The sequence below is a fragment of the Cetorhinus maximus genome, chromosome 4 (genome assembly GCF_964194155.1).
Source record: "Cetorhinus maximus chromosome 4, sCetMax3.hap1.1, whole genome shotgun sequence".
NCBI lineage: Eukaryota > Metazoa > Chordata > Chondrichthyes > Lamniformes > Cetorhinidae > Cetorhinus > Cetorhinus maximus.
Window position 1 is genome coordinate 121,248,050 of NC_135882.1, and position 121,896 is coordinate 121,369,945.

General features: G+C 45.0%; 1 protein-coding gene across 5 annotated transcripts; it reads left to right on the forward strand.

The window, feature by feature from the left end:
• The first annotated feature begins 66,458 nt into the window (after window positions 1-66,458).
• osgin2 (oxidative stress induced growth inhibitor family member 2) lies at window positions 66,459-116,323 on the forward strand. Of its 5 annotated transcripts, XM_078540710.1 has the most exons (8): window positions 66,459-66,684; window positions 71,756-71,845; window positions 72,497-72,701; window positions 79,637-79,781; window positions 96,186-96,322; window positions 100,921-101,112; window positions 103,873-103,964; window positions 114,281-116,323. In XM_078540710.1, exons 4-8 carry the CDS (start codon window positions 79,715-79,717, stop codon window positions 115,314-115,316), a joined length of 1,524 nt encoding a protein of 507 aa, XP_078396836.1. In that variant the 5' UTR covers window positions 66,459-66,684; window positions 71,756-71,845; window positions 72,497-72,701; window positions 79,637-79,714; the 3' UTR covers window positions 115,317-116,323. The 5 variants fall into 5 exon arrangements, with proteins under 5 accessions (XP_078396836.1, XP_078396838.1, XP_078396839.1 ...); XM_078540712.1 differs by lacking the exons at window positions 66,459-66,684; window positions 72,497-72,701 and adding an exon at window positions 92,605-92,765 and having other exon boundaries at window positions 71,572-71,845; XM_078540709.1 differs by lacking the exon at window positions 66,459-66,684 and having other exon boundaries at window positions 71,577-71,845.
• Window positions 116,324-121,896: the final 5,573 nt, after the last annotated feature.

Below are 121,896 nucleotides of genomic sequence, written 5' to 3' on the forward strand. Positions count from 1 at the left end.
ACCTTGTCATGATTAGGAGGTTTGTGGTGCCTCCGCCTGTCCTTGACCTCTTGATGATGTTATGGCTCATCTTCTCTTGAAGGGCAGAGGAGCATTGATTAGTCCACTATCTACCTGCAGTGCCATTGTAGGCTGGCCAACCGCACCTGAGGAACACCTTACAGGGCACATCCAAGCCATGGTCCTCGAGCCACAAGGCATTCAGGCCAAGCAGCCAGGGCTCACTCCCTTGATCCGCTCCGGCATCACTGAAGGTTGGCACTCAGACTCTAACACCCCTGAGCTCCACAGGGGGATGGCCAGCCCTTAGCACTTCTCCACACTGACCCATGCCAACTCAGTACTCATCCTTGCGGCACTGCACCCATTTGTGCCACACAACATTGTGGCTGGTGACCTCGGCTGCCAACTCCTCCCAAGCATTTTTGGCCTGGTGCAGTGGCCTCCTCCTGCCATCCCTGGGAACAAGGGTGCCTCACCTCCTCCACGAGGACCGCAAAGCACTTTTCTGAGAAACAGGGGGCCGAGTGCCCACCCAACCTGCAACCTGACATTTCCTGCCGCTGGTGAGGCCATTGTTCCAGTCTCCGGACCGACTGAAGATTCTCCACGGCAGTCTTCATGGAGCTGTCTTTGCCTGTTTTAAAGCGCCCGCTGGGTCACCATTGGACCCGGCGCCCATTTGTCCCCCAATCCCGCTCGGTCCTTCCCAACCATTCAGAAGACGCATTTCACACCGGGTGGGTCTTAATTGGCTATCCAGCATGAAATCATGGTCGGGGTCTGATTGCAGTCGGGAGCCCATTTCCAGTCCGCTCCTGGGCCTGCTGATCGCGCACGCCTGACGAGGGAAAAATTCAGGCCCTAGTTTTTAACCCATTTGACCATTTTTCAACAAGTTGCAGCCCCAGACCCAAGCCCCTCCACCTAATCTGTTTCTTAACCTTTTGACGGTTTCCTAACAATCATTGACTTCCTCACTGTTTGCCTGTGAAATCTGCATTCAGACCTGTTTCTTCAGTTATGCTTTTGGTTCCCTAAATCTTGCTTCCTAGTCAGTGGTCACCATTTCCTCTAGTTTAGCACTTTGAGTTCCTCTTTACATAAATGCTAGCAGTATATTAATTGTTGTTTGTTGCTACACTTGAACCATTTCAATATCCTAATATAAAATTTTCAACACAGATTTGGAGGAGGTGTTGCTGTGAATGCTAGGTTGATATGATTGTCACTGAACAAGATATAATACACAATATTAGCATAACCTTGCATTCTGATGAAGTTAAGGGATGTGTCAGTGATGTTATTAAAACAGCACTGTCGTGGGAGTAGCATATATGTATTCTGTGTAATTCTGTGCTAAGCCAGTATTCTTACATTTTGCATCAATCTTGAATAGCTCTGGTGGAAAGTTGTCCAAGTCAAACTGAGCCAAGTGGTTTGAGACTACTTTGAGAAGATAGTCTCAGGCTGTTTTGTTTTTGCCCCAGCAGAGATATTTTTAAGTTCTTTGTTTACCTCTTTAAGGGTATGAATATCAAAGTCGTAACAAAATTTGGACACCAGTGGGTGAATTCCACTTTTTCTGGCCAGAGAACAATGTGAAACCAGCAGTATAACTGGTTGCTGTTGTATCATTCTAAGCAAGGTATTGAACTCCAATCTGAATTTGTGGTATTACTAGTCCCTAAGTCTGTACAGGTTCGATTTTGTCTAATGAAGACCCCATCCAGTCTCATTTATATCCTTAATGCTGGGTTTGTACCAAATGTAAATTCTAACCGAGTTAAATTAATTCGGGGGAAGCCCCAGAAATCCCAGTGGAACTTTAGGAAACCTCATGCAACGGATTTCTGCCACTATTCCCTCTTTGCTGCCCTGGGAACTTCCCAGGTGCAAAAATGATGAAAAGCTACAATATGTGTACACTTTGTTGTTCCCTTTTCTGCATTTAACAAGGAAGCTGCTCTGTGGTTTCTTGTGACTCTGCAAAGCTAGAAAAAAAGCAGTGAAAAAAATCTTCATTGTGTTTTTTTTCTGTTGTACTTTCTTGATGCTCATTGGATAGCTATTTTGGAAAATATCATTTATATTTTTTAATTCCAATTTTATCAATTTATGGCTAGCATAATGCTTTCTGAAAACCCAGTCTACCACATCAGTATTTATTTGCAACCAGTAAGGTTTTCATTATAGGGTAAGAGCCATAAAATTGATCTTTGCCTCATTTATGTTCAATGCAAAAGACTCACTTTGACTAGGCCTGCCATATAGACTCTAGCTCTTCCTTTTATCTGGCTATAAGTGTGGTGCCGTTTGCACACCTGAGATTCCATATGCTATGACCTCCTCGGATGCAGCCACATCTTTCTGGTAACTCCTCCTACACTGTAGTATGAGGCCCTGTGTTACGAAACTATAATAATTTCATAATGTTATTGTGGGTTATTGTAAAGTAGATTTATAGGGGTGAGTATGGATGATTCTATCTGTGTGTGATTTAATTGAGTTGGAGTCAGCAAGACTGCAAGCTTGAAATTATCAAAAGATGCTAGGGGTAAAAGGTACTTGAATGCTAATGAGTAAACATGGATGGGGTCTTAGCATGTAAGGTGTAAAGGAAATTTGCATTTTTAGATAAGTGAAGAAGTTGTTTGGATTTCAAAGGGATGGTAGGATGTTTACAACTGGCAAGCTAAGCAAGTCCAAGCAGTGTGTTTATTTTTCCCAAAAGGAAAGCGGTCATATTGGCAACATGAAAGTTTTTTATATTATGGGAAAAGTAAATTTGCAAAGACTTATGGAACAATGGAATTTACAGATTAAAGAGAGAGAAACGTATATAAAGAGGAATGAAAGGCTATGTTGGGGGGCCAAGTAAGATCTAACAGGGGTGTGTGAAACAGCCTTGAAGAAGCCTTCAGCCATTTTTGGAAAAGTCTCCTGTGTCAAGTAACTAAAGTTGGAGAAAAACCTTTGGAATTCTACTGTCGAGTGGGTGCTGTGGCAACTTGCTGGCTTGCTTTTTAAATGTAAAACTTATTTTGGACTGTTGCCTTAAAGGGGGTGTGTCGTTGGGAATTAGGTTAATTAAGAATTGTAGGATTTGTTGTAGTATTAAATAACAGTAATCTTATGTCTGTGCTTGAAATATTTTCTTTTATTAATAATTTTTTTTTAAATCTCTAAAGGTCTTAGTGGACTCACTACATCTGAAGTCAATGTACACATCTTCTCATAATAATCAAAAATTGTAAAACTGTTGAGATAGCATGGCCAAGTTTCCCTTGTGGACTTGGACTGACTGGCACACATCACCTGCCAGGTCATAACATCTGGCACATATAGGGTTAAAGTGGGACTGAGTACAGTACACACAGTGATGTAAGAGAACACATGACCACACCTAGGGGTTAGTCTAGTGTTGGACAGAGCCATGTGCACAAGCAAGCAGCTCCTAGCTTGAACCCATTACTGTATGTATGTATATTGTTCTTGCAGTTAATAAATATACAGTTAACCTACTTAAGATTATGAAGGCTTCATTAAGACCTACCAAATGGTATCCAATACCCTACAACATGGCGGCCATGAATGGAAAAACCTAACACCTTGTAAAAAATGAAGACAAAAGCTAAAATCCTGCAAGACTTAAAGAAAAATTTGAAGATGCATTCTGACCTGAAGAAAAGCTCAAGAAGCAGCTGCGCAGAGGACAATCGCCAGGGAAAATCTCCAAAGAAAGGCTTGGAAGCTGAAAACAGAAATTTAAAATTCCTCTCTGCAGCAGAAGACACCAGGGGGCCTCTTGGAAGCCCAGTTACAAGTCCTAAAGTGCATAGTCAGTAGGCCTAGCAGGGGTGAGCTAAAACGTTTAAATTCCAGGGTACACCGTGTCCTGAGAAACATTGAAACAGTTTCCGTGGTCAGACATTGTCATTTAAAAACTCCTTCAGAACAACCTGATTAACAAGCTGGCACCTGAAACATGATGTCCAAGCTTGCTCTGAGAAGAAAAAAATATTAATTAATTAAATAATTCTGAAATATCGCGTCTAAAGAATCAGCTTTAAAGATCAGTAAAGGCCAGAATTCGATGTTTCCACAACCCTAAAGCATAGCGCTGAAACAGAGAAGCCTGCAGCTGGTCAATCCAAGCAGCCACCGTTTAAAATTTTTTCAAAGCTGAGCACAAGCACCATTGTTGCAGTGGGAGATCCCAAAACTGGCAAATGCAGATAAACCCTTTGTCATCAAACGAATGGTGGCACCATATTGAATTTCAGTAACTACTTAAAGCTGAAACTACACTTTAAAAGTTTTTAACCATGGATCAGAAATCCACTCGTTCAGTTCAATTTGGACTTGTTCAAGGCCCAGATCGATCGCTTAGTTGTGGATTTTGGAGAAAAAGACCTTTAGACACATGATTGCTTCAGGTCTGGATAAGAAGACAGCATCTGAACAAGTTAACATACTGCTTTATTTATAGGCGCAATAGCGGACGACATTATTGCTAGACAAGGAATCAACAAATCATCTGCTAAATTTGAAGAAGTACTAAAATTACTTGATGTTTATTTTAACCTAAGAAGTAACAAAACCCTTGAAAGAGCTAAATCTAATAAGCGTGTCCAGCAGCCGGGAGAACCTGTCAACTCATTCATAATGATCTGTCGAGGATGGCTGAAGGCTGCGAATATGGAGACCTAAAATCTGATCTAACCAGGGATAGAACAGTGGTAGGAGGAGCAGACGACACACTCGCAGACATACTGCAAGGTAAGGAAAACCTAACCATCCAGAAAGCTATCCAGATTGTTAGACAGTCTGAACTGGATATACAGTACAGGTCCATTTTAAGAGGAGAAAGTAAATCATGGGCAGGATTTTTCAGTCGGCCTGCGGGGGCTGACCCGACACGCTAGCGTGTAAAATGACGCGCGATGATGTCAGGCGTGCATCCCAACGTCATCGCGCTGTCTCATGATGTTTCGTTCAGCGGATGTGCACTGGAGTCAGCTGCGTGCCAGCCGATATTTAAAAAGCCTATTAAGGCCATTAACGAATAAATTAATGTATTTGTTTATGCTGCCCATCCAACCTTAAAGTTGGCGGGCAGGCAAAAAGGCCAAGCGGCCTTCACATTTTATAGGAAACCTCACCCACAAGCAGGATGAGGTTTCCTAAAGCTTTTATTAAATAAATATTTAAAAATTCCTAAATATAAAAGCATGTCCCATCTCATGTGACAGAGTCACATGAGGGGACATGTTTAGTTAAATTTTTTCTCCATTTATTTAATTATTTCAATATCGATTCAATCTCCCTGAAGCAGCTCCGTTCCTCAGTGAGATTGAAGTGCTCTTTCGCACACATGTGCAGAGCGCTGACCCCGACTCTCCCTCCTCCCCCCGCCCACACAGGTAGCGCTCTATAGCTCATATACTACGTTGGGAGGGCCTTAATTGGCCCACGCGCATAAAGTGGCGTCTCAGAGCCGATTGCGGGCGGCGCAAAGGAAACCCAGTTAGTTAAACAGCAAATAATCAGGGACACTCCAGGCCAAGGGAAGCAATACCCTAACGGACCAATAGCGTGACCATGCCAGTGCTGTGGAGCAAAGCGCCCTCCAGAGGCGAGATCAATGTCCTGTAATTTCAGCCCAATGCTTTCAATGTAACAGGATTGGATACTTTGACAAACTGTGCAAGACTAAAGCATTTAAACACCAAGAAGACCCAAAGATGATTCATGATGTCGAGACTGCACGCCAAAAGGACACACAGCCATGCTTCTTGGGTGAGGTCAAAGATCCAGGATTTTCATTTTGCAATGTGGACATTTCAGTTAATGGCCATCTTACAAACTTTAAATTGGACACGGGAACCAGTTTTATGGTCCTGTTGGACAAGAACCGTGGCTGGTGGCCCAAAGGCTGATGCAGTGAAAGGCACCCTGCAAGCGACACTGAGTGACTAATGATAAGAGAATCCTAGAGACCGTGTTCGTAGTCCACAACCAGAACTGTTCACTACTAAGCCGCAAAGCCTCTGTCAAACTTAACATTCTACAAATTTTTTTTCTTTTATTCATTCACGGGATGCGGGATTCGTTGGCTAGACCAGCTTTTATTGTCCAACCATAATTGCCCTTGAGAAGGTGGTGGTGAGCTGCCTTCTTAAACCGCTGCAGTCCATATGGTGTAGGTACGCCCACAGTGCTGTTAGGAAGGGAGTTCCAGGATTTTGATCCAGCGACAGTGAAGTAATGGTGATATATTTCCAAGTCAGGATGGTGAGTAACTTGGAGGGGAACTTCCAGGTGGTGGTGTTTCCATCTATCTGCTGCCCTTGTCCTTCTAGATGGTAGTGACTGTGGGTTTGGAAGGTACTGTCGAAGGACCTTGGTGAATTCCTGCAATGCATCTTGTGGATGGTACACACTTGCTACTGTGTGTCGGTGGTGGAGGGAGTGAATGTTTGTGGATGTGGTGCCAATCAAGCGGGCTGCTTTGTCCTGGATGGTGTCAAGTTTCTTGAGTGTTGTGGGAGATGCACTCATCCAGGCAAGTGGGGGGTATTCCATCACACTCTTGTGCCTTGTAGATGGTGGACAGGCTTTGGGGAGCCAGGAGGTGGGTTACTTGTCGCACGATTCCTATCCTCTGACCTGCTCTTGTAGACACAGTATTTATATGGCTAGCCAAGTTCAGTTTCTGGTCAATGGTAACCCCAGGATGTTGATAGTGGGGGATTCAATGATGGTAATGCCATTGAACATCAAGGGGTGATGGTTGGATTCTCTCTTGTTGGAGATGGTCATTGCCTGACACTTGTGTGGCATGAATGTTACTTGCCACTTGTCAGCCCAAGCCTGGATATTGTCCAGGTCTTTCTGCATTTGGACATGGACTGCTTCAGTACCTGAGGAGTCACGAATGGTGCTGAACATTTTGCAATCATCAGCGAACATCCCCATTTCTGACCTTATGAAGGAAGGTCATTGATGAAGCAGCTGAAGATGGTTGGGCTGAGGACACTACCCTGAGGAACTCCTGCAGTGATGTCCTGGAGCTGAGATGACTGACCTCCAACAACCACAACCATCTTCCTTTGTGCTAGGTATGACTCCAACCAGCGAAGAGTTTTCCGCCTAATTCCCATTGACTCCAGTTTTGCTAGGGTGCCTTGATGCCACACTCTGTCAAATGCAGCCTTGATGTCAAGAACAGTCACTCTCACCTCACCTCAGGAGTTCAGCTCTTTTGTCCATGTTTGAACCAAGGCTGTAATGAGGCCAGGAGCTGAGTGGCCCTGGTAGAACACAAACTGGGCATCAGTGAGCAGGTTATTCGTAAGCAAGTGTCACTTGATAGCACTGCTGATGACCCCTTCCATTACTTTACTGATGATCAAGAGTAGACTGATGGGGTAGTAGTTGGCCAGGTTGAATTTGTCCTGTTTTTTGAGTAGCCACAGGGCATACCTGGGCAATTTTCTACATAACCGGTTGGATGTCAGTGTTGTAGCTGTACTGGAACAGCTTGGCTAGGGGCGCTGCAAGTTCTGGAGCACATGTCTTCAGTACTATTGCCGGAATATTGTCAGGGCCCATAGCCTTTGCAGACTCTAGTGCCTTCAGACATTTCTTGATATCATGAGGAGTGAATTGAATTGGCTGAAAACTGCCATCTGTGATGCTGGGGACCTCCAGAGGAGGCCGAGATGGATCATCCACTCGGCACTTCTGGCTGAAGATTGTAGCTTTATCTTTTGCACTGATGTGCTGGGCTCCTCCATTATTGAGGATGGGGATATTTGTGGAGACGCCTCCTCCAGTGAGTTGTTTAATTGTCTACCACCATTCACGACTGGATGTGGTAAGATTGCAGAGCTCAGATCTGATCCGTTGATTGTCGGATCACTTAGCTCTATCACTTCCTGCTTATGCTGTTTGGCACGCAAGTAGTCCTGTGCCTAGCTCACCAGATTGACACCTCATTTTTAGGTATGCCTGGTGCTGCTCCTGGCATGTCCTGCTGCACTCTTCATTGAACCACGGTTGATTCCCTGGCTTGATGGTAATGGTAGAGTGGGGGATATACCACGAGGTTACAGATTGTATTCGAGTACAATTCTGCTGCTGCTGATAGCCCACAGAGCCTCATGGATACCCAGTCTTGATTGCCAGATTTGTTTGAATCTAACACATTTAGCACAGTGGTAGTGCCACACAACACGATGGAGGGTATCCTCAATGTGAAGGCGGGATTTCGTCTCCACAACGACCGTGCGGTGGTCACTCCCACCGATACTGTCATGGACAGATGCATCTGCGGCAGACAGTTTGGTGAGGATAAGGTCAAGTATGTTTTTCCCTCTTGTTGGTTCCCTCACCACCTGCCGCAGACCCAATTTTGTAGCTATGTCCTTTAGGACTCAGCCAGCTTAGTCAGTCATTCTGCACCCTTGCCACCCTCAGTACTTCCTCCAAATGGTGCTCAACATGAAGAAGCATTGATTCATCAGCTGAGGGAGGGCGGTACATGGTAATCAGCAGGCGGTTTCCTTGCTCATGTTTGACCTGATGCCATGAGACTTCATGGTGTCCAGAGTCGATGTTGAGGACGCCCAGGGCAACTCCCTCCCAAATGTATACCACTGTGCCACCACCTCTGCTGGGTCTGCCTTGCCGGTGGGACAGGACATACCCAGGGATGGTGGTGGTGGTGTCTGGGTCATTATCTGTAAGGTATCATTCCGTGAGGATGACTATGTCAGACTGTTGCTTGACTAGTCTGTGAGACAGCTCTCCCAATTTTGGCACAAGCCCCCAGATGTTAGTAAGGAGGACTTTGCAGAGTTGCGGTTGCCATTGTCGCTTCTGGTGCCTAGGTCGATGCCGGTGGTCCATCCGGTTTCATTGCTTTTCTGCGACATTGTAGCAGTTTGTTACAATTGAGTGGCTTGCTAGGCTATCTAAGAGTCAACCACATTGCTGTTGGTCTGGAGTCACATGTAGGCCAGACCAGGTAAGGATGACAGATTTCCTCCCATAAAGGGCATTAGTGGAGCAGATGGGTTTTTACAACAATCAACAATGATTTCATGGTCACCTTTAAACTTTTAATTCCAGATTTTATTCCAGATACCATCTGCCGTGGTGGAATTCAAACCCAAGTCCCCCGAGCATTACCCTGGGTCTCTGGATTACTAGTCCAGTGACAACACCATTGCCTCCCCCGATGAGGTCAACCAGCAAGGGTCAGGCTCCAAGTATAAAAGTGAATTCTAGAAGCACTTCACAGACTTGGGAAGCTGAAAATTATATAGATTTTCACCCTGAGGGGGATGCTAAACCCGTGTGCCTCTTGTGCCTCAAGCCACAAAAGGTTCCCCACCCACTCATGAAACAAGTGCAGCTGCAGCTGGATGAGATGATAAACATGGGCGTCATCTCACCAGTCACACAACCAACCACATGGTGTTCCGGGATGGTCCCAGTCCTGAAACTGAATGGGTCCATCAGTAATTTTGCTAACTTGACATAGTTTGATAAAGCTGTAGCGGTGGCGTTGTGCTATTGTCACTGGGCTAGTAATTTGGAGACAGAGGGTAATACACTGGGGACCCAGGTTCAAACTCCATAATGGGAGGTAGTGAAATTTGAATTCAGTAAAAAAATATCAAGAATTAAAAGTCTAAAGGTGACTATGAAACCATTGTCAATTGTTGTAAAAACTCATCTGGTTCACTAGTGTCCTTTAGGGAAGGAAATCTGCCATCCTTATCCTGGTCTGGCCTACATGTGATTTCAGACCCACAGCAATGTGGCTAATTCTAAAATGGCCTAGCAAGGCACTCAGTTCTCCCACACCCATGAATAAATTTTTTAAAAAGCCTGACTAAACTCTTGAAGAGCTATTTTCTAAGCTGAGTGCCAACAGTGGACTTTGGCAGCTTCCTCTTGATGAAGAGTCCATGCTGTGGACCACATTCATTACTCCCTTCACAGAATCTGCTTTACCCGCCTGCTGTTTGGAATCACTTTGGTGCGAGAAATATTTCAATGTACAATGTTGGCCATTTTGCAGGGGCCTTCAGAAGATAATTTGCCTCATGGTCAATGTATTGGGTCACGGTACAAAGGTAGAAGAACATGACAAGGTACTCACTGCAGTCCTAGAGTACCTGCAGGAAGCAGGGCTGGCGCTGAATGGGAAATGTGAGTTCTCCAAAACATCAATTTGGTTCCTGGGCCACATCGCCAGCAATAAAGGCATCACGGTGGTCCCACAGAAAAGTAATGCTTTTCAAGAGTTCCCAACCCCAACCTCGAGTCTAGGCCTCCAGCGATTCTTGGGGATGGTGAAAAAAAACTGCCGCTGCTGGTATTCACCTACAGGTTTGCTTGTGGTGCTCTCCGGGTTTGTTGTGAGCTTTCAAGGGTGAGGAGGGCATCCCTCGCTCGAAGACGCTCAGTGCCTGATTGTTGCACCCAGCATTGGGAAAGGGAGGCCTGCTGAGAGCCACCCGATACCCTTGCTGCTGTTTGCCCCACCCCACACTCCCACTCCGCAATCCCCCTCCCACCATCACTCACCTGTGGCCTGGGATCCATCCATGATCCTTGGGATCAGGCAGGTGTTGTACTGGCAGCAGTCACCACCACCCCAATGGCACTGCCATTCAATAGATCTGCCAGCACCACTTAGCAGCCTGGACCTCTGCCCCCACAACCCTTGATCCCAGGGAAGGCTCACCTCTGGCCTGTCAAGTGCTTGAGTGGCACATAATATGGCGGGCCTTCCCTAAAGTAGGTGATGGATGGACAGGGGTTCTCGCCGGCTCCTCAGCCAGCGGCCGAGACCCCATCACCTCCATAAGATTCTGGCTCTAGAGTTTGTCTACAGCATCCAACTGATCCTTAAACATATCAAAAGTTTACATCACAAATATGCTATCTGGAAGTCCAACACCATTTCGAACCTGTGGTTCCTCATCCTACCCTTGGATTTAATGTAATTTCCGGCATTTATCATTAAAAACTGTTCATTATCTTACACAGCTCTAAGATCACCCTTTAACAGCTACCTCCAAGGTTGAAAAGCTCAAATTTCTCCAATGTTTCATAACTCAAACCTCTAACACTGCGAATAGCTCTTGTAGCTCTTATCTCCACTGCTTGCATGTTTCTCTTGTGTCTTGGTGACCAGAACTGGGCATAATATTCAATCTTCTGTCTGTCCAAAGTAAGCAGTTTGACCGTGACTAATTCTGAGTTGTAATTACTGTTTGGCTGACATAATCTGACACCTGAGATATAAGAATGGAGTTCCAATCCATCGCATCACTCAATCCCTATAAGAAAGGAATGACCAATATTTAATATAAAATATTTTTATTTTTAAAGCTAATCCAATCAGCACATACTGTATCTTACAAATTGCCTGATTATATTTGATTTACATTTATAGAACATTCAACTGCAGAGTAATACCAGTACTGTATAATCAACTTTTTCTTCAATCATGGAGGTTATTGGAGGCTGCCATGGTTTTATGATTTATTTTTTTCTGAAAATTACTTTGCTTTTTATTCTATAGGTAAAAACAAAAAACTACTGCGGATGCTGGAAATCCAAAACAAAAACAGAATTACCTGGAAAAACTCAGCAGGTCTGACAGCATCGGTGGAGAAGAAAAGAGTTGACGTTTCGAGTCCACATGACCCTTCAACAGAACGGTTCTGTTGAAGGGTCATGTGGACTCGAAACGTCAACTCTTTTCTTCTCCACCGATGCTGCCAGACCTGCTGAGTTTTTCCAGGTAATTCTGTTGTTGTTTTGCTTTTTATTTTCCTTAGAGCCATTTGAATTTTTCTTTGGGCCATGCTGATATTAAAAGTTTATCCTTCAATGATAAAAGACAAAGGGAAGACTTTGTGTCATATGCCTTGTTCCTACTGATCCACCTGAAGCAAACCCATATTGGGAGTAAAATTCAACTTCAGCATGGGCACAAAACAGGTTTTACCAGATCAGGCACACATGATACACCCTGCTCTCTTCTCCATTCCAATGGAAACAGAGAACAGTTGGACACTTTACGTTAGCAAGCTTAGAATATTTTACATAGCACAAAAAAAAGGCAAGGTGTGTTAAAATAGCAGTAAATCCATTAATCTAGTAATTTCTTAAATTTTAACAGTTGTTAATTAAAATTAAAGAAACTACTTTAACCTAAACTTGCAAACCCTAATTGCTGACTTCATTCCCTAGTTACACAACTGGGCCAGTAGATGGCAATACCATCGTGATCTGTGGATCACAGCACTGGCGCAAGAAAGCTTAAGCATAGCTTCTCGAAATTCATTAGTAATAGCAAACATTCGGTGGGAAAAAAGTACCTTTCATATAAATGACTTGACCTTCCATATGCATTTCATACAGATAATAAGTCAAAACCTCGAGCAAATTAATACATTTGGAGCACCGTTGGATAATATTAAATTATTATGAGGGACCCAGGTGAACATTAGTTCTGTTAGCATTAAGGAATTGGATCTATTGGAACAGATGCCCACCTCTCACTGTATAAGGAATTGCAAAAATGTTAACAGTGAATAAGTCAAAGTGTACGAATGATTACGTAATTCAAGGAAAGAAGATATATTAAGATTTAAATATAAGTTTGTTATTTAAAGGTAAAGGCACCAAAAATTTGCAGGGATTTATAGGAGAGTATCCTAGCAAAGTGTCAGGATGTGTCTTCACCAAAGTTAGCAGGGCCAGAGGAAATCCCTTAATTAGCAACTCACTGACGGGCACCAATGCCTCTAGAGGACACTTTGGCGCCTGCCTGCTGGTGAGGCCAATAATAATGATCAAAGAGTTATTTGGAGAGATTGGCACCCCTGGGCAGCTCACTGCTGAAGATGTCTCGAAGATTGCAATGGCCCTCAAGTGAGTCGTTAAAGGAAATAATTAAAGGGGGTAACTAGTAAGAGGGGCAACTGGTTCAGGAGGAAACATGGAGGCTGGGAGGAAGGGTAGAGTTAATTGGAAAGGGTGGGGATGCCAAAAATTGGGATCTTGGGGTGCGAGGTCAAGATCGTAATGTAGGAGAATGCTGGCTAGCAGCAGCTCACGTGGTTTTATTGCATCAGGAGGACCATTCCTGCCCCTGCTGGCTGCACAATTAAATAAGTACATTTTAAAAACTGTAAAGAACAGAAAAAAATGTGCTCCTGGAACAAATTCTGCCTACCTTTTTGCCAAAGATATATACCCCCTGTGAGACTCCTGTTATATGTTGTATATTCAGTAGGTCTCATGAAGAGTTTCTGAGTCTTGTATGGTTGAACACTGGGTGTTTATTGATAACACATAACTTTGTGTATATACATATAAAGGGTATAGTCCAAGCTATGATCTAACTCCATGCTTGCTTCTACACATGTCTCAGTCCAGTCCACAACTGACTCTGTTTTCAATCCCACATTATGATATGGCAGAAACCCTTATGCTACATCTCTGCCCAAATCTTTACCCAACATATTTACATTACAATCGTGCTACCCCTTCTCCTCCCCTCAAGACTCTGACTTTATAAATTCAGATGGTCTGGAGGCTTGACAATTCTTCCAGATCTTGTTCTGGCCACATTCAGAGGAGTGGTAAGCTCTGTTGATTTTGGCAACCTCTGATGGGCCTGGATGGAGCTGAGGGACTGGCTGGCTGAGGGTGTCAGTCGCTCGGCATTTGCATTGAAAGAAGGGTGATGTGTTGCAGGAACCTCACGAGGGTGTTTGCCGCTGACCTCACCGCCACTGCAAGCATGGTCCATGTCCTCATCAGTCAGTGCGATGGCACGCTCCTCAAAGTGAATGAGGGCTCCAACATGGGTCACTCCCCCTCCCCACTATCGCCACCTCCACCCCGCACCCTCCGGTCTGGGACCTCTCCCTGCTGATGTGAGCCAGCTTCTCCTGCATGAAAACAGATGGAGAGAGTGAGCAGGACACATGGCACTGTGTGGAATGTTTGTGTGGTGAGCGGAGCTATAGATGGGAGAAGTATGTGAGCTCGAGAGGATATGAGCCTGATGGAAGAGTGCGTGTGAGAGTTAATGGTGTTGTCCCTTGAGGTGTGAGACCCCTGTGGATGTGTGATGGGTTTGAGAGTGTGTGAGTTGAAAGTGATTAGAAGTGTGACTTACCCTGGCGGAACGGAGGAGATCATTCATCCCCTTCCTGCACTGGGTGGCTGTTCTCTTTTGCAGGGGATTGGTGCTGACCACCACTGCCACCGCCTCTCATGCTGGATTGGTGACCTTGGTTGTTGATCTTTGCCCATAGCAGAGGTAGAGGACTTCGCAGTGGGTCCTCACTGTGTCCAGTAGGCGCTCGAGGGAGGTATCGCTAAATTTGGGGGCAGCAGATTTCCTCCCTTTGGCAGCCATCAGTTCCCAGCAGCCTCCTCTCCCTTGAAGACTGCTAGCTCTGTGCTAGGGCACCCTTTAAATATGGCGCCTGGATTACTAAAGGCCTGAGGTGATGGCAGGGCAGGTGAATCAGAGGCTGCTCTGCCAGAAAACTGGTGTGTTTCCCAGGAATGAATTATTAATGAAGCAGGACATGCCGGGAATGGGACAATATGGTGTGAAAACTTGCCATTGCAGCTGGTGGGTAAATCATCCTATTTCCCGCACACAACCACCCCCCACCCAACCCCCACCCCCCACCCCCCCACCACCCCCACCACACTCCATGCAAATCTGGGATGATTCCATCCTAAGTGTTTATTGATTACACATAACTATCTACATACAAAACGTATAGCCCAAGCTATGAGCTAGTGAGATGGAACACAAATACTTACCTTGGTTTTTAAATCCAGGTTTTTTAAACGTAGTTTGGGCCTTCTGTGCCTGCACCAGCTGGGAAATGGCCTGAACATGCATATTTAGTGTCTTTTATTGATTTTAGGCTGGGAACTGGCCCTACGTGCCTGCACAGAAGGGAAGAAGCAAAGAAGTGAAATAGTGCAAAACTGCAGCTCAGGTGACCTGAACCGGAGTGCCTTTGCAGAGAGGATGTCCCAAGGTGCAGGACGCGGGGAGGCGAACATGGAGAAGGTCCCAAGCCAAGGAGAAGTTCCCAAACCAGGGAGTGGGACAGAATGAGGTCCCAGAAGAAAGTCCCAGGCAGGGGCAAAGACAGGGATCAGAAAGAGAACCCAGGAGGCAAGTTGACAGACAGCAGAGAAATAGGCTCCGAATTAAGGACAGAGCTGCAGGGAGAAGACTGAAGCAAAGTGGGCTTGAGTGGGCCTGAGGAACCGAGGAGGCGGCCAAAGGTTGGCAATCTCTTACTGTGAGCCTTTTGGAGCAGTGGTGTTCTGCTTGGCACTGCCAAAGATCTGGAATTGTGCTTAGAAGGTGAAGATTGAATGTACTCAAGGATCCAGATAAAAGGAATCTTGAAAGGCGAGACTAAAACCCTGGAGGTGGATCCTTGTTGAAGCCATTTAAGTGGGAGTGACGTTTGGAGAAAATTCCAAGGCAAGTTCTTCAAACATGGAGATTGGAAACCCTCGCAAGAAAGAGAGTTTCAGTGAGACGAGTTGGCTCACAGCGTGACGGATGTTTGGGTGGGTTGTTTAGAAATCCAGAGAATCTGCTTGGGTTGCACTTGTCATTTACTTTGGAGTGTGGTGTGTCTGACCACAGTTTGCCTGTCAATTCACATGTACTGCATACTTACCCTGAATATTAGAGTATATGATATATATGGTAAATTGTTCTATCTTTTCGAGTTGGTATGTATTTGTAAATATATTGCTGAAGTGAAGGAATAGTGAATACTTGAGTCGTTTTCCTGTGTTTATATGAAGATCTTTCCAACTTTTCTGTGTAGTGTAATATAGATCATTTTTCTTGTTTAATAAATATTTTATCCCTTGTGTTAAAAGTTTATCAGCAGATTCCTGTGAATGTCTTTAGTAACTTTCCTCCACGGTTTCAAAACAAAAAAGTTAGGATCTATCAGGACAGGGTTCATTCTGGGACCTGACTTGTCCGGAATTAACATCAGCTGGCATCATAACAAAGTCAGGGCTCATCCGGGATCGAAAATCCTTGAATTTAAGTGAGATCTGCGAATCCTTAAAGAAACGAGTACGTGGAGGTAAAAGCAGAAAATGCTGGAAAAGCTCAGCTGGTCTAACAGCAGCTGCGAAGAGAAAAACAGAGTTAATGTTTTGAGTCTGTATGACTCTTTTACAGAGCTAATGAGAAATAGAAATGTGATGGAATTTATACTGTTTAAGGGGGGTGGTGGAGCAGGTAAAACTAGATAGAAGGTCAATGATAGGGGGCTAATGAGAGATTGACAAAGATGTCATGGGCACAAGACAAAGGGAGTGTTAATGGTAGTGGTAAGGACTAAAAAAGGTGCTGATAGTGGCATTAAGGTAAGAAAGCAGAATGTGTGAATAGCAGAACATGGGTCAGCCCTCCATGAAAGAACAACATGCAACAAGTAACAGATGGCCCTTTTGGGAGTGGGGTGGGGGCAGGGGGCAGTGTTTGGGGAAAAAGGATAGAAAAAGGGATAAAAAGGGATTTAAAAAGGGGATAAAACAATGAATAAATGAATAAAAGTAAATAAATAAAAAGTAAAAATAAATGTTAAAAAAGGGATTTAAAAAGGAGTGAAGAGAATAAAGTTCATGGTCTGAAGTTGTTGAACTCAATGTTAAGTCCGGAAGGCTGTAAAGTGCCTAATCAGAAAATGAGGTACTGTTCCTCCAGTTTGTGTTGGGTTTCACTGGAACATTGCAGCAGGCCAAAGGTGGACATGTGGGCATGAGAGCAGGATGGTGTGCTGAAATGGCAAGTGACAGGAAGGTCTGGGTCATGCTTGCAGACAGACCAAAGGTGTTCTGCAAAACAACCACCTAGTCTGCGTTTGGTCTCTCCAATGTAGAGGAGACTGCATTAGGAGCGGCGGATGCAGTAGACCAAATTGAAGGATATGCAAGTGAAGCACTGCTTCACCTGAAAGGAGTGTTTGGGCCCTCGGACAGGGAGGAGGGGGGATGTAAAGGGGCGGGTTGCGCCTTCTGTGATTGCATGGGAAGGTGCCATGTGAAGGGGATGAGGAGTTGGGGGTGATGGGGGATTGGGCCAGGGTGTCCCGGAGGGAATGGTCCCTACGGAATGCTGAGGTGGGGGAAAGGGGAAGATGTGTTTGATGGTGGCATCATGCTGGAGTTGGCGGAAATGGCGGAGTATGATCTTTTCAATGCGGAGGCTGGTGGGGTGAAAAGTGAGGACAAGAGGGACCCTATAATGGTTTTGGGATGGAAGGGAAGGTGTGAGAGCAGAGGTGCAGGAGATGGGTCGGACACGATTGAGGGTCCTGTCAACCACAGTGGGTGGGAAACCTCAGTTAAGGAAGATATGCCAGAAGCGCCATTTTGGAAGGTTGTATCCTCAGGACAGAGGCAAAGGAACTGAGAGAATGGGATGGAGTCCTTACAGGAAGCAGGGCATGAGCAGTTGTAGTCGAGGTAGGTATGGGAGTTGGTGGGCTCGTAATGAATATTGGTGGAAAGTCTATCACCAGTAATGGAGATAGAGAGGTCAAAGAAGGGAAGGGGAGTGTCAGAGATTGACCATGTGAAGGTGATAAAGGGGTGGAAATTGGAAGCAAAATTGATATATTGTTCCCGGTCCTAACAAGAGCATGAAGTGGCACCAATAAACTCATCGATGTACCGAGAAAAGAGGGAGGGGGCCTGAGTAGGACTGAAACAAGGAATGTTCTACATACCCCATAAAGAGACAGGTCCAACTGGGGTCCATGCTACACCTTTTATTTGGAGGAAGTGAGACAAGTTTAAGGAGGGATTGTTCAGTGAGAGAACAAGTTCATCCAGACGAGGAGAGTGGTGGTGGATGGGAATTGTTCGGGCCTCTTTTCAAGGAAGAAGCTGAGAGCCCTCAGACCACCCTGGTGAGGGATGAAGGTGTAGAGGGATTAGATGTTCATGGTGGAGAGGAGGTGGTTAGTGCCAGGGAAGTGGAAATTGTTGTTATGATGTAGGGCATCAGAGGAATCGCAGATGTAGTTGAGAAGAGACTGGATAAGGGGAGATAGAATGGAGTCAAGATTGGAATAAATGAATTCCGTGAGGCAGGAACAGGCTGACATGATCGGTCTACCGGGACAGTCCTGTTTGTGGATTTTGGGAAGGAGGTAGAAGCAGACTGTCCAGGGTTGGGAGATTTTGAGGTTGGAAGCTGTGTAGGGAAGATCTCCAGAGGAGATGAGGTCAGTGACAGCCCTGGAAACAATGACTTGATGTTTAGTGGCGGGGTCATGGTCCATGGGGAGGTAGGAGGAAGTGACTGCGAGTTGACGCTCAGCCTCTGTGAGGTAGAGGTCAGTGCGCCAGACAACAACAACACCACCCTTGTCAGCAATTGTTGCAGCTCACCCATGCGGTCTTTGAACGTTTGCCATTGCCTATCCACCATCATCCCTTTAAGTAACGTTTCCCAATCCATCATAGCCAACTCATGCCTCATACCATCATAGTTTCCTTTATTAATGGAAAAAACTTTTATTGGAGGAAAAAGATAGAAATGAAGAAGCTGATGTATCTACCTCAGTAATGGACACTATAAATGCAACTGAAGCGCCTGCAGGATTGGAAATTATGAATTGTCAACAAAAAACACTGAAACCGCAAAATGGCCTAGAAGGGTCAATGACCAGAGACACTGACTTGCAAATGCTTGCCAATAAGACTGTAAACATTGTAGAACTATTCAAACAGAGCACTAACCTGGAGCAATGAACACACAACATTGCAAGACAGCACCCCACTTCACTGATGCTGCAGGCCATGAAGACCCAGAGGGAAATTCTGTTCCCTGCCAACAGAAGGAAGAAGCCGGCCTCAGAGAACAAGAAGCTGAAAGTGGCTGCAAAGAATAAGAAGTTGTAAGTTGCTGAGGAGGTTAACAGCAGGAATGTGGGGCCACAATACACTGCCAGGAGAAGCTTAATGACCTCATAAGGACAGGAAAGGTGAGTGATATGGCACCATCTAGTATATCCTGATTTTCAGCCCGTTGCCAGGGGCAGGAATGTCATGTTATTATAATGATATAATACCTTGGGCTTATGTACTGTACAAGACACAAGCCACCAATCGTTCACAAGGGATTTGGTAAACACACTGCGGGTTCATTTATTAAAACTAGGCATATGAGAGTGGTTATACATAGGTATAAAGCTTGAAGGCATCAGAGTTGTGTGTGTGCTCTGCTCAAAGCAAAAGTGAAACTAAGACTGGATCACATGACACATTTCTCTTCTAGTAATATCATGCTGCAATCCTTTAAAGGCATATTGCAATGTTCCCCCCTTTCTTTTTAAAGATACCCCTTCCAAAGAAGTATAACAATTGACCATACATGTCTATGCTTAGCTACCATTACATAATGCTTAGAACTATGCATCTATGAGTCTTTAAAACATAGAGGTAATCTGCTAGTACATCTAGATCTTGTGATGGTAACCTTGTCTGGAGGTTTCTTTAATTGATCAAAGTGATCTGTGGGATTGTCATTCATGGATGGTGTTCCTGTTTGCATTTAGGATCTTATCCTAGATGCAATAGGACTGCAGGGTGTTGAGGAGCTCGAATAGACCTGATTTGTTACACTTCGCCATTGCATAGAATACACCATTTGTGTAGAATGACTTCATAGGACCTTGGATCAGAACAAATCCTGGTCATCTCCACTGGTTGCCACATACCTTCTGCGTAATCCTGTTGTCCCAACTGTAAACTTCGTAATTCTGTTCTGGCCTTTTTATCATGCACTTTGGCCATCTTTTTGCAGTTTTAGAGGTTGCTCTCCAGTTTCTGGAAGAGTAGAATGGGTAAGAGTAGATAAATTGGTACACATTGGTCTGCCAAACATGAGATCTGCCCATGATGGAATAGTTGTATTTAAAGGTTGTGCTCTCAAATGTAAGATTACCATGTGTAGATCTTGCTTGGCCCGTCTACATTTGAGAATTAGGGATTTCACTGTGCAAACCATTTGTTCAGCTAGGCCGTTGGGTAATGGGCAGAAGTAGTAGTGTGATTGATATTCCATCTCTCACACATACTCTGAAATAGTTTACCAATGAATTGTGGACCATTATCCGTAGTGATCTCTCTAGGCACTCCAAATAAACTGAAAATAGCACTTTGAGTGTGGGTGACAGTTGTGCTTGATGTATTGTGCAATTGTTGAATAATGAGGCACTTGGTAAAGTAGTCGATAATAATGGTGACGTCAATGCCATGGCATGAAAGAGGTCGGATGTGATTTTGGACCAAGGATGGGTAGGAACTTCATGTGGGATCAATAGTGCTTTGTGCTGACATGGCATATACTCTTGACATGCCTCACACTTCTTGACAATGACTTCAATGTCATTATTCTTACCCAGCAATAGGTAATCGCTCTTGTGAGTCTTCTCATCCAATCTATCCCCATGTGTGAGTGATGAAGTTGTTGAAGAATGTCATGTGGTAAAGATTCTGGTATGATGATCTGCCTGCTTTAGGAACGCGTCACCCACCTCATCCCAATAATGTCAAAATGGTTTCACGTGTTCCTGGACATGCTGAATTGAAAAAGGCCATCCTTTGATGATGGTTTTCCACAGTTTCTGTAGTGTAGAGTCTTTCGCCGTTTCTTCTTGTAACCGCTGGCATTTGCGTTGGACAAAATGTATCAGATCAATTTGGAGAACACCTTCAAGTTTGATGTCAATGAACTGAACCGCTCTGCTCAAAGCAAAAGTGAAGCTAAGGCTGGATCACATGATACATTTCCCTTCCAGTGATGTCATGCTGATACCCCTTAAAGACATATTACAAAAAGGAACAAAGGCACTTGCAAGCAGAATTTTACGCTGTTGGCCTGTATGCTGTTTTCCCGGATACATTCCTCCCCTCTGGCCATTTTCTTAGAGGTGGTTTGGGACGGTGGAAGGGCTCTCTGCCCACATACACCTTAGGTAGCCAATTGTCCCAATTAAAAGCCTGTTAACACATGTTATTAGAACAGTTGGCCTCCAGGTTCCTGAAGGCACAGGGGCCAGTCTAGCTGCCTGGAGGCTGCCTCCTGGTGGCAGACCCATGGGGGAGGAGAGGATCAGCACTCAATGCAGGCTTAGATGCCCTGCCTGTCTGCCAGAGAGCAGCAGAAGCTACAGGCCACTCTGTAGAGAACCCACAGTAGTTGCACAGCTGCAAAGGCCATTTACTTTTTCAAATTAAAAAATAGTGGAGAGATGGTGCCTCCATTTTGAAGTGCCCTCTCTCTTATTTAACTTGAATGGCATCCTGCTGCAGCTTTCAAGCTGGAAGGCCTCTGATTGGCCCTTCAGTTTAGACAGCCTGCCCCATTGGATGGTGAGCCTGTCCTCTGGCCATTAATTGACCACTCTGAGGAAAATCCCATTGAGTGACTGTTTCCCTCACAGTGCAGCTTCTTTTGAGCCTGACAGTGGGGTTCAGAGGCCCTCAGGGAAAATCCTGCCTATGGTGTCTCAAACATCACAAGTGATAAAAAACAGGTGGTAGAGACAGGTACAGCGGTGGAGAGTCCCTATCGAAGACCATGGGAATCTCCAAGCTCTGCTAAGCTGGATGCAGATGCTAAACCTTATGTGCTGTTGATGAAGAGGACAGTTCTGGAGCAGCAGCAAAAAGTGTGTGAGGTCTTGTCAACTTTTTCAGTTGCATTGTGCATGACTGATGGAGTACACCTCCAGCATAAGTGCCATGATCTCTTGACGTTGATATCTACAACCATGGAATGAGTGGTCACTGCATAGAACATCAGATGTGGCAGTCAACCTAGTGCATTCTGGCCCTTACCAGCGGCTTGCACACTCAGGATGCTACCTTAAGCAGGCATGATGGAACCCTAGCTTTAGCCATTCAGCACCCTATTGAATTGCAGTAAAGTGCTCCCCAGCTCTTCGCTAGCAGGGAAGTACGGGTGGACCCCTCTCCGCCACCCCGCCCAATTCAGCACCCCACAGCTGCCTGCTGTCTCGATGGCCGAGTCTGCCCCTGCATAGGTTCAGGCGGGGCCCTCACAGGTTTCAAACACCAGAGGACATCAGCCAAGAGTATCTGAGCAGTCAGAGCAAAGGTCTGAGCAGCCTGTCTCTAGCTCATGGCTAACACCACATAAGAATATTCAAAAAAAGAAAGAGCAAGGTATTGTCATTGCTCATGGTTATGCACACAGGTGTTTAACACAATGTTAGATGTTATATTTCTGTTTGATTTCTTTGTACTATAAAATTCAGCTGCTTGCTCCATTTTCCCATATTGCACATTTGTACCTGCTGCCTGGCAAGTAGCCTTCTGTCTTGTGCAGAATGGTAAGGCAAGAGATAAGGATTTGCAATGGGTCTCTGTGAAAGGGAGGAATTGGTGATTTTGGGACTGCCTAGTGCAGAAGGTTGGGGGGCACCAAGTGAGTTCAGAATTTGTCTGCCAGGTAGCTGTATACCTTCAGTATAAATGAACCGTGCCTGAATCAGACCCTCTTGGGCATCCTGGTGTGCTGCACATGTTACTGCTGGAGCCTTCACAACATCATTCTCCTATTCCTCCTCCTCATGTTGCTTCTCCTCCTCCTCTTCCTCCTCCTCCTCCTCCAGAGATGAAATGTGCTCAGCACCTTCCTCTTCCTACAGCTCCAATCCTTGGTTGTCCTATGTTGCACAAGGTGGAGCAGATCACCCTCATTCTGAATATTGAAGGGAGTCCTCAGAGTGTTCAGGTCACTTAGCCCATCCTCAAACTCCCAATTGTTTGCTCTATCATCGCTCTGGTGGTGAGGTGACTTCGATTCTGCCTTTCCTGGGATCATTGCCTGGGCTCTTTACCAGTCTCATTAACTATACCTTCAGTGGGTAGCCCTTGTTTCCAAGGAGCCAACCATTAACTCTGCTTTGAGATGGGCATATCTCAGGGAGGTTAGAATGATGCCGGATGCACAGTGGCTGTAGTGTGAAACATCTACAAGATGCACTGCAGGAACTCACCAAGCCGCCTTAGACAACACCTTCCAAACCCACAACCACTACCACCTGGAAGGATAAAGGCAGCAGACACATGGGAACACCACCACCTGCAGGTTCCCCTCCAAGCCACTCACCATCCTGACTTGGAAATATATTCACTGTCACTGGGTCAAAATCCTGGAACTTCTGGTACCTACGCCACATGGGCTTCAGTGGCCCAAGAAGGCAGCTCACCACCACCTTCTCAAGGGCAATTAGGGATGGGCAATAAATGCCTAGGTAGCGACACCCACATCCCTTGAATGAACAACACAAGAAGGTTGAAAGCAAGCGGCAGCTCCGTGGGAATCTTGTACATGCATGGTGATCTTTATGTCATTGCAGGTGAGCTGATCACTGATGGAGTGGAAGCCCTTCTGGTCGATGAAGACTCCAGGGTGATTTTCACCTATGTGCAGTTGACAACTCAGTGGACCTGCTGGAAAGCCAACCAGAGGCACAAAGACAAGCGTCCAATCATTCTGACTGACCACATTGGTTGAGAAGTACACATAAGTCCCAGGCATGGCAAATATGACATCTGTCACCTTTGAAATGCACTTGTGGGCAGCGGATTGTAGGATTTTATAAACATCGTGTAAAAGTCCCTGGAAGGATTTAGAAGGTAATAAATTGTGGATTGTAGTGACTTTGGCAGTCACAATACATACCCACCTGGTTCACTTGGCAGAGGTCTTCCTGCAGGAGGCGGCAAATGTATGTGACCACCAGACATGAAGCTCTGAACCACTGCTGCTGAGTGAAGTCTATGGAACTTATCCTCTCCTATAAATCTCATATTGGGGAGATCGTCTCCTATGAGTTGCACCACAGTGCCAATCCTCTCTCTCCTGAGGAGAACCCTGTGGTTGAGGAAAAGGGTGCTGCTGCTCCTGCTAGTGTTGCTGCTGCTGCTGCTCTCTTTGTTCCTTATCTGAAATCCAAGATAAAGCTCCGCTGCTGAACTGAAGGTTGAGAGCTGGGAAATGGAGATCAAACATGCTAGATGCCAAAGTAGTGGAAATCAACACAAAAGCAGTGAAAGCATTCTCAGTGCAAGTCCTGTGAGCCAAAGCCTTTTACCTAGGCAAGGAAGCAGGTGTCAGATCTCAGTATTTAAAGCATTTCTTACCTGTCATTTGTTCAGCCCACAGAAATCCTGCTGTCTTCTCATCTTGATTTCCCTGGCAATTTCCATGTTGCCCAGGAAACCCACACACACACAGTTAAATTCACAAATCCTAGCTTAAGCAGCTGATAATGAACCCCAAACATAATATAATTGCCAGCCAGCCTGTCCCACAGAGTTTTGGTGCATGCTGCAGATGGGGCTGAGGTTAAAGGCAGAAGTTGGCAGTGTTGGCTTCCTGATACAGTGCCAATTTCAGCCATTTTAACCAGCTACCTGTCTCACAAACCCACCCGTTTTATCAAATTAAAATTCCCAATGGACCGGATTTTGCTCTCAGTGACAAACAGTGTCAGCTATTAATTATATTTGCACTTGCTATCATAATTTTATAATGATATAAAGGCGCCAACCAAACATTAGGGATTGGGAAAACACATTGCGCATTCATTTATTGAGACTAGGCACACGAGAACATTTATACAAAGATTGAAGACGTCAGCAGCAGAGCTGTGTGTACTGTGTTCTCTGCTCAAAGCAAAAGTGAAACTGAGACAATCACATGACACAGTAATGGCATGCTGCTATCCCTTAAAGGCATATTAAAACATCCCACTTTCTTTTTAAAGATACTTTCTGCCCTTCCAAAGAAGCATGGCTATTTACAATTCATGTTCATGTTTAGTTACCATTACATAAGTGTATAGGATTGAGGAATATATGAGTCTCCAACGTGTAGAGGTAATTGGCTGGTACGCCCAGATCTTGTAGTGGTAACCTTGTGAAAGGGTTAAATGATTTTAGCTAGAAGTGTCTTTTAGTAAAAATACAATATAAGCAGAAAAGCAGAACGAGAGAATAGCAGATGTGTTTTAGGCAGGATAAGAAATGAGACAGGCAAGCTAGTAAAACAAAGAACAAGGCCAGGGAGTGAGTGTTGAGATCAGGGAGGCCTAGACTCCTGTACAATCAGCAAGATATGGTGGTCTTGCATGGATGAGAACAATGCTTGATGTATGTACACACAGGAAACAAGTAACTGAGACCGGAGATGCATATGACTCTAAATTGACAAGATTTGAATATATGTACATGACTCGAGATATATATAAGGAGGAAACACTTGTAACTTCTTAGGACTGCCCAAGGCTGTTTCTCCCTGCATACGCATGAATAATTAATAAATGATCGTAGCCTGTCCCCGAGTCTCCTGGTGGTTTGTCGAAGTGAAATACAACATTTGGCGCAGCGAGCAGGGTACTCGTACCTGATCATCAGAGTGTCACTGCAAACTGGTGAGAATGTTTATCTAACACCCATAGTTAGCGCAGTAAGCCTACCCAATTAAAGATCCAACCGAGTATCCAAAGAACCTGAAGGAGAACTCAGGACAGGTGGTGCTGGGAAGAGGAGGCTGGCTAGGAAGCTGAAGCTGCACAGATAGGTCAGGCCACTCAAAGTTGCTAGCGGAAGAGTTAGTCAAAGCCACACAGGCCAGGAAACTGAGGCCACGCAGGGACTAAGGAAAGCAAGAGTTAGTCAAAGCTGCACAGGTCAGGAAACTGAGGCCACGCAGGGACTAAGGAAAGCAAGAGTTAGTCAAAGCTGCACAGGTCAGGAAACTGAAGCGACGCAGGGACTAAGGAAAGCAAGAGTTAGTCAAAGCTGCAAAGGTCAGGAAACTGAAGCGACGCAGGGACTAAGGAAAGCAAGTTGTTTTTGGGAAGGAAGAAGAGGGAGAAAGAGGACATCATGGAACTCAACTGGGGACCGGTGGGCTCCATTACGAAGTTCATAACAGAACGTCATAAAAACTTATTAAGAAAATGCAAAGGACAGGTGGCACCCGAAAGGAAACCCCACTGAAGTTTTGGCAAATAACTTAAAAATAAATTGATCTAAGTCACAGAGAGAGAGAGAGAAAGAGAGAGAAAGAAAGTGGGAGAGAGAGAAGGGGTGGGGAGATACCCCTAGGGAGGTTAATAAGAAGTGACAGGCAGGAACAGAGGAAATGTGAGCTTCAGTCGTTTTGATTGTCCCTGTAGGTGGAGCCTCAAAGATCCCTTTATTCCCCCCACTGCTACTTGAAGTTTCATTTAGAGTATGAAAGTTTTAAGTTGTTAAGATAACTGTTATAATTTTATATATTTTTATATATGTGTGTGTTTGTGTGCAAAGAAGAATTTGTATGTGAGCTTTTATGTGTTCCCTAAATCATTATTTGTGCTTGGAATTCAGGACTTTAGAATCAAATCCTCGTATTAGATTGAAGGAAAAATATACTCAAATATTCCAATGTTTTGAGTATTAGGTTCAAGTTGAGATTTCTGGCAAAAAATCATAATTCAAAGGCATTGTAAAGATAAAACAGGGTTTTCCTTTGTTTGAGATGAACCAGCCTTTTCACCATCCCTTTGCAAACTATCAGGGAGTAACTGTTTCCATCAGCTTCCAAGCTGATTGGGATTGATGAATTAATTTTAGTTCATACAAGTTGGTATTCTAAAAATTCTGAGGACAAAAATTACCTGAAATTCAAAAGGATTCTTGGAAAACCAAAAGACATAAACACACAGCCTAGGTGGTTTCTATAGGTAAAAAGGAGTTTCTTTTGAAGAAGAGATGAATTAAATATGAAAGGAAATCTGCAGCCTAACAGCACTGTTATTTGAATTTGGAAAAATCTTGAGATGTGAAAAGAGCAATGTAATTTAGCAGGTTACTTTTGAATAACTAGGATGCTATCCAAGATAAAGAATATGTGTTGATAATGTGGGACTTTTAAAATGGATACAAATTTATACATGTGTGAAAGAAGTCGTTTTAATTTTGATAGTGTAAATTACAGTTCTTACAAAGTTTAAAAATTTGAGGCTTGGTTCCTGATAAAGTTCTCAAAAGGGAATTTTTATTTTAAAAGGTTGGACAACAATTGACACCAATTCAAATGCTGCAAGCTTTTTGTATTTGTAAGTCTGTTCCCAAAATATAAAGTTAAGCTCAAGGCCTTGACAAAGTTTAGCAGAAACCCAATTTTTGGCAGAGTAAGTGAATCTGGTATAATTTTAAAATGAAAAAAGTCAGATACAATCTAGTGGATTACCTTTGAGAAAATAAAATGTTGTTTGAGGAGAAGAAGATAAGGAAGCAAAATATGTTAATGCCTGGAATCAAATAGAAATGTTTGATTTCTGTTTTAAAAATGTTATGAACTACTTCATAGGACTGTAAAGTCTCTCCAAACAACCTGAATGAGATAAGATAGTAGTTATTGCATGTGAAAATGTTATGAGGACATGATTAAGGGTAGGAGATGGAGTTAGGGAAAGAGGACACAATATACAAATTGTTTTAAGAGAACTGAATTTGATAATCTGGCCATCACCTGAGACATTGGAACCGCACAGGGGGAGATAAGCAAAGGTCTAGAGACAGAGATCCCCATTGACATGGAATGATAAATATGACCCAAAGAGTAAGGAAACATCTTAAATGATCAAGGCAATAAAGAAACTGACCTTAAGAGAATCTTAGGATGATCATGGTCAGAGGGAGTAAAAAAAACTTAAAGGCAAAAGTACAAGGAATCTATAGTTGAAGCAATTGAAGGGCAAGGAGAAATAACACTTAACAACAATTTACCACAAGATGGATACAGGTAAAGGGAAAGCTGGTAAAAGGCTAATTAGTTGTATTACTGACTATATTAATGTGCCTGCGAACTACAAAAAGTAAGACCACAGGATTAACATCACGATGACAGGCAGAGTTAAGCGGCTCCCAGAGAGAACTGCCACTGGAAGTGAAGACAATGAGCCATTGAAAGATAGGATAAGAAGGTGCATTGTAGAGTTGTGTAAACAGCTTAAGGAATTGAGGTCCAAGGTAAGACCGCAGCAGGAGATAGCGAACCAGGAAAGAAGTGTAAGGGGATGGCTCGCCAGGACATGCCAGAAATGAGGGATAAGATAATGGCGAAGGTAATGCCAGGTTTTTCACCCAAGTGGATAATAATGTTTAGTGATACTTGCGCCTGTGTGGATATGAAAGGGAAGGGGCGCTGGAAGCACTGGCCCAATTGAAGCATGTTACTAACTGATCTTATTTTGCAGAACTATTCGCAACCAACCAGTGACGACAGGGAGGTCTTGTACTTGAATCCGCAAGAAAGTCAGCACTAACTGACTTAACAAATGGAGGTAAAACACCACGGCCGCAATTAACTGGTCCCCCTTGTCCAGTATTGAGTCCTGGAGCAGAGAATGGACTAGTGTTGCTAAAAGCGGACAAAATTCTGTGTGATAATGTACACCATCAGCTGGTACGCGTTGTCCTAAACATCTCCGATATTGGCTTGCCAGTGTGGTGCTTGGGTCAGACCCAAGCACTGTACGCAGCTCTGGTAAAACAAGTGACAACACAGGTGGCTTGGTCTAATGGTGGAGGGTGGCCCATGGCTGCACCCCCAGTTGAGGGAAAAGGTTGACTGAAACGGAGCCTGGTTAATGGTGTCACCACAGCATTTAATACAGGGACGGCAATAGTAAATTCAATTGATCCGGCAACAGTGAGCCAAAAGGTCTGGATCTTAAGCTCTCAGCTTAAGAAAATCCTGGAAAGGGGCAGGGATTCCAGGGCAGCTAACTTAGTATGGACCAAAACCTGACAGATAATTCAGAGCTTGGCTACTGTACTAGAGAGCCATGCTTGGACCATTAACAAATTGATTAATATAGAGAGAAATCTCTCAGATGATACGGTCAGGAATGATGCCTGCAGCACCTATGAATCATGGATGCTTGAGCAGACACCGGAAAACCTGAGGCCAATTCATGAGAGTGAAGTGCCCCTGTAAATAACAAATGCACGCTTGTTTAAGCTATCACAATACGAGAACCATGTTTTGATTGGTTGCCAGCTCAGGGGTCTGATGCGTGTATATAGAACTGATACAAAGTGTGTTGTGAATAATAATATATTAATCAGCATTGTTTTAGCAATCCCAGTATACCAGAATCAACACCCGCTAAGACATTATTGTTAGGAAATAGAGATAGTTTAAGTAAGTTATGTAGGTGTTTGTGGGTGGTAGGAATAAGTTTTAGCTTTAATGTTTAAGTTTAATTTGTATTTCTGCATCTGTGTGTTAAGAAATGTCAAATTAAGTTTTAGTTTCACTTTAAAAGGTGCTTGAATTTCTAATGAGAGTTTTAGGACTGTAATCTAAGTTAAAAGAACAAGAGTAGAAAAAACAGTGCTGTTGCCTAGCAACAGGGGTCCAGAGAGTCATGTCCCTACCACCCACAGACACACACACAAACAGCTAGAAAAGCAGTTTTGAGTGCAGTTTGAAGCCAGGACTCCAGAGAGACTGGACACTGGGAGAGGGAACTGCTGAGTGAGAGCAGATTTCCCAAAAGGAACTAAAAGGTCCCAAGGCCAAAGGAGTGAGACAGAAACAGGGGAAAGTCCCAAGTAGACCTTCTAGTCAAAGGAAGGACAGGAACCTGGAAAAGATCCTGTTAAATGAAGTTAAGAGCGAGGGGCAGGGAGGAAGGCTCCAAGCTTCAGATTTAAAGAGACAAAAGCTGCAGAAAGCAGATTTAAAGTGACAACAGCTTGCTAGAGGCAAGAAGGCCCAAAGAGATAGCTAAAGATCTGTAACTCTTTGTTATGTGCATGTGAAGCAGTGGTGTACTGTTGACGGCTGAGTCAGTGAGAGAGAGTGTGTGGAAGACAGCTTGAATACATGTGGTGACCCAGGGAAGGGGAACATCGGAAGGAGAGTTCAAAATCCTGGAGGTGAACCCTTGCACAAAGCATCTGAAAGAAAACATTGGTTTTGGAGAAGATTCCAAAGCGAGTCCTTCGAGAGTGGAGATTGGAAACCCTCGTTTGAAAGTTGGGGTTTAGTGATATGGGTTGGCTCATGGTGTGACAAGCGTCTGAGGACAGTTGAGGGGAGACCAATAGCATCTGGTTGAGGTGGCATCTGTCACTTGGTTTCGGAGTGTGGTGTGTCTGACCACAGGGTTCCATAGGTTAACATAGGCTGTGTATTTACTATGAACCTTAAAGTATAAGATAGCTTTTGTAATATATGTTATCCTTACAAATCTGTATCTACCTGTAAAGGTACAGCTGTGGGTGAAGGAGCATTGTAATATAGTTCATCTTTTCTTGTTTAATAAATGCTTTATTCTTTTGTTAAAAGTTCATTAGCTGACTCCGGTGACTCTGTTCAGTAGGCACTCTCCACGTATCTAAACAAGCAACTTGTAAGTTAGGATCTATCAAGCTGGGTTCCAATCTGGGATCAGGCTTGCCCAGGGGTAACCTCAGCTGGGATCATAACATTAGTCAGGGCACAATTTTACCTTTGGCATGCGGGCTCAGCGGGGGCGGGCAGCGGTGGTTGGGAAGCCGACCCCACCCACAATCAGCAGCGCACCGCGATTTCACACTGGAGGGCCAATTAATGTTCGGCCACCGTGAAACGCGGCTGGGGAATCAGTGGGAAGAGGCGGGCGGGGGCGGGGGCGGGGCCGGGGGCATGATGTCCGCCGGGTCCAATGGCAACCCGGCAGCCGATTCAAAACCGATACAAGCAGCCCCTGGAAGGCTACCATGGAAGGACTCTGAAGCACATGGATCTCGTTGCGGTTGGTTACGGCAGGCGGGAGGGCAGGTCGGCGGGGCAGTCGGCCCTGCGTTTCTCAGGCGAGTGCCTTGCAGCCCTCCTGGAGGAGGATGCAGCCAGGAGGGAAACCCTTGTCCCCAGAGACGGGAGGAGGGGGCCCCCCACACCTCACCAAAAAGGCCTGGGGGGAGGTGGCATCCAGGGTCAGCAGCCACGATGTGGTGAGGTGCACATGTGTGCAGTGCCAGAAGCGCTTCAATGATCTGCTGCAATCGGGAAGGGTGAGTGTCATGTTGGCATGGGTCACTTTGCAGAACAGTTAAGAGCTGGCCATCCCCCCATGGATGTGGTTAGACTGTGACTGGGAAATGTCAATGAGGCAGACGCTGACTAGGGGATGAAGCACTGGCTGCTTGGACTGAGTGCCTTGTGGCTCCAGGGTCACGAATCGGCTGAGCCCTGCCCGGGGGTTCCTCAGCTGGGGTTGGCCAGGCTGCAATGGTGCTGCAGATAGAGAGTGGACTAATCAACGTTCCTTTATCCTTTCGGGAGGAGACATCCCATAACAATATTGAGAGGTTGCAGACTGGTGGGGGACACACCTCCTCATCCTCTCATGTTATGAGCAGGAGGCCCTTGAGCTGGAAAGGTGCCATGCACCTCGGTCAAGTGGCCGTGGTGAGGTTGGTGTGCCAGGCAAAGGTAAGAGTGCAGTGCACTGAGGTGAGAATATCAGCTATTGCAATCATTCTAGTTTAGTCTCTATATTGATGTGAGCCTCAAACCTGGAGTCCCCATTAATAATCAAAAGACGATGGTACTATGATGCATATATCTCTTTCTTATCATCTGGCATGCACAGTGACAGTGTCAGGACGTACACTAATGACATGTCCTTCTTGTCCCTGTTAGGCTCACCAGCAGGCCATCGCTATGAGGAGCCTGAAGGCCCACCCCTGACCCTGGAGGACCACCATACTGAGCACACACACCCTCTCTGTCAAGCAGCACAATTACCAGCACCACAGTGGGCATAAGATCTCAATCTAGTATCTCAGTACACATTGGTGAGGGCACTTCACACTCACCTTCTGAGGTGCTTGAGGTGCAGGCAGAGGCAGAGAGTGCCCAGGGCGCCGGCAGTCGGAGGACATCTGGGGACCAGGACAATGCTTAGTCGATGGCTAATAATGGGCCTCTGGAGTCTCCCTGAGGCAGCAGATGTTGGAGGTCCAGCAGGGTGTGTGGGAGGATCTGGCGGAGATACATGAGGGAATGTGTGCCATGGTCTCTGTTTGAGAGTAATCCCTGCGGAACACGACCACTGCGTTGACCCTCATGTTGAGCACAATGCCTCCTTCACGGAGAGAGTGGTAAGTCTCATGGAGAGGCTACTCCAGGGACTCAATCAGGCATTCCTGAGGATGCGCTCAGACATGCAAGCCCACACACAGGCAATGATCTCAGCTGGTCAGTGTCAGTGGCCAGAATTTTGAACTTGATGGGTGGGTGGGCCCAACCGGCTTGGCGGTGGGCGGGCAGCCGAACTCCGCTGCTGAAATGGGGCCGCTACCATTTTACGTGGGCGGGCCAATTAAGACCCGCCCAGCGGCTTGCCCGACGGTAAGTGCTATGGGCTTCCTGTGCGGGGGGTGGAGGGATTCCCCATCTGTCAAAGTGCGCTCTTTAGCACATGCGCACGAAAGACGCACATCTCCCTGAGACTAAGTGCTGTCTCAGGGAGAGCGCTGACTGTTTAAAAAACTTTAAAAATAGAGAAAGAAAAACATTATTAATATGTCCCCCTCATGTGACACTGTCCCATGTTAATAAATATGAGTGAAATTTTAATAAACTTTTTAAAAACTGAGATGAAACCTCATCCCGCCAGTGGATGAGGTTTTATCTTTTTTCAGAAGCCTGCTGGGGCTCCTGGCCTGCCCGCCAGCCTTAAGGTTGGACGGGCAGGTCTTTCAGTGAGCTTAATGATCCTGTCAATGGCCTCAATTGGCTATTGACAGGTCAGCGGGCGGACAGCTGATTTTGCTGTCCCCCTGCCTTCCTAAAAATTTTAATGGACCGGAATGATGTTGGGGGTTCCTCCCGACGTCATCCTGCATCATTTTCATGTCGGTGAGCGGACCCCTCCCCCAAATATCCAATGGGAAAATTCTGGCCAGTGTGGGAAGTGAATCGGGCACTCAGTATCCCAGCCAGGTGCCTGGCCATCAATGGTGAGCAGGGAGGTCCAATGCGACCTCATGTTGACGCACGAGCTGCCTGTCATCTCTGCGGGCTCCTCTCAGGACGCTCCGGATGACGGCAGCAGCTCCTCCGCCCCTCTGCCAGTGACCATGGCATCTGATGAGGCTGCGGTGACTGGGGAGATGCCAGCCATGGCACTGGCCGCTCCCTCCCAGGCAGGGCCTTCACAGGCTCCACAAGCCAAAGGACGACCACCAAGGTCATCAAGGCCAACAAGGCAGCAGAGTGAGCAGGCGGTCTCCAATGCTGGTGCCAGCAAGGGGGAGCACCTAGACCTACACGTAGCACCTGCAAATGTAAATATAAAGCACCTTAAGCACAAGGCAGCCATATCATGGGTGATATTTTGTTCCCTCATTTTGCTTTAAATTTTTTGATGATATGATTAGAAACACCAGTTAATATTTATTTCAGCTATGTTTCACTTTCACAATTAAATGAGATGTTATTTTGTGCTACTGGCCTCTGTATGCTTCATTTGTTCTGTAAGTGCAGGGAGGGCCATATGTAATGGTGGATGTGTGTCTCCTGAAACTTTAACGCACAGGCACATAGTGTATCTTGTTGACTAAGGAACTGGTCCTGTCAGGGATTGAGTATGGAGCCTGCAGCCTTGGCATGTGGTGGTTGTTCTTAGTTGGTAGGCGAGCTGAACGATCAAAGCGTCCCGGTGTCCCTGCCTCCCCAGAGGTTACCCAGGTCAGCGTCCTTGCCCTCAGCGTTCCCCTCACCATTCTCGTCCTCGGACTCACTACTGGACTCATCATCTGTTGCCTGTGCAGCTGCGTCAAGATCTTCTTCCTCCACTGGGTCCCTCCCTTGCCAGCCACATTGTGGAGAGCGCAGCAAGCAACCACTATCAGTGACACACGATCTGGGGAGTACTGGAGTGCACCCCTGGAATGGTCGAGGCATCAGACGCGTATCTTGAGAAGACCAATGGTTCTCTCTAGCACAGCCCTTGTGGAGGCATGGCTCCTATTGTACCGCTGCTTGGCCTCTGTTCTTGGATGGTGGAGAGGCATCATGAGCCACCTTTTGAGGATATAGCCCTTGTCACCCAGCAGCCAACCATCCAGTCCGTCTGGAGCACTGAATAGCCTCAGCACCTGGGAGTGTCTCAGGATGTAAGCGTCATAGGTGCCTTGCACGCACTTGCAGAATCTGTATCTTGTGATCACAAACCATCTGGACATTCATGGGGGAGAATTTTCACGTCGGCCGCCTTGCAGGCCGATGCGTAAAATGATGCACGGTGACGTCAGGCATGCATCCCAACATCACCCCGCGTCATTCCGATCTTTTGTTCGGCGGGCGCCCGCCTGCTGCACGCAGCAGCCAAATTGTCAAAGGCGTGTTAAGGCCATTAAAAAAAACAATTAACATAATTATAAATGACGTGTATGAATAATTTTTAACTGTCTTGATTTCAAACCTTAAATATGAACTTAATCTCCCTGAGGCAGCTCAGCCCCGACTCTCCCTCCTCCCCCTACACGCACAGGTAGCGCTGAGCGCTACTTGGCACACGTCACGTAAAATGGTGGCATGCAGCCGATCGCGGGTGGTGATCAGCTCCGCACCCGCCCTCGCCCGTGCCCGCGCCTGCTCTCTACAAACCCGCCTGACAGGGAGAAAACTCTCCCCATGGAGTGGAATCCCTTCCTGTTGACAAAGGCACCGGGCTCACCTGCTGGCGCCTTGATGGCCACATGTGTACAGTCTATTGCACCCTGGACACGGGGGAAGCTAGCAATCGCTGCGAAGCCTCTGGCTCGCTCTGTCTGTCTGGCCTCGTCCATGCGGAAATGAATGAAAGTCAATGCACGCCTGAACAGAGCTTCTGTCACCAGCTTGATGCAACTGTGAACAGTTGATTGGGAGACTCCACACAGAGCCCCCACTGACTCCTGGAAAGAGCCGGATAAATAAAAGTTGAGGGCCACCATGACCTTCAGAGCCACTGGCACGCGTACAGCTGGAACTGATCTTAGGCCTGATCCTCCGACAGATGGAGGCCAATGTCTCCCTTGAGAGATGGAGCCTCCTTCGGCATTGCACCTCAGACATGTTGAGGTAGCTGCATCGCTGCCTGTAAACCCTGGCAGCAGGATAGTGACTACTTCTGCGGCCCCTTCCGCCTTGGACTTCCTGTTTTCCCCTTGTGCCTGTGCATCTCCTCCCACAGGTCGCTCCCCTGGAAGCTGTATTGGGACACCTGGGCTCCTCTCCTTCCCACCCCTCTCTTCCTCCTCCTCCAACGGAGACCATAATCCCCATTACCGGAGTAAGGGAAGGCTGTCTGATACCTAAAAGGGCCCATGCGGTCTGAATCCTCGGGGGGGGCCTGGAAGACAACAATGAGTCCTGAAATGAAGCCTAGAAATGCTCAGAATGCAACTCTGAAGGGAGATGAAGCTGTCCGGTTCACTGAAGCAACCAGCAGCAAGCTTGATCCAAAACTCCTCACTACTCGCAATGACAATGCCACTGACCCTTCTTATCCCGCCTGTGGATAAGTTTTTGCTAATTGTGGCCTGCCCGCCTGTCCGTTTTGCCCGTGCGACAGCCGAAAAATTGCACAGGGTACATAAAGTCGGGGACAATTGGTATCTCAAGGGCCTTAACTGGTCTCTTAATTAATGGCGGGTGAGCCTCCGTCTCCATCGCGCGCCCACCTAGCAAAATATCGCGAGAGTGCACGTTGATGTCGGCATGCCCGACCGACGTCATCACTCGTTATTTTATGCTCGGGCGGGTCGGGTGCGCGCGCGGCGGCCAAGCGAAAAATTCTGCCCATAGGTTAGAAAAATATTAGAGTAATTAGGGGGAAATATTATGTAAGGTATCATAAAATACTGCCATATGCAGTAGAGACAGAGGGTAATACAGTAAGCACCACTTTAGAGAGATGCAGTGTAGAGGCCTCCTCGGTAGTGTGCCCACATCCGATATATGAGACAGAAGAAGCGAGGTGCGTGTTTAATGCGACAGCCAATTGTACAATGGACGCTACACAGGCTACAATGGAACCAACTCACATTGCAGACCTAGGTATGGGAAGGTATTGCCTTACCACGTCACAATGAGAATACCAATATGGGAAAAATTGACCTTGTCCTATAAACCAACCATGTGGTGTGCCTACAACCACAGGTACCAGCCAGGGTGGGAAAGGTAAAACTGGTGGAAATCTACAAGAGGGAAACAGTTAATGTGCAGGCAGAGGAAAGCATAAAAGAAAACCTGACACAGTTTTTAAGCCAGTTCTCCTACATAATCCCACTGTTACCTGAACACCTTACAGGTATCCGCGATGAGACCCAGCGAGTGCACAGAACCTATTACACGTTGAAGACTTGAGTAATTGGGGGCTGAATGTCCAGGTGCAGCTGTGGGTCAGGATCATCTCCCATGTTTTGGTTATGGTCCAGTTGGTATTGGTTCTATACTTTACATCCTTGGTTCACCACACCAGAAGGACACACAAGAGATGGCAAAGAGTATGGGATTTCAGGAAGATGGGGGGATAAAGTGTCTGTATTGCAGGGCCAATCTGCACAGATGGTATAACCCGATACCCTTATAACCCTAAGCTCGGTACCTGGCCAGTGTCAATGGGCAATGGAGCATAAGGAAAGGGGCAATACCACCGAGTTGGCTATTTTGGGCAAGGCCAAGGGCCAAAAGGGCTTAAAAGGGTTAAATGGTTTTATTTATAAGTGTATTTTAGCAAAAATAAAATATAAACAAAATAGCAGAACAGGAGAATAGCAAATGCATTTTAGACAGGATAAGAAATTAGGCAGGCAAGCTAGTAAAACAAAGAACAAGGCCAGGGAGTGAGTGTTGAGATCAGGGAGGCCTAGACTCCTGTACAATCAGCAAGATATGGTGGTCTTGCATGGATGAGAACAATGCTTGATTTATGTACACACAGGAAACAAGTAACTGAGACCGGAGATGCATGTGACTCTAAGTTGACAAGATTAGAATATGTGTACGTGACTCAAGGTGTATATAAGGAGGGAATACTTAATAAATGAAAGTGGCCTGTACCTGAGCCTCCTGATGGTTTGTCGAAGTGAACTACAACACCTTGTCTGGGCATTTCTTTAATACCTCAAGTGATCTGTTGGATTGTCATTCTTGGATCTTGTTCCTCATTGCATTTGAAATCTTGTCCTTGATGCAATAGGACTGCATGGTGGTTGAGGAGCTGGAATAGATCTGATTTGTCCTCAGTTATACTCACCATTGCACCTTTGTGTGTAATGACTTCATAGGACTATGGTTTCAAACAAATCCTTGTCACTTTGGCTGGCTGTCAAATACGTTCTGTGGGATACTGGATGCAAACTTCCACATTTGAGAAGTAGGGATTTCACTATGTGAATCATTCGTTCAGCTAGGCCGTTAGATTTAGGGTAATCAGGAGAAGAAGCAGTGTGATCGATATTCCACTTATTACACAAAGCCTGAAATGGCTTACCAATAAATTGTGGACGGTTATCCATAATAATCTCTTTATGCACACCCAATAAACTGATAAAAGCACTTAGAGTGTGTGCAACAGTTGTGCTTTATGTATTGTGTAATTGTTGAATAATGGGGTACTTGGTAAAGTAGTCGGCAATAATGGTGAAGCCAGTGCCATGGACATGAAAAAGGTCAGATGCGACATACACCTAAGGATAGGAACTTCATGAGGAATCAATGGTTCTTTGTGCTGACTTGGCATATTCTCTTGAATGCCTTGCACTTCTTGATGATGACTCTAATGTCATTGTTCATACTTGGCCAATAGACTGTCTCTCTTGCAAGTCATCCTGTCTGATCTATGGCCATGTGTGAGTGATGAAGTTGTTGAAGAATATCAGGTCGCAAAGATTCCGATATGATGACCTGTCTGTCTTTAAAAATGACTCTCCGGGAAATGCCTAGCTCATGTCGGTGAGGCCAAAATAGTCTCACATATTCGTAGACATGTCAATTGAATTAGGCTATCCTTTGATGATGGTTTTCCACAGTTCCTGTAGTGTGGAATCTTTCCCTATTTATTCTCGTAGTTGCTGGCATTTGTGTTGCACAAAATGTATCAAGTCAATTGACAGACTTGCATTCTCCTGCAAGTGTAATGTTGCAGCAGCCTTGAAACTGCTAATTTTGTCAACACATTCTGGATATTTTGATCTTAATTCATGAACTGAGATGATAGAAGTAGTTTCTGAGGTTGATCTGCCAAATGAGGTCTGTCTGATTCAATGAATTGTCATTAGTGTGAGGTCATGGCATGCCAGTAGACCTGCAATCACTGGGTCTTTAGTCTCCACAATGTAGAAAATATGTGACACCCAGGAGGATTTTTTCCAAAAGTTACTGATAATATTAGCAGCATGAAATGATTTATGTTATGAGAACAGTAAAATTCTAAAGACATATAGGAACAATGGAACTTGCATTGGGAGAAAGGGGAGAAACATGTATAAAGAAGAGGAGGATATGTGTCAGGAGAAAGCATTGTAAGACTTAGCAGAGTGTGAAAAGCTTCCAGCATTTGTGCATCAAACCTGCTGTCTACAGAAACTGAAGCTGGGAAAAGTCACTTTGAATTCTACTGTCCAGGTTATTGTGGTGATTTGCCTGGATCTGTTTAAATCTATTTGTTTTTATTGTTGCTTCAACGGGGGTGTAACTGGAAGCCATAATAATTAGGGGTTTTAGGAGTTATTATAGTAGTAATTTGTAGACCTCAATGTGTGCTTGAAATCTTTTCTTTTGTTAATAAATATTTAATTTAGTTTTCTAAAAAAAATCTCTAAAATCTTGGTTGACTTAGCACTACTGAATTCAAGGCATGGATCTCAAAATAAATACAAATTGCAAAATCATTGTAACCGTGTGATCAAGTTTCCCTCATGGGTTTGATCCGCCTGGCACACATCATCTGCTGCGTCATAACATTTCACAGCAGTAGGTTTCACCATGGCCTTCCCTGTCTGTGGATACTTGTCTTTTAGAATCCACAGAAGTGGGATGTTGGCACTTGCCCCATGTCAATCTTGGCCTATAATGAGTAGTTGACAATTTTGTTAGGACAGATAATTTGAATCTTGGCAAACACTCCAGATGGTGTGATGGTATCTAGGTTTTCCACAAGATTGACGGTGTGAAACCGATGTTCACCGCTCTCTGTTTCATTGTACACATTATCATCATTTTCTGGTTGTCAATCACCTCATGTATACGTTTCTGATGGGATATCGGATAGTCGCTCATATTGCGCATGGTCTGTTTGGATCAGTGCATGGCTCTGTAACTGCATCAGCCTTTGTTCTAGTGCACTGCCACTGCCAATGACCCTTTCTGCCACATGCCTTGCAGAATTCCTGGAAAGCTGAGCATTTCCTTGGTGCTTGCAGAAGGCCAGACCTCCTACATGTGTTGCTAGGTTTAGTTTTGTTCTAATAAATGTGTCAACAATTGGGCTGGCACGTAGGACCCATAAGCTTTTTCAGCCTATGAGGATCACTTCATCTTTATGCCCACCCTTAAGTAGCTCTTCAATGCTATATGTTTTGGGCTTGTCTAGCAGATATCTCTGGAATGTTTCCAAGAGAGTGGATGCGATCACCAATTCAACAATTCTGTCTGCTAGCTCTGTGTTTGAAAAATCACAGTGTGTACCCCTTTCTCTACATCTGCTGATGAAGTGGCCTATGGATTCTGTAGGCTGTTGTGTAACATGAACTCTATTTGAACAATATAGAAGTTTAACCTGATTCTGAACTGGTCTTCCAAAGTAGTCCATATCATTTGGGGATTATTTTGTTCTTCTGCTGTTAATCCTGATGTATTCAGTCTAGGTAAACCTTCATTTCCAATTGCTAGATAAATGTTTATGGCTTGCTTGCCTGGTTCAGACACTGTTGAATCAAGAAACCATAGCTCTGCACGCTGTTTAAATATTTTGAATTTGGATAGTAGGTCAGCTGCATCCCAATTCAAACTGGGGAATTTTATGGACATTCCGGCAATATCCCTTTGACCTTCCTTCTCCTACAGTATAGTATAGGGATAATTGTCACTGTAGCTGCTTGAGCACGCTTTTCCGAAGTTCTACTCATTATAATCGCAAACTTCTCTGGCCCAATTTTTATGACGTTTTTTGTTTGACTCTCCCTCACTCACTATCAATCCAGCCCACACCCTGGTCACTCGCCTTTCCCGACTGAGCTAACCCTGCGCTGGTCCTGTCAACACTATCCCACTCATTGAACTGATAGGCAATGCACCGCCTTCTCACCACAAGTGATCCATCTGCTTACTAGCTCTTTCCTTAAGCACTATCCATGCACTGAGTCTTCAAAGCTTTTCTGCGCAGTCCGCACACTATGTTTTCAACACTCATTGATGCTGCAAATTCATTGCAGTCTGACCAAACATCGAAGGTCGCCTCATACCATGTAGCACGATCTAAGGCTGCTGACCATGTTGTACCAGTACTTAATCTTTCTGCTACCTGTTTGACCACTGCTGAACACCATGTTGTGTTTTTATAATGATATAAAGGACCCAATCATTCATAAGGGACTTTGTAAACATGTGGATTCATTTATTGAGACAAGGTACATGAGAACATTCATACAAAGGTCGAAAGCTTGAAGGCATCAGCAGCAGAACTGTATGTGCTGTGTTATCTGCTCACAGGCCAAAGTGAAACTGAGACTGGATCATATGACACCCTTCCATTTGAGTGATGGCATGCTGCTATCCATTAAAAGCTCATTTCAACATTACCCACAGACCTTCTGTGGGATTTTGCACTGAAACTTGTTATAATGAGGGAGCCATTTTGGTGCAATACAATCTACAGAACAAGCAACCATGTATCTCTTTATGCAATCAGATTCAAAAATTGTTAATGAACGGTGCAAATCCAAAACAAAAGGAGCTTAGTTTTACTTACTGCTGCATGACAGGCAGGAACGGAGGCTGGGGGTGGGGTGGAGTGGTGGGGGGAGCTTGTCAAATAGCAGGGAGCAGCAATAGGACGGCTCTGGCAACGTTCCTGGCAACACAGAAGCAGGCAACTGATCTGCATAACTGACCTTCAGTTAAGGGTTGTTTTAAGGGGCAGAGCATCCCCCTTCCCCCAACCGCCCCATTCCCCCCACAGCATTGGAATCTTCAATGAGGTGGCCTCCCTATGGCATTCCAGGTGGCAATGAGAACCAGAGACTCCATCGCTAAAGAGAGGGCTGAGGGGTGGGAAGGCAGCCACTAACTCAATATCCAACCTTTCATTTTTGGTGCAGTGTATTTTTTCATTGCAGTACTATCAATTGCACTATAACAATTTCTAGAGTTTAGGTAGTTAGTACAGTGGAACATGTGCACAATAGGACAAATACGATTGTCTAAAAATGTAAAGGTGGTGTGTAATTATAATCTAACCTAGCCACGAGTAACTGGCTGGAACGAATCTCCCGTTTTACACTGACTGATTTTAGTTTTTATTGAATGCAATCAAACAGGGTGTAAAACAAGGGTCTAATCCTGTCAGTTTCTGAATGGCTGAGTTAAGCCCAAATGACTCCCATGGTGTTATTTCAGAAATTGAATGTTCATATTGTCAGATAGAAGAGAATAGAACTCTGGTAAAAGTCACAATTGTAACTTCAATCATGATTTATTTCTGTTGCTAATCAACTTATTATGCAGGTTTATAAATTTCTGGTTTTATTCCACATTTCCTATACATCTGTATTTTTTATAGCTGTGTAATTTTTGCTGGTTTGTGATGATGCATGTTTTATGTTATCATTTGTTGCATTCACTTCACCAGCAGAAGTGAAGTCTAATCAGACGGAAGTTCGCCAATTTCCATGGATGTCAACACCATCCTAAATTGCAGGGACCAAATCATTAGTAACGTTGAAGCAGGGGCATCGCACTTGTGTCAGCGCAGGCTGACCCAGGTCAACAAAGCCCTGCCATGTTGGTCTCAATTCAACACAGGAGGCTCAAGTAGGACCTTACCTAAATAGTACAGCAGAAATTTGCAGCTCTCAAGAATGCTATGTGCTGACTTTGCAACGTAAGTAATCTCCCCTCTGAGATGTGATACGTTTTCTCTGAGATATTTTCAGATCTTTTGCTCGCACCATAACAGAACATGCACCTGCTCACCTGAGTAAGAGAGTCAGTGCCGGCGCTCAGCAGACATTCCATTTAGCCTATTAATTAGTGCACTGGGTGGAATTTCCCGGGGAATGTTGGGATGCCGCCACTTCCCCATCCCAGATATGGAGCCTTGATGGTTTGGGGGAGAAAGGGGAAGAAAATCTGTTCTCACCAGCAATCAGAATTCCCCACCTTCCTCATCACTGGGTGGGATTCCAACAGAACTAAGTTGCACCCCCAGTTTTGAACCCTCCCCAGCATTTACGCTAGCAATGTGCCCAGACACAGGTGGATATTTAAACTCATGTACTTTGCAGATCAGAATTTAGGTAAAAATCAGTTTTATTTATGATTTGTAAGTCTTATCTTCGTATTCAACATGATAGGGGCTTGCTAAAATAATGAGTTAGAAGGACACAAATGGGAAAATTACATCACTTATTATGAGTCACCCCATATGTTATAAGAAGTTGTTTTTGTAAAAGGTAAAGTTATGCCTTTATTCAAATAAACTTCCTCTCATCTGTTTAATTTACAGACAAAAATCTCACATTATGATGTGAATTATCTACATTGACCTGACAGAACTTAATGAAGCATTAACGATTTCATGATGGTATTTTATTAATAGGAGAATTGTAAAGTTAGCATGTCTTATTGGTCAGTTGCTTTATTTGTTTAATACTGCTGAATCTGGTTCCATTAGATCCCACTGGATTATTGAATCACCATTAGTCTTTCATGGCCAATGAACCCTTCGGCATTTAATGGCGTTGAACATTTTGATTCAACAGAAAAGTTCAAAGTACAATGATAACGCAGCTCTTCAATGCAGCTATTTTTGATGGAATGGATGTTTTGACAAAAGGTTATTGGAGCAAGTAATGAATGGTAAGTCTTCTCTTCTTTAGGGTTACCAAATTCTAGCTTTGATTGTATTCCTGGAAGTTTTATCATGTGACCTCCAAGTTCCAACAACCCCCAGTGCTCCTACCATCACTGCTCTCCCAGCACGTCTATCCTAATGGGGCATGACCTTCCCTCTCCGGTTAAAAAGCAAAAAGTATCTTCATTATCTGATTGGGTGATCCTTGTCTTCCTATCAACTGGCCTTTTCCCCATCTCTAGTACCTTTAAATATAATAAAGAAATAAGATCAAAGAGATATTAAAAAAAACATTTTTTTAGTGCCTTTATAATTTGCTTGCAGGTTGTTCATGCAGTGTGAAAAAGATTAAACTTTAATTTCTGGAGACTCAAGAACACTCCATTGATCAGAAACTGAACTGGACCAGCGATAAGAATACTGTGGCTACAAGAGCAGGGCAGAACCTCAGAATCCTGCAGCGAGTAACTCACCTCCTGACTCCCCAAAACTTGTCCACCAAGGCACAAGTCGGGAGTGTGATGGAAAACTTGCCACTTGCCTGGATGAGTGCAGCTCCAATAACACTCAAGAAGCTTGACACCATCCAGGACAAAGAAGCCCGCTTGATTGGCATCCCATCCACAAACATTCTCTCCCTCCATCACTGATGCACAGTGACAGCAGTGCGTACCATCTACAAAGTGCACTGCAGGAACTCACCAAGCCTCCTTAGACAGCACCTTCCAAATCCATAACCACCACCATCTAGAAGAACAAGGGCAGCAGACACATGGGAACACCACCACCTGGAAGTTCCCTGCCAATCCACTCACCATCTTGACTTGGAAATATATTGCAGTGTCACTGTCACTGGATCAAAATCCTGGAACTCCCCACCCCCCCAACAGCACTGTGTGTGTACCTACACCACATGGACTGCAGCGGTTCAAGAAAGCAGCTCACCATCACCTTCTCAACAGCAATTAAGGATGGGCAATAAATGCTGCCCTAGCCAGCAATGCCCAACACCCATAAATTAATAAAAATGAAACACTCCTATTGGGTTAGCAACCATAATCGACACTCAACTGAACTAATATCTAGCATGATAAAAGCAAAATACTGCAGATGCTGGAAATCTGAAACAAAAACAGAAAATGCTGGAAAAACTCAGCAGGTCTAACAGCATCTGTGGAGAGAAAAAAAAACAGAGTCAACATTTCAAATCCGTATGACTTCTTCCAAACTAAAGAGAAGTAAAAATGTGATGAAATTTATACTGTTTAAAGGGGGTGGAGCACTTGTTCATGTTGTTCTTTTCAGAGTGCTTATCCTTGTCCTGCTATTATCACATTCTGCTTTTTGACCTTAATGCCACCATCAGCACCTCCTTTAGCCAGCACCACGATCATTAACACCCCTTTGTCATTATATCCATGACATCTCTGTCAATCTCTCCTTTGCCTCCACCTATCACTGGCCCTCTATCCAGCTTCACCTGCTCCACCCCCCTTAAACAGTATAAATTTTGTCACATTTCTACTTCTCTTTAGCTCTGAAGAAGAGTCATACAGACTTGAAACATTAATTCTGGTTTTTTTTTTCTCTCCACAGATGCTGTTAGGCCTGCTGAGTTTTTCCAGCATTTTCTGTTTATGTTTAATATCTAGCATGGTTCCACATTTAACTTATTGCTAAACAAAGAAGTAACTTGATGTATTTCCTCAGTGCCATAACATCTATGTTGTGAAGAATAATTTGCAAAGTTGTTTTTGCAAAGTTTTACCACTGCAGCTAGTGATGGTGACACGTAGGATCAGGAGTAGACCATTTATCCCATCGAGCTGGCACCACTATTCTGGCTGATCTCTGACCCAACTCCATGAGCTGGATTCTACAGACTCCACCAGCATATTTGAAGGCAGGTTGGGTGGGGGTAGGGGATGCTTGTAAAATAAAATGCGCAGCCTAGCCACCACCTCCCACCTACCCACTTATTACCTATCTCCCATGTTCCAGTGAATGGCCTCATCCCGCCTCCACCGCTATTTTAAGTACAGCAGGGGAAGGAGGAGGAGAGGCGGTTGGCTTGGCAGCTTTCACTGCAGGGGCTGTTGTCGAGCAGGAAGGGATACTTCCTTTGGAGGTCTCCTTTGCCAATCGGAGGTGCTCCCCCCACCCCTCCCCACTCCGCTCCCCCTCCTCCAACACCAAGATCATAACCCCACCACCCCCCTCACTCTTTAACCCCACCCCTGGCCTCTAAAACCTGGCCTTCCACCCCCCTCATCTCATTTCTGTGGTCTGCCTGCCAGGCCCATCCAAAATCCCAGACTTCCCTGAAGTCCAAGCTTCATCACTTCTTCCTTGGGTTCTGGCTGTAGTCCCAGCAGTGGCCACCGCTTGATCCTGGCGCTGCTGGGACCACAGAGCTGCCAGTCAATCAAACTGGCTGGCAGCTCTCTAGGGTGGGACTTTCTCCCAGGTGGGGACAGAAGTCCCACTCTGAATCAAGGAAGGCTGCTTTCAGTGTATTATCGCTGTGCGGCAGCTGGATTCTGAGTTGATGGGCTCAAGACCAACAGATCCATTGGGGCACAGGGAATACATTGCCCTGTAAAATCCAGCCCCATATCCCTTAACAAAATCTATCAATCTCAATTATAAAATGAATAACTGACCTAGCTTCAATTGCCTCTCATGAAAAGAGTTCCGAACTTCTACCGCCCTTTACCTATAGAAAAGTCCCGAATACTAGACTCCCCAATAAGCTGAAGTAGTTTCTCTCTATCTACCCTATCATTTCCACTTAATATATTGAAAACCTTGATCAAATCACCCTTCAGTCTTCTAAATTCCAAGGAACATAACCATTGTTTGTCTCCTCAACATTTAACCCTTGGAGTCCAGGTAGCACTGGTAAATCAACACTGAGTCCCTCCAGGGACAATGTATTCTTCCTAAGGTATGGTGCCCAGAGTTGCTCACAGTAGACCGGCTGTTCACCTGGCTGAAAAAGTGTGAATTTATTTACAACTTGCCACCTCGGCATAAAACTAGTGTTGCAGGTCAACCTCCTGTTATAGAAAATGACCAAAACATTTTTGTCTCTAATTAAGGGAATTATTTTGGCCCCAAATGCCTGATTTACATCTGGGAAGCAAGTTTAAAATTTTCCCCATGTGCCTTCGGCTAATTCTGCAGCAGAGCCTTAGTCAGAGAGATGTTTGAATTTCTGCAATCAATTTGTTTTCCATTAAACCCTAACGGCACAGAGATAAAATTCATAACAACTTTTAGCTTCATTAGAGGAACTATTACTTTTGTAAGTTGTTAGGAAGCAGGAAAGTTACCTTCTGATTAATATTTCTTTAGATTAAAAAAGGATATTCACATCTGACAATGAGTAGAGGAAGAACAGTATTTGCAGTTTGTGTCAAGAAATCCACACCAGGGGCAGAATTTTGCCCTTGGTGGGCGGGCGGGCCCCACTGGCTCGGTGGCGGATGGGCAGCCGATCACCAGCGCCGAAACGGGCCCTGCTATCATTTTAAGCGGGCAGGCCAATTAAGGCCCGCCCAGCAGGCCGCCCGACAGGAAGCGCTACGTGCTTCCTGTGCAGGGGGTGGGGGGCGGGAGGGATTCCCCAACTGTCAGAGTGCACTCTTTCGCGCATCTCCCTGAGGCAAAGTGCTGTCTCAGGGAGATCGCTGAAAGGTTGGCAAATATAATAAAATAGAACAATAAAAGATTCATTAACATGCCCCCCTCATGTGAAAATGTCACATGAGATGGGACATGTTAATGAAATAAACAAAAACTTTATTAAACGTTTTTAAAACCGCTATCAAACCTCATCCTGCCACTGGATGAGGTTTGTAAAAAAAATCACCTACCCGCCTGCCCGTTGGGCCCGTGCGCCAAGTCAAAGTTCACACGGGCCCCTCAAAATCATCGACGATTGGCAAGTTAACGGCCTTAACGAGGCCTTTAATTAATGGCGGGCGCGCATCCCACTGCATAGCGCGCCCGCTGACCGAAATACCGCGATGCTGCTCGCTGATGTCGGGACGCTCGCACAATATCAGCACGCAACAATTTAAGCACTGGCATGTGGACTCCGCTACCCGCACCCCAGCCAGAAAATTCTACCCCAGAAATTTTCAACCTCATTTTGCGTTCAAATACACTCAAAGCATTCAGTGACATCATTTGACATCAAAAGACATAATTTGAAATGAGTTTCTGTGGGAGAAAGTCATCATTTGACATCAAAAGCACATAATTACTGTATTTCAACATGATCATTATTCCTTTTGATACGACCGGTTGCCAGATGAAGTTCCCCCAATTTGTTATGATCCTGGGTAAGGAAGGACAAACTGGTTCCCCTTCTTCATTCAACCCCCTCAGTTGGTCCCAACAAGGTTAATTTAAAAAACAACCCTTTTCCCTGTCCAAATGTATTTATGCTTTAAAAGGAGCTAATTTCACCAGGCTGTCTTGAGTCAAAGAAAGAGTGAGTTTACTAGTTATTAAAACATGAGAAAAAATAATAAACATGCAACACACATACACACAGATTAAAAATGAGAAATGAGTCCAGAAATAAAAGTTAAAAAAGATGTACAAATCAGTCTTTGGCTTGTCTGTGAAGATTAGATAGTGGAATGTTGCAGCCGTTACGTTGGATGATTCTGGCATACCTGCCTTGGTAGTTGAGCAGTTGGTTTGGAGATTCTTGGTTCTGCAGGAATTATCCTGTTACCTTTTTGACTGTGGCTTTGCTAATTTGCAACTTGCTACCAGCAATCAGAGAGAGACTTTTTACCTGCAAACGTAGGAATGCCTAGTTGATTTTCTTCAGCTGTGACCTTCACAGCACACATTGGCATCAGAACACAACACTAAAACTAGCGCACAGAGGCTAGGGTTGCAGTTGGCTTTTTAACCCCTTTTCTTGTGCATTCCTGGAAGGGAAAAACAAACATGACTTTTGCTGGGAAACTGCTTTCTTTCAACTCAGTCCATGTCCATAGTCTGTCATATAACTCAGAAGGGGATAGTTTCTGCTGAGATGATAATTAGCCTTCATTATCTCTGCAACCACAAGAGATTACAGTTCAGTTTTTGCATTGCATCTTTTCCTTTGAAGTGTTTCTGGCTGAAGGAGGCATTGACACATTTTTAGGTGCAACATTCCTTTCTCTGGATTAGTTGGTTAAGCATAATCCACGTAGGAATTTTCCACCAGATGGTTACTTTACCGTCTTAGCCAGCTTTTTCTTGTATGTCCTTTTAAAAAGTGTCTTCCTTTAAAAAGTTCAATATATCCCTAAGTAATTTGAGGCTATGATCTCCTGTCATTACACTTTTGATTGCTCCTGATTACTTTAGGACTCATCAAAACACTCTTGTTCAAAAGCAATTGCAGCTTTATAAAATTGTGGAAGCGATCATTAGGGTTCTGAAGTAATCATTAGAGTTCAGAAGCAATCATTAGTGTTCAGAAGCATTCATTAGCAATCCAAAGCAATCATTAGCATTCAGATGTGATCACTAACACTCAGAAGTGATCATTAGAGTTCTGAAGCAACCATTCGAGTTTAGAAGTGTTCATTAGCAATCAAAAGCATCTGTTAGCCATCAGAAGTGATCAGACATCAGAAGCAATCAACAAGCATCAGGAGTGATCATCAGGCCCCACTACCCCCACTCACTCATGCCCTTCCTCCTGTCCCCACTCAGCCCCACACATCCACTTGTTCTCTCCCTCACATCCGCACTAAGTCCCTTTCACACTTATGCTCTCCCTTCACCACCCAGCCTCACTCACTTACTCATGCCCCTCTTCCTTCTCCACCCTCACCCTTAATATGGATTGCCCCACCTTGCCCAGATGTGGTAGAGCTCCCATCCCTCCCTCCGCCGGCCCCACAGCCCCCCTCCCTCCATCAGCTTTGCCCTCTCCCCATCATGGCCTTGACCCCTTCTCCCCCTCTCCTGGCCTGGGCCCTGCTCTCTCCTCCCTGCCTGACTTTGGCCCCTCTCTCCCATCCCCAGCCTCAGTTCTGCTCCCCGCATTACCCAGCTTCAGCCCTGCTCTTGGCCCCATTCAACAGCAGTGATTCTGCACAGCAGAGGCAGCACCATGAAGACGGCCCAGCCCAGCAAGGCACTCTGCATGCTGCACATGGGAACAGCAACTACTGGGGGTATGCCTTCTGTATCTCGCAATCGCACACAGCATGTTAAAGTCAGGTGGCTTTGGTTCAAACATAGCTAGGAATACATGCATCCATGTGCATGTTTCTGAGGTATAGGGCAGAATATTCCCGTTGGCATGTGGGGGCGGACCCCACACACACGTAAAATGACGCGTGTTGACGTCAGACGAGTGTCCTGATGTCACTGCGCGCCATCGCGATATTTCGTTAGGTGGGCGCGCGATGATATCCGATGTGCGCCCGCATTTAATTAACTGGCCACTTAAGGCCCTTGAGGCGCCAATCAACGGCGATTTTTCGGTGCCTGTGTGATCTTCGGGTTGGCCAACTGCATAACGAGTAGGGCACATTTGTATAAACCTCATCCATGGGCGGATAAAAGGGTTCAGTGGGATCGCGAGTGTGCACTGTCAAATATTGATGTTTCGAAGTTACTGATACTTGCCTGTGTGATCTGTAATACTTCAAAAAGCATACCAGCTACTTGGTCTGCACTCTTAACCTTCAGGTCAGCACTCTGCAGTGAAGAATCTTTTTTGGGCCTGCATGTTTCAGGAAGCCTTCCCTTAGCCTGGGAATGGGAGCTGAACTCTCCACTGGAGGCACCTCCTCTGAGGAGGAAGGGAGGGCTAGAAGGGGGAGGAGGCCTGGAGTGCACATTCAACCTCCAGGGAGGTCAGGCGCAGACACAAGGGGTGCAGGGCCAAGAGGTAGACATAGAGGAAGGGGCCGCAGAAGATGCCACTATCCTGCTGCCAGGGTATACAGGCGGCGAAGCAGCTATCTCATTATGCCTGAGGTGCAGTGCCAAAGAGGCTCCATCTCTCAAGGGATACAGTCAAATACATCTGTCAGATGGTTGGGCCTGAGGTCTCTGCGAACTGTGTGGGTGGTCACCCCATGCCAGTGGCTCTGAAGGTCACAGCTGCCCTCAACTTCTATGCCTCTGTCTCCTTCCAGGGCTCAATGAGTGATCTTTGCGGTGTCTCCCAATCAGCTGTCCACACTTGTGTCAAGCAGGTTACAGACGCTCTGTTCAGCCATGCATTGATTTTCATCCATTTGCGCTGAGACCAGGTAAGTCAGACACAGTGAGCCAGAGGCTTTGCAGCCATTGCTGGCTTCCCCCACGTCCAGGGTGCAATAGATTGTACACATGTGGCCATCAAGGCACCAGCAGGTGAGCCCGGTGCCTTCATCAACAGGAAGGGCTTCCACTCCATGAACGTGCAGATAGTGTGTGATCAAAGGATGCTGATTCTATAAGGCTGTGCAAGGTACCCAGGCAGCTCCCATGACACCTACATCCTCAGACATTCCCAGATGCCGGGGCTCTTCAGTGCTCCAGCCTTGCTGGATGGATGGCTGCTGGGTGACAAGGGCTAACCCTCAGAAGGTGGCTCATGACACCTCTCCAGCACCCACGAACAGAAGCTGAGCAGAGCTACAATAGGAGCCACGCCTCCATAAGGGCTGTGGTGGAGAGAGTCATTGGTCTTCTTAAGATGAGCTTCTGATGCCTGGACCACTCAGAGGGCGCACTCCAGTACCCCCCAGATCGTGTCTCGGTGATAGTGGCTGCATGCTGCGCTCTCCATAATTTTGCACTGGAAAGGGGGGACACTGTGGACGATGAAGACATCGACACAATGGCTGCGGCTGCACACGATGACTCCAGCAGTGAGTCCGAGGATGAGCACGCACAGGGAAATGCTGAGGGCGTAGACGCTGACCTGGGCATACTCCAGGGAGGCAGGAACACCCGGGAGGCTTTAATCCAACAAACCTTTAGCTAGCACACCACATATGGGCCTCCAGGACAAGACTGGGCTGTAGGCTCCATACTCGATACCTCAGTGCAAAATCTGCCTGGTTAGGAACGTTAACTAAGGTCCTTGTTAATAAAGCTGAATGTCCCACAAAACACTCATAACATTTATAGAAACCATCCACCTGCAGAAGAGGCACCCTCAGCCATGGTGACATGTCTGAATTTACTATTACAATCAAAGAAACTTAATGAAACAAAATGACAAAGGTGTTAAAAATCACACCAACTCATAAAGACCTCATTGCGGGCCAACACGGAAGCACCAGTGATAAACCCGTGGTGTGCCTAAGATGCCTTATGTTTATGTTTTCGGGTGCTACGTCTTGATGCTGGGAGTGGCATATAAGACAGCCTGTTGACTCTGCTGTCCTGTTGGCCTCGATGACCTTGGCAGTCGCCCTCTGGCCCATGGAGCCTGTGCTGCCCCACCTGGGAGAGAGCTGCCAGTTCTACAGCTGGCATCTCCCCAGTCATCGCAGCCTCTCCGAATGTGACGGTCACTAGCAGAGGGGCGGAGGAGCTGCCGTCCTCATCTGGAGTGCCCTGAGAGGTGCCCGCAGAGACGACAGGCAGCTGCTGTGCCGACATGAGGTTGCTTCAGACGTCGGCGCTTCGGACCTCCCTGCTCACCATGGATGGATGGGTGCCGAGTTGGGAAACTTGGTGTCCAGACCATCTCCCACATTGGCAATGACCAGCTGAAGTCAATGCCAATGTGAGGGCTTGCTGCTCCAAGCGCATCCCCTGATGGGTCTCCTGGAAGAGGCTCTCCACAATAGTCGCCACTCTCTCCATGGAGGATGCATGGTGCTCGGCCAACAGGCTCATTGCTTCGGTGATAGTCCGTGTCGACTCCTCCACCATGGACACCAAGCCAAGCATAGCCACATGTATCTCCTCCAGATGCTCCTGCACACCTGGCCGCATTTCCAGCATTTGCTGCGTCGCGGACAACTCCAGAGGCACATCATCAGGCACTGACTGAGCATGTGCCTGGCCCCCTGTGGTCCTCTGACTGCTGGCGCCATGGGCACTCTCTGTCTCTGCCAGCTCCTCCAGCAACTGTGAAGTGTCCTCACCGCTGTGCCCAGGACATTAGCTGATGTTCTAATTCCCACCGAGGCGCTAGTATCTGTGCTGGTGCCTGCCTGGCAGGGGTGGTGTGACGCTGGTGAGACTTTAGGGGCCTCAGGTGTGAGAGGGGGCCTCTGCTGCTCCTCCTCCCAGTCCTGCTCCACTGATGCTGAAAGGAAGAACAGTTAACGTGGAGACAATGTCAATGTGCATCCCTGTCCCTGGATCATTATGTGCTCATCCTTCCATAAGCAATGGTCAAACTATGTTGCAAACTTCAATCACTGAACATTCAGCACTGCCATGCCTGTTGGGGGAACATTGGTGACCTCACTGCTGGGCAAACATACCTGCACGTGGCACTCCAGCCTCACAGAAACTGGTGGACCTGGGTGCATGGCACCTCTCCAAATCTAGGGCCTCCTGCTCGAAGTGGCTGAGAATCGCTAACTGTGCCGGCCCTCCGCCAGTCCTCACCCACTCGGCGACATTATGTGCATTCTTCTCCTGAAAAGGAGAGAAGAGCATTGATTAGTGCTACTTGTACCTGGATTCTCTTCGTGGATGGCCCACCCCAAACAGAGTGGGGCATTGCAGGGCTCCAGTGCCTCCTCACCCCGCTGCTGCCGAACACTCACACAAAGATGCTAGGCCTGTGCAAGCACGTGGAGCACAGAGGACAGCAGATCGATCAGTGCCACGCCACCTTGAAGCTCCCCTCCCAGCATGTCATCACCCTGACTTTGACATGTCCTGGAGTTCCAGCACTGGGCCTAGGTGCAGCTCCTCCAGGTTGCCCCCAAAACAGTAATGTGGGTGTCACTGTACCACATGCTGCGGGGGCAGAACCCATCTCTTCATCACCCTCTCAGGGTGACCTTGGCATGGGCAATATCTGCTGACCCACCCAGCGAAGGACACATGCCGTCAATGTTTCAATGCGGTCACTACACTCAGACTTTGAGGGGGTGGGGGGTGCCAGGGGGGAAAGCCTATCTGCTGGGTTAAGCGACCAATGCTGACATGATACTCACCCTTCCCGAGCGCAACAGGTCATTGGAAGCGCTTACAGCTCTGGATCCAGGTGCACCGCACCACGTTGTGGGAGCTCACCACCTCCGCCACCTCCTCCCAGGCACATTTAGTCATGTGGGGGGGCCTCCTCCTCCCATCCTGGGGTACGAGCACCTCCCGCCATGCTGCCACCTCCTCGAGGAGGGTAGCAAGGCAATCATCCAAAAATGAGAGTCACAGTGCCCCCCTGCCTCACCCTCCTGCCTGGCCTGCTCACCAGCAGCTCTCTGGGGATCCCTTCCACCATCCATGATTCACAGCCTTTGAAAGGCTGCAGCAGCTTTTTAAAACAGGCGGCCAGGTCACCATTGGACCCAGCGATCACTGCAGACCCACCGCCGCCCGCCCACTCCCGCTGTCCTTGGGAACCGCGATTCATACTGGGCGGGCCTTAATTGGCCCACCCGCGTAAAATGGCGGCACGGACCCGATTGCGGGCGGTGATTGGGTCCGAATCTGCCTGCGCCCGCTCCTCCTCCACACCCCCACCAGCCAGAAAATTCTGCTCATAGTGTACGTCCTTTCTATTGAGGTTTGAGAGTGAATAAGTGCATTGGGGACTGAAATGTTTACATTTTTGTTGTCTATTGCACCTAATACTCTGAAAAGTTGAATTATCTTCCATTCAAGTATGTCTCTCATATTGCTGCTGACTAAGTAGAGTCATACAGACTCGAAACGTTAACTCTGTTTCTCTCTCCACAGATGCTGCCAAATCTGCTGAATTTTTCCAGCATTTTCTGTTTTTATTTCGGATTTCCAGCATCTGCAGTATTTTTCTTTTAAATTATTGCTGCTGACAATACTTGGTGAATTGGGCAAGGAGGCTGCTGTGTCACAAAATAAAACATTTACAAGTTCCCTGACACCATGGTGGATAGGCAGCCACTTTAGCCTATGGCAAGAAGTATAAACATCAATGTGATTCTCACTTTTATTGCTGCAGTTAAAACAGTCCTATTCATTGACTGTATGTTCAGGCTTAGATGTAGAAGATAGGATATATCTTTGTTAATAGTTCAGATTTGCTACCATTGAGGGCTACAATGGCACCACAATCTTTGGTGCCAAAATCCAGAAATTGAGGTGAGCCTCAATGGACTCTGGACAAGCACAATCTACACAATCCATCCATATCATACTGCATCAGCTAGGACTTAGGAAAATCCAAAGCATGATATCAACTGATATCTGAAATTTAGTCAAATTTTGTCATGATCACTGTAACTTAGAATCTGTCACAAGTTCTATGATTGCTTTTGATGTCAGTCAAGTGCTTCTGAATGCTTTGAAGGCAATTAAGTGATGCTAAATGATCGCAAATGTTGTCGTTTGAGCTTTGTATAATTTCATTTGATGTCAGTTGATCACCAATGATGTCAATTAATTGCTATTTGATTATTTGGGATATCAAATGATGGCTAAATGATCATTTTGAACATAGATGATCACACAGCATATGATGCCTGTTGAACACTGTTGGATGTAAAATGACGTCAAAGTTTTCTGGTAGGGAGTTCATTAATTATTCTTGGCCATGTATCGCTCCAGGGAAGACTGATGAAGATTTTTGTCTGTTTCCCTTTTTATGGATAAGCTTGCAATCCAGAAACTTGTTTATCTATTCCTGAGTGAAAGGAATATACTACATTTTTAATTGAATGATAATTACCTGCCTGGTCATTATAGCAGGTCTTGCACAGTCCTAGATATAGATACCATAAAAGTAAATTGATTGAACATTTTCTGTTGTGTAACAACTAAATATATCTTTTACATTCACAAACACAAGACAAGCTTTCCCACTACAGATGCAAAAACAAGAACAACTCGTATTTATGTAGCACTGTTAATGTAATAAAATGGCCGAAGGTGCTTCACAGGAACACTTTAAAGCAAACTTTTACACTGAGCTAGATAAGGAGATATTAGGGCAGATGACCAAAATCGCAGTCAAAAAGGTAGGTTTAAAGGAGCCTCTTAAAGGACAAAAGGGTGGGAGGGAGTCAGAGCAGTTTAGGGGTGGAGTTCCAGAGCTTAGGTCCTTGGCAGCTGAAGTACTGGCTAATAATGGTGGAGCAATTAAAATTGGGGATGCTCAAGTTGCTAGAATTAGAAGATGGCAGGTATCTCAGATGGTTGGAGTTCTGAAGAAGCAAGGCCATGGGGGGATTTGGAAACAAGGGTGAGAATTTTAAAATTGAGGCATTATCTAATTATCCAGGATCCAATGTAGATCAGCGATAACAGCCAGATGGATGAATAGATATGATTTGGTGTGAATTAGGACATGGGCAGCAGTGTTTTGGATGACCTCAAGTTTAGGGATAATGGTCAAATCTAGAGGTAACAAAGACATGGATGAGGTTTTCAGCCACAGATGAGCTGAAGCAAGGGTGAAATTGGGTGATGTTGCAGAGGTGGAAATAGGCAGTCTTAGTGATGGTGAGGATATGTGGTCAGAAGTTCATCTTGGGGTCAAAGCTTAAGACATTTGGAGGGAGAGAGAGGGAATAGATGGTTATAGAACAAATTTTGTCCCCTAAATAACTACAGTCTTTGCAATATTTAATTGGAAGAAAGTTCTGCTCATTCAGTAATGGATGTCATACAAACAGTCAGTTTAGAGACAGTAGAAGAATTGAGAGGCATTGTGGTGAGGTAGAGTTTGGTGGTGTCAGCATACATGTGGAAAATGAAACTGTGTTTTCAAATGTTATTATTGAGGGGCAGCATGTACATGAGAATTGGAAAGGGTCCAAGAATAGAATCTTAGGGGACACCCATGTGGCCACCATGTCAAGGGCTGCAGACAGGTCAAGAAGGACAATGAGGGATAATTTACCTTTGTCACAATGAACTAGGATGTCAGTTATGTCTTCAATAAGAGCTATTTTGGGGCTGTGGCAGGGGGTGAATCCTGATTCAAACAAGGGGTTCTGGCTGGTGAGTCTAGAACCAGAGGACACAGTCTCAGAATAAGGGTTAGGCCATTAAAATGTTTTTGTTCATTCATGGGATGTGGGTGTTGTTAGCTATGTCAGCATTTATTGCCCATCCCTAACTGCCCTCGAGAAGGTGGTGGTGAGCTGCCTTCTTGAACTGATGCAATCTTTGTGGTGTAGATACGCCCACAGTGCTGTTAGGGAGGACGATCCAGTATTTTAACCTAGCGGCAGTGAAGAAACGACGATATTTTTCCGGGTCAGGATGGTGATTTAAGACTGAAATGAGGAGGAATTTCTTCACTCAGAGGGTGGTGAATCTTTGGAATTTTCTACCCCAGAGGGCTGTGGAAGCTTGTTCAAGACAGAATTCGATAGATTTCTGGATACTAATGACATCAAGGGATATGGGGATAGCGGGGAAAAATGGTGTACAGTTAGATGATCAGCTATAATCTGTTTGAATGGTGAAGCAGCCTGGATGGGCCAAGTGGCTTAGTCCTGCTCTTATTTCCTATGTACCTATGAGCCCAGAGAAGACACGAAGGGAGATAGGAGAGAAACTAATGGGTGATGCCAGTTCAGCATGAGAGCAAAAGCATTCTTTAGAGAAAGCTTGGCCCCGTGAGCTAGGGGGAAGGGCAGCTTATCGAATGGTTAGTAATCAAGAAGTCCCTGAGTGCCTCGCACTTGTTGAAGGTAAGGATGGAGAAGACAATGAAGAGGGGTTTAAGAAAATAGTTTGCAATAGAGAAGAAGCTGGTGTTCATCTTTGCATTCCAGGAGTGTAATGGTTGGGTATAATGATGGGCAATTTCAAGGGCCTATGTGCTGTGTCTGATGAGTACTAGAGGTATGGCATTGCCATATTGACACCTGGGGGGGTTTACCTGAAACAGGTATTTTCCCCATTACTTATGTGAGGAGCCTAATTCGTATTTTAGGATCCCTGTACTGGTGGAATGATGAGCAGCGGTCACTGTAACCTAAGCAGCGACCAATACCAAAAAACCGTGTTTTAAAGAGGTCCCCAGGGGCTTGGAGGAGAAGTGTTCTGCCTAGCTCCATACCACTCCTGAGGGCCACTGCTGCAGCAACTATTACTAGTAGTGATCAACTTATTTGATTCAAAAACAAAAATAGCTGGAAAAACTCAGCAGGTCTGACAGCATCTGCGGAGAGGAACACAGTTAAAGTTTCGAGTCCGTATGGCTTCTAAAGAAATATGGAAATGTGGTGAAATATAAGCTGGTTGAGGGGGGTGGGACAGATAAAGCTGGATAGAGGGCCAGTGATAGGTGGAGGCAAAGAAGAAATTGCCAAAGATGTCATAGACAAAAGGACAAAGGGGTGTTGACGGTGGTGATATTATCTAAAGAATGTGCTAATGGTGACATTAAGGGTAGAAAGCAGGACAAGCAAGTGACAGATGGCCCCAGTGGGGGTGGGGTGGGGGAAGGAATCGAAATGGGCTAAGAGGTGGAGATAAAATGATAGATCCACCTTTTAGCCCATTTCGATCCCTTCCCCCCACCCCACCCCCACTAGGGCTATCTGTCACTTGCTTGTCCTGCTTTCTACCCTTAATGTCACCATTAGCACATTCTTTAGATAATATCACCACCATCAACACCCCTTTGTCCTTTTGTCTATGACATCTTTGGCAATCTCTTCTTTACCTCCACCTATCACTGGCCCTCTATCCAGCTTTACCTGTCCCATCCCCCTCAACCTGCTTATATTTCACCACATTTCTATACTTCTTTAGTTCTGATGAAGAGTCATACGGACTCGAAACGTTAACTGTGTTCCTCTCCGCAGATGCTGTCAGACCTGCTGAGTTTTTCCAGCTATTTTTGTTTTTGTTTCAGGTTTCCATCATCCGCAGTATTTTGCTTTTAACTTATTTGATTCATTGTGTTAATAATAGAACAAGAAGTTCTCATTTTGTCATATGATCTTTTCCAATATGACCGTGTACTTCATTATTAATAGAGCATAGAATCAAAGGCTGCAATTTTCCAGCCCCGCCAGTGGCTGACATCTTTATGGGTGAGGCAAGAAAATTTGGAGAACCACTGATGGCCCACGATGATGCCCACTGCTGTTGGGGCAGGAAAATCCCGCCCAGTGAATAGAACAGCACAAAAGGAGGTAATTCAGCTCATCAACTCTGCTCCGGCTTTTTCGAAGAGAATCCAATTCAGTTAATCTCCTGCTCTTTCCCCGTATAATTCACTGGTAACCTGTTGTCTATATGTATAAAATATAAAATATTTCACCCTGTTTCTTTTGAATAATTTTTCACGATGTCTCAAGAGTACTATTGCTTAGTACTGATGACTTCTTGGCTAGTTATGAACTTACCCAAATGTAACACTGGCCATTCTTGGATATGGAAGCAAAGGAAAAAAAAGATGGCTTTTAAATATTGAACAAAAGGATAGCTCAAATGCAAGGTTTATTGCAATAGAATTCACATGAGTCTATGTAGATGATTCCAGTTAAAAGAAAGCACAGCTTGCCAAAGAAGTCCTTGCTCTTACCAACATTTCCCTTTCCAGTTATACTTGCACACAATTGATGGCCATAGGTTGGAGGAGAAGCATTTGAAAAACATTGGTAAATTGAGCTATACTGCTGTTTTGTAATTAGGCCATGGAATAAAGAAACCTGAATCGTCCAAGGAACAAATAATTATTTATCTGCACCATTGAGTTAAAAAGCTTTGGAAAATCCCTTCCTCCATATTTTTGTTTTTCTTGAATATGAACTTACTGAAATGAATTGTGCATAACAGTTTGTTTATGGCTAAAAACCAGTTTCTCAGATACAATCTAGTCAAGTCTTTGATAAGACAAAAATAGTTCTACAAATGCCGATAGGATTTTCTTTAGGGTTTTATTGTTTCATTTAACTGCATGTGAATCATACAGTGTTCAACATAGCAATGCTCCTGTACCAGGCGCTGACACCTGTTACAACTAGATGCTGAGCCTGAGGCCTGCTCAGCACACAGTGGCACATAGCACTATATAACGTGCTAGGCTCATTAAAACTGCAAAAATTGTTCATCAGACTATAGCCCCATAAAGATGTCAGTATTCTCAATGCTCGGTGCAATAGAAATGCAAGGGATAACCTGCTGCCATGTTGATCTTCTGCCTTAAAGTAAACTTGTATTGTTACAATTGTTGCCAGTAGTTGTTCTGTTTGTCTCCATCATTGCTGGATTAGCTTTCAGCCTCCTGGGTGCCATTCTCTGGAATTCCACTCCTACATGCATGTCAAGGCCATCAATGCCTCTGTGCTGGAACCACTTACATCAGAGAAGAAAATACGAAAACAAGTACTCAGTTATCTGAATATCAAGCGTGTATTGAAAATCTGTATTTTCCTTTATGACTTTGTAAAATTGAAACTGTAAATATTGCCTTTCCTGAAGATCCTTGAATACAAACTTCTGTTTTGCTTGGGGTGGGTTTATGAGTTATCTACTAACAGAATATTGTTTCAGAAAAAAAAAGTCACATTTCAAACTTTGATTAGAGAAAATTAGACACAATAAATATTTTACATACGTACAAAACATTAAACAGAGTACCGATTAAAATTAGGCCTATAATTATTGAGTTGACCATTTCAGTTAATAAGTGTTACAAAGTCTTCACTGAGATAATTAATTGAGTCCATTTGGGGATGAGTTTGTACAGGAAGGAGTAAGGATGGTATGTTAATAATAAGTTAGGAGTCACCATGGTGTTTTATATCAAATCTCAAGTGTACTTATGTAACACAAAAGAATCAACATGAAGGCCAGAAACCTTTGTGACCAGAGACCAGCCTGTCTAATTTTATGGACCCTAGAAATCTGTAGCTGTTCTGGTGTAGTCCCATCATAACATGGCTAGAAGATAGGAAAAATGCTTTGACCCGGGTCAGTCAGTCCTGATTGACTAGCAGCCTTAAAGGCATGCCCTTTTAGGGATAAAGTCAAGGCCATCAGTATAAGAGAGGATGGAGATGGAGATGGGGACTTGTACACTGGAGCCTCTGTGCCCTAGGCCTTCAGTTGGTCCCTGTGTATATCCAGCAGAATTACACATGATCAGATCAGGAGCCGCTTGTAAAATCTAATGAAAGAGGGCCACTCTTCAGATTAGATGATTCTTGAAGAAGTTTTTTCTATTCATTCATGGGATGTGGGCTTCACTGGCTAGGCCAGCATTTATTGCCCATCTCTAATTGCCCTTGAGAAGGTGATGGTGAGCTGCCTTCTTGAACCTCTGCAGTCCATGGGGTGTAGGTACACCTACAGTGCTGTTAGGAAGGGAGTTCCAGGATTTTGACCCAGCTACAGTGAAGGAACGGCAATATATTTCCAAGTCAGGATGGTGAGTGACTTGGAGGGAAACTTCCAGGTGGTGGTGTTCCCATCTATCTGCTGCTCTTGTCCTTCTAGATGGTAGTGGTTGTGGGTTTGGAAGGTGCTGTCGAAGGAGCCTTGGTGAATTACTGCAATGCATTTTGTAGATGGTACACACTGCTGCTACTGTGCATCGGTGGTGGAGATTGAATGTTTGTGGATGTGGTGCCAATCAAGCGGGCTGCTTTGTCCTGGATGGTGTCAAGCTTCTTGAGTGTTGTGGGAGCTGCACTCATTCAGGCAAGTGGAGCGTATTCCATCACACTCCTGACTTGTGCCTTGCAGATGATGGACAGGCTTTGGGGAGCCAGGAGGTGGGTTACTCGTCGCATGGTTCCTAGCCTCTGACCTGCTCTTGTAGCCACAGTATTTATATGGCTAGTCCAGTTCAGTTTCTGGTCAATGGTAGCCCCCAGGATGTTGATAATGAACAATTCAGTGATGGTAATGCCATTGAATATAAAGGGGCATTGGCTGGATTCTCTCCAGTTGGAGATGGTCATTGCCTGGCACTTGTGTGGCGCGAATGTTACTTGCCACTTGTCAGCCCAAGCCTGATATTTTCCCTAATTAAAAGTCTGATGATGACCATGAAACCATTATAGATTGTTGTAAAATCCCATCTGGTTCACTAATATCATTAACGGAAGGAAACCTGTCGTCCAGACCCACAGCAACGTGGTTGACTCTGAAATGGCCTAGCAAGCCACTCAGTTGTATCAAACTGCTACAAAGTCACAAAAAAGGCATGAAACTGGACAGACCACCTAGGTATCAGAGATGACAACGGCAATCGCCGCCCTGTCGACCCTGCAAAGTCCTCCTTACTAACATCTGGGGGCGTTGTGCGGGTGCAGTAGGTGGGCCCGGGAGTGGCCGCTAAACGGTCCGGCGCCCGTGGTCAGCCCCTGACGGCGAACCGTGTGCTGAAAGGCTCAGCGCTGCCGCGGTGGGGGCGGGAGGAGGGCAAGCGCTGAAGTCTGCGCAAGTGTGGGGTAGCACGCAATGAAAGTTTCCTGAAGGCAGAGAGCTGCCTCAGGGAGCTGAAGAATTTTAAAATCTAAAATAAAGATTTGGAAATTCTGAAAAAAATGTCTTCACATAGGACTCACTCACATGAACATGTACAAAATAAAAATTATGTCAAAACATTTTTTTGTTATTAATGTCGGGAACCTCATCAGTCTCCTATTACCCTGGTATTGGGGATTGTGGTCTCCGATGATAGCACCTCCTCTGAGGAGGAAGAGAGGGGCAGAAGGGAGATGAGGCCAGGTGTCCCAATGCTGCTTCCAGGGGAGGGACCTGTGGGAAAAGGGGTGCAGGGTCAACAGGAAGTCCAAGGCTGAAGGGGCCGCAGAAGACGCCACTATCCTGCTGCCAGGGTTTACAGGCGGTGATGCAGCTACCTCAATATGTCCGAGATGCAGTGCCGAAGGAGGCTCCAGGGAGACTGTGACCTCCATTTGTCAGATGATTGGGCCTGAGATCACCTCCAGCTGTGTGGGTGGACACCCCATGCCAGTGGCTCTGAAGGTCACAATGACCCTCAACTTCTATGCCTCCGGCTCTTTCCAGGGGTCAGTGGGGGAGCTTTGTGGAGTGTCCCAATCAGCTGTCCATAGTTGCGTCAAGCTGGTGACAGAAGCTCTGTTCAGGCAGGTACTGACATTTATTCATTTCTGAACGGACGAGGCCAGCCAGGCTGTGAGCCAGAAAGTTTGCAGTGATTTCTGGGTTCCCCCGCATCCAGAGTGCAATCGACTGCACACATGTGGCCAGCAAGGCGCCAGCGGGTCAGCCGGGTACCTTCGTCAACAGGGATTCAACTCCATGAATGTGCAAATAGTGTGTGATCACAAAATGCAGATTCTGAAAGTCTGTGAAAGGTACCCTGGCAGGTCCCATGACGCTTATATCCTCAGACACTCACAGGTGCCGAGGCTCTTCAATGCTCCAGCCCGACTGGATGGATGGCTGCTGGGTGACAAGGGCTATCCATTGAAAAGGTGGCTTATGACGCCTCTTTGCCACCCAAGAACAGAGGCAGAGCAGTGTTATAATAGGAGCCATGCCTTCACATGAACAGTGATAGAGAGGACCATAGGTCTTTTGAAGATGCGCTTCCGATGCCTGGACCATTCAGGGGGAGCACTACAATACCCCCCCAGGGTGGGTGTCACTGATCGTGGTTCCATGCTTCACTCTCCACAATCTGGCACTGGCAAGGGGGGACCCACTGGAGGAAGAGGGTCTTGAGGCAGCTCCACAGGCCACAGAGGATGAATCCAGTAGTGAGCCCGAAGAGGAGCTCGGTGAAGAGCACGGTGAGGGCATGGAGGCAGGCCTCTGGATCCTTCAGAGAGGCAGGGGCACCAGTGACACCTTGATTCAGCACGCCTTCAGCTAGGCTGCCAAAGATCTGCTTCCATCTCATGCCAGGGCTGCCACCTCAAACATCCCGAATGTTTGAATGACTCTTTCCTTTGAACTCAAAGTCCACTCAGTACCTGTGCAATAAATTTTAAAGCCACTCACGTCCAGCATCAGATACTGGCATACTCTGCAACTACAAAACAAGTGAAGCATACTCAGATCATTAAGACAAAAGTAAAATTTGTATCATGTTGACACCCACATCAAATGAATATAACGATAGATGCTGTTAATAGTCACACCAGTAAACATATTAACAAAACATGGCAGAAAAGAAGATTACCCTTGAACAGTCCCTCTTGTGCTCATGGTGCCTTCAACTTACATTTGTTACATTTAAGTGCTATGTCTTGTTGCTTCCTCCTCGCTGGCAGTGGCACTGGAAACAGCCTGCTGACTCTGCTGTCCTGTTGGCCTTGATGACCTTGGCGGTCATCCTCTGGCCTGTGGAGCCTGTACTGGCCCGGCCTGGGAGGGAGTGGCCAGTGCCACGGCTGGCATCTCCCCAGTCATCACAGCCTCATCAGATGCCATGCTCACTAGCAGAGGAGCTGAGGAGCAGCTGCCATCCGGAGCACCCAGAGAGGAGCCCACAAAGACAACAAGAAGGTCGTGCGCCAACGTGAGGTTGCTCTGGACCTTCCTGCTCACCATGGACGGGCACCCAGCTAGGATACTGAGTGCCTCATCCACCTCCCATACTGGCACTGACCATCTGAGGTCATTGCCTGTGTGAGGGCTTACAGGTCCATGCGCAAACCCAGGAACCCCTGATTCTGTCCCTGGAGCTGCCTCTCCATGAAAGTCGCCATTTTCTCAATGGAGGAGGCAGTGCGCTCGGCCATGAGGGTCAACGCAATGTTGATGCTCCACATGGACTCCTCCACAACAGTGGCCATGGCGCACATACCCTCATGGATCTCCGCCAGATCTTCCTGCACATCCCACTGGATATCCAGCATCTGCCACCTAATGGATCCAGAGGCTCATTATCTGCCTTCAGTTCAGCATCGTCCTGGTCTCCTGCAGTCCTCTCACTGCCGGCGCCCTGGGCGCTCTCTGCCTCCATCTGCTCCTTAAGTGAGTGTGAAGTGCCCTCACCGCTGTGCACCGACATTCTAGCCGACAATCTAATGCCTGCCAAGGTGCTGGTATCTGCGCTGGTGCCTGGTTCAGAGAGGGGGTGTGACGCAGGTGCATTTAAAGGTCCGTGATCCTCTGGCATCAAAGGTGGCTCTTTGGGGTCCTGTGTTCAAGTGTGAACTGGCGAATCTAAGGGAGAAAACCAACATGTCATTAGTTTAAGTCATCACACTGTCACTATGCATGCCAGGCACCCTGGTGAGACAATGGTGCCATCGTCTTCAATGATCAATGGGGACTCCAGGTTTGAGGCTCCCATTAATGATGAGAATATACAAGAATCGTCAGGGGCCCCTGCCTCTCCACGACCGGCTGACCGGGGTGGGTAGCAGCTCTCCAGCTCCAAGGCATCCATTTCATACCTCGTCAGAATTAGGAGGTTTGGGGGGGGCCTCTATGTGTCCTTGACCTCTCAATGTTGTTTTGGCTTCTCTTCTCCTGGAAGGACAGAGGAGCACTGATTAGGCCACTCTCTACTTGCAGCATCATTGCAGCCTGGCCAACCCCAGCTGAGGAACACCTTGCCAGGCATATCCGAGCCATGGCAGTCAACCTGCAGGGCAGTCAGGCCAAGCAGACAGGGCTCACCTTCTTGGTCAGTTCCAGTGTCAGTGACAGTTGACACCCAGACTCTAGCACCCATCCCCCTTGAGCTCCATGGGGGTCTGGCCACCCCTTAACACTTCTCCACACTGATCCATGCCAATTCAGTGCTCATCCTTGCCGTGCGCAGCAACTCATTGAACCTTTTGCGGCACTGCACCCATGTGCGCCACACAACATTTTGGCGGCTGAATCGGCTGCCACCTCCTCCCAGCCTTTTTTGGTCAGGTGCGGTGGCCTCCTCCTGCCATCCCTGGGAATGAGAGTGTCCCGCCTGATACCGACCTCTTCCATGAGGACCGCAAGACATTCGTCCAAGAAACAGGTGGCTGAGTGCCCACACGACTTGCCCGCCAGCCTGACATTTCCTGCCACTGGTGAGGCCATTGTTCCAGCTTCCTGGACAGACTCTCCCCTGGCAGCCTTCAGGGATCTGCCTTTGCCGGTTTTAAAGCACCTACTGGCCATTGGACCCAGCGCCCGACAGGCTCCCTCCTCCACCCAGCCCTTCCCGACCATTGAGAAGGTGCGTTTCACGCTGGGTGGGCCTTAATTGTCCATCCAACGTGAAATTGCGTTTGCAACACGACCACAGCTGGGAGCAGATTCCACATCCGCTCCTGCTCCCGCCGACTTGGAGTGCATGCCAAGCGTGAAATTCAGGCCTAAGTGTTTTTTTAATTCATGTTAAGAGTGACATTTAATACTGTCTGAGCACACTGACATTGAATATTTTTGGTCAAGCTGAAAGGAACCAGTGAAATGTACATTGGCCAACTTGGCAACATACATCTTTGGATCAATTCTGAATGTTGAAATAGGAAACCTTTATGCTCATCAAGCAAAAAGGATGATGATAGTGCCATGGCATGTAACATACCAGTATTCCATTTTCGCTGACCATTTGTAATATTTACATATCAAGACAATAGTAGTTGTCACAACTCTTGATTTTTACACCATTAGAAGGTAATATTCAAACTCACCCAAACCACTGAGACTATTAATAGATCTTTGCTTGTTGATATTCCAAAGTGAAATCTACACAACATTCAAAGCTTATTCCTTGCACTGGCTAGTAACTACTATGTTATAGAACAAGGGTTTATTTGTTTATTGTTTCAGAAACTTAAAAATCCCAGAGATGGTGACACAGTGGGATATGGCTGCACAGGCTTTATATGAAAAAAAGGCTTTAGTCCCACTTTAATCCAACCAGAGGCACTGAGTAAATAAAGAATATCACACTGACAGCATTATACTAATTGGATTATCACATGATTATGATGCTCATATTGGCAGCAGCCAATGAAGCCTTGTGTACTTTTAATTGTGATGCTGATGGAGTACACTGATTGTGCTGTCCAATCACATTACTGTGAAGTGAAGGATGCACATACATACACATGCACATGCACAGATACTGTTGCTGAGATTCACACTTTGAGCAGAGGTGCAGTGAGGCAAGATTTATGTTCATCCTTCCAAATCTTCCTGAGATTGGGTACTGGGGGCTCTCATCAGGAATCTCCCAGCCAAGAGGGAGTCTGCCAGTGTGAGGTTGACACTGCTGCAGCACCAGAAAAGCTGGTGAATGACCTTAACCAGTTTCCCTAAACAGCCGACCAGCTGTACCACTGAAAGCTTCAGTTGAGACCAGAGCTTTCACCAGGTAAGTGATGGGGACCAGGCAGTGGGAGGAGGCGCTACAAGACACTCTTTATGGGAAGACCTCACAGCCTTTTGCAATTGATAAGGATCAGACAACCTGAGTCAGTAACATAGTAACATCCACAACAATGACTCATGTCAAAGATAAATCCCCTCCCCCACCAATGCCACTGCCACTTGGTTAAGTGTCACATGAGTCAGAAAATTGTGGCAGTCCCACACCAGGCTTAAACACGTCACGTCAGCTGATATTTTAGTGTGAGACTGAGAGGATTACATAGAATTACATGCATAGGATATATAACACAGACCAACTAGTTCATAACGGCATTTATGCTCCACTTGAGCCTCCTCCCATTGTTCCTAATCTAATTCTATCATTGTAACCCTCTATTTCTTTCTCTCTCAAACATTTGTCTAATTTCCCCTAAAATGCATCTATACTGTTCGCTTCAACCACTCACTGTGATAGCGAGTTCCACATTCTCAACACTCTTCAGGGAAAGAAGTTTCTTCTGAATTCTCTATTGGATTTTTGGTGACTATCTTATATTGATGGTCTCCAGCAATGCTCTTCCCCACAAGAGGAAACATGCTCTCTATATCCACTCTATCAAAGGCATTCATAATTGTAGAGATCTCAATCAGGTCACCCCTCAGCCTTCTTTTTTCAGTAGAAAACAGACTAGAACTGCGCACAGTACTCTGATGGATTCTCTCGTTCCTTTGACTGATGAGTGTTCAGCAAGGAAACCAGTTTTTCACCATCTAGGTTGCTGTCCTCACATATGTGAAGTTAAACCAAGTCTTGATTTGCAGATCTAATTGCAAGTATTGCATATGAAGTCACTGTTGGAGAGGTGGGTGGAGGCACTGGCTGTGTGGCATGCTTACTTGTCCTGTAGGGACCTAACTCTATTTTCCTCAAATGTTGAGACTGCTTGATGATGGAGACATCTCCATTTGGATCCGTCCAGCGTTGTTTTTTCCCATGTAGTGGGGTCCAATTTACAGGCCCAGAGATTGGCTTTCAGAATGTCTTTGCATGTAAGTTTGGGACATCTGATGGTCAGAGTTCCCATGCTCAGCTTGCCTTTGGTACCTGGATTTGTTTGTATGTTCGAATGGCTGACCCAGTGAAGCTGAGCTCTAATGAGCATGCTCTCAATACCAGGTATGCAGCACCTTGCAAGAACTTTGGTATGAGGGATTTTGTCCTGTCACTTGATGTTGCAGAGAGATCTTAAGCAGCAAATGTGGAATGCATCTAGTTGCTTTATGTGGTGCTGATTAAGTTGTCCATGCCTCACAATTATAGAAAAGTTATGTGAGAAATACTACAGGTTAGAGTTTGATCTTTGTTCTGAGACAAATTCCTTGCTCTCTCCAAAGCTTGTGGGTGAGCTGAGCGAATGCTGAGCTCGCTTTTGCTAGATGATGGGTGATTTCATTATCCAACTTGGTGCTATTGGAGAGGGTATCCCAAGATAACAGAACTCCTGAACTGAGTTGAGGGGTGTATTGTTGATCGTGGCTAAGGGGTTTTGAAGTTTGTGTCCAGGAGCAGGAGTACAGAATCACTTTCTTCTCCAGATGTATTTTAAGGCTTGGGCAAAGCATCAACAAGCAACTGAATATCCCTCAGAGTGTGTGCTATGAGAGCAGTCATCAGTGAGTAGGAGTTCACTTTGTAGTTGTTCTGAGATCTTTGCGCGAGCTTGGGCCTTTGCTGATTGAAGAGGTTGCCGTCTGTCTGAACTGAAGGTGTAGTCCTATGTTGAGATCTTTGAAAGCACATAGGAGCCATGGTCGAAAAATAGACGGCCAGAAGAACTGGAGCCATTAGTTAGCCTTGTTTGGTGTCATTGGTGACAGGAAAGGCATCTGATGAGGCACCATCTGCGTCGCATTTCATCACGCCACTATGAAATGAGCAGGTTGCCCTGATCATCTTCTCAAAGCAGTCATATTTAGAGAGCCTTTTCCACAGGCCTTTACAGTTTACCTGGTCAGGACAATGAACACCGTGTAAAGGTTCTTGTTCTACTCGCAGGACTCTACTTGAATTTGATGCATCTAAAAGCCATGTTAACCATTTCTCATCCAGCACAAAAGCCATACTATGATTCTGGGTGCACTGAGTCTGTAAGATGAGAGACAATCCTGTTGAGAATAAACCACACAAGAATTTTTTCCCACTGTGGAGAGAGATGAAATACCACGATGATTGTTGTAGATGAACTTGCCTCCCTTCCATTGTACAGGTGAGTTATGGAATCATTCTTGTAATCTTGGGACAAAATGCCCTGCTTTCAGATTAAGCTGAAAAGGCTAGTGAGTTTCATAGCCACGTGAATTCCTCCATACTTGAAACTTCAGCTGGAATGTCATCGGCTCCTGGAAGCTTACCCACTGACGGTTGTTTTATGGCCTTGGTGATTTTGGCTTGAGATGGATCGAGGGCAATCTCATTCAAAACATGGTGGTGTGGAAGTGATTCAATAGCATCATTGCACATAGTACTCTAAGTGATGTAACCAGGTTTGATACGGATTTAGCACAACTTCCCTTTCAATTCTATCTCTCTAGAAATGAAGTGTTTGGCTTACTTTTTTATGGCCTTGCTAACCTGTGGCACAAATTTTAGTAATTGGTATATTTGTACTTCGATATCTATGTGGTCCTTTACCCCACTGGATGTTATTTTAAAAATATTTTTACAACTTTTACAACTTATAAAGGTTTCATAGGTAAACAAGGGTAGATTATTAAAATACTATTTTACCTGAAAGTGAGGCAATAGGAAAATATGGAAGATTTTTATATTTTGGAATAAATTAGTTTAAAGCGGTTCTTAGAGGAGGAGTCTAAGATCAAAGGGGAAAAAGATATTTAAGGAAAGATGTTTAGTTGAGTTGAGGTCACTGTGTGGGGGAGATGTCCTGAGACCAGCTCTGTGCTGAAAAAAGTTGTGAATTTGAAGCAACCACCCAGTTTCAAGCCAGAAAAGTCTTTGTTTTCAGGGAACAGTCTGTTTCTGAACTTCCTTCGGGTTTTTTTCCACAGCAGAGTGAAAGAGAGTGAGAAGTCGTGTGGTATACTTTCTTAAAGTAGCAGCAATTTATCCTTGGGCAATATTACTGGATTTTTATGGTTAAAAATCTATAAGGGAACTGTTGCCAAGTAATTTACTTGTGTGTTTTGACTAACTGGGTTTTTTGGGGGGAATGTTTTATAAGATTATTTTACGTGTGTAATTTTACTCTTGCTTAAGTTTTATTTTCTTCTTGTTAATAAATCTTTTAACTTTAAAATCCTGAAAGTATTACTAAGATTCTATGCTGCTGGGATCAGTAGGTTTCCCCTCGTTTTCAAAATACAAAAAAAGTTATAATCAGTAAGATAAGTTTCTCTCTGGGATTTGGCGTGCTCAGCAAATAACATTGGCTGTGATCATAATACTCACCCTAGACTTGCATCTCAGAAGTGTGCTCGTTTAAATGAGATAGCAAATTGTGGGCCCGTCAGCAGTTTAAGGTGGACGTAAAAGATGCTTGGGCAATATTACTGGATTTTTATGGTTAAAAATCTATAAGGGAACTGTTGCCAAGTAATTTACTTGTGTGTTTTGACTAAGTGGGTTTTTTGGGGGGGAATGTTTTATAAGACTATTTTAACTGTGTAATTTTACTCTTGTGTGCTTAAGTTTTATTGGGCTATGTGAGAAAGAGTTTCTCTAGTGCCCTGGTCAACACTTATGTCTTAGCCAACACCACCAAAACATTTACCAGTTGCTTATTTCGCATACAGTTTGTGGGACCTAGGTCTACACAAACTGCTACCATGTTTACATACATAACAGTGATGGCTCTGAGATGCCTTAAGGATCTGAAGGGTACTCTTTAAATAGAAGTTATTTTCTCAACATTGACCTAAATTTCTTGCCTTTACACAAACATATACAGTACTACCATATACATATTACCATTACACACCCTTGGTAAACTTAATTTTATCAAAACCTCTGCTGCCCTTATCAGTATTTGCACCAAGTCCCATTCATCCATCATGCCTGTGCTCGCTGACCTACATTGGTTCCGAGTCCGGCTGCACCTTAATTCACATCCTTGTTTTCAAATCCCTTTAGGCCTCACTCCTTCCTTATCTTTGTAATCTCCACCAGTTCCACAACCTTCTGAGATCTTTATGCTTCTCCAATTCTGGCCGCTTGCACATCCTCAATTTTATTGCTGCACTATTGGCCACTGTGCCTTCAGCTGCCTTGGCTTTAGGCTCTAGAATTCAGTTCCTCAACCATTCCACTTCTCTACCTCTCTCTCTCCCTTTAAGATGTTCATCAAAACCAACCTCTTTAACCAGGTTTTTCGTCACCTGTCCTCGTATGTCCTTCTGTGGATGGATGTCACATTTTAACCGTCAAAGAATCTCTCAGTGAAGTGCCTTGGAACATTTTGATGATATTGTATGCACTATATAAATTGTTGTTTGCGCATGTTGGGAGGAGAGGTAATTGGTGTACTTCCCAGAACTCAAAAGTACGAGTTCCTGAAAGCGAATCCAACAGCCTAGATACCAAATACCACCTTCAGATGACTTAGCAGGAAGGACGGGACGGTTGTTCTGTTGAAGGGTCATGAGAACTGGAAACGTCGGCTTTGCTCTTCTCCGCCGATGCTGCCGGACCTGCTCAGTTTTTCCAGTTATTTCTGTTTTTGTTACGGGACGGGACGGGACCCCCCTCTCACCGGTTAGACTATAAAGCATTGATTTTATGCCTACACTGGAAAGCAATTGTATGTCGGAACTTCTTCGTTATTCAGTTTGCTATCTAGAGCATTGGTGCTAATTACGTTTCTTGACTTCGGTTCGACTATTTGAAATAGTGGGATCAGCAGAAATTGCATCAGAACTCCGCCTCCAGCCGTGCCGCACTGGCATTGGGAGCAGAAAACTCGGGAGAAATGCTTTAGGCTTCCTCGTGTTTAAACGCTGCTGGGTCTAGGTCATCTCCTCGCCGGCAGAAAGAGTAAATCCAGTATTCCTCCTTGCAGGATTAATCGCTGGTCAGTATACCTGGTGTAAGAGCTGTAACAGTGGACGGACGGTTCAACATCGACAGCACAAGAAATCCAATCGATCTGGTCAGTTTAATCAAACTTTTCATTTCGTCATGCCTGATCTGCCATTTAGCTTTTATTTTGGAGGCGCTATTTGGTTGATTGTTTTGCATAGCACTAGTTTCAGGATAATATAAATATAGATTTTATAAGTATTTAGTTCGAACATTTAGATTTGATTTATTTAATGCAAAAATATGTAGTTTTCCTGGATCATATACAGTGGCAGAGACAAAGAAAGGGGAACCCGGGTCTGGCACCTCCCCCACTTCGAATCAGGACCCAGTCATAGGACCTTCTGTAATAAGCAGGTGAACGCTGCAACCAGCGACTGAGGTCTGAGCCCAGCTCCCCACAGCGGATTCAACAGCACGTTAACACTCGCGTGAAGTTTCTGTTATCGCATCACTTGCCTAAGACGATTTAGATTCTGATCTTAAATCGTTAAAGTTTGAGCACTGGAAGCGTTTTTGTATTAACAGTTCGTAAGTTTATTCTTAAGACTTCTAATTATGAGAGACGTGCACAAAAATAAACATGAACAGTTTTTAAAAATCACATACCGTAAGCCTCTTCCTCACCGTATCTTTCTATCCCTATTCTGTATTTCATGCGTACTTTTACATATTTTAATGCACCCGCTTCTAACCTAGACTTTCCTTACTTTTCATCCAGTGCCTGCGAATTTCGAAAGAATAGCCCCTGGCTGTAAAAGTATTGCCAAGACTGTTTCACAACCTGTGCGATGATTAATATTGCTGCATAGTCTCAAACAATCTTAGATGTGATTTCCGAGCCCACAAATCAACAGAATGAGTTACTTGGTCTCCAATGCTTATGGTGTAATAATGCCTGGACAGGATAAATCGCCAGCCTAGCAGTAAGTGTTAAAGCAATACAAGATAAATGTCCAGTACAGGTACCGTTTCTCAGTTATTCTGTTCTTTATATTAGCAATGACAACATTTGTAGTTATGCTACCTCAGCCATCCAAGTGCCAACTTGGGCACAGACCACCTTGATGCTACGCTTTAATAATATTCCATCAGTTCTAATTTATGTTTCATTTCCCGCTCATCAAAATGAGATATTTCCCATCCCCATCATCACCTCTAAAGCAAAGATATCCTATTTAAAGATCTAGTTAGAAAGTAGAACAAAATCTGTAAAGCAGGAGTTGCAGAACAATATTTTTGTCAGTGTCACAGTACAAGACAATGCAAGATAGTTGGTAGCACAGATAAAAGAATTGCTGAGCACATGGATGCATGATTTAAAAAACAGGGTTTATTGTTAGTACACAATGAGAGCTCGAAATGATGAACTATGTAGATTTAGGCAATGATAAAAATAACTGAGCGCCAGCTGAATCACACTGTGCTAAATACATCCAAACTATTTCCATGTGAGTTAATTGTCCTGAATATGAGAGTTTCAGCACTGTGTAAAAACCCAGATGATTAGCTGTGAGGCACCGTGCACTTACATATATCCACAAATGCTGTCCATTGTTTAGAACTCCCAAAATTCCTGGTGAATTGGGAACAATGCTGTGTAAATGTTGTTAATTGTAATTCGCGTGCTACAGTCAAACACATTCTATAGGCAATTAGTAGCTCGAACAATCCAACAGGTTTACAAATTTCAAACACATGAACTTCTTCAGCTTAATGTTTCAAAAAAACCTTTTTCCTTTAAAAACTTGGATTTACATAGCAATTATCACATCTCTCAGAAAAAAAATCTGTGTTTGAGACACAATTTGTTTGCAGTGCATTGATTGTTATGATGTAAGTAAACGTTGCACCCACAAACACGAATAAGATCAATGACCTGTTATGATCAGTGATTAGTGGTGATGGAGGGAAGAATGTTGGCCATGGCTGCTGATTTCTTTCATGTAGCATCACTTGTGTTAGCACACAGGTCATGGTTTAATATCTCAGATATAATTTTGGAAGTTTGTATTATTGATGGGGTCCTTGCCTGTTGTCAACACATACTGGAAATTCAGGCACAAGATGACGCTGTTAAAACTTTGAATAAAAAGAAAGCTAAGAATTTGGAAATCCAAAATTAAAATGGAAATGCAGGTGAAGTATTGTACCTGAATTATTTTTCAATTTTTTTCCTCCAACTGTTGATCCACCTACTACGAATGAAAGTGAACTATCTAATTGTTTTTTAAAAGCTCAAATAAATTTTAATAACTATTTAAATTTTTCCTCTCCTCTCACGAAGATGCTTTCTCATATTGTGGTATATTTCCATAGGTACCAGCAACCAACTGGTACATCATTCAAATGTTCTTCACGTAGCTTAGCCAGTAATTGCTTGCCCATGAGAGGCATCACACCCCAGGTTTATCCCTTGTATGCATGCACATTAGCACAGACATGAGGAACATTGGTATGACATTCAGACCCTCAAACCTATACCACCATTCAATTACAATTTAACTGATCTGAACCTCAACTCTGTTTACCTGCCTTTACTCCATATCACTTGAAGCATTTACCTAACAAAAATATATCAATCTCAAATAAAAAACCAAATACTGGAAATATTTAGCACATCAGACAGAATCTGTGGAGAGACAAACAGTATACGTTTCAGGCCAATTATCTTTTATGGGTCATTCACCAAAAACATAAACTCTGCTTCCCTCTGTACATATGCTGCCTGATCTGCTAAGTATTTCTGGAATTTTTTGTTTTTATTTCAGATTTGCAGCATCTACAATATTTTGCTTTTCCATCAAACTCAGTCATGAAAGAATATCCTTTATTACAGTTTTCATTGCATTGTGAATGGTATTGGAAGTGTGCCTCTAGTCCAGAGACACTTAGGTGAAATGTAATGCCAATGTTGCTGTCTTGGCTGAAATATCTAACTTGAGTGCAAACCTGAACTGAATCTCGGACTTTCCCATTCTGTACAGCTGTGTGACACATTAACAACAGCAGTTTATATTTATATAGCGCCTTTAATGTAATAAAATATCATAGGGCACTTCACAGGAGCATTTCAAAACAAAATCTGACACCGAGACACATGAGGAGATATTAGGTCAGTTTCTCCAAGGAGCTAGGTTTTAAGGAATGTCTTAAAAGAGGAAAGTGCGGGAGAGAAGTGTAGAGAGGGAATTCCAGAACTTAGGGCCTCGGCAGCTGAAGATGCAGCCATCAGTAGTGAAGCAATTAAACTCCGGGCTGCTCAAGTGGCCAGAATTAGATGAGTGTAGATATCTTGGAGGGCTGGAGGAGATTACAGGGATATGGAGGGTGAGACCATGGAGAGAGTTTAAAAAGAAAGATGAGAATTTCAGAAACTGCTTGACTGGCAGCCAGTGTAGGTCAGCAAGCACAGAGGTGATAGGGGAATGGGACTTGGTGCGAGTTAAGACATGGGCAGCAGAGTTCTGGATGCACTCAAGATTACAGAGATTAGAATGTAGGAGACCAGCCAGGGGTGCATTAAAATAGTCAAGTATAGAGGTAACAAAGGGATGAATGAGGGTTTCAGCAGCTGATGAGCTGAAACGGGCAAGAAGTTTGGCAATATTATGGAGGCGAAAATAGATGTTTTTAGTGATGGTATGATTAGAAATGGCTGTAAATCAGGAAATGGGAGAGAGGGAGGAACTCGAGTAAATTACAATCAGCAAGGAAAGCGGCACTGAGCACATTGTTGGAGCTGCGGCTGACAAGTCCCTGGGTCCTGATGGACTTCATCCAAGGGTGTTAAAAGAAGTGGCTCATGTGACAGTTGATGCGTTGGTTTTAATTTTTCAAAATTGCCTAGATTCGTGGAAGGTTCCATTAGTTTGGAAAATAGCGAATGTAACTCCTTTTATTCAAAATGTGAGGGAGACAGAAAGCAGGAAACTACAGGCTAGTCAGCTTAACACCTATCATAGGAAAAATGTTAGAAGTGATTACTAAAGACGTTATAGCAGGGCACTTGGTAATTCAAGGTAATCAGGCAGAGTCAGCATGGTTTTGTGAGAGAGAAATCATGTTTAACCAATTTATAGAGGTTCTTTGAAGAAGTGACATTTGCTGTGGATAGAGGGGAACCAGTAGATGTACTGTACTTATATTTCCAGAAGGAATTTGGTAAGATGCCACATCAAAGGTTATTACGTGAAATAAAAGCTCAGTGTAGCGGGTAACATATTGGCATGGATAGAAGATTGGCTGGCTGGCAGAAAACAGCATTGGTATAATTGGGTCATTTTCTGGTTGGCAGGATGTGATGAGTGGTGTGCCATAGGGATAAGTGCTGGGGCCTCAACTTTTTACAATTTATATAAATGACTCGGATGAAGGAATCGAAGGTATGGTTGCTAAATTTGCTGATGATACAAAGATAGGAAAGTAAGTTGTGAAAAGGACATGAGGCTACAAAGTGATATAGATAGGTTAAGTGAGCGGACAAAGATCTGGCAAATGGAGTATAATGTGGGAAAATGTGAAATTGTCCACTTTGGCAGGAAAAATAAAAAAGAAGCACATTATCTAAATGGTGAGAGGTTACAGAGAGATCTAGGTGTCTTAGTGCAAGAGTCACAAAAGGTTAGTATGCAGGTGCAGCAAGTGATTAGGAAAGCTAATAGAACGTTAGCATTTATTGCAAGGGGAGTTGAATGCAAAAGTACGGAGGCTATGCTTCAGTTACACAGGGCATTGGTGAGACCACATCTAGAGTACTGTGCAAATGCGTTGGAAGCTGTTCAGAGAAGGTTTACTAAACTAATGCCTGGAATGAGTGAGTTGTCTTATGAGGAAAGGTTGGACAGGCTAGGCTTGTTTCTGCTGGAATTTAGAAGAGTAAAATTGAAACTTATAAGGTCCTGAGGGGTTTTGACAGGGCAGATGTGGAAATGATGTTTCCTCTTGTGGGAGAATCTAGAACTAGGGGTCGCCTATTTAAGACAGAGATGAGGAGAAATTTTTTCTGAAGGCTGTACGTCTTTGGAACTATCTTCCTCAAAAGGCAGTGGCAAGGACCACCAAAGGTGGTCTTTGAATATTTTTAAGGCAGAGGTAGATTCTTGATAAGCAAGAGGGTGAAAGGTTTTAGGGGGTAGATGGGAATGTGGAGCTGAGTTTACATTCAGATCAGCCATGATCTTATTGAATGGCGGAGCAGGCTCAAGTGGCCTACTCCTGTTCCTACTCCTAATTTGTGTGTTCGAATATGTGGTCAGAAACTCATCTTAGGGTCAAATATGACACCAAGGTGGCTAACAGACTGGTTTGGCCTCACTGTTGTCAGGGAGAAGGATGGAGTCGGTAGCTAGGGAATGAGGTTTGAAGAAGGACTAAAATCAAGGTCTTCACTCTTCCCAATATTTAATTGAAGGCAACTTCTGTACATCCAGTACTATATGTTGGAGAGGCAGTCTGGTAATGAAGCAACAATGGAGCAGTGGTGAGGTAGAGCTGGGTGTTGTCAGCATACATGTGAAAACTAATGCTTTGGATGATTTCACCAAAAGGCAATATGGATGAGATATAGTGGGAGGCCAAGGATAGATCCTTGGGGAACACTAGAGCTAAATGGTACAGGAGGAGGAAAAGAAGCCATCGCAAGTGATTCTTTGGCTACAATAAAATTGTTATGAATAGAAACAGGTGAGAACAGTCCCCAACTGGATAACAGTGGAGAGATATTGGAAAAGGATGGTGTGGTCAACCATGCCAAAGGCTGTAGACAGGTCGAGAAGGATGAGTAACATTTGTTTACCCTTGTCACAATCACGTCGTGCCCAGCCCAGTACAGGTGTAAAGATATTATAAATTTTAAAGATAAATTTTGAAAAGCGAACACAAGCGGTTATGATGGCTGTGGCAAACCATGTGACTTTGGCATTTGAACTGTCGATAGTATAGCCTAGGTCGAATACCCAATTAAATATGGATCAAAACCTATGGACAATGTGGCTTACAGAGAACTCGTCTCCATGTTTCACTAGGGCATCGAAATTCAGTGGGTGTTAGACAAATGTGAAATGGATCCTATTGACCTTTGATTGTATTGTGATGATCCCTTATAAAGACCTTGGCTGTCTCAAACTCCGTGTCAAAAGCCACATGCAGGATGTTTATTGGCCTAACACATCACCTGATTTGGAACAGGACTTTGGGCTTGTACCACATCACATGGGTGAGACAGCCATGTTTGTTGCCTGCTTTTAAAACAGCAAGAATCAGCTCTGTAGAGACATAGAGACCAGCAAAAACTCATTGAACCAGCTGCAGTCAACTAAGCAGCTAAGGTAATAAACAGCCATACCTTGAAAGTGGGAGAAGGTCTCTTTCTCCAACCTGTTCCAACTTCAAGTTCACCTGAGAACCAACCTCTGGTCTATTCAACTTTTCAAGGACTTCACTCAAGCCAAAGCATCAACTCATCTGAGAAACTACAGGCCTGCTACAAAAGAGACTGAAATAGTTGTAATTGTATTTTTTTTTCTTAACAGCTATCTAATTTTGAGTGAGACATTGTGTTTAAACCTCCAGGTCAAGTGTCGGATAATAAGTAACATTCTTTATTTGTAAACTCACAAAAAAGCTTGCTACTGAAGTTATTTAAATTGGGGCAACCAATCTGAGGGTAAAAGTACACACACCGCACATACATAACACTTAGATCATGGACAATAAGAAAACACACAGATTCTGTCCGTGACACATGTAAGGTTTCATTTGCAATTTTGATAAGAGTTGTCTGGTACTGTGGCAGAGTGATTATATTATAGGGATTTGACCATGGAATTCTGGGAAAGGCAGACACAGATTTGGAAGGTGACAACATGTTCAAGGACTTTGGCGAGGAAAGGGAGGTTGGGCAGTAGTTTGCAAGGACTGAGGCATCAATGATTTTTTTTTGATGAGAGGGGTGCTGATAGAAAATTAAAAGAGAAAGGAGCATCACCTGAAGAGAGAAAACCGTCAACAATGTCAGCTACCATGGGCACAAAGAGAGGAAGTTGATTGGTCAGCAGTGTAGTGGGAATAGGTTGGAAGGGAGCAGAAAGTGGGGCTCATGGATAAGATGAGCTCTGAGAGGGCATGAGTGGAGATAGGAGAGAAACTAGAGAAAGATCGCGGTTCAGAGCTAGGGCAGGGGAGAAATTTAGATGACATTTGGCCCGGATCTCAAATTAGCAACCTCAGCTTTACATTCCTTAGGGAAAAGTGGTTTAACTTTTTATGGAAGGAGTGACACAGCCAGCTCTTTGCCATATATGGTCTTGCTCTTAGTGGCAGAGAAGTTCATGAGCTCCTTGCTCTGGTTGTGGAGGAAACGGAGAGGGTTTTATGATGATTGTTTGGAGTAGAGGAAAGAAGCTAGGGTTATCTTTCTATTTGATTCTGCACTAGTGAGCAGTTTTAGCAGATAAGAGCAGTACCTGATAGTGCTTCACGTGGTCCAGCCAGATCTGGCAATGGATGGCTAAACCAGTTGTCCACCATATTCTTTAAAGTTCGTGATAGTGATTGAAAAACTAAAACTCTATTAATAAATACTGGGTGGCTCTTTTTCCTAATTTAAATTAAGGAAAATACTTTTGTTTTGTTCCATTCATCACACATGGGTTATTTACAACTGAAAGTTGTAATAAATATACATATTGTAAAGATATATTAATTCCACCTACTATTTAATTGTGCATATTGTTGTATCATACTTATTTTGACGCTGAAAGTTAGCATGTGTGCATAAAAGATTGTCGCTTACCTTGAGAGGAAAATGCACTGTGATTGAAGCATTTTACTTACTTTCGCTTAATCTGAACCACAACAGACTTGAAATTTAAGAAGCTTGCGTACAGAGAATGAAACCGTAGAAGTGCTGCCCAATTATTGTTCCAGAAAGATTGTAATGCCATTACTGGAAGAAAGCACCCTCCTTGGAGACCTCTCCTTAAATGTTCCAGTCACAATTATAGGTAAGTTCCCTCTATCGTTTTACCACAAATATTTATGATCGTTATGAATCCCAGGCAAGTATCATTCAGGAGTAACTGACTACAGGTGTGATTATATGTGCAGAATAGGATGATTTTTAATTTGCTACACAGTAGTTTAACACCAGCTCTGCTGCTGTTTAATGGCCTTCAGGTTAAGAGATCAGTTAGAATACTTGAATTTCTTGCTCACCATATTGAGGATATCAAATCTAATTGGCATGTGACCCATTTTTACTGCAAAATTTTTTCAAGTGCCCCAACTGCAAAGAATTACCTTGTCATTTATCTTATTGCTGTTTGTTGGACAGATTGGCTCGTATTTCCCCACATCAATATCTGTACTTATAGAGTAATTCATCAGCTACAACTCCAAGAGAATACAAAAGGTGTGTGCAAAAGGTGCTATCTAAGTACATTCGTTCCTAGGTGTCAACCTTGGTTCAGTGGTAGAACGCTTATCTCTGAGTCAGCACATTATGGGTTTCCAATCCAACGAGATTTGAGCACTTGATCTCAGTTGACACTGCATTGCAGAACTGAGGGAGTGCTATACTGTTAGAGATGCTGTCCTTCAGATAAAATGGAGGACACATCCAGCTGTGTCGTCTCAGGTGGATGTAAAATGTCTCATGGCACTGTTGGAAGGATTCAGTGCACCTAAGTACAAATCTGTTGTACGAGGGCAGCCTTACAAGAACATGTCGAATGTTATAATTACAACAGAAGGTGTTGAGAAATTCCTCCATAACATTGACCCACCTAAAGCTTGTGGTCCTGATGACATCCCAAACTATGCACTTAAAGTGAGTGAGTTTGCACCAATGTTACAGTATATTTTTCAACAATCTATTAACACAGGAGAATTACCTATCAACTGGCTATGAGCTAACATCTCTCCAATTTACAGGGAAGGACTCCATACCGATCCAGCAAACTACTGACTTATTTTGCTTCCTAGTATTTATTGTAGGGTGTTGGTTATAGTTCAGTAGGTCTGAAGATGTCATTGTAGTCATACGTAGGTTAACTGTACGTCTTTATTGACTCTTAGAACTAGTTACAAATATACGTAAAGGGTACAAGCTTGAAGCTGTCTCCATGCTTGCCGGTACACACAGCTCTGACCAACACTAGACTGACCCTGGGTGCAGGTCATGTGTTTTTTTATATCACTGTGTGAGCAGTACTGTACTCAGTCCTATATTAATCCCAGATGTGTCAGACCCTTATACTACACCTCCCCTAAGTCTTTATCCAACGTGTGTTGTGATTATCATTTACCTCATGTCTTACATTGTTATTACTATCATGTAATTACATTGTCCTAGGCCCAACCATCTTCAGCTGTTTCATCAATAACCTTCCTTCCGTCATCAGGTCAGAAATGGGGATGTTTGCTGATGATTGTACAATGTTCACCATTCATGACGACTCAGATACTGAAGCAGTCCATGTCCAAATGCAGCAAGACCTGGACAATATCCAGGCTTGGGCTGATAAGTGGCAAGTAACTTTTGCACCATACAAGTGCCAGGCAATGACCACCTCCAACAAGAACCATAATCTCTTGACATTCAATGGCATTACCATCACTTAATCCCCCATTATCAACATCCTAGGGGTTACCATTGACCAGAAACTGAATTGGACAATCAATATAAACACTGTGGCTACAAGAGCAGGTCAGAGGCTAGGAATCATGCAGCAAGTAACTCGCGTCCTGACTCCCCAAAGCCTGTCCATCTACAAGGTACAAGTCAGGAGTGTGATGGAATACTCTCCACTTGCCTGGATAAGTGTAGCTCCAACAACAGTCAAAAGCTTGACACCATCCAGCAGAAGCAACCTGCTTGACTGGCACCACATCCACAAACATTCACTCCTTGCACCACCGTTGCATAGTGAGGCATCAGTGTGTATCATCTACAATATGCCATGCATTAACTCACCAAGCCTCTTTAGATATCTTCCAAACGCGCAACCACTACCATCTAGAAGGACAAGGACAGCGGACATATGGCAACACCATCACCTGGAAGTTCCTCTCCAAGCCACTCACCATCTTGACTTGGAAATATATTGCTGTTCTTTCACTACCGCTGGGTCAAAATCCTGGAAGTCCCTCCCTAACATCACTGTGGGTGTACTTACACCACGTGGGCTGCTGTGGTTGAAGAAGACAGCTCACTACCACCTTTTCAAGGGCACCTAGGAGTGGGCAATAAATGCTGGCCTAGCCAGCGATACCCACATCCCATGAACGAACAAAAAAAAGAATATTACCACATTATCATTCCCCCATCCCACCTCTTCAAGCCCATGAATTCAGGCAATGTGGAGGCCATATAACCTTTTTATATCTCGCTCGCACTACTATTGGAGGATCTGTTGGTTTTTCCTGTAGGTTTGGAGGTGGTTCTGGCATCTGGGTATGTTCCTCAATATCTCTCCATTGCACAGCGAGAACAAGCGGTCTAGGGATGGGGAGGAGACCCTTTGTTTCTCCTGAATGTGCCCTCTGCGGTGCCAACCAGGTAGGAGCAAGGTTGGCTCTCGTTCCTTCTAATGATGGTACCTTCTCTCTTGCGGTCTTTAATCCAGGCCATGTCACCTTTTCTGTAATTGTGGCAAGTGTCTTGTGCAGTACCTTCTGTTGTAGGTGGAAGTTTGCTTCTGCCTGTAATCAGCTGTCTTACTTGGATGTCCTAGTACTCAGAGTGTACCTACACCATGGGGACTGCAGCAGTTCAAGAAAGCAGCTCACCATCACCTTCTCAGGAAACAAAGAGTAGGAATAAACTAGTCTTTTTCCGAATGGCAGGCAGTGACAAGTGGGGTACCACAGGGATTGGTACTGGGACCCCAGTTATTCACAATATATATTAATGATTTAGATGAGGGAATTAAAGGTAATATCTCCAAATTTGCAGATGACACAAAGCTGGGTGGGAGGGTGAGCTGTGAGGAGGATGCAGAGATGCTTCAGTGTGATTTGGACAAGCTGAGTGAGTGGGCAAATGCATGGCAGATGCAGTATAATGTGGATAAATATGAGGTTATCCATTTTTGAAGCAAAAACAGGAAGGCAGATTATTACCTGAATGGCTATAAATTGAGAGAGGGGAATGTGCAACGAGACCTGGGTGTCCTTGTACACCAGTCGCTGAAGGTAAGCATGCAGGTGCAGCAGGCGGTAAAGAAGGCAAATGGTATGTTGGCCTTCATAGCCAGAGGTTTCGAGTACAGGAACAGGGATGTCTTGCTGCAATTATACAGGGCCTTGGTGAGACCACACCTGGAATATTGTGTGCAGTTTTGGTCTCCTTATCTGAGGAAGGATGTACTTGCTATAGAGGGAGTGCAGCGAAAGTTTACCAGACTGATTCCTGGGATGGCGGGACTGACATGAGGAGATATTGAGTCAGTTAGGATTGTATTCGCTAGAGTTCAGAAGAATGAGGGGGGATCTCATAGAAACCTATAAAATTCTAACAGGACTAGACAGGGTAGATGCAGAAGGATGTTCCCGATGGTGAGGGAGTCCAGAACCAGGGGTCACAGTCTGAGGATATGGGGTAGACCATTTAGGACTGAGATGAGGAGAAATTTCTTCACCCAGAGAGTGGTGAGCCTATGGAATTCGTTACCACAAAGTAGTTGAGACCAAAACATTGTATGTTTTCAAGAAGGAGTTAGATTTAGCTCTTGGGGCGAAAGAGATCAAAGGATATGGGGAGAAAGTGGGAGCAGGCTATTGAGTTGGATTATCAGCCATGATCATAATGGTGGAGCAGGCTCGAAGGGCCGAATGGCCTACTCCTGCTCCTAGTTTCTATGTTTCTCAAGGGCAGCTAGGGATGGGCAAAAAATACTGGCCTAGCCAGTGACGCCCACATCCCATGAATGACTTTTTAAAAATCCTTGGTTACCAACCCTGGTATGAGTTTTTTGGCAGGATTGGAAGTTCTGTGCAGTGTTTCCTGCCATCAGGATTTCGGATGGGGACAGGCTGCATTGCAAAGTGACGGACCCGTATGTGAGTAGTGCTGTGGGGAAGTCCTTGATCTTTTCTTTAGGAGGGCATTTACTGCACGGACCGCCCTTTCAGCCTCCCCATTTGACTGTGGGTATCTTGGGGAGCTGGTACAGTGGTGGAGGCCGGATGTGGTGGCAAAGTGTGCGAAGTACTCATTTGAAAATTGTGAGCCATTACTGGACATAATCTAATCCGGGATACCATGCCTCACGAACATCTCTTTTGGTGCCTTAATTACTGTCTCTGTGGTAGTCGTATATGGTTGCTTCACCTCAATCCAACTAGAGAAGTAGTCCGCCACTATAAGGAACAATTTGCTGTTGAAGATGCACAAGTCAACACCCAGCCTCTCCCATGGCCTGGTAGGGAATTGTATGGGGATGAGGGGCTTTCTTTGGTCCTGCCTGTGCAACACATGCAACTGGTAATTTGCAATGGTGTCTTGGTACGCCTGGGCCAGGATTTTACTTATGGCGGGCGGGCTGTTTGGGAGTGTGCGCGGGGCCGATCGCCGCCTGCAATTGGCTCCGTGCCGCCATTTTATGCAGGCAGACCAATTAAGGCCCACCCTGCGTGAATCGCGCTCCCGAGAACAGCAGGAAGGGGCAGGTGGCTGTGGGAGTCCAATGACCACCGGGTCCAATGGCGACCTGGCGGCCTGTTCAAAAACAGCGCAGGCAGCCTTCCAAAAGCTTCCACTGATGTTGCACAGGAGGATGTCCGACAGCGCTCTCGGAGAGCAGGCCAGGCCGGAGGGCAGGTCGGCGGGGCAGTATGCCCCGAGATTTTTGGATGAGTGCCTCGCTGCCCTCCTCGGAGATGGCAGCAGGGCACGACATCATAGTGCCAAGGGACGGGAGGAGGAGGCCCCCCCACATGGTGAAACGTGCCTGGGAGGAGGTGGCAGAAATGGTCAGCTCCCACAATGTGGTGAGACGCACGTGGGTGCAGTGCCGCAAGCAGTTTAATGACTTCTTGTGATCGGGAAGGGTGAGTACCGCGCTGGCATGAGTCACCTAGCACAGCAATTAGGTTGCCACCCAGCCGCAACCCACCCCCCCTCCCCCCCGAAAAAACTCAGAATTTTGTTATTGCATTCATTCATTCACGGCATGTGACCTTCACTGGGTGGGCCAGCATTTATTGCCTATGCCTAGCTGCCCCTGAGAGGATGGTGGTGAGCTGCCTCCTGTATCTGCTGCATGTGGTGCAGCTACACCCACAGTACTGTTTGGGGGAGAGCTCCAGGATCTGGACCTAGGCGCAGTGGTGGAGCGCTGAAGCAGGATGCTGACTGACTTGGAGGGGAACTTCCAGGTGGTGGTGTAGCCATCCATCTGCTGCCCTTGTCCTTCTGGGTGGTAGTGCTCGTGGGTTTGGAAGGTCTTAGAGTGTGAGGGGCAAATGTGCAGGAGGCAGCATCTGGGCAAGAGGGTCAGCCCTGGCTGTTTGGAGTGAGTGTATGGCGGCTCCAGGGTCACGAATCGGCTGAGCCCTGCAATGTTTCCCTCAGGTGGGGGTGGCAAGGCTGCAATGGCAATCCAGGTACTGGGTGGACTAATCAATGTTTCTCTCTCCTTTCAGGAGAAGACCACACACAATAATGGTGAATGCCTGCAGACTGGCAGGGGGCAGGCCCACCTACTCATACTGACCAGATACAAGCAGAAAGCTTTCGAGCTGGAGAGGCACCATGCGCACAGGTCAACCAGCCGTGATGAGGTTGGGGTGCCACTGGGAGGTAAGAGTGCCGTGCACTGAGGTCACAATGTCTGTCAGTGCAAACATTCCACTGTTGACTGTATGTAGATTGCAGCATTAACATGGGTTTCCCATTGATAATGGAAGGAGGAGCACATCCTGATCCAAGGGCCAGGCATGCACATTAACAGTGTAACAACTTCAACTAATCAAATATCCTTGTTCTTCCTTTCAGCCTCTCCAGAGCACGCCTGGACTCAGGAGGCAGAGGGGCTGCCGCTGACCCCTGAGGGAGGGCCCAGAAGATATAAACGCACCAGCATCACACCCTCTCAGCCAGGCAGGCACCAGCGCAGATACCAGCACCTCGGTGGGGCTAAGATCGTCAGCTAGTGTCTCGGTGCAGTGCGGTGAGGGTGCTTCACACTCGCTTGAGGTGCAGGCAGAGGCAGAGAGTGCTTAGGGTGCCAGCAGTCGGAGGACTGCTGGGGTCCAGGAACATGCTCAGTCGGTGGCTGATGATGGGCCTCTGGAGTCGTCCCTGAGGCAGCAGATGCTGGAAGTCCAGCAGGGTGTGCGGGAGGATCTGGCGGAGATACATGAGGGAATGTGTGCCATGGTCTCCGTGATGGAGGAGTCCATGTGGAGCTTGAGCAATGCAATGACCCTCATGGCCGAGTGCAATGCCTCCTGCATGGAGAGAGTGGCGACTCTCATGGAGAGGATACTCCAGTAGAACAGTCCTGGCTTCTTGAGGATGCGCTTCGGACCTGCAAGCCCTCACAGCGGCATTGACCTGAGGTGGTCAGTGTCAGTGTGGAAGATGGATTGGGCACCCAGTATCCCAGCTCGGTGCCCATCCATCAATGGTGAGCAGTGAGGTCCAAATTGGCCTCACGTTGGCGCACGAGCTGCCTGTCGTCTCTACGGGCTCCTCTCAGAGTGCTCTGGATGAGGGCAGCAGCTCCTCTGCCCCTCTGCCAGTGACCGTGGCATCTGATAAGGCTGCAGCGACTGGGGAAATGCCAGCCGTGCCACTGGCCGCTCCCTTCCAGTTGGGGCCAGCACAGACTCCAAGGGCCATTGGATGCCCGCCAAGGTCATCGAGGCCAGCAGGACAGCAGAGTGAGCAGGCTGTCTCCAATGCCAGTGCCAGCAATGGGGGAGCACCTAGGCATAGCACCCGCAAACATAAACATAAATTGCCTCAGGCACACCACAGGCTTATCAGTGGTGGTTTTCTTTTGCCCCCGTTTCAGTTGTTTTTCAGTAGGTGTGCTGTACAACACCTTTTAATGCACTTTCATTTCTATATGCAATTTGCCAATCATTAAATGTTTTGGTTCTCAACAAGCCTCTGGGTGCTTCATTACTTCTGCAGGTGAAGGGGAACCCATGATGTTATGAGTGACTTGTTTGTCATTGAGCTTTATTGACAAGGCACATAGTTCATGTTCCTAATCAGGCAGAAGTTGTTCTCAGGTATCGAGTATGGAGCCTCCAGCCCTGGCATGTGTTGGAGGTTCATCTGTGGTAGGCTAGCATTGGACCAAAGCCTCCCAGGCATCCTTGCCTCCCTGGAGGCTGCCCGGGTCAGCGTCTATCCCCTCAGTGTTCTCCTGTGCGTGCTCGTCCTCGGACTCACTACTGGACTCATTGTCTGCAGCCAGAGCATCTGTGTCTACATCTTCCTCCACTGCGTCCCCCCTTTCCAGCGCCAGATTGTGCAGAGTGCAGCATGCAACCACTACCAGCGACACATGATCTGGGGGTTAATGCTGTGCGCCCCCTGAACAGTCCAGGCATCAGAAGCACATTTTGAGAAGATCGATGGGTCTCTCTACCATGGCCCTTGTGGAGGTGTGGCTCCTATTGTACCGCTGCTCGGCCTCTGTTGGATGGCGGAGAGGCATCATGAGCCATTTTTTGAGGGGATAGCCCTTGTCACCCAGCAGTCATCCATCCAGTCGGGCTGGAGCACCGAAGAGCCCCGGCACCTGGGAGTGTCTCAGGATGTTGGCTAGGAGCTGCCTGGGTACCTTGCACACACTTGCAGAATCTGCATCCTATGGTCTCACACTATCTGCACATTCAAGGAGTGGAATCCCTTCTCCCGCTAGCGCCTTGATGGCCACATGTGTGCAGTCTATTGTACTCTGGACGCGGGGGAAACCAGCAATCGCTGCAAAGCCTCTGGTTCACTGTGTCTGGCTGGCCTCGTCCGAGTGGTGGTGAATGAAAGTCAATGAACACCTGAACAGGGCGTCACCAGCTTGACACAAGTATGGACAGCTGACTGGGAGACACCGCAAAGATCACCCACTGACCCCTGGAAAAAGCTGGAGGCATAGAAGTTGAGGGCAGCCATGACCTTTAGCGTCACTGGCATGGGGTGTCCACCCTCACAGTTGGAGCTGATCTCAGGCCGAACATCTAACAGATGGAAGTCACTGTCTCCCTCGAGAGACGGAGTCTCCTTCGGCACTGAACCTCAGACATATTGAGGTAGCTGCTTTGTAAACCCTGGCAGCAGGATAGTGGCATCTTCTGCGGCCCCTTCCACCTTGGACTTCCTGTTGGCCCTGCACCCCTTGTGTCTGTGCCTGTTCTCCCAAAGGTGGCCCCCCAGGAGGCTGAAATATGGACTCCTGGTCTACACCCCCTTCTGGCCCTCTCTTCCTCCTCAGAGGAGATGCCCCCAGTGGAGAGCACAATCCCCATTCCCAGGGTAAGGGAAGGCTGCCTGAAACCTGCAAGGCCCCAAGAATTATGTTTCCTCCAGAGTCCTGACTGAAGCCTGTTTTTTCTGTCAAAGCAGCTCTGAAGAGATTTGAAGTTCTCCTGTTCACACAAGCGAGAAGCAGTAAATTTAAAAAGTAAAGTACTAACAACCTGCATTTGCGAGCCCACTCACTCCCCCTTATCCTGCCCTTGGATGAGGCTTTTAAAAATGCAGCCCACCCGTAGTGCCCATGTGACGCACTGAAAATCGCACAGGCTGCTTAGAAATCGCTGTGTATTGCTGCCTTAAGTGGCCTGTTAATTAATGGTGGGCGTGCCTCGGAAGTTATAGTGCCCACCCTCCGAAATATCGCGATGGTGCACGGTGACATCAGGACGCACGCGCGATCTGACGTCATTACGTATCAGACTGTCGGGCCCGCCCCCGCACACCGATGGCAAAATTCTGCCCCTGGTCACCAGACAGCAGATTGGGCCTGAGCGCTGCAGATGATGATGCCCAGGTGGTCCTGGTGTTTTTTTTTGAAGGATCTTTAACCACAGGGACACTGGGATGACCAGATGCTTATTGTAGACCAGGATATCATCTATGATCATTAAGTGTTTTTGTTGTTCAAACCAGGTTTTCCTGGTCCCTCTGTTTGGTCTCTGCTGAGGCCATTCTTCTTTGCATTATCTGCAGATACAGGCACATTCCATTGCACATTTGTTCCTGGCAGATCTGTTGGAGTTTGCTTGGTCACTGGCAGGTCTCTACTTGTCATTTGGGAGCACACTTCCAATTGTATGATGATATTGATATTCTAGTTTGTTGGGAGGCCTGCTTTGGCCATTGAAAGTGTCTGGGTTTTACCTTGGATGTATGCCATCTCATAAGTGAACCGCATAAGGTGCAGGCAACACCTCTGGATTCTGGGAGGTATCTTAGCCAGCTCCTTCTCATCCAATAAGGAAACTAGTGGGTTGTGATCCATTCTGATTGTAACCTTGAGGCAGATGATGTAGTCTGAAAGCTTCTTGCATGCCTACATGACCATGAGACCTTCCTTTTCTATGACAGCGTACTTTATCTCCATGTCCAAGAGCCCTCTGGACACGTAGTACACAGGTCAGCAACTTCCATCCTGTTGTTCCTGGAACAGGACCACTCCCAGGCCTGTGGATGAAGCATCCGCTGCTATGGTGGTTGGCAGGGCTGGCTCATCATGGGCCAGAATGTCAGTGGAGAGCAGCATTGCCTTGATGCAAGTGAATGCCTGCTCCTGCTGTGAGTCCCTGTGCATGGTCTGTCTAAGCAGAGATCACAGAACCTTGGAGGCATCTATTTAAGGTTCTGTGATCTCTGCTTACTTCAGCAAAAAATTTGCCAGCTGGTTCACCATCCCCAAGAATCGCTGGAGGTCTAGAATTGAGGATGGGGTTGGGGACTTGCTGATAGTCTTGGTTTTTTGTGGGCCTGTTGTGATGCCTTTATTGCTGACGATGTGGCAAGAAATAGAGTCATAGAGGTCTACAGCACAGAAAAAGGCCCTTCGGCCCATCGAGTCTGTGCCGGTCAAACAAGTACCTAACTATTCTGATCCCGTTTTCCAGCACTAGGCCCATAGCCTTGTATGCCATGGCATCGCAAGTGCACATCCAAATACTTCTTAAACGTTATGAGGGTTTCTGCCTCTACCACCCTTTCAGTCAGTGAATCACATTGATGTTTTGGAAAACTTGCATTTGTCATTCAGCGTCAGCCTTGCTCTCTGCAGGCGCTCGAAGACAGCTATGAGTCTCTAGTCATGTTCCTCTACTGTTCGGTTTTGGGACTGGGACCATCCCGGAACACCATGGAGTTGGTTGTTTGACTGGGATGATGACTCCCATGTTTGTCATCTTGTCCAGCTGCTGCTCTACCTGCTTCACGAGTGGGTGTAGGATCTTACATAGCGTGAATAGGCACATGGTTTTAGCATCCTGTGTGTTCCTGTATGCATTTTTCAGTCATCTCAGTTTTGTGAAGAGTTTCGGGAACTCACATTTGTACTTGAAGCTAGGCCCTTGCTGGCTGACCTCGTCAATCTTCTGTAATAGGTTAAGTTCAACACAGGCTTTGTGGCTTAGTAATGAACAGTCCTGGTTGTGGATCACAAAGAGGGTCTCACAGATTTGTTTTATTCTTGTATCTCAGTGTCACCTGCAGGGTGCCTTTCACCAGGTACTTTAAGCCTCCTGCCTCATATAAGGGTGTCATGGGTGGTGTCAGCCGCTGGGTCACCAACCATGGTTCTTTGTCCGACAAGACTGTTATGCTGGCCCCTGTGTCTAGCTTAAAATTTGTTAAATGGCCACGGACAGAAATGTCCGTATTCCAAAATGAGAAACCGAGATCTTTGACCTCCCCCAAGAAGCATGGCTGTGTCTTCTGGGTTTGCACTTTTGACCTCGTGGACAATCTTTGGGCCTTCTGTGCATTTCGGAGTTTTTATCTTGCACAGTTTGCCATTGTGTCCAATCCTGTTGCACTGAAAACATTGGGCTAAATTTGCAGGACACTGATCTCGCTTGTGGGGGCATTTTGCTGTACAAATTTGGCATGGTTGCTCTGCTGGCCAGTTTGGGTATTACTTTCCTTGGCCTGACATGTCCTTGTGTCTTTGTTGCTTAACTAGCTGAATTGTGGGTTGGCCTCTGCACAATGACTTATTTTCTCCCCTTAAAATTGTTCTGTGCCGCTCATGGAGTTCTGATTGCCTACCTATCTGATATGTCTTTTCCAGCATTAATCTTCCTTTGTTTGCATGACATCAGAGAGTGTGTTGTCCGCTACCCCTACCACTATTCTGTCTCTGAGTTCAGATTTTAGGTCTCCCTATTTGCAACCTTCTGTCATCCTGTACAGATCATTGATGAAAGAATCGACAGGTCCTCCTGGCTGCTGGGCTCACTTGTTAAATTTAGCTCTTTCAAGTAGTTTATTGCTTCTTAGATTGAAATAAATGTTGAAAGACTTTAGTACTTCTCAAATTTAGCAGATGCTTCATTGATTCCCTATCTTGCAATAATGTTGAATACAATTGGGCCTGCCGAGTAGAGCAGTGTGTAAACCTTCTCTGCTTCTGACTTCTTGTCTAAATGTAAAGCGATGCTGAATCTTGGGTATCTTTTCCTCCTAAGTTCCCAGTTATATGATGGCTCTGGGCCTTGAATTAGTCTGTATTGATTTGGAAATGTGGAATTCTGATCCATGGTTAAATTTTCAAAAGTGTATGTTCTGCTTTAAGAGCTTTCTGAACTTCAAGATGGCGTCACCATTCACTTGGAGACAAAGGGATTTCTAGCGCTTGCTGGTTTTGGCAGGCTCTGCTGCAATAGTGTCTGTGCTCAGCTTGAAAAAAAATCAACAATGGCTATCTGGATATCCTACCTGCAGCGTTTTACTTTAAAGTCAAAAAATTGTTGAATCCTGGCTTTTGCTTTCTCTCAGCTGAGTTTAGAAGTTGTGATTCTGCTGGATAATTATTTTTTTCGGTTTTGGAGTGAGCTCAGATGCCATGTGTTCAGACACTGACTTGGGGATCGGGTTTTAGCGATGGGTTTTTTCAGATTGCATTTCTGACTCTGAATTATTTAAAGATTTCTCAAGATTTGCTGTAGTCTGCAATTTTAAAGATTTAGCTCACTCCTTGCTAGGTCTGCTGACTGTGTGCACTCTGGGATTAGAAGCTGGAGTTCCAAAGGAGAGTCAATGGAGTCTTCTGCTGCAGTAAGGAATTTAAAATTCCTGCCCTCAGCTTCCAAGCCTTTCTTTATAGCTTTTTTCTGGTGGGTTTTTTTTTCCCTCTGTACCTCTGCTTCTGGAGCCCCTTTTCAGGTCAGACTGCTTTGCTGATTTTTTTCTCTGTCTTTCAGCATTTTAGTTTTTCTCTGCATTTTCTGCTAGGTCTTTGGATTTTCACAAGCTGCCACCATGTTGTAGGGTATTGGTTATAGTTTGGTAAGTCTGTAGAAGTTTTCGTAGTCATTTGTACGTTAACTATAAGTCTTTATTGACTCTTAAAACTATTTACAAATATACAGTGAAGGGTACAAGCTAGAAGCTTGCTGGTACACACGGTTCTGTCCAACACTAGACTGACCCTGGGTGCGGGTCATATGCTCCCTTACATCACTGTGGGCGGAACTATACTCAGTCCCACATTAACCCTACATGTGCGAGACCTTTATTCTACAGTTCTTCTGTTCCTTTCAACATTTGGTTCTGCCTGATTTTTTCACTCTTCTAATTGAAGTAGGATTATTACAATCACAGTTTTGGTTTCTGCACCCATTCTTAAGTAGGTCTTGTGCTGCAACCATTGCATCCCTACCTTTGGGCCAGAAGCTCCACGTTCAAGTCCTGCTTCAGGACTTGATGGCCACGAAAGGTGCATTCATAACATGGCCAAACAGTTTGATTAACAGCCTGTAAATCCTTCCAGTGCACCTGATGGCAGGCGGTAAGAGCGAGAGTTTTCTATTCAGCCATACTGCAGAAGGCAACAGCAAAACACTTTGCCAAGTATAGTCATGGATGAATCCTATGGAAGTCCATTGTCACCAAAGCCTTCTTAGGGCATGGTACATGAAGGAGCAGGACTCATTATTACAGCCTAGGATACATTTGGGCAGTCACTTACATCAGGCAACAAAGGATAGTCATTGCCCATTTGCATTAAAGTCAATTTCAAAGTTGGGGGCTGTAACCTATTAAGTTCTCCATTTATTTTGGGCAGAAACAGCTGTGCTTACTCAGTAGTTCATTCAACCAGGAAATAGCTCATTAGACTCGCACTAGTATGTTACCACATTAGATCAAACTAGAACAGGAGTGTTACCTACATAGTAAATGAGGAGTGAATAAAACAAACAGTATTAAAGTGGTAGAGCTACATAAACAGAATCACAGAATTGTTACAGTGCAGAAGAAGGCCATTCAGCCCATCGTGTCTGCACCGGCTCTCCGAATGAGCATTTCACTTAGTACCATTCTCCTGCCTTTTCCCTGTAAACCTACACATTCTTCCATTTCAAATAACCATCTTATTCCCTCTTGAATGCCTCAGGCAGTGCATTCCAGACGCTAACCACTCGCTATTTTTTCTCATATCACATTTTCACTTCTTTTGACAATTACTTTAAATCTGTGCTCTCTCGTTCTTGAACCTTTCACGAATGGGAATAGTTTTTCCTATTTACTCTGTCCAGACTCCTCATGATTTTGAATACTTCTATCCGATCTCCTCTCAACCTTTGCTTCTCTAAGGAAAATAATCCCAACTTCTCCAATCTATCTTCATAACTGAAGTTCCTCACCCCTAGGACCATTCTCAAAACCTCTTCTGTACTCTCTCCAATGCCTTCACATCCTTCCTAAAGTGCGGCACCCAGAACTGGACGCAACACTGCAGCTGAGGCCGAATTAGTGTCTTATACAAATTCAACATAACCTTCTTGCCATGTGCTCTAAGCATAGGATACTGTATGTTTTATTAACTACTCTCTTAACCTGCCCTGTTATCTTCAACGTCTTCTGCACATATACATCCCTCTGCTCCTGCACCCCTTTAGAGTTGTACCTATTTTATATCGTTCTTCTTACCAAAATGTATCACCTCACGTTTCTCTGCATTGAACTGCATCTGCCAACTATGCACCCATTCCACCAACTTGTCTATGCCCTTTTGAAGTTCTCCACTTCCTCACAGTTCACAAGGCCAAAAGACCTTTTCAAAGTAAACAGCATTGCTGATTTCTGCATGATTCTTTCATAGATAAAAGAGAGGCCTGGGAAAGGTAAGAATGTCTGCAAATATTAATTAGCATGTAGACATTATTGAAGCACTTTATGTTTTAATAGTTGGATTGGATAGCTCTTATGAACAGCTTTGAGATAACAGGCAAATATGAACAATTGAATTTTTGAAAGTAGGCTTGAAGGTCAGAGGGAGTTGTGAACTGGCCAGCAGAAACAAGGAGATAAGGAAAGCAATCCTGAGCATGAGGAGGCCAATTGAAGTTGCATAATGTCAGGGTGGGATTTCACTCCATTGGACATTTTGTATTAAGAAGAGCTCTAATAAGACAATAAGGTCTGGTCAATGTAACAACCCAGGTCCACCCTGAAAAGGAATATAAAGGATGTTGCAAAATGAGCACTCTTTGCTGCAGTTGGAAGGAGATGATTTGGTCAGTTGCCTCACCCATGAGGCCCTACAATCAGCAAAGGCTGGGCATCCATTGGTGTTTTTATGTCTGATGATCTCTTGTAACATCATTGGTGCACTGCTGACATTATAGTGTTTCTTTTATACAGCTAACTTTAGATAGTGTCAGTTGATTGATAAAAGTGGTTTTGTTTCTGTCTTGAAGATACAATAAAATCCTACAACAACCACTGTTTTAAATTTATATTAATACAAATGGATAAAGGAAATACATAACGTTCGAGATTTTAACTGTTCCTTAAGATCAAAAAGTAACATGGTACAAACTAAGCCCATATCTGCATGAACTAATGAAGTTATGGAGCTGAATTTTATGGGACGCCATGTTCCCCACCCTCCTAGCTAAAAGGTTAGGGGTGGAGGGAGCCCGCCCGCGATCCTAACAGATGCCCAGTAGTAATTTAACACTGGGAGGAGTGTTTATTGCTTTAAGGAAAGACTTCTGCCCTATCTCAGTGAGAAGTCCCGCTTGGAAAACTGCCAGTGAATCAGAAGCCCTGTAGTCCCAGTAGGGACACCAGGAGCAGTGGCCACAGCTGGAACTACACCGCTCTTTAGGAGCCCAGATAAGTCTGGGGTTGGGGAGTCATGATGAGGAGGTTGGGGGGCTGCATTCAAGAGGCTGGAGGGAGGAGGGTGGTGGGTGCTGCCAGAATAAAATACCGTGGTGGTGGGATGTGGCCTTTAAGCAGCCATTAATTGGCAACTTAAGGGCCTTAATAGGCCTAAGAGCAGGCAGGCCACACAACGCACCCCCCCAACAAAATTTCAGACAGGCTAGGGGCTTGTGGGTAGGTGACGAAATGGCCGCCTGCACCTTCAAACCCACTGGGCAGGGAATGTCAAATCCTGCCCAAAGTGTTTGCTCAATTGTTTTCATCTTGGTCAAAGAATAACAACAGGAAATAACTAGCTATATCAATGGTGTAAATCAGTAACTTTTTAGCAATATGCAATCTTGATGCAGCCTCACATGCAATGTGATGATCCAGTCATGGGACACATCTGCTTAAATTATTGTAAATTTTTTTGGTTGAAACATCTTTTGGAAATCAGCCAAACCTACATTCAAAACGGAAAAGTATTATTAACTATTACCAGAAGTAGAGTGAAGACTGACTTGACATTGTAAATGCAACTTTTAGTTCAAACTCTTGTCACTATCAGACGTTTATACTGGCCATCCCATGTTGAGGGTAAATCACATTTGTATGAGCAGTGGGGTCTCTATTAACAACTTTTTTTAATGGGCTAAGCCTCAATTACATGAAAGGCTTAGTTCTTCTGGCCATAATACCACAAACTGAAATCTTTAGTTTATATTTTTATTGTTGATTTCGTTCTCTGATTTAATATTTGAAACCATCGTATTATTTGAAGGTGCAGACCTGGGAAGATTTATGGTTCATTTTAAGTTAACCTGCCTGGCAGAAAACTGACTAGTTCACACCTTTTGTTTCACATTTTGCACAAGTTTACATTCCGTTGATTTTAATGGAGAGTAAAATCACACAATGTATAAAGTGGGTGACTTACACACACCAGCTAATTATCATCTATTGGGAAGGTTAAATTAACATGATTCCATTTTGTTTTTAAATTTGTTTTTAGAAACATGTCAATTTAACAATGTTGCTAAAATTATTAATCCAGGAAATGGTCCTTCTGGGATGTGTCTTTCCTATCTGCTCTCTGGATATAGACCATACATGGCACCCGGGGCTGTACATCCAAATCCAGTCCTGCATAACAAGCTGGAAGAAGGAAGGCATTTTTCTGTTGTAGATCAGGTCAGTGTGTTGTCAGCATATTATATGTTTGTGTATTCAATTCTGTTTATTTATTATTTTGTACTCATAAGTTTGGATTTAATTTGAAGAGCTTATCAAATGTACAAAAATAGAATCTTCTCTTAACTCTGCCCATAGACCGGCTTTCACTGCTTCCCTCGACATCCCCCTCAAAAATGTACATTCACTTGTGAAGAAAGCCCTTGCCATCCATAAACGTTTTGTGGATGACCACATTGACATTTTGGCCCAACAGACAAATGACTCTGAATTAAGCTTTCCCACCCGTCTATACCTTCTACCACCTGTCTCACTCAAACCATCATAGTGGTGGTGTAGCCTTTATCTCTAAATCACACCTTGGTCTGTTCCCTACTTACTCTAGCAATTCCTCCTCCTCCTCCTTTAAGCATCTCACCCTTCAAACCTCTCAATTAAACTCTGCATCTGCCCACCCAAAAATCACTCCAAACTTCTCACTGAAATCTCCTCCGCTTTCTTCCCTGTGCCTCTGCACTGAGCTACTTCTCATCTTTGGTTTAATCTCCATCTCCATTCCTTGATTTCTCTCCTCTCACTATCCTCCTTTCCTCCCTAGATCTCTCCCTTCATAAAACCTCTTACCCATGTAGAATGCCACTCTTTCAATCTTGCCATCTCATGCAGTCTCACTACCCCTATCATTATTGAGAAGGATAAGGCAACCTTTGATCATTTCCTTGTATTGCTCTCAACTCGCATTCCTTTTCCCCTTCTCAACCCTACTTGTTTCTGTGTCTGACCCTGGGAAAAAGCTCTCCCTCAAGCCATTTACCTCTGCATTCAAATTCCCAACTATCTAGCATTTGGCCTTTTTAATTCAACTTGGCATCTCAGCAGCTATTAATTTGCTAAATCCTACCTGTGCCCCCATTACAGCTATTACTCTTTCCTACCTTAATTATTCCCCATGGTATACCCCTCACCTTCACTCATTTAAATCCATGGGATGCAGATTTGATGGTCTTTGGCGAACAGCTGATTTAATCATTCCAGATCAGGCTAGACCACTTCCAGGCTTTGCTCTCCATTACTGAAACAGGCCAATATTCAAACATCATCCAGGGAGATAAAGATAATACCTGGCTTCTCTTCACCACATAAACCATCCTCCCCTGCCTTATCCACTTTCACCAACATTAAGTGCGATGAGCAAATAGACTCCTTTGTTACAAAGATTGAAACCATCTGATCAGCTGTCTCTGCTGCCTCCCTCCCTTTCCCTAGCTCACTGGACCTAACGTTCTCTAAGGTTCTTCCTTGCCCTAACCCTGGATTTGCATCTTTCCCTACTTTCTCTCCTATCTGGCCAAGCTCATCTTGTCAACGAGACCTACCTCTTGCTCCCTTGACCTTATTTGTATTAAACTGTTGATCTTCAACTTCCCTTCCTGGCTGCTATGTTAGCTGACATTATTGACAATTTTCTGTCCTTGAGCACTGTCCCCCTCTCCTTCAGTCCACATCACAAACCCTTGCCACTGATGCCATCCATCTCCCTAGCAGATGTCTGAGGCTGAACCAGACTGTCAGAGTTGTACAGCACAGAAACAGGCCCTTCGGCCCATCATGTGCATGCCGGCCATCAAGCAGCTATCTATTCTAATCCCATTTTCCAGCACTTGGCCCGTAACCCTGTATGCTATGGTGTTTCAAGTGCTCATCTAAATACTACTTAACTGTTGTGAGGGTTCCTGCCTCTACTACCCCCTCAGTCAGTGTGTTCCAGATTCCAACCATCCTCTGGGTGAAAAAAAATTTCCTCAAATCCCCTCTAAACTTTCTGCCTCTTACCTTAAATCTATGCCCCTGGTTATTGACACTTCCACTAAAGGGAAAAGTTCCTTCCTATATAGCCGACCTATGCCCCTCATAATTTTGTATACCTCTATCAGGTACCCCCTCAGCCTTCTCTGCTCTAAGGAGAACAACCCTAGCCTATCCAGTGTCTCTTCATAGCATAAACACTCCAGCCCAAGCAGCATCCTGGTGAATCTCTTCTGCACCCTCTCTAGTGCAATCACATCCTTCCTATAGTGTGGCGAGCAGAACCACATCCAGTACTCCAGCTGTGGCCTAGCTAGCGTTTTACACAGCTCCAACATAATCTCCCTGCTTTTATATTGTATGCCTTGGCTAATAAAAGCAAGTATCCCATATGCCGCCTTAACCACATTATCTACATGTGCTGCTGGCTTCAGGGATCTGTGGACATGTACACCAAGGTTCCGCTGATCCTTTGTACTTCCTAGAGTCCTACCATTCATTGTGTATTCCCTTGCTGTGTTAGCAAGCCCTCCCAAAATGCATCACCTCACACTTCTCAGGATTAAACTCTATTTGCCACTGCTCTGCCCATTTTACCAACCCTTCTATATCATCCTGTAATCCGAGGCTTTCCTGCATGCTATTTACGACACCACCGATTTTCGTGTCACCTGTGAACTTACTAATGATACCTCCTATATTCATGTCTATATCATTAATGTACACTACAAACAGCAAGGGTCCCAGCACCGATCCCTGTGGTACACCACTCATCACAGGCTTCCAATCGCAAAAACAATCTTAGACCATTACCCCCTGCCTCCTGTCATTAAGCTAATTTTGGATCCAAATTGCCCTGGATCCCATGGGCTCTTACCTTCTTGACCATTCTCCCACACGGGACCTTGTCAAAAGCCTTACTGAAGTCCATGTAGACTACATCAACTGCACTACCCTCATCTACACAGCTAGTCACCTCCTCAAAATTCAATCAAATTTCTTAGACATGATCTCCCCCTGACAAAGCCATGCTGACTATCCCTGATTAATCCCTGCCTCTTCAAGTGGAGATTAATCCTGTCCCTCAGAAATTTTTCCAATAGTTTCCCTACCACTGATGTTAGACTCACTGGCCTGTAATTACCTGGGTATCCCTACTACCCTTCTTGAATAATGGTACCACATTCGCTGTACTCCAGTCCTCTGGCACCTCTCCTGTGGCCAGAGAGGATTTGAAAACTAGTGTCAGAGCCCCTGCAATCTCCTCCCTTGCCTCACATAACAACCTCGGATACATCTCATCTGGGCCTGGGGATTTAATCACTTCTCAGCCTGCTAAAACTGCTAATACCCCCTCCCTATCATTGCTAATTTGTTCAAGTATATCACAGTCCCCTTCCCTGATGCCTGCACCTACGTTGTGCTTCTCCATAGTGAACACAGATGAAAAGTAATCATTCAAAACCTCATCTACGTCCTCTGGCTCCATGCACAGATTGCCACTTTGGTCCCTAATGGGCCCTACTCTTTCCCTGGTTATTCTCTTGCCCTTAATTTATTTATAAAATGCCTTGGGATTTTCCTTTATCTTGCCCGCCACTGTTTTTTCATGTCCCCTCTTTGCTCTCCTAATTACTTTAAGTACCCTCCCACACTTTCTATACTGCTGTAGGGCTTCCACTGTTTTCAGCCCTCTGTATCTGCCCTAAGCCTCCTTTTTTCCCCCTTATCCAATGCTCTATATCCCTTGACATCCAGGGTTCCCTGGACTCGTTAGTCCTACCCCTCACATTTATGGAAACATGGTGGCCCTGAACTCTCACTGTTTATTTTTTTGAATGACTCCCACTGATGAAGTCTGATGTAGACTTTCCTACAAGTAGCTGCTCCTAGTCCACTCTGGCCAAATCCTGTCTTATATTGAAATCTGCCTTCCCCCAATTGAGTTCCTTTACTTCTGGTCCATCTTTGTCCTTTTCCATAACTACCTTTAAATCTTCCCGAGTTATGGCCATTGTCCCTGAACTGCTCCCCCACTGACACTTCTACCACTTGCTGGCTTCATTCCCTAAGATTAGGCCCAGTATCGCCCCTCCTCTTATATAAAAGCAAAATACTGCGGATGCTGAAAATCTGAAACAAAAACAGAAAATGCTGGCAAAATTCAGAAGGTCTAACAGCATCTGTGGAGAGGAAAACAGAGTTTGTCCCTTCCTCTTGTAGGACCCTTCTCTTGTAGGACTTTCTACGTGCTGGCTCATAGCCTTGGTCTTACAGTTGACCTTGAGATGAGCTTCCAGTTAAACCTACGCTAAGGGTTTTTATTATATTATATTTTAAATTAATTTTATTATATCTCTCAGCTGCTTTTGCATGATCCCAGTGGCGAAGAGGATTCAAGACATCCAGCTAGCTTAGCAACTGCAGTGAATGGCTGGTGCGGGGTGTTTCTCCGCTTTTACCCTGCTGCAGTTCATATTTTGTTACCGTTGTGTGTCATATCCACCAAAATGCTTGTATGTGTTGCCATCCATGCCGCAACGAATTTTTTTTTCACCCTTCCAACATCTGTCCCTCCACAGTTCTGATGAAGAGTCATACGGAGTCGAAACGTTAACTGTGTTCCTCTCCGCAGATGCTGTCAGACCTGCTGAGTTTTTCCAGTTATTTTTGTTTCTGTCCCTCCACTGTGAGGTAGAGGTTAACAGGGTTTACCACGAGAAGGTGAAGTGAGGGGCTGTAGATCCAGAGCGGACCCTTACGAATGATCAATACATCTTTCCCTTTTACAGGATCTGGAATATTTATCCGAAGGTCTTGAAGGCAGGTCATCCAATCCTGTGGCACTTCTCTTTGACACTCTTCTTCATCCTGATGCAGACTTTAGATTTGATTATCCATCAGTCCTACAGTGGAAGCTAGAAAAGCACAAGAGCATTCCTCATTTGGTGCTGGGAAAAGGTCCGCCCGGTGGTGCATGGCACGTTAGTATCTTATTTCATATGGAACGTAATATTGTATAGCATATTGAATGATAATTAAATATCCTAAAGTTACCAAAATGAGAGTTGAAGATAATTGCTTGAGTTACAGTGGGAACATGGAATATAAGGGTAGATTTTATAAATTAGCATTCCCAGCACAGAACTTCACACAACAAGCACAGAAGTAGAGACCCTGTAGGGTTTAGGAGCAGAATTCCAGAGAGAAACTAAAATATCAGTCAACAGTGATGTGGTAGATGGAGAGAAGGGTGAATAGGGATCCAGAAATAGAAGAATAACTGCATTAGGAAGTAAGCCTGGCAATTAATACAGAAATAGGAAAGGCTGGATAGATTTCAAGACATGGAAGATCATTTTAAATTGAATAAGCTGGGGGGGCAGGGAGCTAGTGTTGGTTAATGAGGATAGAGTTTATCTGTAAGCAAGAAAAATATTGATTAATCAAGCCTGGAGTGACAAAAGCAATAAGTGCAACAAAAAGGGTTTCAGCCCCAGAAACGGTAGTATTTCTAATCTTACATTTGAATGTCTGGACAATACATCCAAATGCATATTTACATTTTCAAGAGTCTCGCGGCATTGGTTATGGACCTTCAGTGACTTGTGATCCATCAGCTCAACATTCTTGAGCACACCTTGCTACATGATGTATACATGCTTGGAATTGCTCATACATAGTACATCATGCTGCATTTATCTATATTAACAGTCTACAGTCATCTTGTAGTGAAAAGCCTGAATAATTGCATCATGACTTTTTTTTACAATGGGTCAATGAAATTTTTTTTTTAAAAACCTATGGCCTTTTATCCTAGTTTAAGTGCTGGAAACAATCCATTGATTAACTCTGATGTTGATCCTGTTGAAATGAACAGGATCATCACCACATTATAATGCCTGTGGCATGTGGCTGCACCATTATAGAAATTGGATCAGCAAGTTTGCTGATGACACTAAGATTGGAGGCGTTGTGGACAGCGAGGAAGGCTTTCAAAGCTTGCAGAGAGATCTGGGCCAACTGGAAAAATGGGCCAGAAAATGGCAGATGGAATTTAATGCGGAAAAGTGTGAGGTGTTACATTTTGTAAGGTCAAACCAAGGTAGGACATACACAGTAAATGGTAGGGCACTGAGGAGTGCGGAGGAACAAAGGGATCTGGGAGTTCAGATACATAATTCCCTGAAAGTGGCGTCACAGGTAGACAAGGTTGTAAAGAAAGCTTTTGGCATACTGGCCTTCATAAATCAAAGTATTGAGTATAGGAGTTGGGAAGTTATGGTGAGGTTGTATAAGACATTGGTGAGGCCAACTTTGGAGTATTGTGTGCAGTTCTGGTCGCCTAACTACAGGAAGGATATCAGTAAGATTGAGAGAGTGCAGAGAAGATTTACTAGGATGTTGCCGGGTCTTAAGGAGTTGAGTTACAGGGAAAGATTAAACAGGTTAGGACTTTATTCCTTGGAGCATAGAAGAATGAGGGGAGATTTGATAGAAGTTTACAAAATTGTGAGGGGTATAGACAGAGTAAATGCGAGTAGGCTCTTTCCACTTAGATTAGGAGAAATAAACACGAGAGGACATGGCTTTAGGGTGAAAGAGGAAATGTTTAGGGGGAACATTAGGGGGAACTTTTTCACTCAGAGAGTGGTGAGAGTGTGGAACGAGCTACCATCTGACGTGGTAAATGCGGGCTCACTCTTAAGTTTTAAGAATAAATTAGATAGATACATGGATGGGAGAGGTCTGGAGGGTTATGGACTAGGTGCAGGTCAATGGGACTAGCAGAATAATATTTCAGCACAGACTAGAAGGGCCGAACGGCCTGTTTTCTGTGCTGTAGTGTTCTATGGTTCTATTATAGAAATACCTTGGGCATCTGCTAGAGAGGAGAGGCCGGGAATGTTAATGTGGACTGTAGGAAAGTTGCTTCAAGTATGTTCATTAACCCCATTATAGGGTCCCTGAAAATTTGCCAAATAGTTTGGAAGTTTTGGGGGTATAGGCCATGCTTGGATCTCCATGTGGGCCTCACAAATTGGCTTTTAATTCCTTTCCCCCAGCCACGCCACCTCTGATGTGCCAGGCTATACTTTGGAGGACTCAATGCATCCAGCCTAATGTTCATTCTGTCGTATTCCTATTGGGTTTATGATGGAATCATGCCAGAAGGGATGCAGAATATTGGGCCTCTTGCTTCCTTCAGTTTTTTTGTATCCCTAATCAGCAGCTACTGTTTCCTACCTTCAATGGATTCACTCGTAGTCTTTCTTCATTTATCAGTGTAGCTGCACTACCTAGCAACTCAAAAGGGAACTCCGGCGTATCCTCCACTACTAAAATAGCCTTTGTTTCTAAATCTCTTTGATTCTAAATACTTAATTTCCCTCATAACTCTTAACTCAACCCAAGTCTGGCAACATTTCAATATTACTCCTACACCTCTTTCACAATCCACATCCTGTTATTCCTCCCTATATTTTCTGTTTTGAGGTTCATCATATGGCATCCTACTGTAACTCATTCGTTCATTTGTTCTCCAATAGTTCAATGTAACTCCTCACCTCCCTCAGTATTCCCTTTCTCCTCCAACTTTCAGGTTTCTAGAACCCAAGCTTGTCACCATTTGATGACTATTTTTATAATTTATATGATCTCTTTTTTTCAACATTAATGCTATCTGCACTATAGGTCTGGCCCTTCATGTGTCTCAATAAAAATAATCTGTTGCATATTTTTAGGTCATGAAAGGGTCCATGCTGACGATTAGTTTGGACAACTGGATGGAGCTACCTGGATTGAAATTAAAAGACTGGACCAACAATAAATGGAGGTATCCAGAATAATAAAATCTCTAGAATCTCCAAGAAAATCTCTCCAAAGTATTACCTAAGATAATTCTCTACATGTGGAAGTGTATCCTTTGTAGGAAATGAAAGCTTTGTCAACTGTTGTCTAGTAATGTGCAGTTAATTGAAAGATGCTAAGAATTGACTTCTGCATATTCCTTCTCTTCAGACATATTAATACAAAGGAAAAACTATTTTTGACCTAAATTGTTTAAAGAAATAGAGTTAATGTTTTGATTTCAATGTGACTCTTCTTCAGAACCTGAAGAAGTCATATTGGACTTGAAGCGTTAACTCTGTTTCTCTCTCCACAGATGCTGCCAGGCCTGCTGAGTTTTACGGCACTTCCTGTTTTGATGTCCATTCCCTCTCTTACTGTGTTAAAGACCAGGATAGGAAATGCTGGCGCACCAGGGCCTGGATAGGTGCAGTTCACTTTGCTTGCGATGCTTCTGTTCACTAAAGGGACAGAGAGGTCCATTAAAATCAATCTCCATGGCATTGACTTTCCTGGTCCTACACCTGCTAAATCACCTGAGCACAGTAAATACAGAAAATTCGAGCGTGAAAGGGGACATATATCCATGATGGAGCCGAACCAATTTTTTTTTTGTCTACTTAATTGTAGTCCAGTGGCCTTAGACACAGGCACAGCAAATTCCTCTCCCTACCAATGGTATAGATAGAGGGAAACTGTTTCCATTGGCAGAAGGTTGAAAACCAGAAGATACAAATTTAAAGTGTTCAGCAAGAGAACGAAAGGTGACCTGAGAAAAAACTATTGTGATGCAGCGAGTGGTTACAATCTTAAATGCAGTGCCTAAAAAATTGGTGGAGGCAAATTCAATCATGGCTTTCAAAAGGGCTTTGGATAAGTTCCTGAAGGAGGAAAAAATTGTGGGACTACAAGGAAAAGATAAGGAAGTGGGGCTCCCTTGAGACTTCCAAATAGCTCCTGCAGAGAGCCAGCACAGGCTTGACAGGCTGAATGGTCTCCTTCTGTGCTGCAACCATTCTATGATTCCATTCTAATGATGCCATAGGTACACTGATGTTTCTGGAGAGTGGAGATATTGAGGGGGGAAATAATGTTTGCCTTGTTTTTCTGGGTGGTATTCGTGATTCACAACACATCCTAGCCAGTTAGATTGGAGGTGGGAAGCATGCAAAACTGGTACTTCCATCTCATTTAGAATCATAGAATGCTTACAGCACAAAGGGAAGCCATTCAGTCCTTTGAGTCTCTGCCAGCACTCTTCAAGACCAACTTAGTTAGTTCCACTCCGCAGCCTTTTCCCCGTAGCCCTGCATATTTTTTCTCTTGAGATGTTTATCCAGCTCACTTTTGAAAGCAACAACTGAATTTGCCTCCACCATACTTTCAGGCAGTGCATTCCAGATCCTAACTGCTGGCCGTGTTAAAATGTTTTTCTCATGTCACCATTGTTTCTTTTGCCAATCACCTTTTAAATCAGTGTCCTCTGGTTCTTGACTCTTGGGACAATGGGAGCAGTTTCTCTCTGTCTAGGCTCTCCCAAGATTTTGAACAGTTCTATAAAATCTCCTCTGAACTTTCTGTTCTCTAAGGAGAACAATCCCAGCTTCACTAAACTATCCTTTAGTAACTGACGTTCCTAATTCCATGAACCATTCTTGTAAATCTTTTCTGCATCCTTTCTAAAACCTTCACATCCTTCCTAAAGTATAGTGCCCTGAATTGGACACCATGCTTCAGTTGAGGCCAGGCAGGGTTTTATAAAGATTCATCATAACTTCTTTGCTTTTGTACTCTATGCCTCTACTTTTGAAGCCCAGCATACCTTTTGTAGCCACTTTCTCAACCTGCCCTGCTACCTTTAATGATTTTTGCACTGTTATAGTCTCAGTAGAGACCACTATTTTTTTTTTAATGAAATTTGAGAGCAGGGTGGAGTGTCTCATGCCCACATATCCGTCCTTGGCTTGCTGCATTGTTCCAGTGAAGCTCAATGCAAACTGGAGGAACAGAACCTCATCTTCCGACTAGGCACTTTACAGCCTTCCAGACTGAATATTGAGTTCAACAATTTTAGATCATGAACTCTCTCCTCCATCCCCACCCCTTTTCCATTTTTTCCCCTCCTTTTTGTTTTTTCCAATAATTTATATAGATTTTTCTTTTCCCACCTATTTCCATTATTTTTAAATGTATTTCCATCCATTGTTTTATCTCTACCTTTTGGCCTTTTTAGTATTCCTTCACCCACCCCCACCCCCACTAGAGCTATCTGTACCTTGTTTGTCCTGCTTTCTACCCTTAATTAGCACATTCCTTTAGATAATATCACCACCTTCAACACCTCTTTGTTCTTTTGTCTGAGACATCTTTTGGTTATCTCCACCTATCACAGGCCCTTTATCCAGCTCTTCTTGTCCCAACACCCCCCCACTGGCCTTAAACCAGATTATATTTCACCCCTTTCCTATTTTTACTTAGTTCTGTTGAAGGGTCATGAGGACTCAGAGCGTCAACTGTGCTCTTCTCCACCGATGCTGCCAGACCTGCTGAGTTTTTCCAGGTGTTTCTGTTTTTGTTTTTGTTTTGGATTTCCAGCATCCGCAGTTCTTTGCATTTATTTTTTTTCCACTCTATCCAGGCCTTTCAGTATTCTGTAAGTTTCAATCAGATCTCATCCTTCTAAACAACATCGAGTATAGACCCAGAGTCCTCAAACGTTGCTCATATGTTACGCCTTTCATTCCTGGGATCGTTCTCGTGAACCTCCTCTGGACCCTCTTCAGGTCCAGCACATCCTTCCTGAGATACGGGGCCCAACATTGCTCACAATATTCTAAATGTGGTCTGACCAGAGCCTTATAAAGCCTCAGCAGCACATCCCTGCTTTTATATTCTAGTCCTCTCAAAATAAATGCCAACATTGCATTTGCCTTCCTAACTACCAACTCAACCTGTAAGTTAACCCTAAGAGAATCCTGGACTAGGACTCCCAAGTCCCTTTGCACTCCAGATTTCTGAATTCTCTCCCCATTTAGAAAATAGTCTATGCCTCTATTCTTCCTACCAAAGTTCATGACCTCACACTTCCCCACGTTGTATTCCATCTGCCACTTCTTTGCCCATTCTCCTAACCTGTCCAAATCCTTCTGCAGCCTCCCAACCTCCTCAATACTACCTGTCCCTCCACCTATCTTTGTATCATCTGCAAACTTAGCCAGGATGCCCTCAGTTCCTTCATCTAGATCATTAATGTATAAAGTGAAAAGTTGTGGTCCCAACACTGATCCCTGCGGAACTCCACTAGTCACCGGCCGTCATCCTGAGAAGGACCCCCTTATCCCCACTCTCTGCCTCCTGCCAGACAGCCAATCTTCTATCCATGCTAGTACCTTGCCTCTAACACCATGGGCTCTTATCTTACTGAGCAGCCTCCTGTGCGGCACCTTGTCAAAGGCCTTCTGGAAGTCCAAGTAGATAACATCCATTGGCTCTCCTTTGTCTAGCCTACTCGTTACCTCCTCAAAGAATTCTAACAGATTTGTCAGGCATGACCTCCCCTTGATGAAACCATGCTGACTTTGCCCTATTTTATCATGCACTTCCAAGTATTCTGAAATCTCATCCTTAATAATGGACTCTAAAATCTCACCAATGACTGAGGTCAAGCTAATCGGCCTATAATTTCCCGTCTTTTGCCTCACTCCCTTCTTAAACAGGGGGGTTACATTAGCGATTTTCCAGTCCTCTGGGACCCTCCCTGACTTGAGTGATTCCTAAAAGATCACCACTAATGCCTCCACTATCTCTTCAGCTATCTCCTTCAGAAGTCTGGGGTGTAATCCATCTGGCCCAGGTGTTTTATCCACCTTCAGACCTTTCAGTTTTCCTATTAATTGATCAAAAAATTAAATCAAGTTAAACAAGATTTACCTTTATCTATGCTGGATTTCATGAATTAATCTGCATTTGTCCAAGTGACTTTAATTTTGTCCCAGATTATCATCTCAAAAAGTTTTCCCACCACCAAAGTTAACCTGACTGGCCTGTAGTTGCTGGGTTTATAGCTATACCCTTTCTTGAACAATGGTGCAAAATTTGTAATTCTTCTGTCCTCTCGCACCACCCCTGTATCGAAGGAGCAGTGGATGATTGTGGCCAGTGCCTCTGCAATTCCCACCCTTACTTTCTTCCGTATTCTCGGATACATCCCATCTGGTCCTGGTAATTTATCAATGTTAAGTACAGATGCCCTTTCTAATGCTTCCTTTTTATCAGTTTTTAACCCATCCAGTATCTCAGCTTCCTCCTCTTTCACTATGACTTTGGCAGCATCTTCCTTGCTAAAGACTGATGCAAAGTATACATTTAGTACCTCAGCCATGCCCTCTGCTTCCATGCGTAGATCCCCCTTATTTTGGTCCCGAATCAGCCCTATATATCATCTTACTACTGTTTTACTGTTTATTTGCATACAGAAGACTTTTGGATTCTCTATTGCATTAGCTGCCAATCTCTTCTCATATTGTCTCCTATGCACCTCTTGTTTCCCTCTGAATTTTTTTCTTTGAATTTACCTAACTGTAGCTTGGTGTAGAGTGGGCTCCTGGCTGCTGGCTTCCTCTTCAGGCTTTTAGCTGCCTCCGTGGTCAGCAGGGTGCATGACTGCACTGTAAAGATATCATGTTGTATGGGCAGTACTCTGCTTCTTAAAGGCAGACTCTCTCACTTAAAGGCAAGCTGCACTGAAATTTTTTTCTGGAACTTGGAAATGAAAACTGGAATACTAGGGAAGAGAGAGGGTTCCAGAGTGACGGATGCGATGCTGGAAGCATTAGTAGTGGAGATAGACAGGAGGAGGAGTCTGCCAGTGTTTGGGATGTCTTCAAGGACCACCCTTAGAAGAAATTGGGAGCTGTTGGCCAATATTATAAACTCCTGGAGTCTGGATCTGAGGACCTAACAACAATGCCAAATGAAGTCTAATAATCTCACGTAGGTGGACAAGGTTAGTGAATAGTGAATGCATTCTCACATTACATCTCCTACTCACCATACACCATCAACCTCTCACGCTGGTCACTGCACTGTACCACCATTACTCACCCAGCAGCACTCATTGGCACTTGGCATTTGTATCAAACATCCAGGTACTGCACCTCACCCTCGCACATCTACCAATGCTGACAGCATCACACCCACCTCTTGCTGTCTCCACATACCTCTAGGTGTTTGTTATAGCAGGTACAGCACTCAAATATAGCGCTATACAATCCTGCAGGACAAGAAGGCACACAGTAGTGTGAGCTCACCCTCATCTTGCTATCTTGAATGATGAATAGGCTGCTGATGGTGTGATCATGGATCTCTTGCTTCCCACCACCTGGTTCCCAAATAATAACCTTCCCTTTTGAGTTCTTATTTTCCAACACCCAAGAATTTTTACATGCCCAGCCACAGCAGCCCAAGGAAGGAGAGAGAGAGAGTAACAGCATGGTACTGATGAAGAGGCTCCGTCACTTGACCTGACATTCACGGTCACCAGCACAGAACAGAGCATTGTATGTACTTTGTATAGTATAGAGTTGGGATCTGCACATGGTAAGACATCCTGGCACAAGCGGGCTAGAGGAAAGGACGGCTTGTTTACCAGCTCACCCAAAAGTGATGTTGCAGATGCGTTCAATTGAAGAGGACTCAGATGAGGACCATGATGGGTCAGCAATAGGAGAATGATGATGTACATGCACCCAAGATGCTGAGTACATTGTCTGGCCTGCCAGATAGCCTCCTGTCCCTGATGAAAAGAGCATGAAGGAGTCTGGCTTCAGCAGAGGAAATTTCTCAGAACTTGCCTCCGTAGCGTCTGCTGCATCTCCCTGTTGTACAGACACAGAGGCATTGTTACTTCTGCTCCCATGCTTGTTGCAGCCTATCGTCAAGAATTTTAGGGACCCCCACTGGTGGGTTTGAAGGCAGGGGTGTGGGGCCAGTAAAGGTGCGTGGGTGACCTTACCACAGCCTGTCTGCAATTTTACATGGGGAGGGCAAGAATTAAGTTCGCCCACCCACTCTTAAGTGACCAATTATTGGCACTTGAAGCCGGGTAGGAAATGACCCTTAATTTTGAGGCTGGTGGGAGGAGTTCAGGGGCAAGGATGAAGCTCGGCAGGTCACCCTGCTCGGGCCTCAGGCAATAAGTTGGGGGAGGGGGTATGTCCCTTTCCACATCTGGTGGCCCTCCAATGGTCTGTCCCTGCAGGTTCTCCCACCGTCTGTGTAGGTCAGTAAGCACGGGACTTAGTGTAAGTTAGCATACAGACAGCAGAGATTTGGATGAGCTCAAGTTTTTGGTGGTGGAGCTGGGAGCCTCGCTAGGAGACCATTGGAATAGGTAAGTCTGGAGGTAACAAAGACATGGAGAAAGGTCTCAGCAGCAGTTGAGCCAAGTCAGGGTCAGGGCTGGATGATGTTACAGAGGCATAAGAAGGTGATGGAGCAATACCAGCAGCAACATGGATACAACAGGCACTCAGATATAGAGGTTGTAGGTTCTCATGCCCAGTATTTGTACTGCCACATTTAACTGTTTGAATTTAATTAAATACAACACAGCACAAATGTTAAAGATATTTTTGGCAAATTAACTAAAATTCACGCAACAGATCTCCTGCAATAAGTTTCAAAGTGTAAATTGTAATGACATCCTTCCATTTTTAGAGATGATAGACAGCAAAAATCCATTTAGTTGGGGGTTTTTTCATTTGGTGCACCTTTGCTGATGGCAGTGGAGGCCAATGAGGCAGGTTCTGCCATAAACATTGTGTCAGTGGACGCCAGCTGTTCCCATTTCCCTCTTCCACCAGCTAGCGACTCTCAGATGTGACAGTCGATGTTAAGGGCCTTCTTGTTACACTTACAAGCATCCTTGAAGTAGAGCCTTGGGCACCCCACTGGTCGTCTGGACCTGACTAACTCCCCTTCCAGAAAATCCTTGCATATGTGACTGTATTCCATTCTGTGGACATGCCTGATCTACCATAGCTGCCTCTGTTTGATTAGTGCCAACACACTTGGGAGCTCTGCCTTTGATAGAACTGCTGCATTCGTGATTTTGTCCTGCCAGGATATATCCATAATGTGCCACAGACAACAAAGATCGAAATTAATGAGCTTTTCCTGGTAGATGTAAGCTGCTCATGATTCACACCCATAGAGCAAGGTGCTGAGAACACAGGCCTTATAAACCATCAGCTTGGGCTTAAGGGTCAGTTAGTGTCATCCCATACACATTTCGTGAATCAGTGAAAGGTGGTAGCTGCTTTCCCTATGTGTGTATCTAGCTCTGCATCAGGGACAATTGTCTGTTACCATGGACCCAAGGTAGCAGAATTTGCTAACCACTTTCAATGGGGTGTTATTGTGTTGGCATTGCCGCTCTACAGGAAACCAGATTAGCTGATGCAGGCTCTGTTCGAGAGGTTAATTACACCTTCTACTGGCACAAAAAGAGTGCTGAGTACCACCATGAGCATGGTGTAGGCTTCCCAGTGAACAATGGGCTGACACAGTCAATTGAGCCACCATTTGCAACCTTGGAGCGCCTCAGCTTCCTGCAAGTATCAACTGATGAAGGCACAGTCAACATCATATGTGCCTATGTATCAACTCTGTATGACAAGGTCTCAGGCAAAGAGCATTTCTCTGACTCCTTAAGGAACATTCCAAATGGTGAGAGGCTGTTCATCCTCGGTGATTTCAACAAACATGTTGGGACAGACGGTGATTCGTGTGATGTGCCTCAATCGTCATGGGATGGGCAAGATCAATGTTAATGGACAATACCTTCTTGAGCTTTGCGCCCTGAATGAGCTCTGTATCAGAATGAACTCTGGGTCAAAATCCCGAACTTCCTCCCCCCACCTAACAGCACTGTGGGTGTACCAACCCCAAATGCACTGCAGCGATTGAAGAAGGCAGCTCACCAGCACCTTCTCAGGGGCAATTAGGGATGGGTAATGAATCCTGGCCTAGCCAGTCAAGCTCACATCCCATGAATAAATAAAAAAAGTAAACACCTTCTTCCAGGCAGACATCACCATGAGGTATCATGGCATCACCGAGGTCTGGACATTGGCACCAACTTGACCTGGTCATCATGGGAAGGCTCGATCTGTATATCCTCCACACCCACACCTACCACAATACAGATTGCAACACCAACCACTCTCCTGTCAGCAGCAGAGTGAAGGTGCACCCTGAAGGTTTCACAATTCCAAACACAATGGCTCACCACGCATCAACACCCCTTGCACAAGTAATGATGCCAAATACCAGCACTTCAACCTGTTAATAGAATAATTTCTACCCACTAAAGGTTAACTGGGAGGGGCTGATACTGCTATAGATGAAGCCTGGAAGTCATTAAGCTGAATTATCTATGAAGCTGAATTATCTATTAAGCATCATTTGATAAAGGCAGAACCGGTAACAAGGACTGGTTTGAGACCTATTCAATTGTGATGACATCTGTCATTGACACAAAATACAGAGCCTACATGATGCACAACATAAACCCAACAGTTAAAACACTGCACAAGCTGAAAGTAGGCAAGGCAGCTGTGTAAAAGACAAGGAAATAACATAAGAACTAGGAGCGGAAGTAGGCGATTCAGCCCCTCAAGCCAGGCCCGCCATTCAATACTGTCATGGCTGATCTCATTTTGGCCTCAACTCCAATTTCCCGCCCTCTCCCCATAACCTTTCAACCCGTTACTAATTAAAAATTTGTCTATCTCCTCCTTAAATTTATTCAGCGTCCCAGCATCCACTGCACTCTGAGGTAGCGAATTCCACAGGTTCACGACACTTTGAGAAAAGTAATTCCTCATCTCTGATTTAAATCTACCACCCATTAGCCTAAAACTATGGCCTCTCATTCTAGAATGTCCCGCAAGGGGAAACATCCGCTCCATGTCTACTTTGTCTATCCCCTTTAGCATCTTATATATCTCAATTAGAATCTCCTCTCATCCTTCTAAACTCTAGCAAGAAAGGACCTAAACTGCTCAATCTCTCCTCATAAGACAAGCCCCGCATCTCTGGAATCAATCTAGTGAACCTCTTCTGAACAGCCTCCAATGCAACTACATCCTTCCTCAAGTAAGGGGACCAAAACTGTGCACAGCGTTCCAGGGGCGGTCTCACGAATGCCTTGTACAGTTGCAACAACACTTCCCTATTTTTATACGCTACTCCTTTAGCAATAAATGCCAAAATTCCATTTGCCTTCCTTATTTCCTGCATACTAGCTTTCAGCAATTCATGCACAAGGACACCCAGATCCCTCTGCACTGAAGCATTTTGAAGTTTCTCTGCATTTAAATAATAAGTCGCCCTTTCATTCTTCTGACCAAAATGGATAACCACACTTATACATGTTAAACTCCATCTGTCAAATTTTGGCCCATTCATCTAACCTGTCCAGATCCATTTGTAAATTTCTTATTTCTTCATTGCAACTTACTTTACCATCTATTTTGGTGTCATCTGCAAATTTAGCTATAGTAACATCTATCTCTGAATCCAAGTCATCAATATAGATTGTAAATAGTTGGAGCCCAAGGACCAAACCCTGTGACACCCCACTAGTTACAGCTTGCCATCCAGTAAAAGACCCATTTATCCCGAATCTCTGCTCTCTGTTGGTTAGCTAATCCTCTATCCAAGCTAATTTATTACCCCTAACTCCATGTGATCTTATCTCATGTATTACTATTTTACTGTGCAAACAAACACCGGATCAGCTATGTCAAAGAGTAAATGGAGCAATGATTATTTTATTATTTATTAATCATGCAGTGTTCTTACCTTGGGAAATTTTTGGTATTGTTATTTCCATTTCAGCTTAAAAAGCTTGAGGATAATTAAATATGGCCGAGTATGTTTGAACTGATGCTTTGTTTTACCTATAACATTTAGAAGAAATATTGTTCATCTAACCACGCACATTGTTACTTAATTAAGAATGTTTGGTTGGATTTTATACTTAGTGCTTAGTGATGCACTTCTAAATAAGGCTGAATTCCATATAATATTTGGCTCCAGTAAATAATCGAATACATAGGAACAACATAACGAACTTTGTTCAAATGCAACCTGAGATTAAAGACTTGAACCACAATAATCCTTTAAGAATCATTTATATTAGTTTTTAGACTGATAAAAAAAAGCAACTATAACCATTAATAGTTAGGTGTCCAGGTTAATAGTATGTATTTAATACAAGTGTTTTCTTTTCTACAGAAACCTAATGAATGACAGAGCAACTCCAGAAGAAATAGCTTCATATTATAAAGACTATGTTAAGATTATGGGTCTTCAGAAAAACTTTGTTAACAACACTTGGGTCACTTCTGTCTCAAAGTTGCAGCAAGATCAAGAGAATATGAAGGACAAAATGCTTAAGAGTATCAAAAAGGATATTACCACACAGCAGCTGCCTGCTACTGAAAATGGACCAGCTCACAGCCTTTGGGAAGTCAGAGGATATCAAAGAATTGGAGATGGATCACATGTACCTTTTTGCCTCTTCACTGAAAATGTTGTCTTAGCCACTGGTACCTACGATTTACCTGCAAGGTTGGGGGTTGAGGGTGAAGACTTGCCTTTTGTATTTCACAGTATCTCAGCCTTTGAGTCTGCCATCAAAAGCTGCAAAGTCAACCAGTTATCAGATCCTGTTCTCATTGTTGGTGCAGGGCTGACTGCAGCAGATGCAGTACTGTGTGCCTATCACCACAAAATCCCTGTTATTCATACATTCCGAAGAAATGTCACTGATCCAGGCTTGATCTTCAAACAGCTTCCTAAGAAGCTTTATCCGGAATATCACAAGGTTTATCGCAGGATGTGCAAGCAATCCCATACCACAGCCTCACATCCTAACTACACAAGCTTCCCTGAAAGCTGCATTGTTTCTTTCCAACCAGATATGAAGTGCATTCTTCAGAGTGCCTCAGGAGAGAACATTGTCTTAAATATCTCGATGGCCCTGGTGCTGATAGGTACTTACCCTAATCTATCCTTTCTTAAAGAGCATGGAAAGTACTTAGGAATGGATCCAAGTAAGCCCATTTCATGTAAGCAAAATCCTATTGAAATTGATCCCTATACATTTGAATGTACCAAAGAAGCTCACTTCTTTGGTATGGGCCCACTAACTGGGGACAACTTTGTCCGCTTTCTTAAAGGTGGAGCTCTGGGCATCACAAGTTGTTTAGTGAAACGCTTGAAGAAAAAGGGACAGTTAATTTCTGAAATAGGAAGTGATGAAGGGTAACAAATCTCAGGATTAATGATGAATTTTGACTGTTCTGTTTACAATGATAAGTCACCAACTGCAGGCCTTTAACAATGGTTTCAAGATACAGATAAGTCAGTCAAGGTCCAGCTCATACTGTGATAATGGAGTGGAGGAAATAGTTCAGTAAATAGTTAATGTGTACTCAGTAGTAACACTGGCACCCTGCAAAAATTTAAAATGCGCACATTTCTTTATGCAACAAATGGCAATGAACTTGGCAAACAGCTAACAAGGCGTGGGCAAGTCCATTCCGAGGAATCCGTTATTAGAACTGCATATCAAAATACAATCATTCTGTAAAAAGAAATGTGCACATAAAAAATGATTGCAAAATTAAAATCCATGTCTGAATTGCTTCATGCTTTGGCCTTCTGCCCATCTATTTTCTTCCTCCACTCCATTGGATGGTTTAATATTTTCAGTGATCAACTGTTCCTAAATATATTATCCCTAATAGACATTAATAAGATGTGAACATTTAAGTAATTATTAAATTTTCAATCACAATTATGCTGTTTAGGAAACGGTACTAAAACATTTAAAGATCTTCAAAATGTAAAGCTTCTCTGATTATGTACACATTCCTTCATCTGATGAGAAATTGTGCTGACAATTTAGAATATTTATATTAGAATATTTAAAATGTAGCTGGATGTTGCAATAATATCACAGAGCAATGTCTCCATAAGTGACACCACTGTACCAGTAAGGAGAAGAAAATCAGTATCTTTGCGCTTATATTAAAGCCCTTAGAGTGATTTTTCAACTTCTCATTGTTACCAAGGGAATCTCAACCACCAATATTGCATAACAGAAATTTTGATGTGTGCTCCATGTGATTGTAATATATTGATTTGAATAGTTGGGAATTCATGCACAATGCACACCAACATTTCTCATGTGCGCTGTTATGGGAAGAGGTTTCCTAGTGGAAGTCCAAAGTTGGAAAATTAACTCTGCAGTTTTATAAAAAGCTTTTTTTTTAGAATGGAAATCATTTGTCTCTTTTTGGTTAAATCCAGAAGTGTTCTTTTATTTATAAAGGTGACGAAGTGTGTTTCTGAACGTGCTTTTTCTTTTTTGGTTGAAGACAATTTTGCTGCTTTTGAAGGAATCTTCAGGCCTTTTCAGTTTCTTGAGTTGTCCTGTTCCATGCACCAACCTCAGTCAAGAGACTTGAACCTAGATTATCAACTTGAGCAAAAATCCAAGCAGAAAAATGGCTGAGCATGATTTGCACTTGCCTGCACAGAAGTGGGCTGAGCATTGGAGTTTAAAGGTGAGCAGAATTAATATAATAAAAGCAATCAATCCACTGACATATGGGCGGTGGAAATCTGAATACAGATGCAGGATTTAAAGTCTTGCAGTAGCTTAAATTGGCCAGCAGAGCTAAAACTTCGACTTTCAATTTATGTGAAAGTTTTCCAGGAAGGTATGCAAAAGATCGGAGTGCAACCATCATCCCTCTTCAGGAGGTAACATGTTTTTATAAAGATATAAAAGTACCAATCACTCATAAGAGATTAGTTAAGCATGTTGTGGGTTCATTTATTTAGACTAGGCACTTAAGAACAAAGGTAGAAAATTTGAAAAACTCAACAGCAGAGCTGTGTTCTGCTCACAGCTCAAAATGAAACCAAGACTGGATCACATGGCACACTTCCCTTCTGATGATGGAATGCTGCTATCCTTTAAAGACATATTACAACACCTCCCTTTCTTTTTAAAAATATGCCCCCCCACCCCCTAAGAAGTATAACTATTTACAATACATGTTCAAGCTTAGCTAACATTACATAAGTGTATAGAACTGATGAATCCATGAGTCTCTGAAACATAAAGGTAATCTGCTGGTACGCCCAGATCTTGAGGTCTCTTTAATGACTCTCAGTGAGCTTGGATTAGGATGGATGTTGTTCCCAGTTGCATTTGGAATCTTGTCCTAGATGCAATAGGTGGTTAAGGAGCCGGAATGGGTCTGATTTGTGACACCTCACCATTGCGCATTTGTGTATAATGACTTCATAGGACCTTAGTTCAAACAGAGTTCAGCTGACTGAGTGGAGACTTGGAGTTTGGTGAAAGGGGGATTTTTTTAAGTGTTAATTTTGTTCTTAAATTTTGTTCTTAAAATCTAACCTAGCCTGTAATTAGCAGTAACTGGAAAGTACTGTGTAAACAGGTTAAGTTCTTTCTTGCAGTTTAGACAGGGTAAACTCACTCCCAACTGTAGGAGCTGAGTAGTTAATTAGTTAACTGGTTGAATCCGGTTACTGTAGCTTCAGTTCAGTTTACTATAAATTCAGGTCCTTTAGGCAGACTTGGCAAATGGAGTGCAGCTGACTAGCTGAGTGAAGACTTGGAGTTTGGTGAGAGGGAAGTTCAGGGAAGGGAGGGAAGGAGTTGTTCGTTTCCTCTTTCTATCTTTCTCAACCCATAGAAATTCATTCTTGCTCAACTACAGGGAAAGGAGTTAGCTGTTGGGTGAATATCTGGTAAGTGGGTAAGTTCTATTCTATCCCAAATGTTTAAAATAGTACATAATTTGGTGGTAAGGTTAATAAAATATATAAGAAAACATCATAAATAAGTGATTAATATAATTAAGGGCAGAATTTACATCCCGTGGGTGGGTGCGTGCCAGATCCGATCAGGCCTAAAATTGCGTGCAATGATGTTGGGTGAGTGTCCAGTAAGTAGTGAGGAGTTTCGGGGATAGTTTGTTGCTGGTTGCTTATTGGTACTTGGTAGCCCCACCTCTATTCGATGCTTCATTCTTAGCATTTCCAGGCTTCATTTCAGGACTTATTGGTGTCTGCAAGGCCCCCAGAGGATTCAGACTGTGTGGACCCTTCCAGGTATCAGACAGCCTTTCGCTACCCTGGTAATGGGGGTTGTGCTCTCCGCTGGAGTCACCTCCTCTGAGGAGGAAGAGAGAGGCAGGACAGAGAAGGGACCAGGTGTCCCAATGCGGCCTCAAGGGGAGGGACTTGTGGGAGGAGAGGCGCAGGCACAAGGGGCGCATGGCTAGCAGAAGTCCAAGGCGGAAGGGGCCACAGAAGATGCCACTATCCTGCTGCCAGGGTTTTCATGCGGCGATGCAGCTACCTCAATATGTCCGAAGGAGGTTCCGCTTCTCAAGGGAGACAATCACCTCTATTTGCCAGATGATTGGGCCTGAGATCAGCTCCGACTGTGTGGTCGGACACCCCATGTCAGTGGCTCTGAAGGTCACAGTGGACCTCAACTTCTATGCCTCTGGATCTTTCCAGGGGTCAATGGGGGATGGGTGTAGAGTGTCCCAATCAGCTGTCCATATTTTTGTCAAGCTGGTGACAGAAGCCCTGTTAAGGCAGGTTCTGACCTTTATTCTTTACCATACACATGAGGCCAGCCAGGCTGAGCGAGCCAGAGGCTTTGCAGCATTTTCCGGGCTCCCCCACATCCAGGGTGCCATTTACTGCACAAATGTGGCCATCAAGGTACCAACAGGTCAGTCGGGTGCTTTCCTCAACAGGAAGGGATTCCACTCCATGAACGTGCAGATAGTGTACCATCACAGGATGCAGATTCTGCAAGTCTGTGCAAGATACTCTGGCAGTTCCCATGACATATCCTCAGACACCCTCAGGTACCAAGACTCTTCAGTGCTCCAGCCCAACTGGATGGATGGCTGCTGGGTGACAAGGACTATCCATTGAAGAGTTAGCTCATGATGCCTACTGCCACCCACGAACAGAGGCAGAGAAGCGTTACGAGTCATGCCGTCAAAAGGGCGGTGGTAGACAGGACCATCAGTCTTCTCAAGTTGCGCTTCCGATGCCTGGACCAATCAGGGGGAGCACTTCAATGCCTTCTAGAGCGGGTGTCACTGATAATGTTTGCATGCTGCGCTCTCCACAATCTAGAACTAGCAAGGGGGGAGCCACTGGAGGAAGAGGATCTTGACGCTTCTGCACAGGTCACAGATGATGAATCCAATAGTGAGTCTGAAGATGAGCACGGCGAGGAGAACGCTGAGGACATGGAGCCAGACCTTGGTAACCTGCAGGGAGGTAGGGACACCAGGGGCGCCTTGATCCAATGCTCCTTCAGCTCGGGTACCAAAGATCAGCTTCGACCACATGCCAGGGCTGCTGCCTCCATCCCGGATGTCCGAAAGGACCCTTTCATTTGAACACAATGAACACTCAGTGCCTGTGTGATAAAGTTGAGATCCACCTATGTCCAGCATTACATACTGGTGTTCCCCGCACCAATGAAATAAAAAGGTGAATCATACTCAGGCCATGATGACAAAAAAATTAGTTTATCTCATTCTGACAGTTCAATAATATACAGATAAATGTTTCTGGTCTTCAACCCCAGACCAGTACATATAAAGTCAACATAAATGAACATAAAATCACCCATGACCTGTCCTTCTTGTGCTCATGGTGCCTTTAACTTACATCTTGGTGCTTCCCCCTTTGCTAGCACCGGTATTGGAGACAGCCTGCTGACCCTGCTGTCTTGTTGGCCTTGATGACCTTGGTGGCCGTCCTCCGGTCAGTGGAGTCTGTGCTGGCCCTGCCTGGGAGGAGCAGCCAGTGCCACAGCTGGCATCTCCCCAGTCATTGCAACCTCTTCAGATGCCACGGTAACTGGCGGAGGGGCAGAGGAGCTGCTGCCATCATCCAGAGCACCCTGAGAGGAGCCCACAGAGACGACAGGCAGCTCCCGCACCAACATGAGGTCGCTCTGGTTCTCCCTGCTCACCATTGATGGACGGGCACCTAACTGGGATACTAGGACACTGACCACCTGAGGTCATTGGCTCTGTGAGGGCTTGCAGGTCCAACCGCAACACCAGGAATCCCTGATTCTGTTCCTGGAGCTGCCGCTCCATGAGAGTCACCACTCTCTCCATGGAGGAGGCAGTGCACTCGGCCATGACGGTCAAAGCAGTACTGATGTTCCGCATGAACTCCTCCATCTTGGAGACCATACCCTCATGGATCTCTGCCAGATCCTCCCACATATCTAATCATCAGCCTTCGATTGAGCATTGTCCTGTTCTCCAGCAGTCCTCCGACTGCTGGTGCCCTGGGCACTCTGCCTCCACCTGCATCTCAAGCGAGTGTGAAGTGCCCTCACTAATGTGCGCCAAGATACTAGCCACCGATCTAATGCCCACCGAGATGCTGGTATCTGTGCTGGTGCCTGCTTTAGAGAGCAGGTGTGACACAGGTGCAACAGAAGCTAAGTGGTCCTCCGGTGTCAGGGGTGGCCCTTTAGGGTCTGCAGAGCGCACGCCTACTGGTGAATCTAAAAGGGAGAACAAGGACTTGTCATTAATTAAAGTCATCACACTGTCACTGTGCATGCCAGGCACCCTGGTGAGACAATGGAGGTCTGCACCATGGTGCCATCGTTTTCCAATGATCAATGGGGACTCCAGGTTCGAGGCTCCCATCAATGAAGAGACTACACTGGAATGGTTGCACAATCTGAAAGTCTCACCTCTGTGTACTGCGCTCTTACCTTCATCTGGCACCCCCACCTCTCCACGCCCAGTTGCGCGGGGCGTGTTCCAGCTCTCAAGCTCCAGGGCATCTTACTCATATCTGGACAGGATTAGGAGGCTAGCGGGTCCTCCGACAGTCCGCGACCTTACAATACTGTGGGCCGTCCTCTCCTGAAACAACAGAGGAGCATTGATTAGTCCACCCTGTACCTGCAGCCCCATTGCAGCCTGGCCAACCCCAGCTGAGGAGCGCCTGGCAGGGCACATCCAAGTTGTGGGCCTCGAGCCACAAGGCACTCAGTCCAAGCAGCCAGGGCTCACCCCCTTAGCCAGCTCCGGCGTCTTTGACAGTTGGCACTCAGATTCTAGCACCCCTGAGGACCATGGTGGGGACGGCCACACCTTAACACATCTGCACACAGACCCATGCCAACACGGTACTCCCCCTTCCTGAGTGTAGCAGGTCATTGAAGCACTTCCAGCAATGCACTCATGTGCGCCGCACCACATCACGGCTGCTAACCATTGCAGCAACCTCCTCCCATGCCCTCTTGGTGAGATGTGGTGGCTTCCTCCTCCCATCCCTGGGGCCAAGGGTGTTGCTCCTGGCAGCCACCTCCTCCAGGAGGACGATGAGGCACTGATCTGAAAAGCAGGGGCCAAGTGCCCACCCAACCTGCTGTCCCGCCTGCCATGCCCAACCGCACTTGAATCTATAGCGAGAGTACAGGAAACGTCCTTCTGTGGCAGCATTCCAGGGGCTGCCTGGGCTGCTTTTAAACCAGCTGCCAGGTCACCATTGAACCCGGCAGCCAACAGGCCCCCGACCCCGCTTGGCCGTTCCCAGTCAGTGCAGAGCTGCATTTCACGCTGGGCAGTCCTTAATTGGCCCGCCAGCATGAAATTGCGGTCAGGGCCCTATCGCGGGTGATGGACCCTTTCCTGACTGCTCCCGGGCCCGCCTGCCACGCCTGCCCAAAGAACTAAAAATTCTGGCCTATTATTTAAAACACATTAAGGATGGCAAGACAGGTGATGTGTCAAGGC

Bases quoted from the DNA above. Each gene is read 5' to 3' on its own strand.
- osgin2 (XM_078540710.1), top strand. From the start codon at position 79,715: ATGCCATTACTGGAAGAAAGCACCCTCCTTGGAGACCTCTCCTTAAAT. The intron at 79,782-96,185 runs GTAAGTTCCCTC...TTATTAATCCAG, and splicing joins TGTTCCAGTCACAATTATAG to GAAATGGTCCTTCTGGGATG. The intron at 101,113-103,872 runs GTTAGTATCTTA...GCATATTTTTAG, and splicing joins CGCCCGGTGGTGCATGGCAC to GTCATGAAAGGGTCCATGCT.